Here is a 126,893-nt window from a genome sequence, read left to right on the forward strand (position 1 = left end):
CCAAAGTAATCGAAAAATAAGAAGAAAAAATATCCTATGGATTGTAAAAAAAAATCCAGCTCAAAGTTTGGAGCTGAATTTTTTTTTTTTTTTTGTCAATTTATGAATAAAACTTTTCAGTACTCTGTCTTCCCTTACATTATTTTATAATACTTTTGATAAATAAAAGATTCTCAAGAAAAAGAGAAGCAAATGAATTGATTAATTATATACCTATGTTGCATGTCCAATGACCACAGAAGATCTATTCTCATTATGTTCTACTTCTGAGGTAAATTCACATCCTCTCCGGTATTAATCTTTTACAATTATTGGATCTTCACCGTTCTTTTTAACTTGGCAGGAATCTCAAAGCCCAATAATACTATCCCTGCGCTAGTCCGAATTCCAAAACAGCTGGAAGTTAATCTTAAAACGTAAAATGAAGAGAATCTTTTACAATAATGGAGAGGATACTTGTCCGGAAAGACTCCACTACTTCGTGCTGAAGTCTTCAACTATTTTGGTTTCTTCTCGTCAAAATGTCAAACTTTTTTTTTTTTGAAAATCCGTAGACAGATTCATTAATATAAAGTAGCTGTTATATAGATTTAGATAACAAGTGTCTGTGAAAAACACACAGCTAAACAAAATAAAAAATGCATAGGGGTATGTGCATCCTATGGATGCTAATTGATTATCCTTGCTTGATGAGAGTGATAGGAGCCTAGCGATGGTGTCTGCTATACACATATCACAGCTGAGAAGCACTGAATTCAAATCAGACTGAGAACTAAATCAACCGAACTAGGACAGTCACTCATCAGATGAGAACTAAATCAAATCAGACTGAGAACTAAATCAACCAGTCCAGGATAGTCACCTCAAAACAGAAGAGAAGCAGAAGATGTGAAAAACAGCCAAAACAATACATACAATATTATCACAAAAACTTAACATTTATTCGATTATATATAAAATAACTAGGGACATGATATGAGTACCCGCACTCTCATCCCCCCATTATCCCCCCATTTTATTTGTTCAATCTCATCCGCATTTCTCATGATCTATAAGGAATTTTGCGAATCTAAAACCACGAATGTCTTCAACGCAATTTTATCTTTCAAATGAGATCCATGATGACATACTTTCGAACTCGTCATTACACAAGTATTTATACCTCGTCATTTAAGTAATTATACCTAGTATTTTTCACATATGACACTGCTGACATTTAAAAGTACTAATATCAAGTATTACAAATATTTATACCTATGCACGAAAGTATTTATACTTATGTGGTCAACTATTTTTGTTAGAGAAAGGTTGACGCAGAGACGATTAGGGAAATGTGATGCGGAGATGCGGAGTCCACGATTAGGGATAAAATACTTACAAGTATAGGTATAAATACTTGCACGATGAGGTATAAATACTTGCACAATGAGGTATAAATACTTGTGTGACGATGAATCCGAAAGTACGTCATTATGGATCTCATTTGAAAGATAAAATTGCGTAGAATACGTTCATGGTTTTAGATTCGCAAAATTCCTCATAGAACGTGAGAAATGTGGAAGATATTGAAAAAAAAAAACTCACCTCTAAAAACGTGTATGATTCTTCTCCCATGTAGTTTGAGTGGTCTCTCTATATAGCTGTATCAAGTTAGACATGCAAGTATTAATATCTTAATTTGCAAGTATCAATTTATTATCTTCCAAGTATTTATACCCATGAATTTAATTAAACTTGGAAGATCACAGTGTTGTGAATAAATTTAATTAAACTAGTTATTTAAGTTAGTTTATGGGAAGTTAAAATCTGTTTAAGAGATGGGGGTACAATGCGGGTACTAGAGTGTAGAGATTGAAATAATTATTCAAATAACTATAGGTAGTTCCACCCACTCTTTCATTGTTAAAGAAGAAAAAAAGAGCTCCAAGAAACTGTCAAACTGTACGTCTGTACTACGGATCCCATTTTATTATTATTATTAATTAAAAAATATACGAGTTACAGAAATAGTATTTTAGTTAATTAATTTTGTAGAATGTCAAAATCATGTATGTCAATGCAGCAAAAGTCATCATGACCAATTATTATAATAGAAGCCAATCAATAAAATTTATCAATTTTTTTTATAAACATAATTAATTAAATTAATTTTAGTAAAGCAGTATGATTACTAATTTTTTTACTTTTTTCTCAATTCGGTCTCCTCATTTTACTTTTTCCTGGGTTGAATTGGGGATTCGGTCTCCCTTTATTTTGAAACAGGGGCTGTTCCTGACAGAAACAGGTTGTTCCTGACAGAAACAGGTTGTTCCTGGCAGAAATATCTTGTTCCTAGAAGAAACAAGGGCTCTCCCTGGCAGAAACAGAGGAAATACATCACAGAAATACGGGGTGTTTGAAACAGCTTGTTCCTGGCAGAAACAGGGGCTGTCCCTGACAGAAATAGAGGAAAATGTGGAGACCAAATCTCCAATTCGGTCTCTCCAAAAAGTAAAATTTGGAGACCAAATTGGGAATTCGATCCTTGTGGTTTTTGTAAAAAAAAAAGAAGAAGTAATCATGCTTTGCTAAAATTAATTTAATTGATTATGGTTTATAAAAAAATTCAAATTTATCACTAAGTATTTACATGTTTTCTTTGTACCCCACATTTCTTTTTTCATCGAAGCACAATATAAATATCTTGAATTTTTTTCTTTTATAAAGTTTATAGTTTCATATTTTTAAATTTTGAATTTTTGTGAGGGTTGTTGAAAGTTAGATTTTGAAAATTCTATAATTTTATCATTGTTTATAACATTAACAAACTCGAGGATTAAACTAAAAATTTCATATTTTATTTTTTTGGTCCGAGCCTGGATCAAACTGGTTTGTTAACAGCTCGGTCCACTATCAAGCGAGCTAGAGGCGAGTCACGAGCGATCCACGAGCTACGAGCTTTTTTGCCACCCCTAGTCAGGTAACCTGAGGGACTGTGAATTAACGTGTGGCCTAAGTGTGGACCTACTTTTACTATTTTTGAAGTACGAAAATTGCTTTTATTATTACGATTAATAAATTAACTAGGGAATAGATTTGGAAAATGAAAGCAGAAGAAATTTTTAGACGCTCTCATAAAGTTTTTGGAATATGGTATCTCCATTTCTCCATTCTATTATTAAGCACGTTGGGTGTCCGATCCGTCAACGGCTACGATTGAAAAGTGAAACTTCGGATTTAGTCTCAGTCTTTCAATTACATAATTTGTCTTCTTTTGATTAAATGCATCTGTTTTATGTATAGAAGTCTAAATTTAGTTTAAAACGTACTCACCACATGTGCTGCCACACGATACGTTATAATTAAAATTAAACAAATTCTGAAATTTAGCGATATATTTATCTGTTTCCTTATTTATTTGTTTCCATATTTCTCCTCTTCAATTGAGAAGACTCCACCTTCCATTTTCTTATTTCTTTGTTTCCTTACTTTTTCTTCGTTTCTCTTTCTTTGTTTCTATACATATTGGTGTGGGCAATTTAGAATATATTTCCAATATATAATATATCAATGTGTGTGTATATATATTCTATAAATTGGAAACAAATAAGAATATAAATTGGAACGTGTGTGTGAATATATATTTCTGTTATAATATGAGTGTGTATGTATATATCCTATACATACACACGATAACACTTTTTATTTATGTTTTTTTGATATCATATTATATATTGATATTGAATTGTTGTATGATATGTAATATTAGATTCGAATCGAGCTATTATTTGATACTATTGGTACTTAAAAATAAAGAATCATCATATCATCAAATTGTTATCAGAGGTCACAATTAAAGTTAATTAAAAATACATAATCATATAAATTTTCTATTAACATGTGTTTTAATTTTTAAATAATTATTAGTTTTATTAATATATTTGTTTCTTATAATATGTCCCGTTGCAACGCACGGATATGATACTAGTAGTTTCCTATATGTGAAAAGTATAAGAAAGGGAGAATTTTTTATTTATGGAAATATTATAAAGTAATAAAGAGAAAGAGAAAAAAAAACTTAAAATCTCGATGTATAAATAAATCGGAAAAAAAATTCTGATCTAAAGAATTTTTTTTTTTGTTTAATTTCTTGTTGTCTTGGATTCTCTATGATCTTGAACAATTGTAAAACATATTGTACGGTAACATTACAAAAAAAGATAGAAAGTGGACCCACTTATCACAAGTCAAACGAGCAAGTATCACAATGTAAACCTAGGTCTCATCACTCACAGAGTGGAGGCCACATATAATCCAAAGTAATCGAAATATAAGAAGAAGAAAAAAGGAAGCGTCTAATTGTCCATAGCCTTTTGTCCACCATTTGTCCACAGCTTTGACTTGCAAGAATACTGTAAAATTACTTCTACATGTTGTATAATTATACAATATATCACATAAAATATATCAGTTAATCACAAAACATCTAGCAACTATTTGAAGTGGTCACATGATAGTTAGAAAAAAAATTGCAATGAGAAAAGAAATGTACTTTCAGACTGTACTTTCAGAAATTACCGTTATAGGAAGTTATTGGCAGTTAGAGTTAGTTATTAGCGGTTATTGGCAGTTAGAGTTAGTTATTAGCGTCTGCACTGGGTTGAATCTTGTATACTGTAAAATTGAATCTTTTATACTGTAAAATTGAATCTTGTATACAGTAAAATTTTCGATTGAATCTTGTATACTGTAAAATTGAATCTTGTATACTGTAAAATTTTCAATTGAATCTTGTATACTGTAAAATTGAATCTTTTATACTGTAAAATTTTCAAATAATACTGTAAATTTTCAATTGAATCTTGTATACTGTAAAATTTCTAAATCTAAAGCATAAAATAATACCATGTATACTGTAAGATAAAATGTAAAAAATGCTACATTTCAGCTTAAACTACAACCTGCAAAGAATCATGTGTATTGTAAAATTTCAAAATATAAACCATAAAATAATACCATGTATACTGTAAAATTTCTAAATCTACATACATCCATGCATCATCTGTTCAACAAAAATATGTTCACCACAAACAAAATCTGTTCACCACACACAAAATCTGTTCACCACAATGTTTGACTCTGCTGATTCTTCAATTCGTACATCTCCCACAATATCGGGTTCAGCATTTAAATCGATTTCTACAACCCTAATTTCTGCAACACTATTCATGCTTGAATTGTCACTTGCCAAATCTTCATTTAGATCAAAAGCCATTGGGGCAAAACTGTAAAAATCAATACTAAAGAATGTTAGACACAAAAAAAAAATATAATGATGTACATCAAAATGTACTCATAACACTGTATTTGTATATCTTATATACTGTAAATTACTTAATATGAAATGTAACATACACATATCATAACAAATAATACAAAGTGCATATCAAAACATTACTTGTATACTGTAAAATTTGTCACCTATACCGTAAACCAAACCCATTTGTAACATAAAATGATATGTATAACATTTAAAAAATAACAATATATATCATGTAAAACTGACTTGCGCCAATCTTATAAAATTCCTAATTCAAAACTGTAACTTATGCAAAAATTACTGAATATTGAGTCAAGTAAATCAGTTTACCAGTTTTAGGTGAGAGAGCTCCTTGCTGACGCAGAGAATAACAGTGAGTTTTTGCTAAAGGGCAACCATATTGCCCCTTGTATCACTCAATTCTTGCACCTGACAAGCATACCCCACCAGATCTTCTGTCAGAGCCCTGATCCTTCCACACGCCTCCACAATCTGATCAGATCTCAATGCAATCTCTCTAACTAAACCCGCTTCAACTACATCGAGGTATTGCGTTAGCCTCTCTTGAAGCGAGAAGTTCTCTTCTGGATCAGGCGAGAAAGGGCCGTCGCAGCCGTTGCGGCCGTCACTGCCGTGCTGCCGTCTCGACCTTCGCGGCCGTTGCTGTCGTCGCGACCGTCACTACTGTCTTGGCCGGGATTATCAATTCAAATCAATATAAATAATTAAACTTAAATAGATCAGTAAATAACTTGCTCAAATTGTTTTTCACTGTCGTGGATTCAAATTGTATTCAAATCAAAGTTCAATAGAAGAAACAGAAGTTAAATATATCAATAAATAACTTACTTCAATAACTTTTCTTTAGGAGATGATGAAAATTGCTTTTAAAAGTTCAATTGAACCCACGCCTAAGTCTTCCGTCAGTTATTGTACAGAAAAGGAGGTCGTCTCATAAAAGGAAAGAAATCACGAAGGAAAAAAGGAAAGAGCGAAGAGAAATAGAAAATCGACCGTCACCATAAAATTGCAGAGAGATTTAGATCTGATTTGAAAAGAGAAGAGAAAAAAGGAAATAGAAAACGGGGAAGGAAGCTTTTAAAGGTGGGGATCGAATGTGGTCGTTAATCAGTGGGGACTGTTGTTTGTTAATGACAGTTTAAAACTGATCTGATCAAAAGTGTGGACAAACCGTGGACAAAACCTTGTGGACTAAAACCTTTTCTCAAGAAAAAATCCTATGGAATGTAAAAAAATTCCAGCTCAAAGTTTGGAGCTGATTTTTTTTTTTTTTGGTCAGTCTATGAATAAAACTTTTCAGTACTCTGTCTTCCCTTGCATTATTTTATAATACTTTTGATAAATAAAAAATTCTCAAGAAAAAGAGAACAACCAAATGAATTGATTAATTATATGCCTATGTTGCATGTCCAATGACCACAGAAGATCTAGACTCTCATTATGTTCTACTCTGAGGTAAATTCACATCGTCCCCGGTACTGTACAATATCGGATCTGGACTGTTCTTTTTAGCTTGGCACGAATCTCAAAGCCCAATGATACTGCCCTGCGCTAGTCCGAATCCCAAAGTGATTGGAAGTTAATCTTAAACCGTAAAGTGAAGGGAATCTGTAAATTTTACAGTAATGGAGAGGATAATTGTCCGGAAAGCTTTTGCTACTTCGTGCTAAAGTCTCCAACTATGGTTTCTTCTCGTCAAAGTGTCATACTGTACGTCTGTACCGATCCCATTTTATGTTCAAAGTAAACTATTTTGGTTTCTTCTCGTCAAAGGTTGTACGTCTGTACAGATTCCATTTTATGTTCAAAGACAAAATGAAAAGAGAAAAAAAAAACAGAGAGGAGGTGTATCAGTGTATGTGTACCGTTCAAAAGTCAAATCTGAGAAATAACATAATCATCCCTCTATTCTTACCGAACTTTTCATATTTTATCTTTATATTCATCAGAATGGTTTGAATATATTTTGCACTATCAAAATTCTATAAAGCACCTAACAAATACATGTTATAATTAACGTTGTATTAATAGAGATTGTAAATTTTCAATGAGGTACCTTGGCGACAATTTGACTTTGAAATGATTTATTTAAATCTCTCTGTTTTCGAAGTTAATTAAAGCTAGACGAGCACATGAGAAATCGAGAAAATAAGTAATAAATTATTAATTAAAAAACATACGAGTTATAGAAATATTATTTTAGTTAATTAATTTTGTAGAATGTCAAAATCATGTATGCCAATGCAGCAAAAGTCATCATGACCAATTATTATAATAGAACTCAATCAATAAAATTTATTATTAATTATTTACATGTTTTCTTGTACCCCCACGTTTATTTTTTCATTGAAGCACAATATAATTTCTTGTATTTTTTTTCTTTAATAAAGTTTATTGTTTCATATTTTAAAATTCTGAATTTTTGTGAGGATTGTCGAAAGTTAGATTTTGAAAATTCTAAAATTTTATCATTGTTTATAATATTAACAAACTCGAGGATTAAACTAAAAAATCCATATTTAATTATTTTATATTCCGTTTTTTATGGTGATATGTGAAACAATTTTTTTTTTTACCAAGCTCATGTTTCGGATATCATTCCTTCATAATATTCACCAATTACAATTCAGAATCCCGATTTTTTTATAAATATCCAAATTAAAAAATAAATTAACGAATTTATCTCTTTTTTTGGAAAATCTCATAAAATATCCAAACCGATTGTTGGATAACCGTTATTATCTTTTTTTTCCGGGTTTCGGTTGACCGGAACAGTGAAATGGTACCGGTTAACCAACAACCGGAAATGTGTAATGGAACCGGTTATTGGTTAACTGGATTTGGGATTGATTAGCCGTTAACTGGAAAGAGGGGGCCAAGGTTTATTTAAGCTGTGAATTGGCGCTGTGGGTGAAGAGAAGCTAGAAACCGAGAAGCTGGAAGTAGACAAGAGAAAAGAAGAGGGGCTCGTATCAGGTTTTTTTTTTTGAAAGAAAATATTAAATTAGTTTATAATATTGATTAGAATAGTTTAAATTTTTTATTAGATTGTTTAGAATTTTTTGAAATATTGTTTAGATTATTTAGAATTATTTGAAATATTGTTTAGATTATTTAGAATTATTCGGAATATTATTTTGGAATATTGTTTAGAATTTATTTGTTTGGAATGTTTAGATTGTTTAGAATTTATTTGTTTGGAATGTTTAGAATTTATTTTTATAATTAATTTGTAATTATTTTTGTTGTTATTTGTACTAAAAAAGTTAGAATTCATAATTTATTAATTAATTTGGATATTTATAAAAATTTCGGTACATATATTGTTCAGACTAAAATAGTTTATTTTTTATTTTAATTATAATTTATAATATAATTAATTAGTTCATTTCAACTGGTTCATGATATTGTCCAAATAATTTAGAATTTTTTCGAACATTCCAAAATGATTTAGAATATTTTATAAAATTCGAAAATAGTTAAGGATATTGCAAAATGGTGTAGAATAAGTTAGGAATATTCAAAATGGGCTAGAATAATTTAGGAAATTGTAAAATAATATAGAATAATTTTCAGAGGTCCGGACAATTTTTAATTACTTATATGTTGTTATTTTTTGAATTGCCAGACTAATTGAAACTAAAAATGGATAGAACTATTTGTGTGAAGATTTATATTGGAGGAGAAATCCAATACAATGATGATGGGGTATTTTATAGTACTCGAGCTAAATACTCATTACCGCTAACCGTGAACCACCACTTTGATTATCTTCGGAATTAGATTTATAAATTGGTTGGGTATAATGTTAGTCAAGCAAATCTGGAAATCCAAGCCAGATTTAATATGTCTACCGATGGGGGATGTGACCATCAGTTAATACTTGTAATAAACCAACAATCTTTCGAAATGATTTTAGGAATTGTGTCATCATTTTCACAAATGTTACCGATTCTGGAGTTATATGTAGAATTGAAACCGAACTACACCAATCAGATTCCTGAACCTCGATCCCGACCCAATACCAGTTAGATCCCGACCTAGTACCGGTCAGCACTTTGTGGATATACCAGTGAGACCCCGACCCAGTATCGGTAGCAACTCTATGGATCTACCAGTTAGACCCCGACACAGTACCAGTCGAAACTCTGTGGATCTACCAAGCACATCTCGACCCAGTACCAGTCGGGTCCGTAGACAGGTACGTGATTATTCGCATGTCCCTGTGGATGCAATTGATTCTGACAGTTTGGAGAGTGGAGATGAGATGCTCTCAGGTGAGTCATCGGGTTCGGACGATGATATTGAACCGCCCAGCCAGTCACCTTCACAGTACCGTCAAACACATACCCGTCAAGCACAGTACCCGATAACTAGTCGGGAAAGTATGACACATCCGGTTGATAGTTTCAATGACATATCCGGTTTTCGGCCTGCAGATGTCAATTTTTTTGGCAGCTCAAAAAAAATATTCGATAATCCATTGGCTAAGGGTGTAGTTTATGAGTCGAAAACGGCTCTAAGGATAGCAATCAATGAGTTCCATCTCGATAAGAATTGTGAGTGCAAGGTTCTTAGAAGCGAACCTAGACATTACGAGGTGGTGTGCAGAGATAAATTTTGTAAATTTAAGGTATGCGCGAAGCAGAACGGTTTTTCAGAATCTTGGATTATTACGAAACAAGCATGTCCTCACACGTGCACAATATCGGCAACACGTACTGATCATTGTCAGCTTACAGCAGAGATGGTTGCCCTTGCGATTGATACGACCATTAGAAGGGATGTGTGCTCTCCTATAAATCATATCTGAGATATCGTCATGCAGAAATATAATAAGGTAACCCCCAAGTACAACAAATTATGGAGAGGTCGTGAGCTTGCTATTGCAAATCTCTTTGGGAGTTGGGAGAACTCGTACAACTTGCTTATTTCACTATTGGAAGCCATCAAAAGAACGAATCCACGAACTAAGTATTGTGTGATGTCGACCCCGATTGACAAAGAAACTGATAGGCACTTCCACAGAGTGGCATGGGCATTTGGAGCGTGTATTGCAGTGATACCGTTCCTCAGACCAGTGATTAGTATCGATGCATGTTTCATGTCGGGACGATACCAAGGTAGGCTGCTAATGGCATGTATGTACGATGCCGAAAACCAATTGCTTCCGTTGACTTTTGCAATTGTGGAGAAAGAAAGCGCTGACAACTGGGGTTTTTTATGATATGGTTAAGATTGGAAGTGATTGGAGATAATCGATTCTTTTGTGTCATATCAGATAGACATTTGGGGATCAAAGCCGTGTTCCAGGATCCACAAATTATCCATTTTACCCATTTTTCTATTTAAACTTATTTTTAATTTGAAAATTACCCATTTTACCCTTTATTAAGAAAATAAAAAATATTTACCATGTTTCAAAAAAAAATATTAGCCACCTAATTAGTCAGTTTTCGAGGTCAAATAAATTATTTCTTACTTCTAACACCTACACAAACATATAAAAAAATATGACTTTATATGTATTAGAAGTAAAGAACAAGCCAATTATTCGACTAAAAATGTGTTTAATAGAAACAATAAAATGAGTAAATATGTGAGTTTTGATATTTAGAAGGGTAAATATAATATTATGAATTTTAGAGAAGGGTAAAGTTTTTGAGGGGTATACATGAAACTTCCTCTTTTTATATATCTTTTACGAATACACCCTAATCGTAGTATCTACTTGTTAGTTGTGTGATTGGGCGAAATAAACAGTTCATTCGGAAGCCATTAAAACTTAAAGAACGTTACTTATAAAAATCTAACGTTGATTAGACTAAAACTTTGATTTTCGCTTTATTTTTTAGGTTTAAGGACTCAGATTTTTCTTTCCTATATATATATATAAACTTTCAGTTGATACTAAATTTCAAATTAGCGATTTCTCATATGGAAGATGTTTCATGTCAATTGTGCTAAACATAGCTAGAAAAAAGGTTCTAAGATTGTAGTTACTCAAAGATCGAAAGTTCGAACCCTTCTCACGATTTCACAGCATCTGCAAAGATTTCCCAAAAAAAAATTGTGCTAAACATGATTCTCATTAAAATATTATTTAACCAGAATTAAATAGTAAAAATTACATGTGTTGAAAAGAACCAGGATTTTGTTAAAATTTATATTAAGCCGAAAAATTGATGGTGGGTCCATATTTAAATTTAGGGATCGACTAACTATCCCCCAATCAATTTTCTCAATTCATCCCCCAGTCAATAACTACTTGTGGGGACCATTAACTAACTGAACTTCATTAATTACTTGAGGACCATCTAATATTTAATAGATTTTATAACTGACGCGTGCAAATATGAATATCTATGCACACAAGTGTTAATATATAATATATCAAGTATTCATACCTAAGATACCAAGTATTTCGAAAAAAAAACTGGACATCACACACACATCTTTTACACATTTTTAGAGTTGTTTTTTTTTCTCCGTTCAATTTCATCAATATTTATGACGATCTGTGAGAAAATTTGTAAATCTAAAACCATGGACGTCTTCTACGTAATTTTCTGTTTCAAATAAGATCCATGATGACATACTTTTGGGTTGTCCATCGTGCAAGTATTCATATCTTGTCATGCAAGTATTCATGCATTGTCGTGCAAGTATTCATATCTTGTTGAGCAAGTATTCATACCTTGTAATGCATTACCTGTGGGGACCGCTAATTAAGTGGGGGATTACTAACTACTTAGGTAACCACCTAATATTTGATAGATTTTACAACTGTCACGTGTAAATATGGATGCATATGCGCGTAGGTGTTAATATATAATATATCAAGTATGAATAATTGCGCAGTGGACAACTCAAAAGTACTTCATCATGGATCTCATTTGAAAGAGAAAATTACGTAGAAAACGTCTGTGACTTTAGATTCGCAAAAAAATTCACAGATTATCAGAAATATGGGCAACATTGAAGTAAGAAAAAAAAATCATAAAATGTGTAGAAAATGAGTATGTGATAAGAAAGATTGTTTAAAAAAATACTTGATATCTTACATATGAATACTTACTATATTAGATGTTAATACTTGCGTGTATAAGTATACATATTTATGCGCATCAGTTGTAAAGCTTTTCAAATATAAGTGGTCCCCCAGTTAATTAGCGGCCCCCCACATTATTAATGACTGATACACGTTTTCTTTTGCCTTTTTGTGCTGGAAGTTGTGATCCCCTCATATAATTAATGATTGGGGAATGGATGGGAAAATAAACTTGGGGAAAGAAATCTTTATTCTTAAATTTATTCAGAAACACTATTCAATGTGTTATTTTTCGCTATTGCTGTTTAACATTATCTTATCGTTGTACTTTCCTGACGTTGACTTGATTTAATACACAAGCTAACCTAACACGCCTGAGAACATTAATTGCGAAAGAAATATATAATATATATGACCCTCTTCCATTAATATGAGAAAGATATAACTACTGATATTGCCGAATTTTTTTTGTATACCCTTTCAAGCAAAAACAAAACACCTCAAATTATGGAGAATTCAACATTTATTCGGACTATTAAGTTAATTAGCGGCTTCATTTATAAAGGGAGCGCAAATTAGTTTGGATGCCTCTCAAAATTTAAATATATTTAATATTACAATACATTTATTTCTGATAAAAAATATGCATGAATCAATGATTAGATTGTTACAATCAAAATAAAAGGATGAATCGAATTATTACTGATTAGAATAAAGCATGCATAAAGTTTAACTAAGTCAACTCAAGAGGAATACATTGAATCCGTTCCTGAATACATTGCATCTCTCTATACCAAATCACCTACAAGTAGTTCAATACATATTTAAATAAGTGTACGAAGAAAATTAATGCAACAATCAATTATTCAAAACTAATCATTCCATGTTTTTTTTTTTTTTTAAATATTTGTGAACGATACCATTACTATTACAATTAAATACAACTCTATGTTATGAGCAGTGTTTAATGACAGCTGTATAGACCGTATATGTGTATGTAGTCAGCTGCTGCATAAAAATTGTCATGCAATCTTTTCTATGCATATTTGAATATGTAACTATGTGGACTAGTGATTGGTAAACGGGCCGGGCGTCACGGGCACACGGGTACGGGTAGCCACGGTCACGGGCGTCACGGGCACACATGTACAACGGGCCGGGCGTCACGGGTTTTTTTTTCAAAAATCTTGCCCTGCCCGTTTAATACCCGTGCCCGTCACGGGTTCGGGGGTAGGACGGTCCGGGTACCAGGGGCCGGGCGGTCCGGTCCGGTCCGGGTCCGGACCTGTTTTTTTTTTTTTTTTTTTTCTGTTTTTTGTTTCTGTTTTTCTGTTCTGTTTTTTTTCTTCTGGTTTTTTTTCGGTTTTTTTGTTCTGTTTTTTTGGTTCTATTTTTTTGGTTCTGTTTTTTTTTTCTGTTTTTTGTTTCTGGTTTTTTTCGGTTTTTCTGTTCGGTTTTTCGGTTTTTTTTTTCGTTTTTTTGTTCTGTTTTTTTTTGTTCTTTTTTTTTTTGCTGTTTTTTTTTGCTGTTTTTTTTTTCTGTTTTATTTTGCTGTTTTTTTTGCTGTTTTTTTTCTGTTTTTTTTTAAAACCAATAAATTATAAATTCAAATTCATACCAATTTAAACTCATTTGACATGGTTGTATATTTGAACTCAATAATTTTTGTTATAATAAAATATAAATAAAAAATTTCTTAAAACAATTATTTTAAAAATAATTAAGCTCTTATTTTAAAACAATAGATTAAAAAATAAAAGTTACCCTCCTCTTTTATTTCGGGCTTGGGACCGGCTATGTAAAATAACATAGGCAGAGTTCTAAATTAATGTTACCTTTTTAATTTCGCGAGAAAATCTTCGAGAATACCTTCGTAATTCCGTTTCCGTTTGCGTGTTTGTTAAATTAACAACTATTTTTTTTAACAATAAAATTAAAATTGGAGAATAATAAAAATATTGAGATTGAGATTGAGAGAATGAGAGATGAAAATATTGAGAGAGATGTGAAAATTTGTAAGGAATGGGTGTATATTTATATAATTTTGTTTGGAGGGATTAAAATTTGAATTAAAAAAAAAAAAAAAAACTGAAAAAAAAAATGGGTAGGGGTCCGAGTAGAAAGTGGGGATGTGGGGCATGGGGGGAATGGGGGGCAGAATTTGAGTTTAAATTTTGAATTTTAGACCAAAAAAAAAAAAAAAAAATCTGCCCCAGGCTCACGGTCACGGGCACGGGCGCACGGGCTCACGGGCACGGGCATCACGGGTACGGGTTACGGGTTACGGGTACGGGGGTCCGGGTTCTCACGGGCATTTTTCCAAAAAACCGGGTCCGGCCCGTTTAATACCCGTGCCCGTGTGCCCGTGTACCCGTGCATACCCGTGGCACGGGCACGGTCCGGTCCGGGCACGGGCACGGGCGGACCGGTCCGGGTTGGGTCCCCGGGGGCATTTACCAAACACTAATGTGGACACATATGCGGTTTATGTGATTTTTAATAGTACTTTTCTAGCCATTTATCTAACCCGTATCGTATTCGATAAGGCGAGTATGTGTAAGATTTTTTTTCGTTAGCTTATTGAGTATGGATATGAATACAAATTTTTTTTCGTTAACCAAATGGGTAAGGACACGGATGATGACTATTTCGTACTAGTTACCTTATGGGGTAATTATAAGATGTAAATATATATTCAATTCAATTTCCAACCCACCTAAATATATATTGGTGTTTTTGAATTTCTTCCTTTATAAAAATCAATTTAGTTGGAATTTATTACACATTTATTTTTATTTTTTTATTAGAAATGCAATTACATATGTGTGAAATGAATGAGTTTTTGATGTTTAATTTGTAAAATATAATAAAACTAATTATTATATTAGCATTATCCGCTATTTACACGTACGCTACCATTTTGTTACTCGATAATATCAACGGGTAAGAGTAGGGTAGGGTAAAGTTAATTTTTAATGGATATGGGTAGAGTATGGGTAAAGTCAATTTTAATGGGTATGGATATGAAAATGCCTCCACCCGACCCGTACCGTACCCATTGACACCCCTAGGTAGAACGGGAGAGTATCCTCTGCGGAGTATTTTGTGCGGAGCTTTTAATCTGGACCGTTCGTTTTGATCGGACGGACCAGATCAGAGGAGGGCCAAATTTTGAGATCTGATCTGATCCGTCCGATCAAAACGAACGGGCCAGATTAAAAGCTCCGCACAGCTCCGCAGAGAATACTTTGCAGAGGATAGCGTTCCAGGTAGAACACCCTTGTGTTATAACTTAGTTTTATTTTTTATATTTTTTTAACTAAAATTACATATATGTTTCCGCATTAAAATTCACATATGCACCTGCATACCGTATATTATGGACAAACTCGCAATTAATAACACTAGTTATGAGGGTTAGTATATGGAAACATGTTCCATTTAAAGAATCTTTGAAAACCTGATAGCCACTATCAGTATGTTCCATTTAAAGAGTTAAATATAAATATCAGTATTAGTACATGGAAACATGTTTCATTTAAAGAATTAATAAAAGGTAGAGGTTTAACCTCCCATCTTTCTTAACTCATATTTATATCACAGAGAATTTTTCAATTTTGTGGATTTCAAATTCATAATTTTTTATATGAGAATTATGAGAATTATGTGCATTTGTTACTAAGACAAAAAAAAAACTGGTTCTTATAGAATTAAATATATATTATCTCATTTTATGAACTTAAACATGTTCCGGATTAAAATGCTTGCAAAATAGCATATAATTGTATGTCGAGAACCATATCTAACTTAATAGTCAAATCTTTGTTTTTTTTTTTGTGAAAAAGAAAATATACAAGTTTAAAATTTTGGACCCGCACGTACCGCACCGGAATTAATTTGCCTATATATAAATTATATAATAAGTAGCTGCAATGATTTGAAAAGGCCTCGCGTGGTCGCACATAATTATGACCTCACATAGATTAAAATTTCATATATAGTTTTGTATTTTATAATTATTTTTTGTTCCCAAAAAGAATCGAAACAATAAAAAAAATTATTAAAGAAAGTATCAATATTCAAGTTTGGTTCCTATCTGTAGCAGTGTCGTAAATAACGGTATGTATTTGTTGGACGGATTGAGTATTGTCAAGCAATTAATCAGAAATAATTAGAAATAATCAGCTATAATCGGAAATAATTAGCCGATTAATCGAGAAAATTCGTGATCATTTGATCACTACCAACAACTAATCGGCTGATTAATCGATTTAAATAAACGTTTTTTACAACACTGAGCTGTTGTAGTATGAAAATCATTGAATGTTTTATATGAAATTTTGATAATTTATTTTAAATTGAATCTTTTAGAGGCTAAACCAAATTTTTATAATTTAATTCAGACAAAACATGAAAATTGAAACAAACATATATGACAAAACCTATCGGAAAAGTCCATAAAATAAAAAAGAGGTGCATTGCATTTTAAAACGTGAAATCTACGAAGGTTCTCATGTGGTTTGCTTGTTCAGCAAGGCTAGGGAAGAATTCAAGGCTTTAATCTTGCTTGCCAAGAAAGCATACATAAACGGAATCAGAAAGGCTACTTTCCAAGGAATGGTAATATTTTTCATAAAGTGCACGTGACATTTGACCACCTTGATTCGATTTTAAATTTCAAAAAAAAAAAAAAATTCGTTGTTCCCCTTACAATAACCATTGATCAATTCACGTAACCTTACCAACCAGCAGCCTCTGCTGGGATTACTCAAAAAAAAAAAAAAAAATCACGTAACCTTACAATGTTTTTTTTTTTTTTATGTTTATTCTATTTTCTTTAAGATCCTGTAGATCTTAAAAAGTTAAAAAAAAAAAAAAACTAAATACTAACACTTATTTATCATATTCTTTGTAACATGTCAACATTTGAATAGAAAAAGTTAGAAAATGTCAAAATAAACAATTTCCATTTTAATATAAATGGGTCAACATTTCAAAATTCATGGGATGACTAATATCTTGTCAATCAAGAATATTAAAAATTTACAAATTTTGTTCAAATATTATGTACTTGTACAGAGTTTGGATATATCGTGTTGCCGTGTTGGTATCAATTTATGAATACAAAGCTTAACAAATCCAAAATTGACATGATTGGTGCTCGAACCCATCTCATGCTAACATTATTCATTGATCTTAAATTAAGCATCAATTTGTCAATTTATAGTTTGTTGCTGAGAATATATTTATTATTTTTTAACTTATAAATTGTACTGTTTTAAGTGCTGTTTGTTGGATTTTATGGAAACATAGGAATGATTGTTGTTTTAATGATAATTCCTGTAAAACTGCTATAGTTCTTATCTTACTAATCAAAAATACTGTTTTGTATTGGCTAGGGGGGGTGAAACTGCAGAAGACTCAGAGGGCCGCTGAAGATTGGATGCCTATTATTGAAGATGCTATCCCACTGGCATGCATTCCCCCTGGGGGAGAGATGGTGTTGTATCAGGAGCCCCCTGGCATGCCTTCTTCCTGTGATCCTAACAATGATATATGACATTTTATGCTTCCAATTTACTTTCTGTTTTTTGTAGCAACATCAGCCCATTGTGTTGTGGATTAGTTCTTTCCACCTTAGAATATTTCTGGTTTTTGGCTAACTCTGTATGCTGGCTTCTCTGCTGCCAGTTAGGATTGCTATCCCTTTCTTTTTGTTTTTTTGATGTCAGCAACAGTCAGGAATTATTGCCTGATGAGCTACATAAAACTCTACCTGACCTGTAATTAACTTTTTCTTTAATGGAATGGGCTTCTAGCCTCTTTTAAAAAAAAAAAAAAAAACTTATAAATTGTACTCGAGATCTAGCTAAAAAGTTTGGATATATAAATTGCAAATTAACGATTGATATTAAATAAAAGTCAACTCTTGCCACTGTTATCTTATTTTTTTTCAACGAGCCACTAGTGGAAAAACATGAATCAGGATCGGCCTATCTGGATCGGTTATATGAAACAACCGATACTAATACCTATCTGGATCGGTTTTCTGAACAAAACCGATCCTAAAAACTAGTTAGATCGGGTTTTTTAGTCAATCGATCCTAATTTGTGAACTATCAAGATCGGTTTTTTATAAAACCGATCCTGATACTATCAGGATCAGTTGTTCTAAAAAACCGATCCTAATAGTTTAACTATTAGGATCGGTTGTTTAGAAAAACAGATCCTGATAGTATCAGGATCAGTTGTTCTAAACAACCGATGCTAATAGTTTAACTATTAGGATCGGTTGTTTATAACAACTGATCCTGATACAATTTTTTTTTTCAAAATCGGTTCTGCAAAAAAAAAAAAAAAAAAAAAAATAAATAAATCAGGGTCGGTTTTTTATAAAAAACCGATCCTGATACTATTAGGATCAGTTTTTTTTATAAAAAACCGACCCTGATTTTTTTTTTTTTTTTGCAGAACCAATTTTGAAAAAAAAAATTGTATCAGGATCGGTTTTTAGCAATAAAACCGATCCAGATAGTTTTTTTCTTTTATTTGGAAAATCTTTTCATATGGTTATGTTTAAATAAATATAAAAAATTACATATTAGAAATATAAGTTAATTATTTAATAGAAATTTTATTTAATTTTCAAATTCTACTTAAATAATATTAAGATCCAACGTAAACTATTTACGGCCGTGCGATGTTTCTATATTGTTTTGCTTTGATGAACTAGTAAATGAATCCCGAATTGTATCAAATTTTATAATGGTGAAATTAATATGACATTCTTTCATTTTAACGGTTCCGATCGACCAAATGCTAATGTTCGTATTCGTTCCTTCACAACCCCACACAACAAGGGTTCAAGTCCTGTGTATATTATTATATGACACAAGTCATTGATGCATCATGCATGATTGTATAAAAAAATTCAATAGTCAAAATGACTTCAAAATGAAATATCAATGTCAAATAATTAATTATATTATCACATAAATTTTAATAATATAAATTACATTAATTTTCATCAAAATTACATTAATGAAATATCAATGTCAAATAGTACCTATCTGCTGTTTAATATTATTTCTAAATTTTAGAATCACAAATGGGAATCCAATTGATTAAAAATATGTACACACACAGCATAATATATACACACAAAGCATAATATATACTGTCAGTTGCTCCCAAAGGTCTCATCAGAAACTGTGCTTTCGTAAAGATAAAATAGTTCAGTTAGTATTTCTGAGAATAATTATTTTGAAAAGAGAGTAAAAAACTTAGGAACATAAACCATATAATTATGTTGAAAACCTTGCTTGACCTTAAAAATAAATCTGTAAGTTACATGATCCGTATACAAAAAGATTACATAACTGAGTATACAATACATAGAATCTTGCCTAAGATTAATTGCTTTGACTTGAATTTATGAAATATGTCTGCTACTGTCTTGGTACCAGAATCGACTTGTGTATAAACCTGTTATACCAAAAAGATAGCACAATATCATAATTTCTTAAATGAAAAGTAGGAAATTCAGAAATATAAAAAATCCCAGTAATTTATTGCATGAACAGTAAAAATTTCAATGTCAAATAGTACCTATCTGCTGTTTAATATTATTTAAGTAGAATTTGAAAATTAAATAAAATTTCTATTAAATAATTAACTTATATTTCTAATATGTAATTTTTTATATTTATTTAAACATAACCATATGAAAAGATTTTCCAAATAAAAGAAAAAAACTATCTGGATCGGTTTTATTGCTAAAAACCGATCCAGATACTATAAGGATCGGTTTTTAGCAATAAAACCGATCCTGATACAATTTTTTTTTTCAAAATTGGTTCTGCAAAAAAAAAAAAAAAAAAAAAAAAAAAAAATCAGGGTCGGTTTTTTATAAAAAACCGATCCTGATACTATGAGGATCGGTTTTTTATAAAAAACCGACCCTGATTTTTTTTTTTTTTTTTTTGCAAAACCAATTTTGAAAAAAAAATTGTATCAGGATCGGTTTTTTATAATAAAAAACCGATCCTGATACTATTCTTTTTCAAAAAAATTAGTATCAGGATCGGTTTTTTTTATAAAAACCGATCCTGATACTATTAGGATCGGTTCTTTATAAACAACCGATCCTAATGATAACTTCCTATATAACCAGCTTAGCTAGGGTTCTTCTTATTTTCATTTCGCGCCTCTCATTTTCAATTTAGCGTCTCTGTCTCTGTCTCCGTATCTCCCTCTCAAATCCTCAGTACTCTGTCTCTCTCTCTCTGTCTCCGTCTCTCCCTCTCCTCCGTGTCTCTCTCTCTCTTTCTCTCCGTCTCTTCCTCTCAAATCCGAGCCTCTTGCACCTCCGGCTCAATTGTGCCAGTTTTTAATTTTTTTTATTGTTTCAAAAATTAATTAATGGTGTTTGTATATTATTTTACAGTTTTGAGGACATCTCTCTCAAGTTACTTAATCATCCGGCCGATCAACTATCATGGTATTAGCTTTATCTAATTTTCTCATTATTATACTTTTAAAACACATTTTTTTGTATTTTTTATTGGAAAATGTTTTTCCATCTAATTGTTACCTTTGTTTTTGTTTTTAGGGTTTTTTTTAATCTCAAGTGATGTGATTGCAAAAGAGGTAATTATTGATTTTTTTATTGTTGTGCTTTACATTAATTGCATAAATGTGTATATTGTATAAATGTGTGTTAATTGAAGAAATAGCCCAATTAGTCAATTGTATGTTTGTTAATTAATTTTTTTTTTGATTTAAATTTCTTGTTATAACATGTAATGCTTCACAAAACTTTTTATGAAGTACATGAATTTTTTGTAATAGTTTAAGATGTGTATGATAATTAATTTAGAATGTGTATATGATATTTAATTGATTATTGCTTCTTACTGTGCAACAAAAAAAAATTTAGGATGCTGGCCAGCAAAATATATATGGAAGCTGGTCAAATAAATAAAAATATTTTTTTTAGCTTCAATAAAACATCAGGATCGGTTATTTTAAACAACCGATCCAGATTACTACTATTAGGATCGGTTGTTTAAAATAACCGATCCTAATTCCAAAAAAAAAAAAAAAAAAAAAACTTTTAGGATCTGTTTTTAAATAAAAACCGATCCTAAAATTTTTTTTTTTTTTTTGGAATTATGATCTGAAATACAATCAAGATCGGTTTTAATATAAAACCGATCTTGATAGTACGTATCAGGATCGGTTGTTATGTAATTTAAAAAAAAAATTCGAAAATACTATCAAGATCGGTTCTTATATAAAAACCGATCTTGATAGTACGTATCGGGATCGGTTCTTAGTCAAAAACCGATCTAGATAACAACTATTAAAATCGGTTTTATTAAAAAACCGATCCTAATAGTTTATATTTGGATCGGTTCTTGAAAAATATAAAACCGATCCTGATAGTATCAGTATCGCCTTCATCAGGATCGGTTGGATTCCGATACTGATATGTGTATATAATCGATCCTGATTCCTGTTTTTCCACTAGTGAGCCTAAGCAGCCAAATTTGAACAATTTTCTTTTTTTTTTAGGTTCAATATGTTTTCGTGTTGCTACTTGATAAATAAATTTCCATGCGCCGTCCAATATAAAAATAAATTCTGTCCGTACTTGTAAATTGTCCAGGACATTTATTATTATACAACAATAAAGATAATTCTCTTTGTGTGGGAGATTACGGGTTAGAAATTCAGAATGAATAATCCTTTGTGGATATTTAATAATTGAATGACTTGATTTCCAACTTTTAATAAAAAAAAATTCGAAAAAAGAATTTACTACTATACCTGATATTTCCAGCATCCATCATCTATGTCCGTCGGATATCTCATCTTGATAAACTAGGCCAAGAGAACTTCAATTTTTATCAATCTAAAATTTGAATCAGTTAAAAAGTTTCTGATCTAAGAGGGTTTTTTTTTCAGTTGCCTTGCATCCTTTGTGGATAGGACGAATTTTGGACTGTAAAAAAAAACAAAAAGTTTCCTTCCAGTTATTTGTCTTGATTGCCACAGAAAATTTCAACCAGACTTAAAAAAAATATTTAGATCAGTAAAATTTCTACCGATTATTCTATATAAAAAAATTTCAAGATACTATTTTATTTTCTCTCTATTATTGTATACTACTTTCTATAGACTCTCAACTATTAGAAATTTGAATGCTGATAATTATTCCCGCACTCCCATCCCCACATTTATCCCCCCTACCCCCCCCCCCCCCCCCCCCCCCCCCATTAACTTCCATAACTACTATGGAGACCATAAAAACTCCAGCACATTTTATTTTCTTAAGTACTAATACTTACGTACATAGTATTTATTCCTAAGAATGAAAGTATTTATACCAATAAGGTAAACAGTTTTTACATAAATAATTGTCTTTCCAAATAAATCTCAAACTACATGGAGGGACCATGCACATTTTTAGAGGTGAGTTTTTTTTATCTCATTTCAATCTCGTTCACATTTCTAACGATCTATGAGAAATTTTACGAATCTAAAATCATGAACGTTTTCTATGTAATTTTCTCTTTCAAATGAGATCCATGATGATATACTTTCGGGCACGTTATTACGCATGTATTTATACATCATTGTGCAAGTATTTATACCTATACTTGGAAATATTTTTTACATATGACATATTAATATCAAGTATTACAAGTATTTATACTTATACACTAGAATATTTATACCTATGTAAAAAATACTTGAATAAGCACCTCGTATACGTTTATCATGATTTTTGTATTGATAAATAATTAATGCGGACCATAGTACAACCTCTAAATAATTATCACATTCCTTATTTAACTTGGACCCTTTAATTTTAGAAGTGTTTAAATAATTAGTGGGGACCATAATGTAACATTCCTAAATTGTAGTTGTGGGGATGAAGTGTTTACTAGAATCTTTGCTGATTTTAGTAAAGAATTAGGGTGTTCTTAAGTTCACCAAGCTCCTTGGTGAACTCAAGTCTGAAACCCATCAAATCGGCTTCAAATGACAAATCTGAACCATTGAAATCTGCTCATCTTATGAGTGATGCGTCTACATGTGAAAAATTTAAACATTCGAATTAATTTAGTATAAAGTCATTCCGTCAAAATTGGAAGACTAATAAATTAATTTTAATGCATTCATTTTTTGAATATTTTTTTACCGCTTGACTTTATACTAAATTAATTTGAATGTTTAAAATTTTTACATGTAGATGCATCACTCGTAAAGTAGACAGATTTCAACAGTTTAAATTTATCATTTAAAACCGATTTGACGGGTTCTAAACTTGAGTTCACCAAAGAACGTGGTGAACTTAAGAACACCCTAGTTCTACTCATATGATAACATCCATTCAGTTCCATTAAATGAAACAGAGTAATAATCTTTAACCCAATTTCAAATACCACTTTAACTTTCTGCTGCTGCTTCTTTTTTCTTTTTAATTTCTTCCTTTCTCTCTTTGTTGTGTAAATAAGCCGTAAGTTTTAAACACGTAAGCAGTGTTGTAAATAATGGTACGGGATTATCAGACGGACAAAGTACCGCTAAACGATTAATCGAGAATAATTTATCATAATCAGAAATAATCGACTGATTTAATCAAGAAAATCTGTGACAATTTGATTACCGCCAACAACTAATAGACCAATTAATCGGAGGTTTTTTACAACACTGCACAAAAATATGAAGGATACTATTTTTATAAATCATAACCAATAATCCTTTTATAGATGCAAAGACTAATAATTCTTTACTTATTATGATCAAATGAGTTGGAAATTAAATATTTAGAGAAATCAATCAAGGTCAAAGACTGTGACACAAAATTTTCTTATATGAAGGATACTTAATTTGACACTATTGACAAATTATTTTCAAATCTATAAAAAAAGGATATTATTTTGAAGATACGCTATGCTCAATGTATAAAAAAAACTTAAATACGTGATCCAATTTGAAAATAATAATAATAATAATAAAGCAAGTTATTTATTTATTTTATTTTGTACTGCTTCTAGAAACTTTGGGACCATGCGACCAATTAACAAATTTGACTAACTGATCAGTACCATAAACATTATTTTGAATATCTGACAAAATCTAATAAAAAAAATGTAGCGTTGTTTCCGCTAAAGATCTCACAGCTGGATAATCAACAACTAACGAATATTACACAAGGGCCGAATATATAATACCGTCGTGGATCCTATTACTATATATAGTAATTAATTTTATTTGTTGCTATACAAAGAAAGGGGTCCGGATCCCCTAAAGTAACTCAACTTTTGAGTTTTGAGAGACCGTTTGATTTGAATTTGTCGTTCGAGATCACCTCAGAATTTGGATTTGTTGCTTGAAATGTGTGCACTCCACTTCTAATGAATTATCACAGATTTGAATTAAACAGTCCTGATCTAAAACTCAACTTTTAAGTTACTTCACTGAATTTGAACTCAAAGCGATATGGTTTCATGTACAAAATGAATATAAATGATTCGTGACTATACAACAATGTCACCAGGTAGGTTTATGAAGTAATTTTTTAATTTTAGAAGGGCCTTAAGGTAAATGTCGGTTTTCACTTTCAGTTCATTGATCGGGTTCAAATGAAGGCCTCATCAGAGAATATGGATTTCACTGGTCATAGATTCTCTATGTTTTGCTATTGCTGGTAAATGGTTGGAAGAATTTTGAAGCTTATTGGGTGCTTAATGGGTTTTATTTTGATTTTAGAGAGGGGGTCATATGTAAAAGACACCCCTGACAAGGGAGTATTGTAACTGGCCTACGGGTGCTTTAAATCACAAAAAAAAAAAAAAAAAAAAATCTAAAATGCTAAGCTATTTTATGATTCTAAAATATTTAATTGAATTTTCTTTTTTTAGTTATATATATATTTCAGTTTCTTTTGTGAAACATTAAATGTTTTTTTTTAGCATAGTGGTTAAAATTGCTCATTGAGATGTGAGAGAATTTAAATTCAAATTCCATCCATATTATATATTTTTACATTTTATTTTTTAGTTTCTCTATCAAAATTTTCTTGTTCCACTTCTAGGAACAAGTAGTAACATGGACAAGTATTAGGGGTGTCAACGGATCGGATAATATCCTATTTCATCAGAATTCGAATCTGAAAAAGTACTTAAATTATCTGATTCGTATTCGAAAAATTATAACGGATACGGTAAGACTTTTAACTATTTGTATCCGACTGTTTATACTTTTGAACCACAATAAATATAATATATGTTCTTAAATTGATTTATTAAATTGCATATAGATATATATTTTGATAAACAATATAACACTATGACATAATTAGTGGTTAATATTTTAATAATATAATATATGTTTTGTAACTAACAAGCTAATTATGAAAAATATCTGTATCCGTCCGATATCCGATCCGTATCCGTATCCGTCTGATATCTGATCCGTATCCGTATCTGTATCCGAAAAATTATAACGGATACGGATATGGTAAGACCACTATCCGATTCATATCCGACTGTTTACACCCCTAACAAGTATCCTCTCAAGTATTGCAAAGTGGGACCTACAACTTTACGGTCATATTTACTTCCAGCAGGGTCGTTCGGCAATAAAGAATTAAGAGTGAAGGATTAAGAGCTTAAGGAGCGCTAAGGAACCGGTGTTCGGTTGTCTTAATCCGTGGATTAAAGCTAAGGAAGCTAAAGGAAGGGGTATGAGTGCCTTAAAGTCCGAACAGAGGATTAAGATCCGGGCAAAAGGAAACTAAAAGAGGTGTTCTTAATCCGCGCTAAGGAACCGGTGTTCGGTAGAATTAAGCGGCTAAGGAAACTAAAGAAAACGGATTAAGCCTTAAGGAGGCTTAATTCTTTGTTGCCGAACGGCCCAGCAGAACCTAACTCAATCTAGTGCCTATTGAAAATGTAGGAGTCCTTTAAAATTTGTGCCAAGTTAAAAGAATGGTCCTGATCTACTAATTTTAATATATTCTCTTTTACGGTACCGGAGGTGATGCGAATTTGTAGTAATATTACGGGCAAAATTGGGGTGGATAATATTTGATCTGTATTAAAAAATTAGAAACATATATTCGATATCTAAATATTCTTATATATACGAATTCAAATATGATTTTAAATTTTAATTGCATGAACTGGAATAATTAATAAGCATATACCATATAATTTAATATATATTATGAAAAAATTATTTATTCACTATTATAATTAGATAAATATTATAAAATTTAATATTTTGTAATAAATATCTAGTCAATATTAATATCGATCCATTTAGTATCTTATACGAAAAGATACAGATATAATTTTACCACCATCCAATCCGTATCCGATATATATGTTTTCACCCTAATAAGTAATATGGACCACTAAGCGCTTACGGTGAGCAACTTTTTTTTTTTTTTTTGGACAAGCAAAGACTTTAATTGTTGAACAATTAAGAAACTAAATTACAATGAGTATTTTTAGACAAATTGAAAGACATGCTTCCCTCGCACATTCCTCACTATCATTTTTGCTGTGGCATTAGACACCACTAAGTTTAAAAATAAAAATTGTAGAACTAAATGTTTATTATAAGCCGCTAAAGAGCTTGAATTTTAATTTACTTCATTAGAAACTAATTTGATGGGTTAGTGTCACTAGATCCAGTAACACAATATATGTATACTGCATTTTCATGCACTATCAAAAAGTGGGAAAAAAAGAATTGGATATGTTTCAACTAGCACTTATGATTGAATATTCGTTTCTTAATGAACACAAAAGAAAATTACATATTTTGACATTTTTATGTTACAAAGAGTTTGTACAATAATCACTAACTAGTAATCGTGCCGTGCATAGCAACGGGAGCAAATTATGTAATAGAAAACATTAAGCTCCTTAATAAGAAGAAGAGATAATTTAAATCAAATTTGTAGAGAAAAATAGTTAAATACTATATTTATCTACAAGATAACGCATGTGAACTCTAGTGTAGTGGTAAATTTTTTGGCACCAAAAGAACCCAACTGGGTTCAAATCCTGCCTTCAGCAGAAAAAAAGAAAAAGGGTGCGCGGTGCACAGGCTCGGTTTGCAGGTGCCGTGCGTGGTTCAGAGGCGCGGTCCACGGGTGCGACGTGCGGTCTACGGGCACTGGGATCATATGCGGCGCGACCAATGCATACTTAAGTGTTGAAGCTCATAATTTGGAAAATTCATCTATGTGCGATCTGAAAATTCAACGGCTGAGCATCATTCCAAAAAAAAAACAGTAAATCAGGACCCTTGCAGGATCTAGACATTAAGCTCCTTAATAAGGAAGAGAGATAGATAAAATGGAAACGTTAATTTTTAAACCCTTAATTTCTATCGGAATCATACTAATAATTTTATTTTATTATTTAAGGTTTAATTTTTTTTCATAATTAATAAAAATTAAAAGTAAAAGCATTATCGAAACATTTAAATCCTTTCCAAAAAAAAAATTTATAATTGAAAAATGGTAGGATATTTACATTTTATTTATGAGTAGGATTCATATGGCTTGTGTCTTTCATGTCTCAATCATATTTCACATCCTTATTTTTATTTTTAAAGTCCAGAAAGTCAATTCAAACCGCTCAATATAATCTTCATACTAAAATGTACTTGTAGACCAAATTTTATAAATTTTATAAATTGTTTACTATTTTTTAGATAGTTATAAAATTACTATTTTTAACTGCTTGTTAGAACCTGCCTTTAGTCTTGTGGCAAATGCAACCGACATTTTTATTTTTACCCAATTAAAAAATTATTTTAATAATAATAACCAAGGTTTAAGAATAATTTTAAAAATACCCAAACCGTGGAATTTTTCCACGGCTTGGAATTTTAATTCCGGCCCGTGAAAAAATTCCACGGTCCCAACTTTTTTTTTTTTTTTTTACAAAACAGAAATTTTTATTTTTTAAAATTTTTTGTATTAAAATATTAGAAATGTTGAATATATTTCTCTGAAAATAGATGGCATACAATATAATTTCATTTATTAGAAAGACTGCAACAAATAACCCGGATCAATATTTTTCAGATCGGATTTTTCGCGGCTGTAAGAAAAATTAATATATTTCTTTATGTGTTATTGGAAAAAAATAAAAATGCTTAGATTCCGAGTTACTGATCCCGGTTCAAAAGTCACTTCTAGGTAATCTAGAAAATATTATGATCTTTCTAGTACATTTAATTTATTAAAAGTTGTATCTATTTTGAGAATTATTTTTGAATAACAATCATTAAATAAATTAAAGTTTTTATTTTTTTTTCAAAATAGATTCAGCTTTTAATAAATTAAATCTATTAGAAAGATCATAATATTTTCTAGATTACTTAGAAGTGACTTTTGAACCGGGATCAATAACTCGGAATCTAAGCATTTTTATTTTTTTCCAATAACACATAAAGAAATATATTAATTTTTCTTACAGCCGCGAAAAATCCGATCTGAAAAATATTGATCCGGGTTATTTGTTGCAGTCTTTCTAATAAATCAAATTATATTGTATTCCATCTATTTTCAGAGAAATATATTCAATATTTCTAATATTTTAATACAAAAAATAAAAAAAATAAAAAATTCTGTTTTTAAAAAAAAGAAAAAAGAAAACCTATCAAATATTTTTTTCTTTGGACCGAATTGAGAACTCGGCACAACACTTTCTTTTTCTTTTTCTTTTTCTTTTTTTGAAAACATAATTTTTTTATTTTTTGTATTAAAATATTAGAAATATTGAATATATTTCTCTGAAAATAGATGGAATATAATATAATTTGATTTATTAGAAAGACTGCAACAAATAACCCGGATCAATATTTTTTAGATCGAATTTTTCGCGGCTGTAAGAAAAATTAATATATTTCTTTATGTATTATTGGAAAAAAATAAAAATGCTTAGATTCCGAGTTATTGATCCCGGTTCAAAAGTCACTTCTAAGTAATCTAGAAAATATTATGATCTTTCTAGTAGATTTAATTTATTAAAAGCTGTATCTATTTTGAAAAAAAATAAAAACTTTAATTTATTTAATGATTGTTATTCAAAAATAATTCTCAAAATAGATACAACTTTTAATAAATTAAATGTACTAGAAAGATCATAATATTTTCTAGATTACCTAGAAGTGACTTTTGAACCGGGATCAATAACTCGGAATCTAAGCATTTTTATTTTTTTTTCCAATAATACATAAATAAATATATTAATTTTTCTTACAGCCGCGAAAAATCCGATCTGAAAAATATTGATCCAGGTTATTTGTTGCAGTCTTTCTAATAAAACAAATTATATTGTATTCCATCTATTCTCAAAGAAATATATTCAACATTTCTAATATTTTAATACAAAAAATAAAAAAAATAAAAAATTTCTGTTTTGTAAAATAAAAAAATAAAAAGTTGGGACCGTGGAATTTTTCCACGGGCCGGAATTAAAATTCCAAGCCGTGGAAAAATTCCACGGTTTGGGTATTTTTAAAATTATTTCTAAATCTTGGTTATTATTATTAAAATAATTTTTTAATTGGGTAAAAATAAAAATGTCGGCAAATGCAATGTCTTTTGTATGAGAAGTCACAAATTTGAAACCGAGATAAGAGAATCACTTGTGAATATTAAATAGTTGAATGACTTGACCTCCAATCTTTACTAAAAGTAAACTTTCTTAAACACTAAAATTAAAGATGAAAATATAAAATATGGTTGAAATATGAAAGACACCAGACATTTGAATTTCCTTTATTTATTTGTAATAACAAAAGTATCATTAGAGTGGTGGTTTTTTTTTTTTTTTGATATAAGTGAGTACACCCGACCAATTTATTTACTGAAAAACCACATGTGTTCAGAAGACTGATCCCTGCTCCTTCAATGCATACAAACCTAATAAAGCTATTACAATCTTTCAAACAAATAAACAAGTCTACATAACCTATCTCACAAATTGAAAGTTAACCACATAGTCACATACCGTCTATCAAGGGACTTGGGCCACTTGGCCCACAGAAAACATCAAACCAACATAGATCTGTTTCAAAAATTACACAAAACACAAGTCAATCTCAAAAGCCCTTGAAAAACATACTCCCAAAAAGCTCCTTCAGCATTCAAGTTGGCCTATTCCACACAATGACACAAAGGATAAAGGCCTCTGTGCTCTGTCCATAACTAGTTCACCTCTGTCCTTTTGTACCAGCAATCTATCAAATTGAGTTGGAACATTTAAAACATCACTAGATAATATTAAAGATAGTTTCAACATAGATCATCATCCTTAAGAGTTAAGAGTTAACTCAAAAATTAGCTAAAGATATAATTTGAGATTCAACAGTTATAGGACACAACCATTACAGACTTAGAGTTGGTTAGTTGCTCAATTTATAAATTGACAATCGGCAAAGCATCTCCTGAAATTAATTAATTGAAATTTGCATTTTAATCTGGATCGGATTGAATGGGTAGTGCAGATTGGGTTGGCTACTGGGCTGCGTCACCTCTGAGGCTCTGAATTCATCCCTTTAATTTTCTTTATTCTCAAGTGGGCTTTTACGATCTCACACTGGGAATGCTAGTTTTTGGGCTAAAAGCCACCTTTAACAAATATGAATCTGTGGGTCTGCGTTGATAATCGTGCTGGCACGACTCTCGACGTAGATAAACGGTTAGATTTTTTGGAGAGTTGATACCGGAGAGGAAGGGATTCGTGAAATGCTGCAAAAATAAATATTCCGGTGAAATTCTCGTCGAAGAACAATTAAATATGAAAAATAAATTTAATAAATCAAGAAATGGTCATCGAAAAAAATTAAAATATGAAATAAATTTAATAAGTGAAAACAATGTCATCGAAGAACAATTAAATTATGAAAATATATTTGACAAATCGAGAAATTGTCATAAAAAATAATTAAATACTAAATACTAATGAAAAAAATCAAGAAATGGGGGTGCGTTTTTACTGTCTCGACAATTTCTTCATAGATCGAGTCCTCTGACGTTGAAAAATATATATGCCGAGTCTCACTTCGGGTTTTTCACTATCTTTTGACCCGCTATATAATTACAAACAATGAAAGAAATAAAAGATCACACAATCCTTGCACTTTCAATTCACCTTTTATAGCCATCGCAAACCACACTCTTTCCTCTCTAACCTTTCTTTTCACTTTTCAAAAAAAGATCGAAATCTTTATAAAAAATAAAGAAAAAAAGGAAAGGAAATTTCAATGGAGAACGGCGACTCGGCCAATGGCGAAGCCCTAGCCAGAACCCTAACCCGCGAGGATTCCCTCTACGGAGATGCCTTTGCGTCCCCCACAAAAGGCGACGACTCCGAGAAAATTATAGCCATAGAAGAAGAAGACTCCGCCTCCACCGCCACCGAGACTGAGGTGCTGCTCCAGCGTGTTCAGGAAGAGCTTCGCAGAACTCTATTGGAGGTGGAGGAGCTGCGCAGATCTCAAATGGCCTTGGCAACTGAAGCGAGCAGGCTCGAGGGGGAGGTGGCGAGACTCCAGTCCGATCTTGTTACATCGGAGACTGCAACTGAGGCAGCAGAGGAGGAGCTTAATATGCATAAATCGAAAGCTGATTCGTTGAACAAGGCACTTGAGGTGATTAAATTAAGATCCGCATTTATGATAGGGTTTAATCTCTAAAGTATCGTGTAGTTTTCTTATATCACCATTTGTTGATAGATATTATTTAATTTTCATATTTCGTTATTAACTTATGTTGTGTTTAGTCTGTAGCTGTTTCGGTTCCCTGGTCAGATTTTGAGGTCATGTGCCTGTTATCAGATCCTATGAAACTGTTAATTGTATTAGACTATTAGTATAAGTATGAAGTCTATAATTGGATTAGCATAAAATGAAATAGGCTTTTAGTAATTGGTCTGATATTTGAGAAGCTCTTATATGAAGCACAGAATCCAATTGAGATTGTAAACATAATCAAAGCTTCAATTACTGTTGCTAGGGTTTAAATAGTTGATCTAAGAGGTTTTGAAGAGGCGTGGTTGCTACTGTGTACCAAATGCTTTGTAATCTGGAGTATACCAAACTCTAGGATAAATAAGTTGTTGCTATTTAAGAGACATTTTGCTGAATTTAACTGCCCACAAGAACTCCAAAGAGGATATTATGTGAGTGTATCGGACTTGAGGATTGTAGCTGTGAATTTACATACCAAATGCTTCTTAAATCTTAAATTGATATGTCAAGGAACTCTGAAGAGGATATTTTGTTCAGTGTAGTCCTAATCATTTTGGTCTGTTATGTTCTATATACATGTTAAGTCTCAATAGTACAATCTTGTAACCAATATTGAGTTTAATACTGCGTACGTGTTGCTAAAAGGCTTTTCTTATACTAAATCATCACTGCTTTTCTTATATTATTACAGTAACTTATTTTTCCATTAGATTAACAGTCAAAGAGGCCTAGTTAAACAAGAGTTAAGACATATTGATTTTCATCTATGTTGGCCAACTAAATGTAGGAGGCAAAGGAAAAAGAGGACAAGTTAGTAGTAGAAAAGGAGAAGCTGATAGGTCAGATGGAGGCACTGAAGGAGAAGCTGATAGCTTATGAGGAGGAAATCATCGGGACCAAGCAGGAACTCATGGGGACCAAGCAGGAACTCATCGAGACCAAGCAGGAACTCATCAAGACCAAGCAGCACAATGCATCCCTCCAGGTTGAGATCAGTAACCACCACCAATCTGCTGCCCAGGCCCACCAAGGTGCCATATCTTTATGTAATTTTTGTGATTTGTAATTCAAGAAGTGACGGGGATGTGCTTATGTGCTTAACTGTGTTGTATGACAGATATGGCAGAGGTGTTGGAGAGGAATGTTCATCTCGAGGCTGAGATTTCCAAGAAAACGGGTAAAGAAGAGGAAGATGTTGTGGTGGTCAGGGAGATGACGAGCTCGCCCAACTGGGTTGGCAATGTGGTGGCCGCATCAACTGGTGTTGTGGCAACTGTGGTTGTCATGTCCCTCTATTTCCGTCTCAGGAAGCAGCAATAGATAGAACAGCAAATGAAAACTGAATATATTGTGGAATGCGAAATACGAGTTTCTTAATAACTGTCTGATGCTATGTCATATTGCTTGTTTGCATAGTATGTTTTGTTGGTAGTGGAACTACGTGAGGTTTTAGAAGAGGATGCTTCTTTTTTCCTGAAACAGTTTTGGCGCCGGTTATGGCGATTGTTTGTTTATTTTGCTTTTGTCTGATTTTAAGTGGTCATAAATTATATTGACAAAACTTTTTTTGTTCCAAAGGAGGATTGTACTGAAACTACACAGTTAGCTAACTAAGAGCATCTACATCCGTGAAACTCTTGGAGTTTCTAAATAACTGTTAACTAATTTTTAGAAATTTTGTTTCTGAAAGTTTCTAAACTCCCACATCCTTGAAACTAAGATTAGAGTTTCTTAATTGTCACATCAGCAAAAAAATTACAAGAGAAAAGAATTTCAACCAATTATTTGGCCACGTCAGAGTTTATAAACAGTTTCTTATTAAGAAACTTTGGAGCAAAGTTGCTAAATAAGAAACTCATCTGCATCCTTGAAACTGGTTTAGAAACTGTCACATCAGATTAGAAACTCCAAGAGTTTCAGGGATGTAGATGCTCTAAGTCCAACGTATGTGAGGTCAATATCAATTAGGGGCTACTGGCTTGTTTGCTGGAGGTGGAACCGTGGACCTCAGAGCCAATATTTTTGGTTTTTTTAAACCAAATTCGAGATCACTCTTCTAACTTTGGATGTTATTTTAAATTATATAACAGCAGAAATAACAGACAGACTCGGCACTTTGGGTCAAAACGGATCGGATATGGGTTGCACACAGATCGGACAGTGGTATTTTATCTTTGGATGGTATATTAAAAATTATATTTTTGATACAGATATGGATATGGATTAGATATTAAATGGATATAGACTTAATCATATATTTATTATAAAATATATAAATATTATTAAAAATTATCAAAGTTTGTAATATTTATCTAATTAGAGGAGGATTCCACTGCCTCAATTTTTCATGCCTCCATTGAACCTCCAAATATAAACCGTCTATTAGTAATTTGATCAACGGACTGGATTAAAACTCTCAACAGCTAACAAATTATTTCAATTCGCCTCCAGTACTGCCTCTCTCCCTATCTCTGTTATCCACCTCGGAAATCCCCCTCCCCCCACCATCGCAAATCCCTCCGTCTGGCCCTTGACCTCATCTCCGTACTCTACCCTCCCCCCTACGCGCGCCTCCGCCTCCACCCTCCCCCCTACGCGCGCCTCCGCCTCCACCCTCCTCCCTCCGCGCACACTGCCCCCGTCGATCTCCTCCTCTCCAAAGCCTATCTTTCGCTGTCTAACTCCTCTCATCCCTCCCCTTTGCGAATGAGAAATAAGGATGGGACGATGAGTTACAACTTCTCCTCTTGAATTTAGGTCCGTACAAGCTATTTGTTTGTTGATTTCTTTTTCCATTTTTTGCTATTTTTTTTCCTGTGAATGCATAAATAAGTTGCAAAGTTTTCAATTTTCTTTGCTATTAACGTATGGTAAGACCATAGTGTGCAAATAAGGCTCCTACTGGTATCATGGGACATTGAAAAAAATGGGACTGAATTGATTTTGTAATTTTGTCTAATTTGCTTTATTTTATCTTATAGTTGGTGAAAAAATGGATATATCTTAGAATGGTATTTTTATAAATTTGAAATTTATTCAAGATGATATAACTTTATACAATATCATGTTAAATGTGATTTTTTTTGTAAAATATAACGAACTGGAGCCATACTGGTAATGTAGATGAAATTGATACATGTTATGTATTCTCATCTCTTATCAGATAGAACAGGCACAACTTGTCAGAAAACCAGCAACAATAAAGGAGTTACAGGGATTTATATTTAAGATTGCTGATTAGTTGTTGTTTCATCATTATTCTACGAAAAGTTTAATGTTGTGTATAGGAAAAATCAAGAAATCCCTTGTCATTTTAATAACAGTTACTTGTTCACTAATTAGGTGTTTTCCTTTCAAGAATTTGCTATTGCGTGATGAAACTATTCTTATTTTGTGTCAGTCCATGAAATAGTCCTATAAGAACTAGCTATTTTGTAATATTTGTTTTCTCCAAGGATGTAGTCATCTAGTTATATCTTTTTGTTTGTTTGTTTATGAGTTTTGTTGTTGTTTTTTTTGTAGCTTAATTTGACAGAGATGGGGCAAAAGACAATGCAAAAGGAAGACACCTGATTTGAATACTCGTATTGAGCTCATCAAGTTGCTTCCATGGCGATTAGCAGATAGAATTGAACTGGATGCACAACTATCGGAAAAATATTGCTAATAAACCGAATTGTCAAACTTGAGTTTATGTGTGCTGGTCTGATAAAAATAGGGATAGTATGTATGAGATGTAATTTTTGTGTTGTGATGTAGGATTACTAAGCTAGCTGTGCGGTCTTGTTGCTTTGTATACAATTAAGTAATTAATGGAACAAGCTTTGCACCTTTTTTGTTTGTGTACTATGATTCCAACTGGTACGGAAGCATATGGTATGCATAATATGCCATTATTTTTGTCATGACAGTGTATGCTCAAACATGTATTGTATAATTTGTCTCAATTATTGCCCTTAGCAAGTGCCATACACTGGTACAATATTTATGTCTTCAGAAAAACAGAAAAGTTAGCATTCAAATACACAAGTTCAATCACAATTGTGAGTCAGAAATTTAATTTACAATTATAACTAGAATCACAAGTGACACAGATATACATTTCTATCATCTGAATCACAAAGTTACAGCAACCTTTTAATTTAAATCCATTTCTGTCATCTGAATCACGCTTAACAACTCAATCTTACAATTACAAATTAAAACACACAAGTAGCTTTATAGATTCCTATCTCAACAATCATTAAATAATAATAGAATCAAAATCATACAAATATACACATTTGTTTTCACTTTTTCAAAATAGAAACAAAAAAAGCAAGAAAAAAATGAACTTCTCACTTGCATCCCCAAATTTGTGACATACTACCAATACAACCCTTATATGCTCTTTAAAGGGTGGCAGAGGTGTACCACTCTACACCTTAAGTAAGATTGTGACACCTAACAAATATGTGCTAGTATCAGTAGAATAAACAAAAAACAAAGAAAAATTGAACAAAGACCACGATGAAGAACAAGCATCCACTATTGATTCTTCAATTTCTCCATTGAACAAGCTCTGTCTCGCTCATGTCACTGCCCATCTCTTCTTTTAGCTATTTAATTAGGAAAAATGGCAAGATATTAGCCTCTACATAATGAAACAAGGAGAAGAAAAGGGGGAATTAGAGTCAACAGCACACGACTTAACCAACTGGGCTCGAAGGATGAAACAAACCTTCAGTGGACACCCAAGTGAGAATTTCTGCAGAAGAATGGAAATAGAGTCAAGAGTTACTCAGGCAATGTTTTCATATGGGATGTAGCAATTGCGCTTCAATACCATGCAGCTTCCTACAGGAACAAGCAAAACACACCTAGGATAACTTATAGTCCTAGACTTTTATTTTTTTTGTTCTTTACATAATCAGCTTTTTATTTTTTAACTTGTTCTTCATCTTAGTAACAGTAGGAATAGAGTTTATATTCAGTTTTTATCTTGATGTAATGAAACTATGTATGAAATTAATGCACGCCTACGGGCTTTCTCTAAAGAAAAAAAAAAATGTAAATTTCAGCTAATTTTAAGCAAATTCCACAAAATTAAAGTAATTTTGAAGAACATTGAGTGTAACAGTCAAAATCTCATACTTGTACTGTATGGTTTTACCGTCAAATTAAACTATTTGAAGCAAAAACATCGAGTTGAACAGATCATACCAGTATAAGCCTTCTTTGTACTGTATAGTCTGGAGACCTAAATCCAAGGGAACAAGGGGTCTGTAGAGAGAGAAGCCTTCCTGATTTCTGTTCGCAAGGGGGAGGGATCGCTTCTTCTTCGACCGATCTGATGATGAGCCTTTCGGAATCTAGGGTTTCATCAGGTGGTGAGCAAGAAGGGACAAGGAGAGGCAGTGTGTGAGAGAGAGGGGGTGGCAAAGAGGGGGTTAGGTGGCGCGGAGGGGTGCAAATGGTGGTGGCGGAGGGGTGCGAAGTGTGGTGGCGAAGAGGTTCACGTTATAGAGAGGAACGAAGAAAGAGAAGGAAACTGGAGGCGATGGATATAAACTAGAAGCGAACTGGAGGGATTTTTTTCGCTAAGGAGTTTTTAATCTAGTCCGTTGATGAATATAGTTGATCTACGGTTTAAAATTGGAGGTTTGGTGGAGGCAAGAAAAATTGAGGCAGTGGAACCCTCCTCATCTAATTATAATATTGAATAACATATTCTTTCTATAATATATATTAAATATATATTTACTATCTAGATATAAATAATTAAAACTTAAAATTATATCCGTACTTGACACTCTTGAAATTTGAATTGTCTTTCTATCAAAAAATAAAAATTCGATCAGCAAAAGATTATCATTACGGTGCCCTCAAATCTCAAAGTTTGAGTGGTACGAAGTACTAACAAGGTGCCAAAGACCAAAGTTGATTATGTATGTGTTACATATTTGTTCTTTTTAATACCGATAAGGCAGTGGATATGGATCCGTTATGATTAGCCCCAATACACCCACTTCCTGCTTTCCAATGTAAGAAAAGAAACGTAGCAGCCATTCAAAAAGAGTTTGAAAATCGAGATCCTTCATTGGGCTTATTTGGACTGGGTCATTCGAGGCTACATTAATAAAAAAAGGAAAAAGAACCTTCAATTGGGCTTGAAATAAACGGAGAACAGCATCGCATGGGCTTCTCAACTGAGTTGCGATTTGCGAGCCTTCTTCTCTCTCTCTTTTTGTAAATGCAAGATCAAAACTTTATACTTGTAGGGGGGAAGTATAAATATAGGGAGCATCAGCCCAATTTCAGAATTTCAGAAGGGTTGTCTACAAAATAATACAAATACTTTTTCCTGGGGATGTAGTTACAAATATAGTTCATTTTCTTCCTTTCCGTCCAGATTAAACCGACGAGTTGCGTTGTATCCACGAACCCTCTCTCTCTCTCTCGCCCAGTCCAGTGAAATCCTCTCTCTGTAGCCAACGATGGTGAGTTGTACTACACACCATGCTTGATTTCTTTCATACGGTTTACATTTTTTTTTTTCGTTTTTCCTTCTGTCTAGGTTTTAGATTTTAAAATTCCGTAAACTAGATCGCTTGAATTGATCTACTTACTGACGAAGTATCTCTATGGCGCCTTGGACAGTTGATTGAACGAAATTTAACTAAAAAGTGTGGCTCACTATTTGGAACCTTATTTCTAGTAGAATCTAACTCCCCAGTTCGTATCTTCGACAATCGATACTTGAATCGTGTCTTTGTTTGCGTTCTGCTATTTTGGAATGATATTTTGATGTCGTATTTCTTGAGAGCGATTTTAAATGATTTGGGATTGAATAGAGGTTTTCATGACGCTCTGTTAAGTGTTTAATCAACTCTAATTAAGGCTAGTATATTGGGTTACATAACATTTGGTATTATGTGACAAAAATACCTCAACATGTAGTAGTGACACTTCAGTCAAATGCTGGTACAAACTGGTTCCATTGCTGATTGATACTGCAGTAATATTAAATTACCAAAAAATGGAGTAATTGTCTTTTACTAGGTTCTGTTTGTTTGTATACTTAAGAATATTTTTTTCTTACTAGGCTGATCCAGAGCTTGAAGCGATCAGGCAAAGGAGAATGCAGGAGCTGATGGCACAACGTGGTGGCATGGTATCGATCTGTTTTCTTCTTTTTTTCCTGAAGTTTGTATGGAATAGCTTGTACAAACCGATGGGTGTGTTTGCTCACGAAATTATACTTGAACTGCATAATAGGGAACTCAAACTCAGCAGCAAAATGCAGGCCAACAACAGGCACAAGAAGATGCCAAAAGGTACTTTACATTCTCCTGTTGTTATGTTACTAATTCTTCTTTTCTTGGACTTAGATGACATAAATGTATTGGTAGGGAGGCAGAGGAGCGTAGGCAGCTGATGCTTACCCAGATACTTTCAATTGAAGCCAGGGAAAGGCGTAAGTTTTGTCAATAACATTTTTTGTTTTGATTTTCTAAGTTAAATCTGTACATTAGTCAGGTATTTTATAACGGGCCTTTCAAGAGATTTTACTCTTTTTCGTATTGAATCTTATGGATTGGATGCTGGTATCAATGTTGAAGTTTGTGCTCTGTTGCTTTCTTTGAGAGTATCTCTTATGTTTAGGCAACCGTTGTTTTGATCAATTAATAATTTGTCAGTATGTTGTTGTTGCCGCTTAGTGCCAAAACTGAAATATCTGAAGCTTGTGTGCATTTGTGCAAAATGTCAGTTGCAAGGATAGCATTGGTGAAGCCTGATAAGGCAAGGGGTGTGGAAGATGTTCTTCTCAGGGCTGCCCAGATGGGACAGATATCTGAAAAGGTTTTCCAATTATTTGCATAGATTTTTTTTTTCTTATGGGAAACTAACCCAACTATTTGTTTATCTTATGTGATAGCCAAACATGTCTTATACTCACACTCACAAGTTTTGAGGTTGTTTGCAGAGAATATACTATGTCATTTTTTTGGGCAAAGAGACAGTAGGCAAATACACTACACTGTCATTTAGAAAAGTTAAATTGTGTTCATTTTTTACAAAGTCTAAGTGTGGCAGTAGGCAAATACACTACACTTTACAGAAGTTTTCTCATAGCTTTCATGGATATGTTAGGAAACAATATCATTGGTTGCTATGGGTTTTTTTAGTTGTTTTGTGCTTAGCTTTCCCATGGCTAGGCTTTTTGCACAGGTCATTTCCAATGGGCTTTGTTGGAAGTACTGAAATATTTTCCTACATTTGTATAAATGGTAGATCATATGTGCAATATGCAAAATTCCATATTTAATGTTTGTATGCTTATTGTTTTCCATTTGTTGTCAAAATTGGTCTTGCCATGTAAGTTAATTTATATTTTCTCTGTGGTAGGTATCCGAAGAGAAGCTTATCACACTGCTGGAGCAGATTAACACCCAGACAAGCAAGCAAACTAAAGTTACCGTAAGTTAACTACAATTTTTTTTAAGCTCCATGGTTTATGGTCTTTAATTATGTATAATACTCAGGTTGGTTGTCATCTGGTATTTATGTTCTCTTTTATTTATATAGCTTGTTTGGCTTTTCTGCTACTTTTTTTTTTTGCATATGTTCTGGTTTTTGTTAACTTGCTGGTTTTAATACCCTTTCCCTGTCTTTCCCAAAAAAAACTTTTTCTTTATGCTTCAGGAATCCTTGATAATGGATTAGACAATCTTGACAACCATCTTAACCAGAACATTTATGTTCTCTTTTATTTCTATAGCTCGTTTTTCTTTCCTGTGAGGTTTTTGTTTGCCGGGCTTAATACCCTTACCATGTCTTTACCATAAAAAAAATATATTTATGAATCAGGATCCGTTGATAATGGATTAGACAATCTTGACAACCATCAAAGATAACTTATAATTTTAAAATCCAGCAGTTGGAATGTACTCTATACTTTATTCGCATGATATAATTTTTAAATTGATAAGCAATTAATCTGTAATGCTACTAATACATCTGTAAAACTTGTTTTAATTTTTCGAAACTTTCTTGACTTAATCTGAGAAAGTGTTGTTAAGGTTTTTGAAATTAAGCTGCTATCAATGGTATGTATCTTTTCCCATCTATTTATTGTTTATTGTGGTTTTATATTTTTTGGTTGGTCAGATCCAAAGGCGTAGGAGTGTGCTTGAAGATGATGATTAAGAAGAAGCTAAGATTAATTGTATGTCATCTTTTCTTAAATGCAATTACCAGTGTTTGTACTTCTATTTTGTATGCTTCTTTAGTGTGTGGCAGTGGCTGATTCTATTGAAATTAATTAACTTCTTTTGGTGTCTTTGCTGAAATTGGACAACTTTGTTGATGTTTCTTGGATCTGAGGCAAATTTCTATTGTTTTCTTGTGGTCAAGTGTACTTGATTCAGATCTTTATTATTTATCCCTTTATAAACGTCAGGAATAACACATAATATGACACAATTAAGAGAAAATTGCTTAAAATCGGATATGCAACTCCATGGTGTTTTGCCTAATTTTACTGTTCACTTTTGCAAAAAAAATAATAATAATAATTCTAGAGTGATTTTATCGTAGGTTAATAACTGATTGTGCGATTTTCTAAAACTCTCAATTCTTTTATGTTAAATGAAAGTTAAGTTCGCGAGTAGTGGCTCACTTTGGTTGGATTTGAATATATTTCCAGTTTGCCTATATATTTTCATATTTCCTAAAGCTTGGCAAGTTTGAGATTGAAAAAAAATAGTTGAAAATTGCTAAAGAATGCTGTCATGCATCCACAAGTTCGTACTCACCGATGCTGCTTGTGAAAATGAAAGATGGAACTTTTCTTTTTTGGGTGGAAGGCCCGTCGCGATATTTCACAAGACAAAATCAGTTGGACATCGTTTCGTACTTAGTGTATATAACTGTATTAGTACTTGCACTATAACAATTGAAAACTCTTTACAAAAGTTCCAAGAAAAAAAAGCAAAACTAAGAGTAATGCATTCAAGTCAGATTTTTAAGTTAATATTTATTGTTTGAAACTAATATAATAAGTTTTTAAGCCCACAATCACTTTGGTGAGCTTAAGAACACCAAGTTCTCCGCTGAGTCAACTGATTTTCTTTTTACATATCAAATTAGAAGCAATGCAACTTAGAAACACATCAAGATGAAATACGAATTAAAAATCTCAAATCACTAGAGTGATAACCCCTAAATTTCAAACCTAACACTTCTCACATGAAAATAATAAATACCTCAACCAACTATATATGTTATGGATCAGATTGACTTTGATTCGCTTACATTCCCTATTGATTCACGTAATACGGGATGCAATATAAAATATGAACAAAGGGCAATGACAAGTACCCCAACAAAGGCACTACCATAATTCAAATTCACTACAAGGATGGCAACTTTGACACGTCTGTGATATTGTATCCGAATCACAAAAATATTTTACATGAAAAAAATCATTGATACTTCTACAACAGATTTAAAGGGTTTCCATAAGCATGGCTCTGATCTTGGCCCTCAATTCATCAGGTACATCTGCTGAATCTTCACGTTTTTCCCCTACATTAGACAAACTCCTCTCTCTCTCATCCTTCGATCTTTTACTAGATGATCTTCTTCGCTCATCCCTATGAGACTGTCTGTATCGCCTATCCTCTTCTTCGCTATCTGACGAACTGTAACTCTTCCTATGGCGGCTCCTCTCTCTTTTTCTGCCATGCCTTCGCTCATCATCCCTATGAGACTGTCTGTATTGCCTATCCTCTTCTTCGCTATCTGACGAACTGTAACTCTTCCCATGGCGGCTCCTCTCTCTTTTTCTGCCATGCCCTTTATTGTTGTAAGAATGTCTCTCTCTCTTCCTCTCAGTTCTCTCTCTCTCTTCATCTGATGAACTGTGATGCCTTTTACGTTGCTCACGATGATGTCTATGATTAAGACGCTTCTTGTCATGACCAGGGCTCTCTTCACAGGTTTCTTCATCAGAATACTTGCTGCTCCTCTTCTCACTTCTTTCGCTCTCCTCCAAAAGATCACCATGCTTCCTGTAGTTCTTCTCACGATGTCTTTTTTCCCTCTCACTTCGTCCCTTCTCTAGTTTCTCCCTCTTACTACTCTCTCCATCATCATCCTCATTACTTCTTGAACCCTTATCATCTTCAACTTTACTAGATTCTACCTTATTAAGCAACTGTGGAAATGGGGGCCCACCACCGCTGGCACCGCCAGTCTTAATCATAGAAGCAAACATTTTCGCTCTTTTCAACCTTTCAGCTTTGATCTTTTCTTCTTTAGAGACAGAAGCAGCTTCTGATGAGACCAAGGCTGCAGTTTTAGCAATTGTCTTGGCAATCCAGTCCTCATCAATGCCACCGGGTTTAGTTGGACCAGGACCTGACTTATCCTGGCCCAGATCTGATTTGGACATTTCGGGCCGAAAAGAAGGGCTCACGCCACGAGTCGCAGCACGAACTATTGCTGCTGCCTCTTGCGTGGTCAAACCAGCCCTCAAGTTCTGATTGGTGGCCTCAGTTTTTTCAGGTTTTTTGGTTTTGCCAAATTCCATTTTGAATTTTTCAGGTACCTGCGGTTCCTCAGAAGGTTCACGAGAGGCGGTTTGACTGGATGGTGTGGGTTCGCGTGCCCTTTTCTCTGGGCTCTTCTTACGCTGCATATAATTATGAGAAATAATTAAATCATGTATTCTCCTCCTTGCAATATGAAAATACTTAACAAAGTTGCAGCTGGTACCTTCCAACCAATTCTAACATAGTGATGTAGTATTACTATATAGATATATATGAGAAATAAAATTTTGATAAGGTGCCTCTATGAAAACCCCTGTAACAAAAACTATTAGCCAATTAACAAAGCAAAGTGCAGAACTACAGCTAATTTCAACAAAAGGTGAGGTAGGATTGATACAATCAAGAAATCAGATATCAGAAAGAATAGTCTGAAACTATATAGATATATATATGAGAAACAAAATTATGATAAGGTTTATGATCTGGGGATATTAATTCAATGTGCCTTTATGAAAACCCCCGTAACAAAAACTATTAGCCAATTAACAAGGTAAAGTGCAGAACTACAACTAATTTCAACAAAAGGTGAGGTAGGATTGATACAATCAAGAAATAAGATATCAGAAAGAATAGTCTGAAACTTATTTTTTTCAGGAATGTAGTTGTCTTGCTTTGAAACACCTCGAAAGGAAATTTTAAATAACTTGAGAATCAAACAAATCCTTGGAACAAAGAATCAGGTTGCAAAAGACAAAGATAACAAGAACCTTCAGATACAATTTCTCTAAAAGAGACAATTAGCTAAAGGAAGCAATGACACTTCTAAAAAATTCCAAAGATATTACACAATGAAAATATTGAAATGGATATTACAAATTTACATTTTGCTTGCATTTCGACAAAGTTCCAAAAAAACAAACGAAATATCTACTAAAGAAATGTGCATCAGCAACTAAATTGTCAACATTACTTACCTGTTGATTTCAGAGATCAAGTGTAAACCATCATTTGCACATAGTTCTTCTCAAGATGAGAACCCAAAACAGAAAAATAAAGTACTATAGGTGGCTGAACTTTTCATTCAGGAAACAAGAGCTGGAAATAAAAAAAAAGAACCAGAAAACCGGATGCACCTACGAGCATAAGATACCTCAGAAGAACCTTAAGGTGCTTAGTAATATTACTCAACACAATTAGAAACCGTCAATACCAAAAATACTAGTACATGAAAGGTTCATAATATCATACCTCTTTGGAATCTTCTAGAATCTTTAGATAATATGGATGGTAAGCATTTGTTGGCACCAAAAAGGGGAAATTATTAGTTGATCTATCCTGGTTTATCAGTACTGCTTCAAGTTCCCGTCCATTTCTGTGAATAAACTCTGCAATCTTCTCCATTGCAATCTTCATTACAGAGGAAGGCTCCATCATAACCACCTGTGACTTAGCAGGTCCCACATTCTCAGTACCTTCTTTCACTTTAACTTTAGCTATACTGGGGTTTATTTTAGCTATACTAGGGTTTTTCTTGGCCAGAGCAGGTTTCTCTCCAGTCAGTAAGGGTTCTTTTTCATCTTGCTTGGGGGCCTTTTTCTCGATTTCCATGCCCTTAGGGGTGGGATGAGCGTTAGACAGAGGGGTGATGGCCTCATCTTCGTCTTCAGCAGACCCGTAAACAGATCCAAGCAACGATAAAGCACCTTTGTCAGAATTAGCTTCTGTTTTTAGCAAGTTAGAATTTTCAACTAGGTATCGAAAGTACGGGTGGAGGTGGTGATCCGGCAATAAGAAACCAAAAGTTGGATTGTTTCCTTGTTTGACTCGAAGAACAATTTCTGATTGGCCACCGTGCTCACTGACAAACTTAGCACTGCGAGCAATAATTTGGTGCATCTTCTCTGAAGGAGGCTGAGAAAAATAATTGAGGTAAAAAAAGAAATAATGTTAATGTTGGTATTCAAGTTAGTACATACCCGAGACAATAAATGTGCCAAATTTTACATACACTAAAGATTTGACAATTTGTAATTAGGTTGAATGAAGGTCATTTTCTTAGTATTACTTAAGAAATTGTTCCAATTACAGGTACTAAGTTGATAAAAGCTGGTAATTGCAAGTACCAAATGACATGTATACAACTGGAACAGTTCTGGAGAATACAAACTAGTTTGATTAAATTGTATATGTTTGGTATACTAGACAAGGTGTTCTTATAACTCCTTCAGTTTTAGACATTTCATATCTCCTCTCTTATTAAACTATTCTACTGCACCAGACTAGTAGCACAGAACACACAATAACAGTCTGCTAGATACCTTTCCTTCAGTCTGGTTATTTTAGAGACCTTTATTTTAATCCCACCTGCGAATACTTAGCTTACATGAGAGAAACTTCAGACAATGTTGTAACACTTCATCTCAGCACCAAGCAATGAAATCTAGAGAGTAGGCTGAAAAAAGAATAAGTCACAAGGCAAAGGAAACTATGAAAATTCAGTTTTTCATCATGCTTTCTGCCACTTACTAGGTTGTTTAATAAACTATCAGGCAATGGAAATGGTGGACGATAGCACGAACTGGACCCCTCCGGCTTGAGTTCAGAACCAGGCTTAGTATCCTCCTCAGTACTTCCATATGAAAAGGAAACAGCTGCATAAGCACCTTGAGATTTACTTGTCTCCTCTGTTTCTGAAAATAAAAGAGGGCAAAAGTTGATTTGTCAGTTCTCAATAAACACAGATACTGCAAGTTTAAAAGAGAAATAACATCAAAATAATTTATGCAAGTGCAAAAATTGCAAAAAAGCATACAGAAAGTCTTACTTGAACCCGCGATAGATGCTCACCATTATACAGTGCCAGCCCTGCATACTTTTAAAATTGAGAATACAGGAACATTGGGTGCCAGGATTAAAGATGAAGATATTTTGATCAGCCAATCACAGTGGAAATTTAGTTAATTTCATTAGTCTCTCTGAAACTCTATAGCTCTTCAACCAACAGTGTAAAACGAAGCATTCAACTAAAGAAAATATCATTTAAAATGAAATTAAATATCTTTCCTTACTTTTTAATTTTCTTTTTTCCAATTTACAATTAGAAGGCCAACAAGAGGCCCCTTTTGCCTAATTACCCCTCAAGACCGCAACACCCAATGCACCAATTATCATGATGCGAAGCCCCATTAAATCTACAGGGTGGAAGAGGGAGGGAGGGAGGGAGAGAGACAGAGAGCATACCGTTAGGACCCAATTTATCCTCTGATGGCAGATCGAGGAACCGTTCCTGATCAACGACCAGCTCCTCGGCCACCTCTTCCTCGGACTTATATATATAACCAGGCTTAGGTCTTAGAGGCACTCGGTCGAGAAGGTGGCGCACGTCATGGCGGTCTATGAGGAGAGATGGATCAGCGCCCCAGGGAACGAGTGCCGTGGCGGAGTTCACGAAGTTCGCGCCGGCGTCGTCGTCGAAGAGCAGCGCGTGGCGCCCGATTATTGAGAAATTCGCCATCGATGGGCTCACAGCGGAGATCGTTGGTTAGGGTTAGGGTTAGTTTTTGGCGCATAGGATAGGAATATAGAACGCGGTTGTGTGTTGCGGAGTGGAATGTGGATCGATACTCAATACCCTTCGGGAAGAATATCGGATAGACCTGGTTTAGAAACCGGTTTATCATCTGGTGTAGCAGGGGCAGACTCAGAGTAGTCAGGGCCCTCAGGGGCAGCGTATTTCAAGTTAAAATTAAAATAAATTTTTTGAATTATGATTAGTAATTAAAAGTATGAGTTAAAACATCATAAATTATAAGTCAGAGCATTAAAAAAATATAAGTCAAAGCATTATTTTTTTATCGAGTACCTAAACGTTAGTTAATGAGTTTAAATCTAATAAACTATTTAAACTCAATTCGATAAATTTTTTCTCCTTTTTGATAGAAATCCTGAGTCCGCCCCTGTAGTGAAACATATAGATGTGAATCCACCTTCAGATCCGCTTTGACTACTAATGCAGTCTTTTTAATTACAGTTCCGGATAAATGGAATAATAACGAGAACTTACACTATGGATGATTATTATCTTGCAGGCTTGCACTATGGGTTGTATTTTGTATGGCCGAATTTTTTTAAAATACCTCTGTTAAAAAAATAAAAACACTTAATACTAGAAATTTTATAATTAATATGTTCGTAGTTTTAACTGACGAACACTATTTGGATGTCTGCAACCTCAAATAGTGGACACCAAAAGTGGTCTGTCATTTGAAATGGCGGATAGTTAAAATTTTGGAATTCTAATGTTTTCAGCTGATTAAATAGATTTTTTTGTTAATTTTTGAAAATAGATGGAGAAACTTATAATTTGAATATATTAGAAAAAACATCAAACAAAAATAGATAAAATATCTTATTATTTAAATGAACTAGAAGTACTATGGAATATTTTTCAAGTAAGATTTTTGACGGCTATAAAAAAAATTAAACTATTTCTTGATGTGTTACTAGAAAAAATTAAAAATGTTTTGGATCTCAGTTATTGATACCATTTCAAAAGTTACTTCTAGATAAATAAATAAATTAGAATTAATTTTCTATTTACCCTTCAAAACTTATTCAGTTTTCTATTTACCCTTTTACTCTTTGTTATATCTAATATATTCTTCAACTCCAATTTTCTTTTTCTATTTAACCGTAGAGTTAATTATTCACAATTATATAGTGTCCAATTTATTTATTTCCCATCATGTCCTTGCCCTTTCCATGTAATGTACCATGCAACAAAAACCACCTAAGAGGAAGCAAATAGCAACTTATGTATGTCTTCAAATTATGACCTTCATCTAAACATCGATATTTGCAGGTGAGACCTTCATCTAAGCATCTGACTGAAAGTGCTAACCAAGAGAGATGCTACAGCGCGGACCCTGCCCATCAGTACAGGACCGGAGACAATGCGCATGAACTGGAGAAAATGGACGGGTGGGATGTTGAAGAATCTGTTGCACAAATCAGGGAAGAAACACTGATTAGGCGCTGAGATGGCAGCACGTGTAGAGAGATCTAACCAATCAAATTAGGATTTCTTTTCTGTATTAATTAAATGACTTGATTTTTATTTTCAGTTTTGGTAAGTGTTGAAATTGGACATGATTTTGGTTGCTATGAATGTTCTGTGATCTGCTTAATTAGGCTTGGAGCCTCTACATTATAAAACTTTGGTTCGTTCAATGTTTTCCGTAATGTATATACTATATAGTTCATGGCTTCATGTCTTTATAAAATTTGAAATTTTTTCTTGAACTAATTAAGTCTTATTGGAGGCTCAATGTTGCGCAAATAATTAATTCAACAGCAAACCCTATTAAGCACAATTGGAGATCAATACATGTGATGGAAGATCTTTAATATCCACAATCCAAGTCTTTTCTCACGCACTGGTTCCATCTTCTTCCTTAATATTAGGGGTGTCAATGGGTACGATACGGGGAGGGTGGAACCATTTTCATACCCATACCCACTAAGAATTGACCTTACCCATACCCTACCCATACCCGTTAAGAATTTGTCTTACCCTACCCTACCCATACCCGTTATGATTAACGGGTAACGAAACGGTAGTGGGCGAATAACGAAAATACCAATATAATGGTTCGGACAGCATATGGTCAATTTTGTCATTTGTTACATTCTTTCTTCTAACATTTCATTCCATCTCATTCAATTATTAAATATATATATTCATAGTATAACCTTGAGAAAGCTGACATGTAATGCAAAATTCAGACGCTAACACCTGAGCTGACATTAATGGATTACTTATTTAGATCAAACAATACATTATTGCCAGAAAATAAGGTGAGGATATATTTTCTTTGAAACATGAAATATTTCCATTTGTAGAATTGAGAAAAAAACAATAACGATGAATAAAGAAGAAAACAAGGAAATGAATTCATTGATATATATGTCTCTAGCGTTGATACAGGCATACAACAATATGAAAAGAAGAAAAATAAATAAATTGGATATAATATTGATATATTTATATATAATATATTTCATATAATTACCCATTACCCAACGGATACGAAATAACCTTTACCCGTACCCATACCCGTTTATCTAACGAAAAAAAATCTTTACCCATACCCAATAAACTAACGAAAAAAAACCTTACCCATACCCGTCTTATCGAATACGATACGGGTAGGGTAAACAGGTAAACGGGTGTCATTGACACCCCTACTTAATATCCACAATCCAAGTCTTTTCTCATGCACTGGTTCTATCTTCTTCTCTGTTATCTCTATTGATTTTCCTTGCTTTAGTGAATTGTACTTTTTTTATCGTTCTTTTAGTGATCAACATACAACTCCAATTAAGAATTTTCTTTAAAGTAATTGGTCAACTAATGCAATAGTATGATCATAGTAGTGAATCTATTTAGTGTGCCATCAAGCATGTAATTTCTTACGAAAATATTCATATTGGGTCCAGAAACAGAGAGTTTAACAAAAATTGTGACCTTGATATTTTTTGTTACCATTAATCTAGGCCAATCCAATTAGAAAAGTAGATATCTGACAAATGGGTTCACCAATTGCATGCATATATAAGAGAACGGGAGTAACAAAACAGGTGCCTTGTTGCATTATTTCATACATTTTTGCAAAGTCTTAGAGAGCATGTTTCTTAACAATTGTCCCCAATCGCCTACTAATTATGAAAACGGTTCACCCGAACCAACTACTCGAAAAGATAAGCTATATCTCAACTTCTGTATACGTACAAAAGCTATCTACTCTGTAGAGTGAAAGAGACTGTGGCCGACAGATGCTTCCTCTCGTTCCTCGTTTTCCTTTCTGGTACGAAGAGATTAGAAAATGAAAGAAAAGGGCATTTTTGTCTTTTGTTATTATAATAAGAGATTTAACTATAGTTAATTCTATAGTTATTATGTAATGGATAAAAAAGAAGAGGAGGGTTCAAATGCATTCAAATTTTTGTGCACCCAAATGCAACTAGTGGAAAAACTGAAATCAGGATCGGCCTATCTGGATCGGTTATAGGAACCAACCAATACTAATACCTATCTGGATCGGTTTTATTAATAAAACCGATTCTAAAAACGGATTTTTTGGTCAACCGTTCCTAATTTATGCACTTTTAGGATCGGTTCTAAGCTAAGAACTGATCCTAATTATCATATATTAGGATCGGTTATTAGCTTAGAACCGATTCTGATACTATCAGAATCGGTTCTCTCTAAACAACCGATCCTAATTCTAAAAAAAAAAAAAACCGATCCTAAATATTTTTTTTTCAAATCATAATTCTAAAAAAAAAAAAACTTTTAGGATCGGTTGTTAAAAATAACCGATCCTAAAAGTTGTTTTTTTTTTAGAATTAGGATCGGTTGTTTAGAGAGAACCGATCGGTTTTAATTAAAAACAATACTAATTTTTTTTTGGGTATTAAAAAATGGGGTAAAAACTATTAGGATCGGTTCTCAGATATAACCGATCCAGATAAGTGCCTATTAAGATCGGTTGGTTAAAAAATAAAAAACCGATCCTGATAGTATCAGTATCTCCTTTATCAGGATCGATTATATTCCGATACTAATATGCGTATATAACCGATCCTGATTCTATATTTTCCACTAGTGACCCTATCTTTCAAATCTTTTTTCTCCGTTTTCAAAGTATGAATAGTCAATCCGAACCGTTAGATGCGATCTATATATTAAGATGTGCTTGGAGACCAAATTTTATATTTTTGGGAATTTTTTTATTATTTATTAAGCCACTTTGAAAATCGTTGATTTTACATTTTCTGGACCATTGGATCAGCGATTTTTCAAAGTGGCTTAATAAATAGTAAAAAAAATTCAAAAAATATAAAATTTGGTCTCCAAGCACATCTTAATATATAGATCGCATCTAACGGTTCGGATTGACTATTCGGACTTTGAAAAAGGAGAAAAAAGATAGGGTGCATTTGGGTGCATTTGAACCCTCCTCAAAAAAGAAAGAGTTTTGAGAGTTAAGGGATAAATTAGATAAATTGAAGTGTATAGGGATAAATAAGAAATTAGAAGAGTCTGTAAGGGTATACAAAAAAATTAACCCATAAATTATCATGGCCCTTCTAGTACATTCAAATTTTAAGATACTTCATCTATTTTTAAAAATTTCTTTTGTTAATTTTTAAAAATAGATGAAGTACCTTAGAATTTGAATGTACTAGAAGGACTACGATAATTTCTTTATTTTTTTCAAAAGTGACTTTTGAACCAGGATAAATAGATTTATTTTTTGTACAGCCGGAAAAAATTCTACCTAAAAAGTATTTTGTACTACTATTCCAACTAAATTATAAGATATTTTACATATTTTATTTGATGTTCCTTCTAATATATTCAAATTATAAGTTTCTCCATCTATTTTTGAAAAAAAAATCTACTTAAACAACCGGAACTTTAGAATTCCAAAATTTTAAATGTCCGCCATTTGAAGTTGCAGACAACCAAGAATGGTCCGCCATTTAAAATGACGGACGTGCTAAATTTGGAATTTTGAGAAATTGATGGTCTTTTGATTTATTATTTTTGACAAAGGTATTTTTAAAAATTTCGGCTTGTATGGTTATTACCTTCGTTTTACCTTACACTATGGGTTGTATGGTTATAACAGAACTAGTCATTATTTAGAAATACAACAATAATCCCTATTCAGTCCTTAGCAACAAAAATAATTTCATTAGTTACTTTTTAGTGCAAGAATAGAGGGGAAAATATGTTCTTTAAGCTAACACTAATTCTTCCTTTGATACAAAGGAATTGGTATCCCTTTTAGACACAGTGGATGGAGAGCAGGAGAGGGAGGCTATGGATCAAATATTTTGGAAACGACCTATAAGCTTAAGATGAAGAATAGACTAATCTATTGGGGTTAGGCTATTCAGTGTTTGGTTGATTTAGAATAGCTATAATAGTGAATTCAAATATTTTGTCTTATTAGAATAAATTATTCCTAAGAATTTTGATATTTGATTATTCTAATAAAATAAACAATAACTATTCTTGTCTTTCAACCAAATATACCCTTAATAGTATTTTACTTTGGTATAAAATCAGTTTTTGTGTCGATCTTTGTTATGTGGTTTGCAGCTGTTTTGATGTATTATGGTATGGATTTAGTGATACATTTTAGGTTTTCTAGCAAGTACTGGTTCATGTTTTAGGTTTTACTTAGTCATTTTTATAAAATTGATTTTACTTAGTCGTTTAATGCTTTATGCTTTATGAATGTAAAGGACATGAAGATAGATATCAAATGGTTGGCACCATATCTTTGTAATAGTGGTTTCTTTGAATAAAATTGGTAACTCTATGACCTCAATTCAATATTTAATTTATTTTCGAGTATGTTTGGATCACTTGAAGTTAGCATTCGGAGTTAGTGTATTTTTTGTTTCTCTATTCTATGCAGTGTTGCAGTTTTATGCAGCGCACATGCGGCCGCATATGTGTGGCAGTAGATTACATAAAATATGCCTATGCGAACCGCATATGCGATCTAGGCTAAAACCGGGTTCAAAAATATTCAAAATCCATTACCGGATCCATTATTTGAGTCCGCATATCCCAAAATATCGAGAACACATTATATGAGTCTCGGACCCGTGTCCGTATTTCCAGCACCTCCCTTGCTTCTTTTATAGCACTCCAGTGCTTTTCTAACATATAATTTGAAATTGTGGAACTAATTAAATAATTGAGTTACAAACCGGCTGGAGGAGCTAGACTACTGCTAGGTTTTGTTAAATGTCGTTGCACAATTAGACTTTAAATGGGTTGTTTGATTGTTCTCTACATAAATGCACATTAATACATGGGCTCCATATGGACTGCTTTAAACAATAAATGGGCCAACAACATACCAAATGTTTTTTTTTTTTTTTTGAAATCCCGTAGGCGATTGTATTGATCTAACGATTTACAAGGTAGCTATTACATAGGTTTGTTGTTTAAATTAAAAAGCATGAAAACTATACATTGAGCTACTTGTAAAATTATCTAATTTGTTATGTCAGAAAATAACAAATACGTGAAGCCAGAGAATGCGAATTGGTCTATTCGTGCCCAATTAGCAAATAAGTGGGCCTTCCGATTTTCTTCTCTGGGAATGTAGACACAGCAGTAATTTTTGAGTTGCATGTGATATGTAACCCTTCCTTAAGGACGAAACGTATTCTTCTTTCCAAAATCGACGCCGCCCAGAGGAATGCACAGCCGAGAGGCACTGAATCAAATTGGACCAGGACAGTCACCACTCAGAGAGGAAGAAGGAGAGGGCACTGAATCAAACCAGACCGAGACAGTCACCACTCAACTGAAAAAGGCGCTGAATCAAACCGGACCGGGACAGTCACCACTCAGAGAGGAGAAAGAAGAAGGAAAGAAGAAGAGGAAAGAGAGGAGGAAGAAGACAACTCTTTGAAATCTCATCATCGGCATCAACCATAAATCATGTACCTTATTAACATATATATAGTTATAATAGATAAAGAGAAGAGACAAGAAGGAGATCGATGCTACCAAGTACAGTCACGAAGCAGGGAAATGTGGTCTTCAGCACAATCCGAGGTCGGAGGAAGCGGAGACGAGAAATCCATATCGCCGCCGACGGATCGTGACGAGGGCAACGGAGTAAAACAAGGCGGAGTAAATGAGCCGTGACTAGATCCAAAGTGGAAGCGTCGGCTCAATGAAAACGAGGTGGCAGTAGTTGATGAGGCGTCGCCTCGAAAGGAGAATCTTGTCAGCTTGTCGGCTTGGCTCGAAAGAAGGACCTCGTTAGCTCGACGCGAAAAGAGAATCTCCTCAGTAAGTGGACGGGGTGAGGGATAGCGGGGTGGAGGCGGAGCGAGGGGCAGTGGGGCGGAGCGGAGAGTGGCGCCTCTGACTCTCAAAACGGCAGACTTAACCCTAGCTTTCTTCTTCTTCTTCTTTTTCTTTTTCGCTTCTGAAGCGGAACTTACGAGGCAGAAAGCTCTCTTAGAAGAGCATGTCAAAGCAAACACAACATACCAAATGTTGAATGTGCTTGGAGATAGTCGTTCTGAAGAGGAAAATCCGTGTACTTTGAACATGATACACATTCTAGCATGAATCTGCTTTCGACATACCAAATTTTGAATAACAAACTTTGAACAAGATACGCATTCTAGCATTTTTTTTCAATTTATAATTTATATATATAAGTCTGCATAAAAATCCGTATATGCGGCTGTATACTTTATATGCGGTATGTAGTGGCATTCCGCATACCGCATGGAAACCACTTTTTATTACACTAATTCTATGTTTGAATCGCTAAAAAATAGAGCTATTCTTCATGTTAGCGTTGTTCTTACTAAACCCCTCCAAAAGATAAAATAACACTAACCATGAATTAGCCCTCTTCTTGCTATTCCTAAAATTGCATCTCAATAAAGTTGAATTTGTATATTTATTTCAATCAATTAATTATAAGTCTTCCTTTTTTTTTCTGCCTAATTGGAGAATTAAACCATATTTAAGCAATTTATTTTTATTATTTTTCTCATTTAATATTCTTCATTTTATTTTTTAAGAATTAATGATAAATTTAATTGATCGGGACCAACTTGTCCACGGCATATATATAAATCGGTCCTACTTGATACAATTAAGCTAAGGTCAATTCTAAGTTAATTTGGCTCAAGAAATTAAGTATAACACATGCATGATGTGTTTTTTTTTTTAATTTGCATTAAGCATTATACAAGTTCCTTTCAAAATAGATTGCATTAATTTAACGTAAAATAGTTATGGCATTTAAAAATTAAAATAGTTCTTATTCAAAACCCGAACAAGGACTCTATCATATATATGTGATATATAGTTTGAGGATTTAATTGGCATCTCATATTATCTTTGACGATAATTAAAATGAATTTATCTAATTATTTTCACTAGGCAGAGCATCCGATTTGAGCCATCTATTTCAATTGTTTTCTTCTGTTTGGCAACATTGAAATTTTGTAGGAATGAGAATTTTTAATATGGGAATGAAAATATTAATTTGTGAATTCTCAAAGACTTTTACTTATGAAAAATTTAAAATATAGTTGTTCGACTAATAATGAGAAATTTATTGGAAAATTGTTTGTTTTTTTAATAAATGTAATGCTAAAATCAAACTATATATATTAAGTGTGTTGATAATGATCACTAATTCAGATTAATATATTTGTGCATATCATTAAGGAACTTAAATCAAAATTAACTTAATCCATCTCAAATTAAATGTTACTAGATAGTACATGTATGCTTTGTTAGCTTGGTTTTTGCTTGTTCTTGTAATTGGAAAAAAAAAAAAAGGATGCGCCAAGTGTAGGTCAAGCTGTGAACCCCCTAAAATCCAGTAGACTTGAAACAAGTATCTCTATTTTTTGCTAAAAGTATTGTATATTAGATTATTATTGTTGGCATCTTTGACTTTCATTTGTGCTTGAGAAACCTGGAGGGATTATCTCTCTTCTTGATGAGTGTTGGTACGTAATTCTTAAAATTAAATCCTCAATAATCCTTTTTTTTTCCTTTACTAAAAGCATTAGACTTTGGGTTTAATTGGGTTTTATATCTTTAGAAAATAAGTAAATTTTTAATAATTAGAAATAGAATGACAACAACATATGCTGATGTAAGTGAATATGATAATGTTACCCGTAGCAATCTTGTAATGTATAAATAGCATAATTAGGTTTGGTTTACACTTAATTTTTGAGGCAATTTATTTATGTAGCAGTTATTTAATTTATTACAGTTTGTAATTTATGGAGTTTGTAACTTTGTAAAAGAATATCAATGTATATACACACACATGATGACACTTTTTATTTATGTTATTTGATATCATGTTGTATGTCGATATTTAATTGTTGTAAGATATTTGATATTAGATTCAAATCAAACTATTATTTGATATCATTGGTACTTAAAAATACAGAATCATCACATTATCAAATTATTATCAGCGATCAAGATTCAAAGTAATTAAAAATACAAAATTAAATAAATTTTCTATTGGGATCTCTCAATTTTTGAATAATTATTATTTTTATTGGTACTATTTTTATAAAAAAATATGTTTTTTCTCATATAATATGTCATGTTGCAACGCACGGGCATAATACTAGTATTTTCTAACAAGTACTGGTTCATGCTTTAGGTTTTACTTAGTCATTTTTATAAAATATAGTTTGCAGCTATTTTGACCTTTTAGATTTTCTAGCAAGTACTGATTCATGCTTTAGGTTTTACTTAGACATTTTTTATAAAAATGATTTTACTTAGTCGTTTAATGCTTTATGTTTTATGAATGTAAAGGACATGAAGATAGATATCAACTATACCATATCTTTGTAATAATGGTTTCTTTGAATGAAATCGGTAAGTCTATGACCTCATTTCAGTATTTAATTTACTTTCGAGTGCGTTTGGATCACTTGAAGTTAGCATTCGGAGTTACTGTATTTTTTGTTTCTCTATTATATGCAGTGTAATAAAATGTAGTTTTGTGCAGTGCATATGGGACTGCATATGTACATGTGGTCGTAGATCACATAAAATATGCCTATGCGGACCGCATATACAGTCTAGGCTAAAAACGGATTCAAAAAATATTCAAAACCCATTACCGGATCCATTATTTGAGTCCGCAGATCCCAAAATATCGAGAACACATTATATGAGTCTCGGACCCGGATCCGTTAAAGTTTCCAGCGCCTCTCTTGCTTCTTTTATAGCACTCCAGTGCTTTTCTAACATATAATTTGACATTGTAGAACTAAATGATTGAGTTACAAACCGGCTGGAAGAGGTAGACTGCTGCTGGGCTTTGTTAAATGCCGTTGCACAGTTAGGCTTTAAATTGGCTGCTTGCATTGTTCTCTACATAAATGCACATTAATACAAGGGCTCCATCTAGACTGCTTTAAACAATAAATGGGCCAACAACATACCAAATATTGAATGTGCTTGGAGATAGTCGATATGAACAGGAAAATCCGCGTACTTTGAACATGATACACATTCCAGCATGAATCTACTTTTGACATACCAAATTTTGAACAACAAATTACTTTGAACAGGATATGCATTCTAGCATTTTTCAATTTAAAATTCGTATATATAAGTCCGTATAAAAATTCGCATATGCGGCTGCATACTGTATATGCGGTATGCAGTGACATTCCGCATACCGCATGAAGACCACATTTTATTACACTGATTCTATGTTTGAATCGCTAAAAACTAGAGCTATTCTTCAAGTTAACATTGTTCTTACTAAACCTCTCCAAAAGATAAAATAATACTAACCAGGATTAGCCCTCTTCTTGCTATTCCTAAAATTGCATCTCAAAAAAGTTGAATTTGTATATTTGTTTCAATCAATTTATTATAAGTCTTCCTATTTTTTTTCTGCCTAATTGGAGAATTAAACCATATTTAAGCAATTTATTTTTATTATTTTCTCATTTATTATTCTTCGTTTTATTTTTTAAGAATGTTAATTTTAATTGATCGGGACCAACTTGTCCACGGCATATATATAAATCAGTCCTACTTGATACAATTAAGCTGAGGTCACTTCTAAGTTAATTTGGCTCAAGAAATTAAGTATAACACATGATTTTTTTTTTTAAATTAGCATTAAGCTTTATACAAGTTCCTTTCAAAATAGATTGCATTAATTTAACGTAAAATAGTTATGACATTTAAAAATTAAAATAGTTCTTATTCAAAACCTGAACAAGGACTCTATCATATATGGAAGCAGCTAACAGTCTCCGGTCCTCAATTCCCCAAAAATCCCCGGACTTTTACATTAATTCTATAAACAAGTTCATTAGATCATGTAATACTATGAAAACAATCATATAAACAAGTTCAATTGATGTTCTACAGATGAAACCGCGTGGTCCTAAATGAAAATGCGTGAAAGCTGTTAAAAACGTGTGACAACTGTTGAAAACGCGTGACAGCTGTTAGGGACCACCTTCTGCGAACATACACATAGTATCCTGTGAACATACACATATTATCCTGTGAAGATACATATTGTGCTTGAAATTACGGCAGTTGAAATTATGGCAGTTGAAAGTGTGTCGGAACTAAGCTAAAAAGGGAAGGCTTTTATACACGAAGATTTTTGGGTAACTGTAGCCCGGGACGTTACCTTTTCTCATCATATATATATGTGATATATTGTTTTGAGGATTTAATTGACATCTCATATTATCTTTGACGATAATTAAAATGCATTCGTCTAATTATTTTCACTAGGCACATCATCCGACTTTAGCCATCTATTTCAATTGTTTCTTCTATTCGGCAACATTAAAATTTTGTAGGAATGAGAATTTTTAATATGGGAATGGAAATATTAATTTGTGAATTCCCAAATACTTTTATTCATGGAATATTTAAAATATAGGTGTTCGGCAAATAATGAGAAATTTGTTGGAAAGTTGTTTGTTTTTTTAATAAACGTAATGCTAAAATCAAACTATATATATTAAGTGTGTTGATATTGATCACTAATTCAGATTAATATATTTGTGTATATCATTAAGGAACTTAACTCAAAATTAACTTAATCCATATCAAATTAAATGTTACTAGTTTAATTATGCTTGTTTATCAATTTCTTGTATTATTAAATTAAGTTGCATTATGTTAGTTTAATTATTTTTGTTTAATTAATATGCTTTCTTTAATTAAAATTTTGTCTTTGTTTAATTATGTTTGATGTTACGTGTATGATAAAAAAAATTCCCATGAAGTATGTATAAAATTTTGTCTTCATTGATTTATCATAAAAGTTAACGTGCATGTTAACTTTGTTCAATTAAAATTTTGGCAGCTTTACCATTTGAAAAAAAAAAAACGGAAGCCTAAGTTAATGATTTTTTTCTACGAAATACAAGACAAAAAGTAGGAAGAAAATTCATATAAGATTGCAATTAAAAATTTAAACTTGACCTCCGAACAAGTTTTATGGAAAATATTCTTGAGATTCTAATTTTTCCAAAAAATTTCATGGGTATTGCACTATTGCTCCTACCGAACAGGCCTTAATTTAGAATGAGATCTTGTTTTACACCAAACAACCAAAGGTCACGCAGTATTACTTTAGAAAGATAGCTTGCAATATGAATTAACTATATATGTATGTATACCTGTTTTCTTTTTATGAAAATTTCTAAAATAAAAGAGGTAGAATTAGGAAACAACAATGCATAATAAAAGTTAATATTTTTTTAGTATTGACTTTAAATTATTTTAACCGAAATATGCAGATCTAATTTTTTACTGTAATATATTTGTCATGCAATTTGATATATTAGTAAACTTGACAAAAGGATAATGTCATTATGGACATCATGTAAACTTGACATGTAAATATTAAATCATTATTTACTATGATGCGAAAATAATAATTTCTCATCCATATTATTAATAATTAATATATTTTTAGATGGAAAATAGTTTCTTTTTGAGTAAAAAAAAAAGTAACAACAACATATATATTAGCGCATAAAAATAAAAATAAAAATAAAAAAGTTAAAACAGAACAAAGCCTTCTAATCTTCTATATAGCAAATAAGGAAAGCAGATGTTGCCAAATTTAAAATAGTTGTTTCGGCAAACTATTTGTTGGGTTTAAATTTAGATATGGTAAATTTGGGTAGAAATATTTGAGGGAGCCGCCTTGTCTCGCTCTATATATATAAATACTCTCTATGAGTATACCAAATCACTCGTATCTTTCTCTCTCCCAAGCAATCTAATTTCTGCTCAATTCTCCCAAGCAAAGAGGCCAGCTTAGCTTTTGATTTCAAATCGAGTACTTCTCTTATATATATTTATATATTTTACTTTGTTGTCTCGGAGTGGTTTTTTTTTTTTTTTTTTTATTAAAGCTTGCAGGTCATGTTTGGTTGTGGACTAAAGTTAATAAGGTCTAACTTGGTTATTCCAATTTAGGTCGATCTAAATTATTTATGTTTGGTTGATATCCAGGTATCTACGTATATGTCAGGGGTGCTAACAAATGTTATTGATGATTAAAAACATCTGTTATTGATGATTTAAAAATTAGAGGTGCAAAGAAATATATGCATTTGAAATATCATCTAACAATAAATATAAAACACAATATTTTTTTTTTCCTTTATCAATTTAACACCAATACCATAAATTTTATCAGGGCAAAACTGAAGCTAACATGAAACGAGAACTTCCAAGTACATCTTCAGTAGACGAGTCTCAGAGAAATGTTAGGAGGGTTGTACCCAGACAAAGGGTTGTTTCCTTGGAGCAGCCTCATGTGAACTTTCCACCAGGGGTTCAGTCTAAGGCCCCAAATCTGCATGCTGATTATCAGAACACTACATCAGTTTCTGGTGAGATCATTTCTAGCTCCTCAGATATACCACAAGGCCTTCAGGCATTGGCTGAATCCACATCCCCCCATGCGTGTGCACACTGTAGGGGCCTTGTGTCAGCTCCAGATGGAAGAGGTAATTCTTTATCCTCAGAGGTACCACCACCTTCCTCCAATCCATTGGATCCATCTACATCCCCAAATCTCAGGAGCAACATACCTGCTTCTGAAGAGAGGAGTACTGTTTTGCTTCGAAGTATGTCTCCAGTAAACGAGCCTCAGAGACATCTTAGGGTTCGCAATCCCTTTGCTCGATCTACGGCCCGACATTTTCGTGTATTCACTATGCGGACTATGCGGGAGAGACAGATGGTTGTTTCCTTGGAGCAGCCTCATGACTTTCAGCCAGGGGTTCAGTCTGTGGCGCCACCACCTGCCTCCAATCCATTGGTCCCGTCTATGGCCTCACAACTCAGGAGCCGCTATAACCTTATCCCTGCGGGTCCATCTTTGATCGCCAGAACAAACTACAGAAGGGCTATTCTTACACGTGCAGCATCTCTAGTTGGCACCCGTTCATTGGTTCGAATTGCAGTATCACATCACAGTGAACAACCTCAGAACCGCACATCTCACGGTCAAACTAGCAACCATTTGCAATATCAGGTACTTCTATTTCTCCCATCAATAACATTATTTTTCACCAGTAGAAAATGGGATGGAGATGATTGATGCAAGTACACAATAACTAAAACAGGATTTAAGTTTCAAATTACAGTTTTGTATCGTTAGATTATAACACAAGTAGTCCTGACTTTCGTTTTGAAGTTTTAGTGCTAATATTGTGGATTTTAATATATGGGAAAATACTTAGCACTGGCAATTGATGCTTACACATGTTGGAGATTTTGAAATTATTCGTGCACCCGGTACTGAAGAAAAGTTTATTTAACACTCTTATACTCAAATTAGCATAAAACTTAAATGTACACAATACTACCTAAACAAGTACTCCAGCATTCCCCTTGATTTGTTACCTTTTGGAGATAATTTAACCCCTCGCAAGCAATAAAAATATGTACAAAAAATAGAGAAGCACTAGCATTAAACAATGTTCCTTGGATAACTGTTTTCAGCATGGTTTTCTTCTGTAAATTTCAGAACCCTCAGATTACACAAGCTTTTCTCAGGCACCGCGATATGCATATGGACATCAACAGCTTGAGCTATGAGGTCTTTCTTTCCCCCACCCAAGCCCCCATCCACTAACAAAAATCAGCAAAAAGAAATATAAACCACTTAAAAGAATAATTATTGAATATTGTTTTTTTATAGGAACTGCTTGAATTGGAAGAAAGGATTGGGAAAGTCAACACAGGGATCAAAACATCCGAGCTCTCCAAATTTGTGAAAGAAGTAATCTGTTGTGGGGAGCAGGACGAGGAAGAGCGATGCGTCATCTGCCTGGTATTATGATTCTCTCTCTCTCTCTCTCTCTCTCTATATATATATATATATATCAGTCTGTTAGATACCATTGTTAGCAAATTGGTACAACCAGAACCGTAATTGATGGGTAAGCTTTTGACTGTGTTTGTTTCATGGAAAAGAATCCAACTTAAGTGGTTGAACCATGTATTTCCATAAAAAATAAAAGTCAATTCAAATTACCTGGAATGGTCAAAAATGTGGAGAGTCTAGACGGCAACTATACCTCATAAATCTAATTAAATATTTAAAATTTTGGCAGGAACAATATGCTGACGCTGATGTAAAGGGACAACTGATGTGTGGCCATGAGTACCACTTCTCTTGCATTGGCAAGTGGATGGAGGAGCAAGCTGTATGTCCCATCTGTAAACAGAGAGCTGCTCAGTTTGAACAATATAACTGTTGATGCATACTTTTCTTTCATTTTATTTTTATCCTAAAGAAAACATCATGTTCTTTTCGCTGTAAGAATTTTTTTTAAAGAAATTTGAAGTAGACATGTTTAAACATATTTTTCTTATTTAAAGAATATTGGGGATTTGTTTTGAAGTGCACATAGTTAAGGCAAGCCTTGAGTACCCACTTGTATCATTGTATTGCTTCAATATTTCAGTGAAGAAAACCACTCCAAATAATTTCAATTTAATTAAAAAAAAATTGAAAGCCAAGATAGTACCTTCTGTTGTATAATACTTCAATATCTTGATATAAGATATTGACATCGGTACACATGCCCGACATGGCAGCACTGACATCCCATACGACCCCAACCATTTTCCAGAAATTGCTGATTCAGATTGCATTCAATGATAAAAAAAAAAAAAAAAAAAAACAGCAGTTGTTCAGCTTAGATAATTAATACATAACTATATTTTGATTGAATCTAGAGATTCAGCCAAACATTAAGCATTTCATTGAAGGGCGCCTTTACCTTGTTACACTACAGAAGTTATTTGTTGGTTATGAATATGATATTGTGGACATTTGTTAAGGGATTTAGTATGATTTGATTTCAAGTAAATTGGTTTATCCAAGGATGTACTTACAAAAGGATCAAGTCCATGTCAATAACTATTTCAAAAGAGGGAGACAAATCCAGCTCCTCAGCATTCCATGTAAGGAAAGTTGTTCACTGTCATGAGATCTCAGACCTTCTTAGTTCCGTGATCTGATATTTGTTTCAGTTCAGGCAATCTTTGATCTGATTTCATTTTATACCAAGCGGTTGTATTTGTATGATCTTGCTCAATCTTCAATTAACTGCACTTTGATCGAGCGAGTTTATCAGAATGTGTATTTCTAACTGTTCCTTTTAACATAAAACATTGTTGGAGTTGGTGGATCAGATAAGAAACAACATCGTTACAGTACTTTACAAGAAGAATAATGAACTTTCCATGTTGCAATCTGGACCACAAAGACAAATACAGTGGGGAATTAAGTTACTGGTACGAGACATGGCAAACACAGTGGGCAATTTACCTACTGGTGTGAGACCCGGTACCAGCGACCGGATACAGTGGGGAATTTAGCTCCTTGTACGAGAAATGGCAAACACAATGATGAATTTACTTACTGGTACATCCGGTACCAGCGACCGGTACCAGCAGCATTGACAGGACAGAGGGGACCTTAGCAGTTCATTTTCTTTTTACTTTTTATTTAACAATATGTATTTTCTTTTCTTTTATTTTCTTTTCTAGTTTTCTTTTCTTTTGACAACTCAATATCCATGAATTGAACTTGTGTTTATGTTTTGGTTATAAGTCTCTTGTAACAGTTTAATGAAATCAAATGGGAGCTTTGACCCCTATTTTTACTCAAAAAAAATTGTTCCTTTTAACATTAATATCCCCTGAGACATCATTGAATCATATTGTTTAGGGAAAAAAATCGAAGTACGAACAACAGAAGTCGGAACAAACAGAAAATAAGTAAAGAAAATATAAGATCGCCTTATTTTTTGTATAATATGTTCACCACTAAAATTTCTTATCCTTCTTTATTTACTTTACGGCCATGATTATGTATAGGAAAACCAAATATTAAATTTATCAACATAAAAAAATAAATTAGCAGTAAAACATATATATTTTTTTTATAAATAATAGATAAATTTGTGATGAAGTTGTGAACTTATTTTAGAATGTTTATATAAAAACATGTATAAATTTAATTCATTTATTAATCAGGTTTAAAAATTAGCAGAAAATAAATTCCATAAACTAATTTTTAGATAGGGAACGACTAATAGTATCCCCATTCAGTCCCTTATCTGTCCCCCGCGCTAAAAGATAAAAAAAAAAGTACAACGAGGGGACCACTAACTGACCCGCACGTGGTAACTACTGCCAATGAGTAGGGTTAACGCGATTTTATTCATCGTCAAAATGTATAGTATTCATACCTACAAATTTATAGTATTCATACTTATTATCTATAATATTTGTCATATGTAAACACAAATTGGAGGGGACCAATAACGACCAAGGAGACCGCTGACGACCTCTGACAGCCTGGATTGGAGATCGCAACCGTCTGAAAGCGACATTTGCCAAAATTGGGGACCACTACAGCGAATCTATACAATGAAGTATTCATATATAACTAATGAAGTATTCATATCTAAATAATGAAGTATTCATATCTAAATAATGAAATATTCATATGTTAACAACATGAAGTATTCATATCTAACTAATGAAGTATTCATATCTAAATAATGAAATATTCATATGTTAACAACATGAAGTATTCATATCTAACTAATGAAGTATTCATATATATAAGTATTCATATCTAATTAATGAAGTATTTATATATATAAGCATTCATATCTAACTAATGAAATATTCACACTTGACACTAACAAATATTCGCATCTAACACTAACAATATTCACACCTGCCCAGATTGGGGACTAGGAAGTATTCCCAATAGCCTAGTAATATATAAAGTATTCACATCTGACACTAACAATATTCATACTGAAAGATTACGAAGTATTCATACGTGTACGAAATAATTTATACAATTCAAAATCAGACACCTCTTCCAAGACACATATTCAATTCACTTAAAAAGTTTTTTTTTATAGTAAATATATTGTGTTCATATCTAACTAATGAAGTATTTACAACTAATTAATGTAAATATGAAGTATTCAAATCTAACAACATGAAGTATGCATATCTAACTAATGAAGTATTTATATCTAACTAATGAAGTATTCATATGTTGCACTCTGACAACCTTCGATGGGCTAGCATGGACCCCCTCCAACGGTGCACCACGCTCTCCCCGTCGAATCTCGACGGTGCACCACTCTCTCCTCGTCGGATCTCGACAGTGCACCACGCTCTCCAGGTAGATCGGATCTGGGAAGTCTGAGGTTGATCCAGGCATAGAGAGAGAGGAAGGGGGGTCGAGCGGGCTAACGATGGGAGAGGTCTTGGCGCGAGAGAGAGGAGAGGTGGTGGTACAGTGGCGTGCTGATGCGAGAGAAGAGAGGCAATGACTCCGAAACGCTGAGAGAGAGAGAGAAGGGAGAGAATTAGGTGGGTGGCCTGGAACGTTGATTGAGAGAGTGACGGGAGGAAAAATCACAAGAGATAAGGGAGGCTGGATCGGGGAAGAGAATCACAAAGGCGGAGAATAGAGTGTAATGGACGCTTTTAGTTATTGTTGCTACAGGAGTCGTTGACTGGATAGGGGGACACTTAGGAGACGAGAGCTGGGGGGACAATATAATTACTCTTTTAGATATTATATAGTAAAATGAAAAGATGTACAAATTTATTCCATAAACTTGTTTTTAGATTAGCAGCAAGTGAATAGAGTAATATACCGAGTTAGAGTATTAATTATACCCGTTAAGGGTATACCCTACCCTACCCGCCCGTGCCTGCCGCCCGGGGTACCCGTGTCCGAGCCCGGGTACGCGGGTACGGGCAAAAAACGAACCGGACTGGTTTTTTTGGACAAATACCCGACCATACCCTATCCGACCATACCTGTACCCGACCTTACCCGTACCCGACTTTACCCTACCCGGGTACCCGTCTACCCTTACCCGTACCCGTACCCTTATACCCAACCCAATAATTCAAACCCCAAATTCAAATTCCCCCCCCCCCAAATTAAATTAAATTTCTGTTTTTAAAATTATGTTTTTTAATTTCTGTTTTTAAAATTCTGTTTTTATTTCTGTTTTTTAATTTCTATTTTTTAATTTCTGTGTTTTAATTTCTGTTTTTTAATTTCTGTTTTTAAAATTCTGTTTTTAAAATTTTGTTTTTATTTCTGTTTTTAAAATTATGTTTTTAATTTCTGTTTTGTAATTTCTGTTTTGTAATTTCTGTTTTGTAATTTCTATTTTTAAAATTCTGTTTTAATTTCTGTTTTTTAATTTCTATTTTTTTATTTCTGTTTTTTTATTTATATTTATATTTATATTTTATTATTTTAAAGTAAAAAAAAAACATAACAAAAACAGAAAAAAAAAAATAACACGAAAAAAAACGGAAAAAAAAAAACGAAAACAAAAAAACCAGAAAAAAAACAGCAAAAAAAATAAAAAATACCCGTACCCGGACCGCCCTACCCGTCAAGGGTACACGGGTACGGGTATAGGACGGGTAGGGTATGGTTTTTGAAAAAAATACCCGACATACCCGTACCCGTCATACCCGTACCCGAGACGTACCCGTACCCGTGCCCGGGTATACCCGGGGTACCCTTACCCGCCCGACCATTAATACACTATACCGAGTATTATATACTGTAGATGAACAGTACCCACGGATCAAAGATTAGATATATAGATAGATTTGATGCATAAAGATAACAGCTTGGTTGTTTACTTTATTGTGAACTATTTGCTAATTCTACTCAAATATAGCTTATCTATATTTGCATCCAACAAATAAGGAAATCAGATGCTGCGCTATATTTGAATCCAACAAATTAATAAGGAAATCAGATGTTGCCCAAATTTAAAATAGTTGCTTCGGCAAATATAGATATGCTAAATTTGGAGGAGCCGACTTCTCTCCTCTATAAATACTCTCTATGAGTAATAGCACTAAACTACTCCGTATCTTTCTCTCTTCTCTCATAAGGAATTCGTCCAAAAAATTCAATTTCTGCTCGAGTTCTGTTCCCAACTTGAGCGATTTCATCCGACGTTCAATTCTTCCAAGCAAAGAGGCCGGTTTAGCTTTTGATTTCAAATCGAGGTACTTCTCTCATATATATTATTTATTTATGTTTTGTTCAGTACGTAGCTAAGCTTTTTCGGTAGTTGTGATATGATCTTTAACAAGAAAATTAAGAATTTGACGAATTAATTATTCTAATAGTTTTATTTTGTTATTTAAATTTTAAAACTTCTGTTATTGACGATTTAAAAAATTAGAGGTGCAAAGAAATGCATGCATTTGAAATATCATCTAACAATAAATATAAAACACAATAATTTTTTTTTTCCATTATCAATTTAACATCAATACCATAAATTTTATCATGGCAAAACTGAAGCTCTAACATGAAACGACAACTTCCAAGTACATCTTCAGTAGAAGAGCCTCAGAGAAATGTTAGGAGGGCTGTTTCCTTGGAGCAGCCTAATGTGAACTTTCCACCAGGGGTTCAGTCTGTGGCCCCAAATCTGCATGCCGACCATCAGAGCACTACATCAGTTTATGGTGCGAGCATTTCTAGTTCCTCAGATACACCACAAGGCCTTCAGGCGTTGGCTGGATCCACATCCCCTCATGCATGTGTACAATGTGAGGGGCTTATATCCTCAGAGGTACCACCACCTGCCTCTGATCCATTGGTTCCATCTACATCCACAAATCTCAGAAGCAACATACCTGCTTCAGAAGAGAGGAATAATGTTTCGCTTCCAAGTACGTCTCCAGTAGACGAGCCTCAGAGACATGTTAGGAGTCGCAATCCCTTTGCTCGGTCTACAGCCCGACATTTTCGTGTATTAACTCAGCAGGAGAGACAGAGGGATGTTTCCTTGGAGCAGCCTCATGGCATTCAGCCAGGGATTCAGTCTGTGGCCCCAAATCTGCATGCCGGCCATCAGAGCCCTACATCAGTTCCCGGTGAGAGCATTTCTGGCTCCTCAGATGCCGCACACAACCTTCACCCATTTGATGGATCTGTAGCCCCTCGTGTGTTTGCACAACATGAGAGTCTTATATCTGCTCCAGATGAAATGGGTATTTCTTTGTCCTCAGAGGTACCACCACCTACCTTTGATCCATTGGTTCCATCTACGGCCCCACAACCCTGGAGCCGCTTTGGCCTTATCCCTCCTAGTCAAGTGTGGATCAGCGGAATACACTACTCAAGGGTTATACTTAGACCTGTAGCACATCCAGTTGGCTCCCTTTCATTGGATGGAATTGCAGTATCACATCTCAGTGAACAACCTCAGAACCGCACATCTCAGGGTCAAACTAGCAACCAGTCGCAATATCAGGTACTTCTATTTCTCCCATCAATAACATTATTTTTCTATAGTAGAAAATGGGATGGAGATGGTTGATGCAAGTACACAATAACTAAAACATGATTTAAGTTTGAAATTACAGTTTTGCATCGTTAGGTTATAACACAAAGGAGTCCTGACTTTCGTTTTGAAGTTTTAGTGCTAATATTGTGGCTTCCAATATTTTGGAAAATACTTAACACCGGCAATTGATGCTTGCACATGTCAGAGATTTTGAAATTATTTGTTCACCCGCTACAGAAGAAAACTTTATTTAACATTCTCTTATACTCAAATTAGCATAAAACTTAAATCTACACAATAGTACCTAAACAAGTACTCCAGCATCCCCCTTGTTCTCCTTGATTTGTTACCTTTTGGAGATAATTTAACCCTTCCTTTGCAATCAATACAAATATGTACAAAAAATAGAGAAGTACTAGCATTAAACAATGTTCCTTGGATAACTGTTTTCAGCATAATTTCCTTCTGTGAATTTCAGAACCCTCAGATTATACCAGCTGTACAGCACCGCAATATGCGTATGGACATCAACCGCATGAGCTACGAGGTATCTCCCCCCCCCCCCCCCCAACAAAAAAAAAGAACAAAAAGGAAAACAAGCCACCAAAAAAAATAATTATTGATATTGGTATTTATTATAGGAACTGCTTGCCTTGGAAGAAAGGATTGGGAAAGTCAACACAGGTGTCAAAACATCTGAGCTCTCCAAATTTGTGAAAAAAAAAATCTGTTGTGGGGAGCAGGACGAGGCAGACCAATGCGTCATCTGCCAGGTTTCATGATTCTCTGTCTCTTTATATTAATATGTTAGACACCATTGTTAGCAAAATTGGTACAACTAGAATTGTAATTTATGCATAAGCTTTTGACTGTGTTTTGTTTATAGAATGAATCCAATTTAAGTGGTTCAACCGTGTATTTCCATAGAAAAAGAAGTCAATTCCAAATGGGTCTGGAATGGGCAAAAATATGGAGACAAGACGGAAAGTATACCTCATAAATCTAATAAAAGATTAAAATTTTTGGCAGGAACAATATGCTGACACTGATGTAAAGGGACAACTGAAGTGTGGCCATGAGTACCACTTTTCTTGCATTGGCAAGTGGATGGAGGAGCAAGCTGTATGTGCCATTTGTAGACAGAGAGCTGCTCACTTTGAACAATAAAACTGTTGATGCATATTTTTCTTTCATTTTATTATTATCCTGAAGAAAACATTTTGTTCTTTTTCGCTGTAAGATTTTTTTGTAAAAAAATTTGAAGTAGACATATTTAAACATATTTTTCTTATTTAAACAATATTGGGGATTTGTTTTGAAGTGCACATAGTTAAGGCAAGCCTTGAGTACCCACTTGTATCATTGTATTGATTCAGCCAAACATTAAGCATTTCATTGAAGGGCGCCTTTACCTTGTTACACTACAGAAGTTATTTGTTGGTTATGAATATGATATTGTGGACATTTGTTAAGGGATTTAGTATGATTTTATTTCAAGTAAATTGGTTTATCCAATGATGTACTTACAAAAGGATCAAGTCCATGTCAATAACTATTTCAAAAGAGGGAGACAAATCCAGCTCCTCAGCATTCCATGTAGAGAAATATGTTCACTGTCATGAGATCTCAGACAATCTTAGTTCTGTGATCTGATATTTGTTTCAGTTCAGGAAATCTTCAATCTGATTTCATTTTATACCTAGAATCATAATTGATGGATAAGCTTTTGACTGTGTCTGGTTTATAGAATGAATCCAAGTTAAGTGGTTCAACCGTGTATTTCCATAAAAAAAAAGGTCAATTTCAAATGGTCTGGAATGGGCAAAAAAGTGGAGTGAAGACGGACACTATATCTCATAAATCTAATTAAAGATCTAAACTTTTGACAAGAACATATGATGAGCTGATGATAAAAGGACAACTGAAGTGCGGCCATGTGTACCACTTCTCTTGCATTAGCTAGTGGATGGAGGAGCAAGCTAGCTGTATATGTGTCCCATTTGTAGACACAGAGCAGCTCAGTTTGAACAAGCAAAAAAAAATTTAGTAAGCATCTCAGAAAAATTAGAATTAACTAATTACCACTGTTCAAGCTATATTTCAAACCTACCATTCACGCGGATCCAGTCGGCGCACAAAATTAAATTGGTGCGCAGACTAGGAACGCGCACCAATTCGGTGCACCTACTGGATATGCGGACGATTTTTTTTCCATGTTTTGTAATAAATTCAGTACAAATGAATTGTGAACCTCAATAATGGTGCACATCATATCTGTCAAATAGATGATATACAATTCGGTGTGAACACATGCACCTCGGTAATCGGAACAAAAGAAAAAAAACCCTATCGTGCATACTTCCAAAAAATGAATGAATTGTATATGAAATATTTATTGCAAAACAGGAAAAAAAAAAAAAAAAAACTTTGGTGCGCATCCCCAGTCTACGCACCATTTCAATTTGGTACACCGACTGAATATATAGGTGGCATAATTTTAAATATGACTGATTGGATGATAATCATTTAATTCTAATTTTCTGAGGTGGTAACTAAAAGAATTTCAGTTTGAACAATAAAGCTATTGATTCATATTTTTTTCTTTCCTTTTTTTTATTTATTTTGAAGTAGACATATTTAAACATTGTAACTTCTCAATTCTCACCCATATTATTATTATTATTAACTGATCTATTTTTACATAGAAAATATTTTGGCGCATAAAAATAAGTGACAACAACTTTGCACAAAGTTAAAACAGAACAAATTAATTAATTAAGTCTTCCATATAGCAAATAAGGAAATCATGATGTTGTACAAATTTAAATTAGTTGCTTCAGCAAACTATTTGTTGGATGCAAATATAAATAGGTTATATTTGCCGATTTTTTTATATATATCCAAAACTTCAATCAAATTACAAAAAATAACTGAAGAACCGTTCAAATTCGATTTTTACCCAATCCGGTTATCCAATAACCGGATTTTATAGAAATGTCCGGTTAACCACTCCCCGGATTCAAAATGCACAAATCCGGTTAATGGTTAACCGGATTTGTGCATTTTGCCTTTTCTTTTTTTTTTCTTTTTTTTGAAAACAGAAATTTTTTTTTTTTATTTTTTGTATTAAAATATTAGAAATATTGAATATATTTCTTTGAAAACAGATATAATACAATATAATTTGATTTATTAGAAAGACTGCAACAAATAACCCGGATCAATATTTTTCAGATCCGATTTTTCGCGGCTGTAAGAAAAATTAATATATTTCTTTATGTGTTATTGGAAAAAAATAAAAATAATTAGATTCTGAGTTATTGATCCCGGTTCAAAAGTCACTTCTAAGTAATTCAGAAAATATTGTGACCTTTCTAGTACATTTAATTAATAAAAAGTTGTATCTATTTTTGAAAAAAATCAAAAACTTTAATTTATTTAATTATTGTTTTTCAAAAAGAATTCTCAAAATAGATACAACTTTTTATTAATTAAATGTACTAGAAAGGTCACAATATTTTCTGGATTACCTAGAAGTGACTTTTGAACCGGGATCAATAACTCGGAATCTAATTATTTTTATTTTTTTCCAATAACACATAAAGAAATATATTAATTTTTCTTACAGTCGCGAAAAATTAGATCTGAAAAATATTGATCCGGGTTATTTGTTGCAGTCTTTCTAATAAATCAAATTATATTGTATTATATCTGTTTTCAAAGAAATATATTCAATATTTCTAATATTTTAATACAAAAAATAAAAAAAATAAAAAATTTCTGTTTTCAAAAAAAAAAAAAAGGCAAAATGCACAAATCCGGTTAACCATTAACCGGATTTGTGCATTTTGAGTCCGGGGAGTGGTTAACCGGACATTTCTATAAATTCCGGTTATTGGATAACCGGATTGGGTAAAAATCGAATTTCAACGGTACTTCGGTTATTTTTTGTAATTTGATTGAAGTTTTGGATATATATAAAAAAATCGGTTATATTTGAGTAGAATTAGCAAATAGCGCACACAACAATAAACATCATTTTTTTAGCACTGGTCGCCTAGTAATAAAAAGAATAAAAACTAGATTATTTCACTTTAATTAAGGAAAGAGGAAAGATGCAGAAAAAATGAAAACGAAAAAAATAGACTATGATAAACTATTTTTTTTCATTTTAATTTTAGATTAACGGATTAGATTAAGATGGCTTCTATTTTCATAGCAGTTTTGTCTTTCTTGAAAACCTTCCTATTTTTTTACTTCTAATTAAAATATGTTAGAATAAGAAAAGTTAATAACTATTTAAAAGTTGAGATAAATAGTGCCATGTTGAGAACATATTTTTTTCATTACTTGAAGCATGTAATGCTTGAAAACAAAAAATTGATTATTTGCCAATTTCAACATCTTATTACCTTTTTTGTCCGAATTTTTCTTTTCTAATATAGTAATATAGAGTATAATGTTTCTTTTTATTAAAAAGAAACAAAATAAATAAAAATATAGATATATGTGATTTTTCAAGTACTTTTAAATTCTTCTCACAAAAATACTTAAGAGCTCAAACTTTATATTCATAAAAAGACTGCTCCAAAAGTCTAAACTATTAAATTAATGAATTAAATTTGTACATATTTTTTTATTTTACTATATAATATATATAAATGAGTTTATGGAATTTATTAGCTGCTAATTTATATAAGCATTACTCTGTCTACTTGCTGCTAATCTAAATATGAGTTTATGGAATAAATTTGTACATCTTTCCATTTTACTATATAATATATAAAAATTAGTTTATGGGATTTGATTGCTGCTAATATATAAATCTAATTAATTAATGAATTAAATTTGTACATGTAAACTTGACATATAAATAGTAAATCATTATTTACTATAATGCGAAAATAATAATTTCTCATCCATATTATTAGTAACTAATATATTTTTAGATGGAAAATAGTTTCTGTTTATGTAAAAATAAAAGTAACAACAGCATATATATTAGCGAATAAAAATAAAAAATGAAAAAAAAGTTAAAACAGAACAAAGCCTTCTATAGAGCAAATAAGGAAATCAGATGTTGCCCAAATTTAAAATAGTTACTTCGACAAATTTAGATATTCTAAATTTGGATATGCTAAATTTGGAAAGAATTAGAGGAACCGACTTCTCGTCTCTATAAATGCGCCGAGTAATAGCACTGATTAAACCACTCCGTATCTTTCTCTCACAAGAAAAGGAAAAGTGGGGTTTCACGGGAGAAATTGAGCGATTTCATCTGACGTTCAATTCTCCCAAGCGCGGGTTTAGCTTTGATTTCAAATCGAGGTACCTCTCTCTCTCTCTCTCAAATCGAGCACTAATTAAACCACTCCGTATATATTTTGTTCTCGGAGTCATTTCTACAAGGGCTTATTGAATGCTCAATACCCAAAAGAAAAGGAAAGGGCAAAAAAAATGTAAAAAAGAAGAGGTCACCAGTTGAAACCGAAGAATCAACCAGAAACCCAAAAGAAAGATTATAAAGTAGACTGCAAACTATACATCGAAGTATCATCATCCTATTCCAATTGAGAACCAGATGCTATGTTCTGTCAGTACTTCTCTTGAGATGTCAATTTCATTTTTCTGCTCTTCCACAAATATGTGTTTGCACCTTTCTCTCCGTAGCACAAATCAAAGTGTGATTTGCACCTCTTAAACTGTTTCCTTGAGTGAAATAAGTGCACTGTGCCAATTGAGCTATTTTTCTTTGTGGTTGCCTTCTTACCAGTAGAGTGAATTCACAATTTTCGAATAAGTGTTGACTTTCAGGGTTTTTCAAAAAGAATTTGACGAATTAATTATTTTCATAGTTTTATTTTGTTATTTTAATTTTAAAACATCTGTTATTGACGATTTAAAAATTAGAGGTGCAAAGAAATGAATGCATTTGAAATATCATCTAACACTAAATATAAAGCACAATATTTTTTTCCATTATCAATTTAACATCAATACTATAAATTTTATAAACTTTAACAGGGTAAAACTGAAGATCTAACATGAAACGAGAACTTCCAAGTACATCTTCAGTAGACGAGGATCAGAGAAATGTTAGGAGCCGCAGTCCCTTTACTCCGTCTATGCCCAGAGAGAGGGTTGTTTCCTTGGACCAACCTCATGTGAACTTACAGCCACGGCTTCAGTTCATGGCCCCAAATCTGCTTACCGACCATCAGAGCCCTACATCAACTTCTGGTGAGAGCATATCTCAGGTCATGGCCCCAAATCTGCTTGTCGACTATCAGAGCCCTACATTAGTTTCTGGTGAGAGCATATCTCAGGTCATGGCCCCAAATCTGCTTGCCGATAAACAGAGCCCTACATCAGTTTCTGGTGAGAGCATATCTCAGGTCATGGCCCCAAATCTGCTTGCCGACAATCAGAGCCCTACATCAGTTTCTGATGAGAGCATATCTCAGTTCATGGCCCCAAATCTGCTTACCGACCATCCGAGCCCTACATCAGTTTCTGGTGAGAGCATATCTCGGGTCATGGCTCCAAATCTGCTTGTTGACCATCAGAGCTCTACATCAATTTCTGATGAGAGCATATCTCAGTTCATGGCCCCAAATCTGCTTACCGACCATCCGAGCCCTACATCAGCTTCCGGTGAGAGCATATCTCAGGTCATGGCCCCAAATCTACTTGCTGACCATCAGAGCCCTACATCAATTTTTGATGAGAACATATCTCAGGTCATGGCCAGCATATCTCAGTTCTTGGTCCCAAATCTGCTTGTCGACCATCAGAGCCCTACAGCAGTTTCTGGTGAACGCATATCTCAGTTCATGGCCCCAAATCTGCTTGCCGACTATCAGAGCCCTACATCAGTTTCTGGTGAGGGCATATCTCAGTTCATGGCCCTAAATCTGCTTGCCGACCATCAGAGCCCTACATCAATTTCTGGTGAGAACATATCTCAGGTCATGGCCAGCTTATCTCAGTTCTTCGCCGCAGATCTTCTTGCCGACCACCAGAGCCCTACATCAGTTTCTGATGAGAGCATATCTAGCTCCTCAGATACCTCACAAGGCCTTCAGGCATTGGCTGGATCTACATCCCCTCGTATCTGTGAACATTGTGGGGGGCTTATGTCAGCTTCAGAAGATAGGAGTGTTTCTCTACCAAGTACATCTCCAGTAGACGGGCCTCAGGTACTTCTATTACTCCTTTCAATAACATTGTTTTTCTCTAGTAGAAATGGGATTGTGATGGCTGATGTACGTAGTGCAAAATGATTGGAACATGATTCATGTTTGGAATTATGATCATATATTCATTACCCTTTTTGTACCGTGCGGGTTTTATACAAATAGTCCAAACTTTCGTTTTGAAGTTTCAATGCTGATATTGTGGCTTCCAATATATCGGAAAATACTTAGCACTGGCAATTGATGCTTGCACATGTCAGAGATCTTTGAAATTATTCTTGCACTAAAGACCGAATAAAAGTTTATCTAACATTCTCTTATACTCAAATTAGCATAAAAGTTAACCGTACACAACACTACCTAAACAAGTACTCCAGCTTCCCCTTTTTCCTTGATTTGCTTCCTTTTTGAGATAATTAATTCAACCCTTCATTTGAAAGGAAAAAAAATTATATACAAAAAATAGAAAAGTACTAGCATTAAACAGTGTTCCTTGGATAAAGGTTTTCAGCATGGTTTTCTTCTGTATATTTCAGAACCCTCAGATTATACAGGCTGTCAGGCACCGCGATATGGATATGGACATCAACAACTGGAGCTATGAGGTCTTTCCATGCATCCCGCTTTCAAAAAAAATAGCAAAAAAAAATATAAACAACTTAAAATAATAATTATTGAATATTGTTTTTTTTATATATATATATAGGAACTGCTTGAATTGGAAGAAAGGATTGGGAAAGTCAACACAGGAATCAAAACATCCGAGCTTTCCAAATTTTTGAAAACAGTTATCTTTTCTGGGGAGCAGGACGAGGCAGAGCGATGCGTTATCTGCCAGGTATCATGATTCTCTTTGTCTCTTTATATTAATATGTCAGACACCATTGTTAGCAAAATTGGTACAACTAGAATTGTAATTGATGCATAAGCTTTTGACTGTGTTTTGTTTATAGAATGAATCCAATTTAAGTGGTTCAACCGTGTATTTCCATAGAAAAAGAAGTCAATTCCAAATGGGTCTGAAATGGGCAAAAATATGGAGACAAGACGGAAAGTATACCTCATAAATCTAATAAAAGATTAAAATTTTTGGCAGGAACAATATGCTGACGCTGATGTAAAGGGACAACTGAAGTGTGGCCATGAGTACCACTTCTCTTGCATTGGCAAGTGGATGGAGGAGCAAGCTGTATGTGCCATTTGTAGACAGAGAGCTACTCACTTTGAACAATAAAACTGTTGATGCATATTTTTCTTTCATTTTATTGTTATCCTGAAGAAAACATATTGTTCTTTTTCGCTGTAAGATTTTTTTGTAAAAAAATTTGAAGTAGACATATTTTTCTTATTTAAACAATATTGGGGATTTGTTTTGAAGTGCACATAGTTAAGGCAAGCCTTGAGTACCCACTTGTATCATTGTATTGATTCAGCCAAACATTAAGCATTTCATTGAAGGGCGCCTTTACCTTGTTACACTACAGATGTTATTTGTTGGTTATGAATATGATATTGTGGACATTTGTTAAGGGATTTAGTATGATTTTATTTCAAGTAAATTGGTTGATCCAATGATGTACTTACAAATGGATCAAGTCCATGTCAATAACTATTTCAAAAGAGGGAGACAAATCCAGCTCCTCAGCATTCCATGTAGAGAAATTTGTTCATTGTCATGAGATCTCAGACAATCTTAGTTCTGTGATCTGATATTTGTTTCAGTTCAGGAAATCTTCGATCTGATTTCATTTTATACCAAGCAGTTGTATTTGTATGATCTTGCTCAATCTTTAATTAACCGCACTTTGATCGAGCGAGTTTATCAGAATGTGTATTTCTAATTGTTCCTTTTAACATAAAACATTGTTGGAGTTGGTCGATCAGATAAGAACACAACATCGTTGCAGTACTTTACAAGAAGAATAATGAAATTTCCATGTTGCAAATGTGGACCACAAAGACAAATACAGTGGGGAATTAAGTTACTGGTACGAGACATGGCAAACACAGTGGGAAATTTACCTACTGTTACAAGACGCGGTACCAGCGACTGGATACAGTGGGGAATTTAGCTCCTGGTTTGAGACATGGCAAACACTGATGAATTTACTTACTGGTACGAGATCCGGTACCAGCAGCATTGACAGGACAGAGGAGGCCTTAGCAGTTCATTTTCTTTTTATTTAACACAAAATTGATTAAATAGTTCAGACAAAATGTAAGAATAGTACTGTAAGTATTTAATATAAAAAAATCTCGTAAAAACAGCGTAAGGTGTTTTGGCAGTGAGCATTGCCAAATGGGTTGTTCTTAAGAACATGTGAAAAAGTTCAATTGTAAGATTTCAAAAAAAAATTTATCCTTTATATAGTTTCAACCCGTTTTGCACTACATATCGACTCTTCTAGCAAAAGGGATATAGCAGCGGAGAAAGAATTGGGACATTGGACTGCTAGCTTATCATGAAATTACCTAGTATTACATTGGACCAAATTGTTCTGATTCTTGAAAGGAAAAGGATTTATCTGATTCTTTGGGTGTTTTTGCTTTCTTGTAGAATTTTTTTAGAATAGGCTGTTTCTTCAGACTTATCACATGAGCACGCTAAAGAGCCCATAACTATTGGACTTGTTTGAATGAATTTGTTTCATTATTTTATCTTGTTTGTTAGTCATGTAATTTCGGTGGCATTCATGATATTTTTCACTTCGATCAAATCTATGTATGTATGTATGTATGTATAATTTTAATAATCATCTGGACATTAACTCGTATAGTTTACTGCATATTGAAATTGCTATATATAATTCTATGAAATAAAAAAAATAATAAAAAATCTATGAGATATTGGAGACAAACTAAATTGTTGTGCTCCATATTAAGACATTTTTTTATTATTGTGCTCTGATCAAATTGAATAAATCATTATTGCAGATTTTTAAATCACCATATGCAAAGATATGAAACGTGGTATGTATATAGACAATTTGGATAAGTCTTATGATGCGACCGCTGAGATGGATCTAACAGTAGCTAGCAGATCAGAAGCTCAACGATCTATTTTGGCACACCTTGGCTAGACAGTTCTGAAGGACAATGGGTTTCAACTTGACGGTACCAGGTACCGACTCTGCATCAGAGTTCTGTTTATTGGTAAATGATCAGAGGCGACCAGTCATTGTGCTGGTAAATTAAGTATCAACGGAATTCAACTGCTGTAATCCTTTCGTTCAAAATATCAATAAAAATCTTAAGATGGCATTGCCACCTTACCTTCAAAAAAAATTTCAGTTTCACCAGGATAATTTTTTTATGTTCAAATTAGCACAAACTTAAATGTACACAACACTACTAAAACAAGTGCTTCAGCTTTCCCCTTTTACCTTGATTTGTTTTCATTTTGCATGCAAAGCAAAAAAAACTTATGTACACAAAACAGAGAAGTGTTACCATTAAGGATTGCAAAAGTCAACACAGGGGTCAAAACATCCGCGCTCTTCAAATTTGTGAAAAAATTGATCTGTTCAAGATGAGGCAGAGCGATGCGTCATCTGCATGGTGTCATAATTCTAATTCTCTCTGTATCAGTTTGTTAGACACAATAGTTATCAAAATTGGTATGACTAGAATCATAATTGATGGATAAGCTTTTGACTGTGTCTGGTTTATAGAATGAATCCAAGTTAAGTGGTTCAACCCTGTATTTCCATATAAAAAAAGGTCAATTTCAAATGGTCTGGAATGGGCAAAAATGTGGAGTGAAGACGGACACTGTATCTCATAAATCTAATTAAAGATTGAGGAGGGTTTCAAATGCCTCCATTTTTTGTGCCTCCATCATGTCTTCATTTTTAAAAACTTTAATAACTCAAAATTTAAATCTTAAAATTCAAAATAAAACCGTTGGATATGAACTATATCATTTTATCTATGCACATGTAGAAAATTATGGCATTTCAACTTTGTTTTGATTGTTATCTTGAGCTTGTAAAAATGTATACAAATGTAGATAATTTCTAGACGTTGATTTTTCAACTTATTGATTTATATAAAAGCAAAAACAAAATGTGATAATTTTTTATTGGCACATAGAGAAAATAATATAAATTACATCTAATGATTTTATTTTGCCGTTTAAGTTTTAAACTTTGAGTTATTTAAGTTTTTAAAAATAGAGACATGATAGAGGCACAAAAAATGAAGACATTTGAACCCTCCTCTTAAAGATTTAAATTTTTGACAGGAACATATGATGTGCTGATGATAAAAGGACAACTGAAGTGCGGCCATGTGTACCACTTCTCTTGCATTAGCAAGTGGATGGAGGAGCAAGCTAGCTGTATATGTGTCCCATTTGTAGACACAGAGCAGCTCAGTTTGAACAAGCAAAAAAAATTTAGTTAGCATCTCAGAAAATTAGAATTAACTAATTACCACCGTTCAAGCTATATTTCAAACCTACCACTCACGCGGATTCAGTCGGCACACAAAATTAGGTTAGTGCACAGACTGATAAGCCGAAATTGTATCTATTGAAACCTAGGGTTTGTTATGTAAATTAAGCCAAGTTTTGTTGAAATTAGGTTTTATTAGGTTAGAAATGTCCAAAAGTTCAAGTTACTATCCTAGTTATGTTTATTTTGCAGGTAATCAAGTGTTTGGAGCTTAAAGGAGCAAAACGGGTGATTTGTAGCAAGCCAGCACGAAGTTTGGAGCAACTTTCACTTTCATTGCGGCCCGAAATGATTTCATTGGGGCCCGCAACAAAACAGACAGAGCCCTCTTCATTTCCTGCACTTTCATTGCGGCCCGCAACCAAATCAATTGTGGCCCGAAATGACTTTTATAGTTTCCTGCACTTTCATTGCGGCCCGAAATGAGTTTACAGATTTCTGCGCAACAAATTCTTAACTGCCTCCACTCATTGCGGCCTGTAATAGATGTTATTGCGGCTCGCAATAAGGCGGTTCAGAGCCCGAATTTGCTATTTTTAGGGATTTATTTCTAGGTTTCGCTAGGGGGTATAAAAGGAGACCTGTAGAATAGATTAAGGACGTTTTTTGGGTGAGAATTTCTGGTTTTGAACAAGGAAAAACAAGGAAAAGAGAAGAAGGGAGAAGAGAACATCATTGATCAACCGGTTTTATTATTTTCTTTCCTTTGGAACTCTTTTAGTCTTTTGATTTCATTTGTGTTTTAGCCATGACTGGCTAAAGGCTTTTCTAGGGTTGATTAGGGCTGTACTTGAAACCTTTGTTATGATTTAGTTGGTTTTGTTTCATATATTCTTGTTCTTTGTTATGATCTATTCTTTATTTTAATTGATTGTGAAGACATAATTGAAACCGCATGAAATCTTAGGATTTGGTATTTTCAATTGAGAAATTGAATATTAGGTCCAGATCATAAGGAATAGGGTATTTGATAGGCTAAGTACCGAGAGGTGATGCTTGTCTTATACGGGCTTTACCTAATAGTTTAGAAAATTGTGCCAAGTACCGAGAGGTGAAAGGCGGTTTTCTAGATTAATTGGGACAGTAAGAACTTAATGACTTTAGATTAGCGTAGCCAAGTACCAAGAGGTGACGTTTATTCTAATTTAAAAATGGTATTAATATAGAGATATCACTTTGTACCTACAACATCCAACTGTGCCTTCATAAATATAAGAACAAAATTTACAAACCAATTAGTCATAACTCCAGTGGATAGGAACCCTAAGAAACCCTAATTTCTCATACTTGTTAAAAATCAGATTTTGCTTTAAAAACTTTAGTTGTGCTCCATATTAAGACATTTTTTATTATTGTGCTCTGATCAAATTGAATAAATCATTATTGCAGATTTTTAAATTTGAATCAATTTTTATATCACCATATGCAAAGATATGAAACGTGGTATGTATATAGACAATTTGGATAAGGCTTATGATGCGACCGCTGAGATGGATCTAACAGTAGCTAGCAGATCAGAAGCTCAACGATCTATTTTGGCACACCTTGGCTAGACAGTTCTGAAGGACAATGGGCTTCAACTTGACGGTACCAGGTACCGACTCTGCATCAGAGTTCTGTTTATTGGTAAATGATCAGAATCCTCATATTATGCCAGCTGTCAGGCACCCCGATTCAAAAAATTTAAGAAATTGTTTAGCAGGCACATCTTCAAGCAACTAAAGTCATATCTTTTCTTCCCAAACCGAAAATACATCAATTTTGCATAATTGCGCCTTTAAAAATGAGATTGGACTTAAAATTATACGGGACTAAACCCTAAATTCACTGTAGCTTAACGAGCCGAGCTGGCCCGGTCCGAGCTGACCCCTGGCTCAGCTCGTTTATTTTGACCCGAGCCTGAGCCGAGCTGGCTCGTTAACAGCTCAGTCCACTACCGAGCGAGCTGTTAGCGAGCGAGCTAGAGGCGAGCCGCGAGCTTTTTTGACAGCCCTACCGATATGTATATGGACACCAACTGTACGGGATACGAGGTTTTTCTTTCCCCCATTCAAGCTCGAGTGCATATTCTCCGAGAATCTCAACTTTTGCGTGACCGACATGAGAGTCTGCATCGCCTGCATTAACTCAAAAGAGCATTTTTGAACGGAGCCAATCCGGTCACAATTTATAATTCAGGAGCCCTTTAACATTAGTGTAGATCTAGTAGGATCTTAAAATGGATCATTTTTTTTAGTTGATGAAAAGATACAAATTCCCGGCGTGCCTATCGAGGGATAGCGTACGGGTAGTATAATTTGTGCTAAGCATATTTGAACAGTTGAGATTTTCCATTAAAAACACCCAAAGTTTGAGATATCTTAGAGAATGTGAATTCCTCAAGCTCCCCAAAAAAAAAAAAAAAAAATCATCCTAAAAAATAATTATTAAAATATTGGTTATTTATTATAGGAACTGCTTGTATTGGGAGAAAGGATTGCAAAAGTCAACACAGGGGTCAAAACATCCGCGCTCTTCAAATTTGTGAAAAAATTAATCTGTTCAAGATGAGGCAGAGCGATGCGTCATCTGCATGGTGTGACTAGAATCATAATTGATGGATAAGCTTTTGACTGTGTCTGGTTTATAGAATGAATCCAAGTTAAGTGGTTCAACCGTGTATTTCCAAATAAAAAAAGGTCAATTTCAAATGGTCCGGAATGGGCCAAAATGTGGAGTGAAGACGGACACTATATCTCATAAATCTAATTAAAGATCTAAACTTTTGACAAGAACATATGATGTGCTGATGATAAAAGGACAACTGAAGTGCGGCCATGTGTACCACTTCTCTTGCATTAGCAAGTGGATGGAGGAGCAAGCTAGCTGTATATGTGTCCCATTTGTAGACACAGAGCAGCTCAGTTTGAACAAGCAAATACTTTTTAGTTAGCATCTCAAAAAATTAGAATTAAATTATTACTATCGTTCAAGCTATATTTCAAACCTACCACTTACGCGGATCCAATCGGCGCACAAAATTAGGTTGGTGCGCGGACTAGGAACGCGCACCAATTCGGTGCACCTATTGGATATGCGGACGATTTTTTTTTCCTGTTTTGTTATAAATTCAGTACAAATGAATTGTGAACCTCAATAATGGTGCACATCATATCTGTCAAATAGATGATATACAATTCAGTGTGAACACATGCACCTCGGTAATCGGAACAAAAGAAAAAAAAACTACCGTGCATACTTCCAAAAAATGAATGAATTGTATATGGAATATTTATTGCAAAACAGAAAGAAAAAGAAAGAAAAAACTTCGGTGCGCATCCCTAGTCTGCGCACCATTTCAATTTGGTGCACTGACTGAATATATAGGTGCATGATTTTAAATATGACTAATTGTTCATATTTAAAATCATGCACCTATATATTCAGTCGGTGCACCAAATTGAATCTCATGGAGAATTGTGTGCAAAAGTAAAGATCATGGAGGTTTGGGGATTTTAGATATGACTAATTGGATCTCATGGAGAATTGTGTGCAAAAGTAAAGATCAGGGAGGCTTGGGGGTTTTAAATATGACTAATTGGATCTCATGGAGAATTGTGTGCAAAAGTAAAGATTAGGAAGGCTTGGGGGTTTTAGACCTTAAGCTTATGAATAAGACCCTTCTGGCTAAATGATGGTATCGGTTTCTAGATAATTCTGTTTCTGATAGATGGAAAAATATTTTGCTTAGTAAATATGGAACTAGAACTACTCATTCTCTTTGTTCACCTTTTTGGCGATCAATCCTAAAAGATCATGTGATTATCAATTTATGACTAAATAAATAAATAGGTAACGATAAAAACAACTTATTTTTTGTTAGATAGATGGTGTAGTGAACATACCTTAAAAAATCAATTTCCAAATCTTTTTTTATTGTTACTGTAACACCCGGTAATATATATAAATTAATTTAAAATTATTATTGACTTCTTTATAATTTTTAGAATTAAAAGGTTATTTGCATAAAAATGTTAAATTAATAATAGAAATGGCCAACGTGTCATTAGAGCCACGTGGCTCCCATGCATAGATCCCCCAATATGACATTTTCCTTTGATCTCTGTTACCGATTCATGTAACAAAACGAAAATAGAAAAGATACCAAATATAGAGAAGAGAATAAGAGAAAGTAAAAAGTGAGAGATGAAGAGAAATATATTGATGAAAAATTTGAGATATTGATTAATATTTCATGTTCGATTGGAATTATAACTACGTCGCATTGATTCTGAAAAGTTATTACAACTTGAATTGGATTTCTAGATCAATCGCTATCAGGTAATCAGACTTCTCTATAATATGTGATTTCGATTTGTATGGTTTATTTGCTATTGAATTGGGTAATCGGATTATGATAGCATATTTAACTGGAATATTGGGTCTAGATACTGAAATTGTTTTTAATGGACTGGAAATACTGGGAATCGCCTATTTCAGGGATTCCAACTGGAATGGAACTGATTTTACTGAAAACCTAGACCCAACTGATATTACTGGTTAAATTTGCATACATAATTTGATTTTTAATTGTGTGGATTAATCCAATCATGTTGAAATGGTTGTTTACTGTTATTAAGCCAATTATAGAGAAGTTGCGTCGTTAAATAACTGGTTACTCGGCTTTGTAGCTGATCCCATATTGTTTTTGTTTCTTTCTGTTGCGACGTAGGTTGACAGGACGGCGGATGGATGCGAGGGTGCAGTTTTGTCGCGTCGCGTGCCCGGCCCGGCCGCCGGGGCGTGACAGAATGGTATTCTGGAGACGAGATGTCGGATGAGAATCTATTGGATTACTAGTCTCCTAGAATATTATTGCTTTTTGAGACTTTTATTTTGCTTAGTATTCATTTTGTTTTCATTTTAGCTTTTGATGTGGTACTATCTCTCCTTGTATGCTTTTATGTTTGTTGATGGTGACTTGATGTAAGACTTTTCATATTTGATTTTGGTACCTATTTTAGGTACCATATCATGTATGCTTGATTTCTATGAAATCGGTGGTAATACCACTATTTTTCAAAAAACAATATGACTAATTGGATGATAATCATTTAATTCTAATTTTCTGAGGTGCTAACTAAAAGAATTTCCGTTTGAACAATAAAGCTATTGATTTATATTTTTCTTTCTTTTTTTATTTATTTTCAAATAGACATATTTAAACATAGTAACTTCTCAATTCTCACCCGTATTATTATTATTAACTGATCTATTTTTACATAGAAAATATTTTGGCGCATAAAAATAAGTAACAACAACTTGATGCACAAAGTTAAAACAGAACAAATTAAGTCTTCCATATAGCAAATAAGGAAATCATGATGTTGTACAAATTTAAATTAGTTGCTTCAGCAAAGTATTTGTTGGATGCAAATATAGATAGGCTATATTTGAGTAGAATTGACAAATAGCGCACACAACAATAAAAAAAACTTTATTTTAGCACTGGTCGCCGAGTAATAAAAAGAATAAAAACTTAAGGAATGAGGAAAGATGCAGAAAAAACGAAAACGAAAAAAATAGACTATGATAAACTTTTTTTTTCATTTTAATTTTAGATTAACGGATTAGATTAAGATGGCTGCTATTTTTCATTATAATTAGAAAAGTTAATAACTATTTAAAAGTTGAGATAAATAGTGCCACGTTCAGAACATATTTTTTTTCTTTACTTGAAGCATGTAATGCTTGAAAACAAAAAATTGATTCTTTGCCTATTTCAACATCTTATTACATTTTTTGTACGAATTTTTATTTTCTAATATAGTAATATTAGAGTATAATGTTTCTTTTTATTAAAAAAACAAAATAAATAAAAATATAGATATATATGATTTTCAAGTACTTTTAAATTCTTCTCACAAAAATGCTTAAGAGCTCAAACTTTATATTCATAAAAAGACTACTCCAAAAGTCTAAATTATTAAATTATTAATCTTGTTAAATTAATGAATTAAATTTGTACATATTTTTTTATTCTACTATATAATATATATAAATGAGTTTATGGAATAAATTTGCACATCTTTCTATTTTACTATATAATATATAAAAATTAGTTTATGGGATTTGATTGCTGCTAATATTTAAATCTAATTAATTAATGAATTAAATTTATACATGTAAACTTGACATATAAATAGTAAATCATTAGTTACTAGAGGAGGGTTCAAATGCACCCAAATTTTTGTGCACCCAAATGCACCCTATTTTTCAAATCCTTTTTCTCTGTTTTTAAAGTCCGAATAGTGAATCCGAATAGTTAGATGCGATCTATATATTAAGATGTGCATCGAGACCAAATTTTACATTTTTTGAAATTTTTTTACTATTTATTAAGCCACTTTGAAAATTGCTGATTTTATATTTTCTAGACCATTGGATCAGCGATTTTCAAAGGGACTTAATAAATAGTAAAAAAATTCCAAAAAATGTAAAATTTGGTCTCCCAACACATCTTAATATATAGATCTCATCTAACGGTTCAGATTGACTATTCGGACTTTGAAAACGGAAAAAAAGGATAGGGTGCATTTGAACCCTCCTCTATTTACTATAATGCGAAAATAATAATTTCTCATCCATATTATTAGTAACTAATATATTTTTAGATGGAAAATAGTTTCTGTTTCCGTAAAAATAAAAGTAACAACATCATATATATTAGCGCATAAAAATAAAAAATGAAAAAAAGTTAAAACAGAACAAAGCCTTCTATAGAGCAAATAAGGAAATCAGATGTTGCCCAAATTTAAAATAGTTACTTCGACAAATTTAGATATTCTAAATTTGGATATGCTAAATTTGGAAAGAATTAGAGGAACCGACTTCTCGTCTCTATAAATGCGCTGAGTAATAGCACTAATTAAACCACTCCGTATCTTTCTCTCACAAGAAAAGGAAAAGTGGGGTTTCACGGGAGAAATTGAGCGATTTCATCTGACGTTCAATTCTCCCAAGCGCGGGTTTACCTTTGATTTCAAATCGAGGTACCTCTCTCTCTCTCTCTCAAATCGAGCACTAATTAAACCACTCCGTATATATTTTGTTCTCGGAGTCATTTCTACAAGGGCTTATTGAATGCTCAATACCCAAAAGAAAAGGAAAGGGAAAAAAAACTGTAAAAAAGAAGAGGTCACCAGTTGAAACCGAAGAATCAACCAGAAACCCAAAAGAAAGATTATAAAGTAGACTGCAAACTATACATCGAAGTATCATCATCCTATTCCAATTGAGAACCAGATGCTATGTTCTGTCAGTACTTCTCTTGAGATGTCAATTTCATTTTTCTTCTCTTCCACAAATGTGTGTTTGCACCTTTCTCTCCGTAGCACAAATCAAAGTGTGATTTGCACCTCTTAAACTGTTTCCTTGAGTGAAATAAGTGCACTGTGCCAATTGAGCTATTTTTCTTTGTGGTTGCCTTCTTACCAGTAGAGTGAATTCACAATTTTCGAATAAGTGTTGACTTTCAGGGTTTTTCAAAAAGAATTTGACGAATTAATTATTTTCATAGTTTTATTTTGTTATTTGAATTTTAAAACATCTGTTATTGACTATTTAAAAATTAGAGGTGCAAAGAAATGAATGCATTTGAAATATCATCCAACACTAAATATAAAGCACAATATTTTTTTTCCATTATCAATTTAACATCAATACTATAAATTTTATAAACTTTAACAGGGTAAAACTGAAGATCTAACATGAAACGAGAACTTCCAAGTACATCTTCAGTAGACGAGGCTCAGAGAAATGTTAGGAGCCGCAGTCCCTTTACTCCGTCTATGCCCAGAGAGAGGGTTGTTTCCTTGGACCAACCTCATGTGAACTTACAGCCACGGCTTCAGTTCATGGCCCCAAATCTGCTTACCGACCATCAGAGCCCTACATCAACTTCTGGTGAGAGCATATCTCAGGTCATGGCCCCAAATCTGCTTGTCGACTATCAGAGCCCTACATCAGTTTCTGGTGAGAGCATATCTCAGGTCATGGCCCCAAACCTGCTTTCCGATAATCAGAACCCTACATCAGTTTCTGGTGAGAGCATATCTCAGGTCATGGCCCCAAATCTGCTTGCCGACAATCAGAGCCCTACATCAGTTTCTGATGAGAGCATATCTCAGTTCATGGCCCCAAATCTGCTTACCGACCATCCGAGCCCTACATCAGTTTCTGGTGAGAGCATATCTCAGGTCATGGCCCCAAATCTGCTTGTTGACCATCAGAGCCCTACATCATTTTTTGATGAGAACATATCTCAGGTCATGGCCAGCATATCTCAGTTCTTGGTCCCAAATCTGCTTGTCGACCATCAGAGCCCTACAGCAGTTTCTGGTGAACGCATATCTCAGTTCATGGCCCCAAATCTGCTTGCCGACTATCAGAGCCCTACATCAGTTTCTGGTGAGGGCATATCTCAGTTCATGGCCCCAAATCTGCTTGCCGACCATCAGAGCCCTACATCAATTTCTGGTGAGAACATATCTCAGGTCATGGCCAGCTTATCTCAGTTCTTCGCCGCAGATCTTCTTGCCGACCACCAGAGCCCTACATCGGTTTCTGATGAGAGCATATCTAGCTCCTCAGATACCTCACAAGGCCTTCAGGCATTGGCTGGATCTACATCCCCTCGTATCTGTGAACATTGTGGGGGGCTTATGTCAGCTTCAGAAGATAGGAGTGTTTCTCTACCAAGTACATCTCCAGTAGACGGGCCTCAGGTACTTCTATTACTCCTTTCAATAACATTGTTTTTCTCTAGTAGAAATGGGATTGTGATGGCTGATGTACGTAGTGCAAAATGATTGGAACATGATTCATGTTTGGAATTATGATCATATATTCATTACCCTTTTTGTACCGTGCGGGTTTTATACAAATAGTCCAAACTTTCGTTTTGAAGTTTCATTGCTCATATTGTGGCTTCCAATATATCGGAAAATACTTAGCACTGGCAATTGATGCTTGCACGTGTCAGAGATCTTTGAAATTATTCTTGCACTAAAGACCGAATAAAAGTTTATCTAACATTCTCTTATACTCAAATTAGCATAAAAGTTAACCGTACACAACACTACCTAAACAAGTACTCCAGCTTCCCCTTTTTCCTTGATTTGCTTCCTTTTTGAGATGATTAATTCAACCCTTCATTTGAAAGGAAAAAAAATTATATACAAAAAATAGAAAAGTACTAGCATTAAACTGTGTTCCTTGGATAACGGTTTTCAGCATGGTTTTCTTCTGTATATTTCAGAACCCTCAGATTATACAGGCTGTCAGGCACCGCGATATGGATATGGACATCAACAACTGGAGCTATGAGGTCTTTCCATGCATCCCGCTTTCAAAAAAAATAGCAAAAAAAAATATAAACAACTTAAAATAATAATTATTGAATATTGTTTTTTTATATATATATATATATAGGCACTGCTTGAATTGGAAGAAAGGATTGGGAAAGTCAACACAGGAATCAAAACATCTGAGCTTTCCAAATTTTTGAAAAAAGTTATCTTTTCTGGGGAGCAGGACGAGGCAGAGCGATGCGTTATTTGCCAGGTATCATGATTCTCTTTGTCTCTTTATATTAATATGTCAGACACCATTGTTAGCAAAATTGGTACAACTAGAATTGTAATTGATGCATAAGCTTTTGACTGTGTTTTGTTTATAGAATGAATCCAATTTAAGTGGTTCAACCGTGTATTTCCATAGAAAAAGAAGTCAATTCCAAATGGGTCTGGAATGGGCAAAAATATGGAGACAAGACGGAAAGTATACCTCATAAATCTAATAAAAGATTAAAATTTTTGGCAGGAACAATATGCTGACGCTGATGTAAAGGGACAACTGAAGTGTGGCCATGAGTACCACTTCTCTTGCATTGGCAAGTGGATGGAGGAGCAAGCTGTATGTGCCATTTGTAGACAGAGAGCTGCTCGCTTTGAACAATAAAACTGTTGATGCATATTTTTCTTTCATTTTATTGTTATCCTGAAGAAAACATATTGTTCTTTTTCGCTGTAAGAATTTTTTGTAAAAAAAATTTGAAGTAGACATATTTTTCTTATTTAAACAATATTGGGGATTTGTTTTGAAGTGCAGATAGTTAAGGCAAGCCTTGAGTACCCACTTGTATCATTGTATTGATTCAGCCAAACATTAAGCATTTCGTTGAAGGACGCCTTTACCTTGTTACACTACAGAAGTTATTTGTTGGTTATGAATATGATATTGTGGACATTTGTTAAGGGATTTAGTATGATTTTATTTCAAGTAAATTGGTTGATCCAATGATGTACTTACAAAAGGATCAAGTCCATATCTATAACTATTTCAAAAGAGGGAGACAAATCCAGCTCCTCAGCATTCCATGTAGAGAAATTTGTTCACTGTCATGGGATCTCAGACAATCTTAGTTCTGTGATCTGATATTTGTTTCAGTTCAGGAAATCTTCGATCTGATTTCATTTTATACCAAGTGGTTGTAATTGTATGATCTTGCTCAATCTTTAATTAACCGCACTTTGATCGAGCGAGTTTATCGGAATGTGTATTTCTAATTAATTGTTCCTTTTAACATAAAACATTGTTGGAGTTGGTCGATCAGATAAGAACACAACATCGTTGCAGTACTTTACAAGAAGAATAATGAAATTTGCATGTTGCAAATGTGGACCACAAAGACAAATACAGTGGGGAATTAAGTTACTGGTACGAGACATGGCAAACACAGTGGGAAATTTACCTACTGGTACAAGACGCGGTACCAGCGACTGGATACAGTGGGGAATTTAGCTCCTGGTAGGAGACATGGCAAACACTGATGAATTTACTTACTGGTACGAGATCCGGTACCAGCAGCATTGACAGGACAGAGGAGGCCTTAGCAGTTCATTTTCTTTTTATTTAACACAAAATTGATTAAATAGTTCAGACAAAATGTAAGAATAGTACTGTAAGTATTTAATATAAAAAAATCTCGTAAAAACAGCGTAAGGTGTTTTGGCAGTGAGCATTGCCAAATGGGTTGTTCTTAAGAACATGTGAAAAAGTTCAATTGTAAGATTTCAAAAAAAAATTTATCCTTTATATAGTTTCAACCCGTTTTGCACTACATATCGACTCTTCTAGCAAAAGGGATATAGCAGCCGAGAAAGAATTGGGACATTGGACTGCTAGCTTATCATGAAATTACCTAGTATTACATTGGACCAAATTGTTCTGATTCTCGAAAGGAAAAGGATTTATCTGAATCTTTGGGTGTTTTTGCTTTCTTGTAGAATTTTTTTAGAATAGGCTGTTTCTTCAGACTTATCACATGAGCACGCTATAGAGCCCATAACTATTGGACTTGTTTGAATGAATTTGTTTCATTATTTTATCTTGTTTGTTAGTCATGTTATTTCGGTGGCATTCATGATATTTTTCACTTCGATCAAATCTTATGTATGTATGTATGTATGTATGTATGTATGTATAATTTTAATAATCATTTGGACATTAACTCATATAGTTTACTGCATATTGAAATTGTTATATATAATTCTATGAAATAAAAAAAAAAAAAAAATCTATGAGATATTGGAGACAAACTAAATTGTTGTGCTCCATATTAAGACATTTTTTTATTATTGTGCTCTGATCAAATTGAATAAATCATTATTGCAGATTTTTAAATCACCATATGCAAAGATATGAAACGTGGTATGTATATAGACAATTTGGATAAGGCTTATGATGCGACCGCTGAGATGGATCTAACAGTAGCTAGAAGATCAGAAGCTCAACGATCTATTTTGGCACACCTTGGCTAGACAGTTCTGAAGGACAATGTGCTTCAACTTGACGGTACCAGGTACCGACTCTGCATCAGAGTTCTGTTTATTGGTAAATGATCAGAATCCTCATATTATGCCAGCTGTCAGGCACCCCGATATGTATATGGACACCAACTGTACGGGATACGAGGTTTTTCTTTCCCCCACTCAAGCTCGAGTGCATATTCTCTGAGAATCTCAACTTTTGTGTGACCGACGTGCGAGTCCGCATCGCCTGCATAAACTCAAAAGAGTATTCTTGAACGGAGCCAATTTGGTCACAATTTATAATTGAGGAGCCCTTTAACATTAGTATAGATCTAATTTACACGAATTTTAAAATGATCGAACAGGCTAGATATATTAATTCAAAAGATTTTTTTTTTAGTTGATACAAAAGATACAATTTCCCAGCGTGCCTATCGAGGGATAGCGTACGGGTAGTATAATTTGTGCTTTGAGATTCGTGCTAAGCATATTTGAACAGTTGAGATTTTCCATTAAAAACACCCAAAGTTTGAGATATCTTAGAGAATGTGAATTCCTCAAGCTCCCCTCACCCCCCAAAAAAAAAAAAAAAATCATCCAAAAAAATAATTAATAAAATATTGGTTATTTATTATAGGAACTGCTTGTATTGGGAGAAATGATTGCAAAAGTCAACACAGGGGTCAAAACATCCGCGCTCTTCAAATTTGTGAAAAAAATTAATCTGTTCAAGATGAGGCAGAGCGATGCGTCATCTGCATGGTGTCATAATTCTAATTCTCTCTGTATCAGTTTGTTAGACACAATAGTTATCAAAATTGGTATGACTAGAATCATAATTGATGGATAAGCTTTTGACTGTGTCTGGCTTATAGAATGAATCCAAGTTAAGTGGTTCAACCATGTATTTCCATATAAAAAAAGGTCAATTTCAAATGGTCTGGAATGGGCAAAAATGTGGAGTGAAGACGGACACTATATCTCATAAATCTAATTAAAGATCTAAACTTTTGACAAGAACATATGATGTGCTGATGATAAAAGGACAACTGAAGTGCGGCCATGTGTACCACTTCTCTTGCATTAGCAAGTGGATGGAGGAGCAAGCTAGCTGTATATGTGTCCCATTTGTAGACACAGAGCAGCTCAGTTTGAACAAGCAAAAAAAAAATTTAGTTAGCATCTCAGAAAAATTAGAATTAACTAATTACCACTGTTCAAGCTATATTTCAAACCTACCATTCACGCGGATCCAGTCGGCGCACAAAATTAAATTGGTGCGCAGACTAGGAACGCGCACCAATTCGGTGCACCTACTGGATATGCGGACGATTTTTTTTCCATGTTTTGTAATAAATTCAGTACAAATGAATTGTGAACCTCAATAATGGTGCACATCATATCTGTCAAATAGATGATATATAATTCGGTGTGAACACATGCACCTCGGTAATCGGAACAAAAGAAAAAAAAAACCTATCGTGCATACTTCCAAAAAATGAATGAATTGTATATGAAATATTTATTGCAAAACAGGAAAAAAAAAAAAAAAAACTTTGGTGCACATCCCCAGTCTACGCACCATTTCAATTTGGTACACCGACTGAATATATAGGTGGCATAATTTTAGATATGACTGATTGGATGATAATCATTTAATTCTAATTTTCTGAGGTGGTAACTAAAAGAATTTCAGTTTGAACAATAAAGCTATTGATTCATATTTTTTCTTTCCTTTTTTTTATTTATTTTGAAGTAGACATATTTAAACATTGTAACTTCTCAATTCTCACCCATATTATTATTATTATTAACTGATCTATTTTTACATAGAAAATATTTTGGCGCATAAAAATAAGTGACAACAACTTTGCACAAAGTTAAAACATAACAAATTAATTAATTAAGTCTTCCATATAGCAAATAAGGAAATCATGATGTTGTACAAATTTAAATTAGTTGCTTCAGCAAACTATTTCTTGGATGCAAATATAAATAGGCTATATTTGAGTAGAATTAGCAAATAGAGCACACAACAATAAACATCATTTTTTTAGCACTGGTCGCCTAGTAATAAAAAGAATAAAAACTAGATTATTTCACTTTAATTAAGGAAAGAGGAAAGATGCAGAAAAAACGAAAACGAAAAAAATAGACTATGATAAACTATTTTTTTTCATTTTAATTTTAGATTAACGGATTAGATTAAGATGGCTTCTATTTTCATAGCAGTTTTGTCTTTCTTGAAAACCTTCCTATTTTTTTACTTCTAATTAAAATATGTTAGAATAAGAAAAGTTAATAACTATTTAAAAGTTGAGATAAATAGTGCCACGTTGAGAACATATTTTTTTCATTACTTGAAGCATGTAATGCTTGAAAACAAAAAATTGATTATTTGCCAATTTCAACATCTTATTACCTTTTTTGTCCGAATTTTTCTTTTCTAATATAGTAATATAGAGTATAATGTTTCTTTTTATTAAAAAGAAACAAAATAAATAAAAATATAGATATATGTGATTTTTCAAGTACTTTTAAATTCTTCTCACAAAAATGCTTAAGAGCTCAAACTTTATATTCATAAAAAGACTGCTCCAAAAGTCTAAACTATTAAATTAATGAATTAAATTTGTACATATTTTTTTATTTTACTATATAATATATATAAATGAGTTTATGGAATTTATTAGCTGCTAATTTATATAAGCATTACTCTGTCTACTTGCTGCTAATCTAAATATGAGTTTATGGAATAAATTTGTACATCTTTCCATTTTACTATATAATATATAAAAATTAGTTTATGGGATTTGATTGCTGCTAATATATAAATCTAATTAATTAATGAATTAAATTTGTACATGTAAACTTGACATATAAATAGTAAATCATTATTTACTATAATGCGAAAATAATAATTTCTCATCCATATTATTAGTAACTAATATATTTTTAGATGGAAAATAGTTTCTGTTTATGTAAAAATAAAAGTAACAACAGCATATATATTAGCGCATAAAAATAAAAAATGAAAAAAAGTTAAAACAGAACAAAGCCTTCTATAGAGCAAATAAGGAAATCAGATGTTGCCCAAATTTAAAATAGTTACTTCGACAAATTTAGATATTCTAAATTTGGATATGCTAAATTTGGAAAGAATTAGAGGAACCGACTTCTCGTCTCTATAAATGCGCTGAGTAATATCACTAATTAAACCACTCCGTATCTTTCTCTCACAAGAAAAGGAAAAGTGGGGTTTCACGGGAGAAATTGAGCGATTTCATCTGACGTTCAATTCTCCCAAGCGCGGGTTTAGCTTTGATTTCAAATCGAGGTACCTCTCTCTCTCTCTCCTCAAATCGAGCACTAATTAAACCACTCCGTATATATTTTGTTCTCGGAGTCATTTCTACAAGGGCTTATTGAATGCTCAATACCCAAAAGAAAAGGAAAGGGCAAAAAAAATGTAAAAAAGAAGAGGTCACCAGTTGAAACCGAAGAATCAACCAGAAACCCAAAAGAAAGATTATAAAGTAACTGCAAACTATACATCGAAGTATCATCATCCTATTCAAATTGAGAACCAGATGCTATGTTCTGTCAATACTTCTCTTGAGATGTCAATTTCATTTTTCTGCTGTTCGACAAATATGTGTTTGCACCTTTCTCTCCATAGCACAAATCAAAGTGTGATTTGCACCTCTTAAACTGTTTCCTTGAGTGAAATAAGTGCACTGTGCCAATTGAGCTATTTTTCTTTGTAGTTGCCTTCTTACCAGTAGAGTGAATTCACAATTTTCGAATAAGTATTGACTTTCAGGGTTTTTCAAAGAGAATTTGACGAATTCATTATTTTCATAGTTTTATTTTGTTATTTGAATTTTAAAACATCTGTTATTGACGATTTAAAAATTAGAGGTGCAAAGAAATGAATGCATTTGAAATATCATCTAACACTAAATATAAAGCACAATATTTTTTTTCCATTATCAATTTAACATCAATACTATAAATTTTATAAACTTTAACAGGGTAAAACTGAAGCTCTAACATGAAACGAGAACTTCCAAGTACATCTTCAGTAGACGAGGCTCAGAGAAATGTTAGGAGCCGCAGTCCCTTTACTCCGTCTATGCCCAGAGAGAGGGTTGTTTCCTTGGACCAACCTCATGTGAACTTACAGCCACGGCTTCAGTTCATGGCCCCAAATCTGCTTACCGACCATCAGAGCCCTACATCAACTTCTGGTGAGAGCATATCTCAGGTCATGGCCCCAAATCTGCTTGTCGACTATCAGAGCCTGACATCAGTTTCTGGTGAGAGCATATCTCAGGTCATGGCCCCAAATCTGCTTGCCGATAATCAGAGCCCTACATCAGTTTCTGGTGAGAGCATATCTCAGGTCATGGCCCCAAATCTGCTTGCCGATAATCAGAGCCCTACATCAGTTTCTGGTGAGAGCATATCTCAGGTCATGGCCCCAAATCTGCTTGCCGACAATCAGAGCCCTACATCAGTTTCTGGTGAGAGCATATCTCAGGTCATGGCCCCAAATCTGCTTGTTGACCATCAGAGCCCTACATCAATTTCTGATGAGAGCATATCTCAGTTCATGGCCCCAAATCTGCTTACCGACCATCAGAGCCCTACATCAATTTCTGGTGAGAGCATATCTCAGGTCATGGCCCCAAATCTGCTTGTTGACCATCAGAGTCCTACATCAATTTTTGATGAGAACATATCTCAGGTCATGGCCAGCATATCTCAGTTCTTGGTCCCAAATCTGCTTGTCGACCATCAGAGCCCTACAGCAGTTTCTGGTGAAAGCATATCTCAGTTCATGGCCCCAAATCTGCTTGCCGACCATCAGAGCCCTACATCAGTTTCTGGTGAGGGCATATCTCAGTTCATGGCCCCAAATCTGCTTGCCGACCATCAGAGCCCTACATCAATTTCTGGTGAGATCATATCTCAGGTCATGGCCAGCTTATCTCAGTTCTTGGCCGCAGATCTTCTTGCCGACCACCAGAGCCCTACATCAGTTTCTGATGAGAGCATATCTAGCTCCTCAGATACCTCACAAGGCCTCCAGGCATTGGCTGGATCTACATCCCCTCATATCTGTGAACATTGTGGGGGGCTTATGTCAGCTTCAGAAGATAGGAGTGTTTCTCTACCAAGTACATCTCCAATAGACGGGCATCAGGTACTTCTATTACTCCTTTCGATAACATTGTTTTTCTCTAGTAGAAATGGGATTGTGATGGCTGATGTACGTAGTCCAAAATAATTGGAACATGATTCATGTTTGGAATTATGATCATATATTCATTACCCTTTTTGTACCGTTCGGGTTTTATACAAATAGTCCAAACTTTCGTTTTGAAGTTTCATTGCTCATATTGTGGCTTCCAATATATCGGAAAATACTTAGCACTGGCAATTGATGCTTGCACGTGTCAGAGATCTTTGAAATTATTCTTGCACTAAAGACCGAAGAAAAGTTTATCTAACATTCTCTTATACTCAAATTAGCATAAAAGTTAAACGTACACAACACTACCTAAACAAGTACTCCAGCTTCCCCTTTTTCCTTGATTTGTTTCCTTTTTGAGATAATTAATTCAACCCTTCATTTGAAAGAAAAAAAATTATATACAAAAAATAGAAAAGTACTAGCATTAAACAGTGTTCCTTGGATAACGGTTTTCAGCATGGTTTTCTTCTGTATATTTCAGAACCCTCAGATTATACAGGCTGTCAGGCACCGCGATATGGATATGGACATCAACAACTGGAGCTATGAGGTCTTTCCATGCATCCTGCTTTCAAAAAAAATAGCAAAAAAAATTATAAACAACTTAAAATATTAATTATTGAATATTGTTTTTTTTTATATATATATAGGAACTGCTTGAATTGGAAGAAAGGATTGGGAAAGTCAACACAGGAATCAAAACATCCGAGCTTTCCAAATTTTTGAAAAAAGTTATCTTTTCTGGGGAGCAGGACGAGGCAGAGCGATGCGTTATCTGCCAGGTATCATGATTCTCTTTGTCTCTTTATATTAATATGTCAGACACCATTGTTAGCAAAATTGGTACAACTAGAATTGTAATTGATGCATAAGCTTTTGATGTGTTTTGTTTATAGAATGAATCCAATTTAAGTGGTTCAATCGTGTATTTCCATAGAAAAAGAAGTCAATTCCAAATGGGTCTGGAATGGGCAAAAATATGGAGACAAGACGGAAAGTATACCTCATAAATCTAATTAAAGATAATTTTTTTTTTTGCAGGAACAATATGCTGACGCTGATGTAAAGGGACAACTGAAGTGCGGCCATGAGTACCACTTCTCTTGCATTGGCAAGTGGATGGAGGAGCAAGCTGTATGTCCCATTTGTAGACAGAGAGCTGCTCACTTTGAACAATAAAGCTGTTGATGCATATTTTGCTTTCATTTTATTTTTATCCTGAAGAAAACATATTGTTCTTTTTGGCTGTAAGAATTTTTTGTTAAAAGATTTGAAGTAGACATATTTAAACATATTTTTTCTTATTTAGACAATATTGGGGATTTGTTTTGAAGTGTACATAGTTAAGGCAAGCCTTGAGTACCACTCCAAATAATTTCAATTTAAAATAAAAAATTGAAAGTCATGATAGTACCTTCTGTTGTATACTGCTTGAAAATGTTGATATAAGATATTGACATCGGTACACATGCCCGGGCCCGCAATGGCAGCACTGACATCCCATATGACCCCAGCCATTTTCCAGAAATTGCTGATTCAGGTTGCATTGAATGATAAAATTAAAAAAATAAAAATAAAAAAGGCAGCAGCAGCTGTTCAGCTTAGATATTACATAACTATATTATGATAGAATCTAGAGATTCAGCCAAACATTACACATTTCTTTGAAGGACGACTTTACCTTTTTATGCTACAGAAGTTATTTGTTCGTTATGAATATGATATTGTGGTCATACTGTACTTGATAAAGTGCCCTCATTCGGGCTTAAGCCAATACGATTGATCTTATGTAAACACCCTAATGCAGCATGATTAAATCCATTTTTAGAATAACCGCCAAATAAAGCATTGTATAAAGCAATATCTACATATGGTACACCATCAAACATGTTCCATGCTATCAACTTCTTCAGACCGGCCATAGAAATCAAGAAGAGAAGTGCCCCAAAAGGACAGTGTGGTGCCCATTTTTTACAACTAGCTGTTAGTTTGTAATAATCTAGAAGTCAATAATACGATAAGTTAATCATAAAGCTTTGTTCATGAATTGAATGTTTATTTATATATCATTTTGTTGCCTTGAGTGTTATTGAAATTATGGATCATTTCGAGTTCATGACTGAAATTGTGAAACTCCGTAATATAGATAATATATACTCTTAAAAGTCACTGACCAAGGTAATTAGCAGGAACACTAATTACCGCGATAAGGTTAGCATGTGGATTAAAAGATGGTTAAGTTTTACAAACCACCTGACACGAGATGTCATTTTAATCACATGGATACATGTTCTAGGAACATGGTATTTGACAGACCCCGAATGAAACATTAAATAGAATTGTGTTCGTGTCATTTATGTTTTCATTCAGTGTCAAAGTTCTACAGTATGAGGTATTTATCGTTCCCACTAAGAAATATATATGAGTAAGTGTTATCTAACGCTGTCCGTAAAAAGCAGCCATAACGGTAGCATTTCCATATATATAACTTAGCTGAGGAAGTGATAGTCTGCCAAGAATACTACTTGTCCCTCGTATCTCTATACGAGCTATAGCATCACTGGGCCCCTTGGTAGAGTTAGATTATCTGCATGCAGTATAATTACAAGAGTAATTATATTTGATAATCTACTCAAGATCAAGAAAAGATACAGTTAACAAGGATGACACATATCTACCTTAAAACTGATCTGATAGCTATGAGACAGAAGAACTGACACAAGTAAATTGTTTACTGGATCGTGATATTGTACAGTACAGCATCATCTGTGTAATTGGATGGTGATGATGTGTTGCCAGATGTCACCCATGACTAACAGAAGTTAAAACAGTTTTAACTCTGTTTACCAACATAACACAGATCCTATTGGGTCACACCATATAGGAGCTACTCGGAGAATCTTACTGATTAATTATAAATTGATTATAATTAATATTAAGATGGTTATAATTAATTATACGTGATATAATTAAATTATAAATGTCATTTAGAATGACAAGCAGAAACAACGGTTAATTTATAAACGTACACGTTACGTTGTATAAAAGTTACCGAACAATAACCGAAAAGAAATATAATTGTACATGACAATTATATATATATGATTTGGAATTTTAATTGTTAATTATGGGTTTGAATTATGGATTTAAAAGCCCAAAATAATCAAAGCCTTAATTAAAATTAAAGGCCCAAAGTCAAAGCCCAACACTATTCATGCCTTAATGGGCCAAGGGTAAAATGGTCTTTTTCCCTTGGTGCCGACTTCCCATGTGTTGACATGTGTCATGTGAGGTGGCAAGGGTATTTTGGTCATTTCACATGATAAAAGGATGAGGTGTCAAGGGCTTTTGGTAAATAGATTTGTTTTTAGGGGTATTTTGGTCTTTTGCAAACCTCCTTAAAAGTCTATAAATAGAGGGGTAGGGGTAGAGAGAAAGACTCACTAATTCACGTGTTAATCTGATTACTTCGTTAATCGGTTTTTCTCTCTTCCTTGATTTCGGTTATTTCGAGATTAGGAAATAATATATTTTGTGTAATCCTGCGGTTTAGCTTTTAAGCAAAACCGAGTTACTTCGGGACACAAATATATTTATTTCATCATTTTCTCGGTGAATAGTGTTTCTGCAGAATTCTGTGGTTTACGGTATTTCTGGCAGAAGAAGTAAATCGCTCTCCGGTTAGTCCTGGTGGATAACCAATAGAGGTATCACACGTGTGATACTGCGAGTCGATTCCATCCCTGGTGAGGCTCTACTCGCTCGGTCTGCATTCCAACTGAGATTTGGAATCAAGGTATAAATTGTTATATTAATCTATTTAATTTGTAAATAGATTTAATGCTTTAGGAAATCAATTATGGAGTAGATCTGTAAATAGGATTAAACGAATCTTCTTGATTCATTTAATCCGTAGCTTAAGTTAGATGTAAAAATTTTTATTTTACTCTTTCCGCAGCTTAAGCTAATTAAATGGGTTTGAACCGTTCCACAAAACCCAACACTAGCATCGTAACCGTGCGTTGCAACGGTAACAGATTATTTCATTATAAAATATTATAAAATGAAGAAGATCAAGCGTTTCATTATTTCATTATTTGCGTGACCATTTTGAAAATCAACCGTTCAAATACGTGCGGCACAAATCTCAAAGCAATAATAATACTGATACGATACGGATACGGCGATATGGCAATTTTCAAAAATGAAGGATACGATACGGCTATTAATATATATATATTTATTATTTTATATATGATATTTATATAATTATAATTTAAATCAAATTTGTAGAGAAAGATAGTTAAATATTATATTTGTCTATAAGATAACACATGTGAACTCTAGTGTAGTGGTAAGAATTTTGGCACCAACACCCAACTGGGTTCAAATCCCGCCTTTAGCAGAAAAAAAAGGTGCGTGGTGCACAGGCTCGGTCCGCAGGCGCCGTGCATGGTTCAGAGGCACGGTCCACGAGTGCGGCGTGCGGTCTACGAGCGTTGGGATCATATGCGGTGCGACCAGTGCATGCTTAAGTGTTGAAGCGCATAACTTGGAAAATTCGTCTATGTGCGATCTGAAAATTCAACGGCTGAGCATCCTTCCGAAAAAAAAAAACAGTAAATCAGAACTCTTGCAAAATCTAGACATTAAGTTCTTTAATAAGAGGAGAGATAAAAGTGCATGAATTTTTTCCTTTAGTTTCTCTCTCCATTTCCAAGCAAGCCTTAACCAAAATACTAACTGTAAATATTGCTGGTCTAAAATTAAGACCCTACATTACTGGGTATGCATACTGACACAATACACATTTATATTAACACAACATCTATAAAAAACATTAATATATAGACAATTTTAACCCTCTTTAAATATCTTTCTAACTACCATATTTTTCCAAAATGTAATTAATACAGTGACTATCTATTAATTATTTGATTTCCTTAACTGCTAGATATGATTTTCCTTTTTTATTTTATTTTACATTGAGGTATTCATTTTCGACATCTTTTTTTTTCTCATAGAAATATACATAGCTATAAAATTTACAAAAAACTCACCAATTCAATTGAAATTTCAAGCACCGAACCATCAAGTTTCACTCAAACCATATTAAGTCAAGGTATGCATTTAACTTTTTTTTAAACTTGTTTTTATATGTAATTGATCAAACTCAAATATATTGCTTAGTTTTATAATTTTTTCTCTTAATTTTGATACTTATAATCTATACGTCTATTTTAATTTAAATTGTCTAGAATATTTTATCAATTTAAGTCCAATGCAAACAATTTATTAATTTTAGCATGATTGTTGTAATTTCTTATTGTAGTGTTTTGTTGTACTTTTGATTTATTATTTTAGTCACAATTTAAATGTCAAAATTAATCATTATAATTTACGTTCAATATGTTTTTTATAAAAGTTAGCATGTCATTTTTTTAGTGATTTGTGCACAAAAAAATATATAAAATGTTAATTGGAAAAAAAATATATAAAATGTTAATTGGAAAAAAAAATATAGTAGATTGTTAAAAAAAAAATTATGAAGTTGGATAAACTAAATCGATATATACAATGATGATAGATTATAAAATTTACTATCAGTACTAATTACTATATAAATCATGCATTATGTATGTACCACTGATATTTTTAAGTTCATATTTTGATACAGTGAGGAAGATGAAGTTTTTAATGAACCACATGGAGAGGATGATTCAGACTATTGCCCCCACTGAAGAAAGCTATCATAGTTGTTCGCTTACAAAGGTATGCTACAAAGTCTCAGGTACAACAAGTTGTACCAGTTTAAACCTTGAATCTACTCTCGTCTAAGGTTGCAAGTGCACAACCCTATCCGTATAGCATAATAAGGTATCGATCCTCAGGGACGGTTTAATTCGATTCTAAATTTCTACAAATCCGAGTTAAGTACTAGAAGTGTGAAAGGTTTGGTCTTGAATTCGTTTCAATTTCTCAATTCAATAACAAAAGATTGCAAAAGAAAGTAAATGTTTGTTTCAGTCAAGTTTAAAAGGATGTTTCCAGGGTTTCAGATTTCATCCTCAGCTTTGCCTCTCTGGACCATCACTCGACTCGCATCATCTCTGATGCGACCCTAGTGATGCGACCCGCATGGTCTCCCATGCGACTCGCATGGCCATCGAGTGAATGCAGCATTTCACCTGTTTCTGAGTTATTCGATTGTGCAAGGTTCTACTGACCCTACCCACGATTCCTGAGCCTCAACTCTCGTTTATTAGCACCAGTAACCTAGTAGGGAATTGCAATTTCACCTTCTTAGATCTACAACTTTCAACTCTCGTTTATTTGTATTCAATCTAAGTCAATTGATCGGTTTGCTAAAGGTATCCACTATCTCTCAATAAATGGAAATCTCACCTTTCGGTTCAATTGATCTATCTTTTCAGATTTCTAATCTACCTCAAGTGCTTGATTAAATTGCAAGAAAGATCTAGATCAAGATATTAGAAGAGATGAAAGATTCATTCAACAATAGTCAACAAAATGCAATCACACAATCTCAATCAAGCTTTAAAAGAAAGATACACAATCAATTGATCACAAGAACAACTCAAATTCAAGTGAAATACACACAATCAAAGCTTTAGACTACATCAACCCTAGAAACAAAGAAGGATCTACTCAAACAACATCATAAAAGAAAAGAGAAGAGATAGGATCATGATAGAACCAATTGAAGCAATCTTGCAAGGATCTTCCCTCCTTTCTCTCTTTCTTGATCAACACTCCAATTCTTGAGGCTTTGAATCTTCAAATTTCGGAACTCCCTCTCTGGTAGCAGAGGTGACCTATTTATAGGCTTTTTAAAACGAGTCTTTCAATTCTGGGCCCTTATTGGGCCTTTGTTGTCTGCTCTGGAAACTCGCGATGCGACCAGCGTCAGGTCCGATGCTACCCGCATCGACCCTGATGCTACCCGCATCGACCCTGATGCTACCCGCATCGACCCTGATGCTACCCGCATGGACTCTGATGAGGGTCGCGTCAGATGTGATGAGGGTCGCGTCAGATGTGATGAGGGTCGCATCAGATGTCTCAGAATTCAGTAACTTCCCTGATTTCGCCCGTTTTCTGCAACATAAGAATGAAATCGCAGCAGTACCACATTCTATGGATATTCAATGTAAAATACGTGATTTGGTGGTTTAAAAAGCAGATTTTGGTACAAGAATTGGTCGGAACAATAGATCAAATATGGAGATATCAATAGTCGTAACAGTACTGATAGTGAAATTGAGCTGCCTATTATATTTCAGACTATAAAAATATAATAAACTGATGCACTGTTGTAATTTCCTTAAAAAATCTTAAAGATTCAATAAAAAATATAATAAAAAATAACATACTCCATAAAAAAATAACTTTTAAGAAAAAAAGTTATGTGGTAATATATGAGAGAATCAATTTTTAAAAGAAATTCTTAATGAAGAATAAAATTGTCTATATAATAAAATATTTTGATAGCGTTGTGTTAATAAAATAGTTAGTAGTTTTAATATCATCGACCAAGATTACTTCAACAACGAGAATCAAAGGTTCTCTGTGTGCTCCACTAGTTACGTAATTAGAAATCAAGGAAGCTATCATGACATCATCCTTTATAGGACAAGATTTGGAGATACTGGTAGCAAATTCAATGGAACCAAATTTGAAATACATGTCAACTACAGTAGTACTGACATATGGATCCCTGCAATTTCCTGAAATTATTGCTTATGCATGCAATTGGAATCCCAAATTAAGCGTGTTCAGCTTACAACACACCAAAATTGAGCTCCACAAAACATACTTATTTCGCCAAATTTTAGCTTGGTATAATTGTTTCAAAAACTCCAAAGAGATATTGGGTTTCCTGAAAAAATAAGCAGAAGAAATCATTCCCAAATAAGATACCATGTTTTTTCAGGCATTTCTTCAAACAGCTTAAGGGGCATCCTTTAAACTTGTTGCACTTCGAATACAACTGTAGCCGAAATTTTTTTTAGTTAGCAATCTAATATATAATTTGAAATTAAACCAACGCCAACCAAAATTTCAAATTTCAGTTTTTATTACCATGCGCCTTCAGTCCGTGCACCAAGGGAGCATACCAACTTCTTTTTTTGTGCGAAACCATTTTTTTATTTTTTTTTTAGTTCTGTTCTGAATTGTTTGAATTTTTTAGACTATTTTTTTTTCTGCTCTGCATATAATTTGTAATATAAAATGTTCATCGAATTGGGCGTATAATTTGTAACAATTTGCGCACCAACTTACTTAGTACAAAACGTTGCTCAGATTGTGCGTATAATTTGTTGTAGTAATTTTTTAGTTCAAATTTATTTCAAAATTTTATTTATTAAACAAGTTCGTTTTATTTTCTACAATTTCACCGTCAAATTTTATGTGTATATATAATTCTAAATACCACAAAACAAAATAGAATATAACAAAAAAAAATTAGTCCAAATATTTAAAACAATTCAAAACAAAACAAAATTTGGTGCACTTCCTAATGGTGCGTACCAAAAAAAAAAAATTGGTGTGCAAATTGAGGGCGCGTGCGTGATAAAAACTGAATTTTGGAGGGATGAGTGATGTTTGTTTAATTTTGATTAATTGAGGTGCCAACTAAAAAAAATTCGGCAACTGTAGCAATTGGTTGCAAACATGTGTTTCATTGAAATAATCCATCCTTGGTGAGCAGGGGCGGACCCACATAGTCCTAGAGGGGGGTAGCTGTCTCTCTGGATTTTGAGTTTCAGTAGCGATCTATCGATCCCGATCGATTTTGTCTCTCCTGAAAAAAATTTTGCCCCCCTCTAGATGTTTCATTTGTAATTTGGGTTAAAATTAAAATATTTTTTTTGAATTATGATTGATGATTAGAATTATAAGTTAGAGAATCAGAAATTACAAGTCACGTCATTAGAAAGTATAAGTCAAAGTATTGTATTTTAACGAGTATCCAATTAGTTAATGGGTTTAAACCTGATTTGATTTTTTTTGTCTTTCGTTGAACGAAAAAGGCCCTCCTAAGTTGGAAGTTCTATCAACTATAGTGATGAACAAATAGTTCGAGTTCGGTGAGATGAGGTCAAAAATTTGTGATTCGGGTATAGTTTGAAAATGATTTGACACAACAAAAAACAAAACAAAAAAAAAACAAAAACAAACCCAAAAAAAATAAAAAAAAATTTTAACAAATTGCGTTTTTATCGCGAATAATTCGTGACTCGTGTTTATTATTGCGAATAAAACGTATTATATTTTTTTACGTTTTATTCGAAATTCGGTTCAGAGACAATAAAAAAACATTTAATACGCAAATTATTCGTGAATTAAACACGTATATTGTGCTATGTTATTGACATATACGAACTAAAAGTTTTTTTATTCAGGTCTAACTAAAAGTGATTTGAATGCAAATTGGGATTAGAATAAATGGGCCCCGATGTACAGTAGAGACGGGTATATCAACACAGGAAAAAAAAAAAACCGAGGGGGCGTTTCATGGACATTGGATCAAAATCGGTCCAATTTTCGATTGGAGCTGTTTAATTTGCATTGTACAAACTTTAAGCGATTTACACGAATGTTGCAATAAATTAGACGGCTCAAAATAGAAATCGGATCCATTTTGATCCGGTGCACATGGGATGGGACACCCTCTTCTTCCTTATTAACCTTATTAAAGGAAAAAAAAAAAAAAACACCGTAAACCGGACGTATAACGTCGGTTGGGTCCCGGGGATGCTTCACCTGATTACCTACTTTATTATAACACTGTAAACCGGGCGTACAAATTCTTGCTGTCCAAACGGGCGACGATTCATAGGTCCAGTAACAGTGCTTATCCAACAGATAGCCCGTCTAATTTTCTCCGTTAGGCTCTTTACAGATTTTCTGTGCCCTTAGTAAATGTCGCAAATTGAATTTAATTCCACATCTACGGATCTTAAACTAATATCAGCGCTGTACAAACGACCGCAGAGAATGCTACTTTTATTCTTGCAACTAAGATCTATACGTAGTCGGATTAGGTAAAGCAACGAAAGAGGGAATCTGGCTCGGATCCTATAATAACAGCGGATCGGGTTGCGGGTTTCTTCTCCCGTTTCTCTCCCCATACCTGCAGCCCGGCCCGGCGGCGACCACCGGGAACTAACTCCGCCTTATCGGAGCTCCGTTAAGAAGATCAATCTCCGCCCGGTAAGGCCTTCCTTCCTCGTCTTTTGTTACCAAAACCCTTTCTGAAAACCCTCTTCGTTTTTTATGCCCCCAATAATGGATGTGCTTTGATCCCTTTTTCTGGACCTCTTACTTGTGTTCTGAGATTTGTTCTGAGGATTGTTTCTTCAATTTGACCAATTTTATTTGGAATTATGCTCAATCTATAAGTAAAAATATATTTCTGGTTTAACAAATAATTCTTCTCTCTTCTTCAAAATTAAACTTGTTATTCATCCGATACATCACAACAGCCACGGAATCATAATCAATTAAAATAAGTAAATTCTCATTCGGGACAGTGGAATACTTACAGGTCCAGCAGGTGAATTAAAAATGGTGCTTCCAGTCTCTTTCATGCCCTGTTATATCTCTACGATCTCTTTGATATATATCCTGAGTGGCGTTCTCCAGTGATGGCATGGGAGATTCTTACCAACATGAGTTTTAATTCTTATTTGTTCACCTCTAGTAGTATAACACTTTGCATCTATCCATTGTTCAGCATCTCAACTACACGACCAGTCAGACCAGCACCATGACATGCCTCTTGTAACTGCGACAACAAGAGAGTACCTTCATCGACATAGAAATTACTGAAAGCTTTTATAATAACCCCTCCTATATTCTCCAATAAGCATGCCATTGGAACCAGGGACAATTGAGGTCCCAGTAACCTCGACATCTCTAATCGCACTCTCATCTCCTGTCACAGTGACAGCAGCTGCAGCCGCTGCCGCTGCAGCAGCAGCAGCTGTCTCTGCACCGCCACACAATCCGCGGGAGCGTAAATTGCGGTCTGCTGTGTGGAATGACTTCTCAAAGCAGCGCCGGCCTGATGGCAGCTGCGTGGCGATATGCAACCACTGCCAGAAGCAACTGACTGCGAGTAGCAGGAGTGGAACCACACACCTGAGGAACCATCTTGCAATTTGCTTATCTACAAAGCCGCGCCCAGGACCTGGCCGCAGGAAGAAGCTAGTTGTGCGCCGCCATCTGCTCCCCACTCATGCAAGGTTGGTATTCTAGAGAGGTTCTTGTATTAATCCATTGCTCATACTACTTAAGGAACAAATTGATTTGCTTCTGTTATTATTTGTACTGCAATTATTTTTGTTCTGATCTGCTATCCCTTTATAAATATGTGTTATATGCATATTACGTGTCTCTTCAGAAAACATGGATCCAATATGGTTGTCACAACTGATGGAGATGACCCTATTGCATGTGTGGCTGATGGTGTGTCTGTGGCACCGTTCGACCAGGAGGCAAGCCGGCGGGACCTGGCGCGTATGATTGTTCGGCATGGGTACCGCTTCTCTATGGTGGATGATGTAGGGTTCCGTACTTTTGTGCATAACCTACAACCACAGTTCAAGATGGTACCATACGATGCAGTTAAGGCTGATTGCATGAAGATATATGATAACACCAAGGCAAAACTACATGATTCCCTAGGCAATCTTCCTTCCAGGTATTCTTTTGTTTAATGAGGTGCTTAAAACACCTTTATACACCATCAAGTCATAAACACATAGGCCCCTTTTTTTCAACCACCTCTTTAAAATCCTAGATATTCCTAACATGCAGGGTGAGCCTCTCAGTTGACACATGGCGGTCAAGCACTGGTATGGAGTACATTTGCCTGACCTGTCATTTCATCGAACAAGCCGCAGGATGCACTGAATGGAAGCTCAGAAAAAAGATTCTCAACTTCATACATGTCGAAGCCGGGTTGAATCCAGATATAACCGCCAAAAAGATTTTAGAAAAGATCCATGAGTGGGACCTCGACAAGAAACTGACCAGCATAGTTCTTGACAACTGCACGGCTGGCGACCTGGTTGGTCGAGAAATAGTCAGGATTTTGATTTCAAAAGGATTTCTTCTGTTGAACGGTGAGTTGTTTCTCGTGCGATCATGCGCACATGTGCTCAATCTGACAGTCCAGGAGAGCCTAGAGCAGGCTGTGGACATGACGAACCGGGTCCGTGCGTGCATCCAGTATGTGAAATTTTCACCAGAACGGTTCTCAAGATTTCAGAAGTATGCAAAGCAATTGGGGTTGCCACAAAAGACCTTGATTTTAGACTCCCTGAACAACTGGGCTACTACCTATTCTATGTTTGACTCTGCGTGTCACTACCAAGATGTGTTTGGAAGGCTCGCTGAGTGGGACCCGGCATTCCCTGGCCCACTAAACCCTAAAGACTGGGCCGATGTGAAGGCCCTTACAGACATACTGGATGTGCTGTACCACACTATGGAGAAATTCCCTGCCACTGAAAATCCTACAGCCAATCTCTGCTTCAACGAGTTGTGCGGTATCCATCATCTTCTAAAGACCTGGTGCACTAGCCCATCACCTGTAGTTGCGTCGGTGGCATCTCAAATGCTTCTTAAATTAGAGGCCTATTGGGACCTTACTAAAACTCTAATGGCAATCACCTCAATCCTGGACCCACGGTACAAGATGAAATCAATCGAGTATTTCTTCAAGCAAATGTATACTACTGACACATTCGAGGCCAAGTCGAGAACGGATGAGATTCGAAAAACCTTTATAAACTTATACAACGAGTATGTTGCACAGTCTGCCAACTCTTCAAATAATCCAGCTATTCTCTGCTATGCTGGAAACAGTGGGTTGGGTGCAGGTGCTGGTACTGGTACTGGGTCAGGTACTAATTACAATAACGGGTTGGATGAATCCAAAACATTTTCTAGGATTACTTTATCTGATGCTAGGAGGGGTTTAGATCAGTATATCCAGGAGAGCTCAACAGGTCAGAGCCTCAAAACGGATCTGGATATGTATTTGGAGGAACCCGTATACCGGACAAAGGAGGAAGGAGCTGAATTTGACATCTTGGGGTGGTGGAGGTCCTTTTCTGCGAAATATCCTGTGCTATCCTGCATGGCACGGGATATGCTGGCTGTACCAGTCTCTATTGTACCACTTGATGGGGAGGCAAGGATGTTGAATGAGTATTTAAGTACCATGGATTCTGGTACCGTTCAAGGCTTGATTTGTGCACAAGATTGGTTGCGTGATGAACCAGATGGTAAAAGGCTTTCTCTTCCCAAGTGGACGGTGCCATTTTCATAACTGAATTCAACTTTCTTTATATTGTTCATAATAGTCCATCTGAATTATTTTTAATTTTATTTTACATGTAGTTCTAGATGGTGTGCATGGAAATTCATCTTCTGTTCCTAATACAAACGCTGAGGATTCTATAGTAAATGCACAGCCTTTGGATTATTCTTCTTCTCCTAAATAGGTGATTGTTTTTCCTGAATAAGAGTGATAAGAAATGGAAAATATCTCCTATGTACCTTTCTGAAACACCAATCCTAAGACTAGCTATTGATTTTCTTTGGTGCAGGGATGAGGATTTTCTGAGAGGTTTACTTGATGACACGAGTAAACGACAGACAGGTTCAAGTATCAGGGCCAAAATAAGGCTTAGTTTGTAGTTTTTATATTTATTCCTGGTGTATATTGTCGTTGCGTATTACTAACTGAATTTGTTGTAGGATTAACTAAAGTATGTTTTACATGATTGATAATTTATTGTTAGTTTGAATCTCCTATAGCACTAGCATTCCGAAAAGAAGAGAGCGAAAGAGAGATCTTTTAGAGGAAGGAAAACAAAAAATTAAGAACTTGTAACACTACTCTGACATGGGAATTTCCTCTCCTTTTAGTCAATTACAGTGCATATATATTATATTATGTGATGTTAGACGAAACTGATTAGTATTATTATTTTATGTTTATTCGAGAGTTTGTAGGGATTTTTTTTATTTTTTGGGAAACCAAGATTAATTTAGCGGAATTGTTAATGTTTTATGATTTTATAACCACCATCTTTGTAATGCAAAACGGCGATATTTTTATAATTTTATTCCAATCGTAAATATTCTCCTATCGCCACCGAGGTACATTTGAGAGTGCAAATTTTATAAAAGAATTTTGCACATCAAAATTGTAAAATTCAAACAAAATAAGTTGCCTGATGTAATATAATAAAGTAAAAATAAGTGTGAAACAATCTTAAATTGTTTCTACTTGCCGTGATATCAAGCAACTTTCGTAAAAATAGAACGACACCCTTACATGGAAAAGATAAATTTTTCATTAAAAGAAGTTAATTCCCCACATCTGTGTCATCTTCTGAATTTTTTTTGAAGGGATACTTTTTTGTGTGCCTATGAAAACATTCTAAATTATTTATTTCTCTAACAAAACATTCAAAATTTTATTTCTTCATTCTAAATTGAGATTTTTTTTTCTTATTTTCTCGTGTTTATTAAATCTGAAAATTTAAGCTTAACTATATCTTTGATTTAATTTTAAAGTTGAAATATCTATTTTACACTTTTTCTTAAACTAGCCACCCAGATTAGCTGTACATAGTCATGTCCTTGCGCCTCCTTTGGTTTATGGGATATATCATTGATCGTATTTTTTTTATTGAAAGTCCATAAATTGTGCTAATTTAGAAAAAAAAAATTACAAGTTAGCTATTACATAATATTAGATAACAAGAGTCTTTGAAAGCATTCACCAATAATGTGTATTCTGTGAACACAAATTTAATCATTATTGCTTAATTGTAATAATAGAAACCTAGTGATTATTTTCATTATGTGCATATTTGTTTTGTTCCTTCTGATAAACTACATCATATTAAACCTTTTCTTTTGCACGGCCAAAAAGGCTATGAATCAAACTGGATCGGAATCTGATCTAATGTGCAAATCTTAATGAAGAATTTTTTTTATGGGTGGGGGTTTTGTCCAAACAACTTTGGACAAAGTCTCATCTAAAACCGGACCTAAACTTCATACAAACATTTAGATTGAAGAAGTCATTCAAATTTACTAAGTTTTAAATATGTTTGCACAAACCTCAATGAAAATCAGACGTTTAAACTTGACTTTGGATGAGACTTTGTCCAAAGTCTTTTAGACAAAATCCAATCCCTTTTTTTATATGCGAACCTGAAAAAAGATCAACTGTTGAGATTGAAATAACATGTTATTCCAATAAAGATTTATTTCCGTGTTTAGATTCCTAAAATTTCTCGAAAATGATATCGTTTTACCTTTTCTTTTCAGTTCTGACTTGTGAGCGTCTCAAAACTCAAAAGGACAGAGATTTTAAACAAATGTTACGTTCAAAGTTCAAACAAAACACACAATTAGAGAAGATAAGAGATTTCATCCACTAACACACAATTTCATTCAAGCTTGCTTTTAACTTGTTCCATTCAAAACCAAAACATTCCAGATTATGACTTACTTGAAAGTGTACTCACAAGAGAAAAACAAAATTCAAAAAAGTAAAATTGTGAATCACAAAGCTGGAACATCAGATCAAAATTCAGAAGACAAAATTAGAACGCAAGAAATCAACAAGTCCAGAAGGAATAAGGTTATACCATCAAATTAGCAATTTAGGAATAAATTATCAATTTATATATATTTAATTGCCTAACATGATACTAGTTCATTCAATTTAGATATACCAATATTCTGAAACTTGGAAGAAAAAATAAGTAAAAAGAATAAAAGAGTATGCACTCGCGGACCGATAAGGCTTCATTCCCTAGATGCCTCCGATCATGTTCTCATTACAGCATGCAAGGAAGCAACATCCAATCAGGGGCTCAATCAAGCATCATCATTCTGAAACCTAAAAGAGTTTCCAAATTAGCGATAGCAAAGGAAAATTACATGGCACTAATATAAAAAGAAATGCACAGGTTGAGAATACAGGCTCAGGAAAAAAAATCGAGTTCTAAGTTCTAACAAAGCCAATTGTGCGAGCGCGAGCTTCGCAATTGGGGAAGGGAGCTCTTCACCCCACTAGCTTCACTGATTCATAAACTGTGAGGCAGAGGGATAAGATGAAAAATAGAAAATCTACAGTTGGGAAAAAATATTTTGAGATCAAAATCACAATTTTATTCTAATTGTAGAAAAGCACGTCTACATTTAAAATTAATAACTAATAACTTAGTCTAGAGCAGAAATACAGACATTTTTTTTTTTTTGCCAAACTGCCCGTAAACTCATAACACTTATGTTGCAAAGACTGCAACAGAGAGCAAGGAAAATTAGCTTCTTTCAAATAGTATTGAAAATATATAATGATTCTTAATTAGTTAGGCATTTAAGAAACAATTTAGCACTATTAAAATGCAAAATTAGAGTGGATAAAAAATAAATGGTAGATAATTTCTTGATAATGTTGACTTCAACCAAGGGTCATAAAGCCAAATTGTAAAATTAGCCTGGGTTTACTAAAATGGTAAAGACCTTATTTCTCAAATTTAAAGAAGGAACAGATTTTCCAACCCGCAATTGATAGAAAGAGACAATCAAGCCTACACATTATCTTTCAGAAAAGATATAAGAAGAATTAAGAAACCTTATCCCACTCCATTATATACAGAGATTCCACGGGATGTGAACAAATAACTAAAGGGAAAGATATGTAATAGCATCAGGAGTAAATGGAATAAAAGTGTCTCTTCATAAATAACCTCAGTTCTAACCACCACTTAGTAAGACCTAGAGAGCTATGCATGTTAATTGATCCATTTTCTCTCCTAGGTTCAAAAGCCTAGAGTTAAAAATAAAAATAAAAACAGGGGAAATGATAAAAGCAACCAAAACCAGCTTATACCGTGGTAATTTAACAGCACTATACTGTTGCATTTCTTATTTTGCGCATCCAGAAGTTCTACGAACACATTTAATTTATTTTGAAAGCTCATAATTAATTCTTGTAACATCAAAATAAGCATACTAACTACGGACCTGGAAGAAAAAGAGAAGACAATATAGTAGTTCTGGGAAATTAAAAAACACTCTACACCTTTCTAAGGACAAAAGCCATGACATGGAAATTTTGACACTAACAATATCCATGTCAAATATGCCCCTTTCACACTTGGTATAAATGAAATTCTAAATGTTATGACCTAAAATGACATCCAAATATACTCCAAAGGAGAAATGCACTAACATAAAAAGTTGTTGCACATGCACTAACATAAACCTTTTTTGTACTGATATATGTATTTATATAATATAATCTTCTTTTTTATCCCCATCCTACAGACTACAGTCATACCTATTTTGCATTTTTGTGTGATTTTTTTTGGGGACAGAGCAACCTGCTTTCCAAAAACAAATTTAAAAGCGTTTAAGAATCTCTTCAGAAAATTTTGAGCTGCTGGTCATACCTCTCCGTTAATTAGCATAAATTAATTTTTATTTTGTTTATGCTTTAAAAGTTGGGACCTTTAATCCTATGACTCAGAAAAGAGAGAAAAGAACTAGTGTTTTCAAAGCTCTCTTTCCCTTTTCTTATTTCTTTTTCTTGATTTTAGACATTCAGCAACAAAATGAGACCTTTTCTCCTACTTTGACCAGATTCAAAATAATCAGACCCAAAAATTCGACACCATCCCATTCAACTTTCAATCAACAAAAACAATTAATACTCAGTAGAAATGTCTACACTGACAAGCAAGAGATCTTCTATGCCATCTTTAAAAAATAAAAATAAAAAACTTCTCAATATTTTTTCTTCTCCATTTTGACACTTGAAATTTAAAAACGAAGAGGGCCCAAAACCCAACACTAAGCAAACAAAGTAGCAATGAAGAATACACATAAATTTTTAAAAAAATAAATAAATAAGAAGTGTGGTTAAAGAAGACAAACGACAAAGGGTACCTTTTCCTTCTCCTTTCTCCTTCTCTCTTGATGTTGGAGGAGGTTGAAAGCCCGTGTAAACATCGGAGTATGGCGAGGCAGAGGCGCCGTATTTTGTTCTTCTCAGAGAATAAACAAGGAATTCAAAGAGGTTCATGAGCAACCAAAAAAGGAGGAAACTAAAATTGAAGATGAAACCTAATCTGTTTGATTTTAGAGAGAGAGAGAGAGAGAGAGAGAGAGGTGAGAGGCAAAAAGAAAGGAAGGCCTGGGTTATGTCAGCGGTTTTCGCTGCTTTTGAGCTTGGCAGGCTGCCAGAGCTCTCTCACACCTCTCTGCACAGTACGGATCTTCTATAGCTACTAAGTACAGAAATTGTGTGAAGACTCAACACTAATCCCTGTCACCTCAGGTACCTGAGATACATGTCGTAAATCTGGACCGTTCTTTTTAACATGGAACAACTCTTCACCGTTCTTTTTAAAACATTTACCTCAGGTACCTGAGGGACACGGACTCAAGACTAATGCGACTGTCTTTTTCTGTTGTATGTTATTTATTCGTCGTGTATCTGTTCTCTTGTCTTTCTTAACTTCTCGGGTGTTATCAGACGTAGGGGATAATATTTAAAATGCTAATTATAATTTGTTGATCACATCACAGTTGGATAGATTCAAGACAGCAGTTATAAAATGAGAAGATTCAGAATATTTTATTTTTTTTATGTTTATGTCAAAGTTTAAAGTTATATTTTGTTGGAGGTTATTAATTTTTTTTTCTTTTATCACGAATTAGTAGTTTAAATTTAATGTTTCTTTCGTAACAAATAGAAAAAATATTTGTTCCAATTAAGTTATTCTTCGTAACAAATAGAAATTATCATATTCTATTAGAATTTTAGATAGCGGAGGATAACTTGATTTGAATAAATAAATAAAATTTAACGGTTACGAAGAGATAAATTAAACTCGAATAACTAATTCGTGACAAGAAGAAAGTTTAATGACCTTCGGAGAAATTTTTCTCATCTATTTAATATTATCTCTCATTTAGCTTTGAACATGCAATTCTCTATACAGGGAACATTGTTTTTTACCACTAAATCAGAGACCGGTTCTTACGTAATATTGTCTTTATTATTGTGTTGAAAATCATTAATTTAAAAACTATACGTCTAAAAAAATTCAAATTAGTAATTTTTATATAAAAATCTTGATATCAAACAGAATAAAATTATGTCATAATCTTGATATCGAATATTTCTATTGATTTTATTTTAATATTTAAACTTTGAAATTTTAAATTATTCAAAGTTTAAAAATGAAGGCTCAAGAAAGGCGTCAAATATTAAGACATTTGGATTCTCTTATTAAATATGAATCCAAATATAATACTAGGTGAGGACAAAAATTGTAAATAGTGTAAGTCGAAAAAACAAATGAAGTGCAATTTTATTTCATGAGAAGACCTAATAATATTATTTCGTGTCAAAATAAATTTCAAAGGATAAATTTTTTTTTTTAAAAAAATTATTGGAGAACATGGCCCCTCTTCCCTACTTTCCTCCACCTCCGTTCGTGATGGGTTTGGCAAAAATTATTATTAGAGCTTCTATACGGATAGCGTCTTATACTATTATATTTGAACTCGTACTCTATAATGGTCGGTGATCGAGTTTGAATTTCGATCAAAATACTTTATATTTTTTAATTGAATCGGGTTTGGATACCGATACATCTTTTAAGTAGACATTTTGTTTCGGTTCTAGATAGACAATTGGGTCATATCCGGATCAGAGTGGGTATATGTCACAAGTATTAAAAAAAACTCTTTGTTCTTAAATATAATTATAATTTTGTAAGCATATCAAAAAGGTATTAGAATTAGAGATTAAAGTTTTTAGTTTTCTTAATTTATTTTGTAGATATAAATTTTTAGTTTTTAGTTTTTTATATATAAATTTTGAAAAGTAAAACATTAAAGATGTCTACTAATTTATTTTTTAACATATAATGTGATATTATTATAAATAGTTGTTTCTCTAATATCATTATAAATAGTTGTTTCCCTAAAATTCTATAAGTGTTGTCTTTCCATACTTATTAAGTTATATTTTTATATTAATTAATTATATATAACTCTATTAGTGTTGTATCAGGTATTTATAAGTGTATCGAGTCATATTCGGTTTTAGGTCGGATAAATACACTGGATTCGTACCATATCCATTATAATATCGGTTCCGATTTAAATCTGAATTAGATATTTAATCTGTTATTTTTTAAAATCATATTTTATTCAAATTAACTAGATTCGAATCTGATTTGGTAACGGATCAGAACCTGATAATCAGATAAAGTAACACCACTAATTACCATCAATACAAATTTGTAAATTCTATATCATAGAGTTAACTTTCCACCTTGAACCAAAGTTAAGCACAAAAAACGATGGTTTTACCTTTCATATCGAGAAAAAATTAGTAATTCTTGAAAAAAGACATGTCAGAGTCACGGGCCTTTATTTACCAAAAAAAAAAGAAGATCCAAGTCCAATCTATTATTTTTAGAAATATAGAGGTCAAGCGAGCAACTTTTAATAAAAATGCGGTTAGTTAATTTTGATAATTTTTTTTTATGAGAGACGATTCAATATTTAATTTTGATTATTCGAATAAAAAAGTGAATAGGAAATGTTAACTTAAAAATAATTCAAAAGAGGAAAGAGGAGGGGTGATCAGACCATATTTACTTGCTCGAAAATCTTAAATTTGAAGGAGAAGAGGAGACGAGAGGAAGGAAGAGAAAGTGAACTCTATTTACAAACTATTCAAACTTCGTAACCTTTAAATTAGAGTGTAGAAAAAATTATTTATCTGTCATCTCCTTTCTCTTCTTCCTTTGTAGAACACAATCTAAAGTATATAATTTGGATTCTCTATTGTCAAATTTAAACATGTTTTGTTCAAAATTTTAATCTCAATTTAATGATTCTAAACAATGTAAAATAGTAAAACAAAACAAAAAAATTATTATACAAGCAATGCCTTCTTCTAGTTCACGGAGGAATTGATGATTTTTAGCATTACATTTCCTACAATTTTTTTTTTTCTGAAATTTTCTAACCACTGGACATAACTCCTTTTTTTTTCATACAATCTCTTTATTTTGATGTTGTAATTCGAACCGGTTTGTACAAATCACACAAGGGCAATAGAGTTTGTACCTATCAAAACTAGTTCGAATTACACCGAATTAAACTCAAATTCTTCTTTTCAGTTCGAAACACAACTTCAATTTCGAACCAGTTCAGTTCAAAATTAGTTTGAACTCGAACTGGATTAAGTTCGGTTCATTTGCAGCCCTACATCAGATGCAAACTGTTTTTACCACAGTTTATGGGACACATTAGATCGGCACGAAGGAATCCAGAATCCCTGCCAAAAAATAGCTTTTTCTTAAATTTCTTGTTTGAATAACTTAGTGCCTTTTCTTTTTCCTTTTCTTTTTATTTTCTTTATGTTTCTAGGTACAGAAGCTAACCCGGCTTTTGAGATCCTACGTGTACAACATTATTACCGTTAAGTTTTGTTACTGTGACGAAAAGTTAGGCACCATAATAAATTAATAATTAGTGCATACATATTTGATTAAATTTGAATATTTTAGGTTATGTTATATTTTTTTTCTAAAGTTTTTTTAATTCTGATTTGAACAGTTTAGTTTTTGTTATATAAAATTTATGAATTATAACGTCTAAAATCAATTTTAATACAATAAAACTGATTATTTATGAAATTTTCATGTATATCTGAAACTGAAAAAAAAAATGTCACGTTGAATTTGCAATTAGAATGAAAGTAAATGCTCTGATTTACACATTTATTGCTGATGGGTCAGATTCCCAGGAATAAAAATAACAATCGCTACGCCTTTTGTAGATTTCTTGGAACAACTTTTGGTGCATCCCTTCTTGTAGCGGGTCTAATTAATGATTTAGAGCATTTTATTTTTTGGAAAGCAAACTTGCAAAAGCTGTCACGCAGCGTACTTTAAGCTGATTTTTGTTGTTGTATGAACAGTGTCGTTTTTGGGAATAGGCTCGGTAGATAAGTGGACCGTTCGATCGTTTTGACAGATGGTGTAACAATCGTTAAAATTTTCCTCTGAATTTCTTTTTAGAACATAAAAAAAAAATCAGAAATCAACTTGATTACAATTTTTTTTTAAATTATCTTTACCGAAATTGAAACTCGATAAATCAGAGTTTATATTAGGCCGAATCAAATTTGAATTTGGGAATTGAGTTCTGTCCGTATTTTTTTTTGGCAGCTTATGAGAGGATTCTTTTAAACCGGTGTATAGTCTATACCGAGATTCATTTTCGGATTTCAAAATTTCACACCAAACTTTATTCTTGTTAAAGACGGTTCTCTATAAACTTTGTAACCAAGTTGTTTTGGGATTATTTATTTTTTGGGTGATGGTTTTAAAAAAAAAAAAATCCTGAAATTTCACTTGCTTGTGCAGGAGTGAGATATATAATTTTTTAAGGGATGTTCATTTGTCACAATATTACACGTAATAGGACTTAAACAGGGATGCGAACTCATTTTTGAAAAAAATGGGAATTCATGGGTATGGATACTCATGAGATTGATGATCGGAATGTGCTAAAATGGATTTTTGTTTTTGTTTTTATAAACCATAATTAATTAAATAGAATTTAGCAAAGCAATATGATTAGATTTTTTTTTTCAAAAACCATAAAGACCAAAATGGCAATTCGGTCTCCAGGTTTTTTTCACTTTTCTTGTGGCCAACTATGTGAAAAACTATTTTTCTTGAGACCGAATTGGGGATTCGGTTTTACTATTTTGTTAAGCCACCGTTGGATTACCAATTTTTCAAGTGGCTTAATAAATAGTAAAAAAATTCAGAAAAATATAAAATTTGATCTCCAAGTACATATTAATATGGAGAACAAGCTGAACGGTTCAGATCGACTTTTTAAATTTTGAAATTTCAAATTTGAACCGTGTGTATTTCGACCCATATGCTACCGGAAGCACATTAGCCTATCTAAAGGTTGGCTAAGATCAAAGTGGAAGTTCCTGAGCTTTGGTGCTACCAATTCGTTTTTCAATTTTCAAAGTTCAAAACATCGATCCGAACCGTTCAAGTTGTTATTCATATTAAATTGTGCTTGGAGACCAAATTTTACATTTTTCTGAATTTTTTTACTATTTATTAAACCACTTTGAAAATCGCTGATCCAACAGTGGCTTAACAAAACAGTAAAATCAGAAGCCACTGTTGGATCAGCTGTTTTCAAAGTGGCTTAATAAATAGTAAAAAAATTCATAAAAATGTAAAATTTGGTCTCCAAGCACAATTTAATATGGAGAACAACTTGAACGGTTCGGATCGACGTTTTGAACTTTAAAAATTAAAAAACGAATTGATAGCACCAAAACTCAGGAACTACCACTTTGATCTTAGCCAACCTCTATATATCTATACACATATATAATACCGTTGCCACCCCTAGGTCACAGAGTGCGTATCATATGAGATGGAATGAAATCTGCTCCTTTTCTTGAGAAAAGGAGGACTCTCCTATTCTCCAATCCGAACCGTTTAAAATCAATCAAACGGCTTCAATTACATCTGATTTATTTGTGCTTTGAGATTCGTGCCATGTTAAAAAGAAATTGAAGCCGTTTGATCGATGTTGAACGGTTCGGATTGGAGAATAGGAGGGTCCTCGATCCTTTTCCCAAGAAAATGAGCAGATTGGCTTCCATCTGAGATATCTCATATTTTGCATGACCGATGTGTCTGATGCCTGTTTGGGAGTGACGTAGGGGGCCAATATTATATGAGCTTTGAGATTCGCGCAGAACGTATTGCAACTGTTAAGATTTTCCAAAAAGTCACGCAAAATATGAGATATCTCAGCCGATTTTTTTAAAAATACCCAACAAAAAATTGATTTTATTTAAAATGACCAGTTTTCAACTGAAATTTTAAAAATACCCTCCCCTCAAAAAAAATCTGCGCTCCCTAATATTTATTCCCACCCGCAAAAAAAATCTGCGCTCCCTAATATTTATTCTCACCCGCAAAAAAAATCTGCGCTCCCTAATATTTATTCCCACCCGCATATAAAATCTGCGCTCGGCCCTTTAATTTACAGATCCGCTGGCCCAGAATTATTGTTTGGAAGCGCAGAAATTATTTGCGCTCCGGGTCATTTTTTTTTTTTTTTTTTTGGTGCATTTTTTTGTTATAAATAGACTCTTAGACAGAAAGAGGCAGAAGGAGAAAGAGGAAAGAGAGGAGAAGGAGAAAGGAAGGAAGAAGAGAGGAAAGGAGAAGAAGAGGGAGGAGGAAGGAGGAAGAGAAAAACTGTTCAGCTGCTTAATCAGGTTTTTTTACGTATTGTTGTTTACTGTTTATTTACTGTGGATGTACGCATTCACTGTTCACATACGTATTAACTGTTCATTTACTGTGCACATACGTATTTACTGCTCGTTTACTATTCATTTACTGTTCATTTACTGTGCATATACGTATTTACTGTTTATTTACTGTGCACATACGTATTTACTGTTCGTTACTATTCATTTACTGTTCATTTACTATTTATTTACTGTGCATATACGTATTTACTGTCCATATACTGTGCACATATGTATTTACTGTTCATGTACTTTTCATATACGTATTTACTGTTCATTTCCTGTGCACATACGTATTTACTGTTCATATACGTATTTACTGTTCATTTACTATTCATTACTGTGCATATACGTATTTACTGTTCATTTGAAATCAGTAAACTTACAAAATATTTCCTTCTCCGAATGTAGTTTATTGGCCATGCCTATTGCAATTTCAATACATTTTGGAGGGAAATTCATTTTTGACCAGAATGGGGCACGTTACTCCAAACCTCCAGTAAATACGTATTGGGTTGATGAAAATTTCTCATTTGAGCAGTTGCAATCGCTTATTTATGAAGTGAGCGGCTACAATAGGAATCGTTGGGAATTACAGATTCAAGCCCGAATGGTCCATGCAGGAAGGTATGTCAGAATCGCATTGGGTGATGACGGGGCATTGAGAGGCCTGATCGCGCAGGTTGTGCGGTCCGGTGGATTATTGAAAGTTTTTGCATGCAGAATTCGCGGAGAGTCAGTGGATATAGAGCATGTGCAAAGGAATTAAAAGAACCAACTATGAAGTAGAAAAATTCATATATAGAGTGAAGGAAACCAATTAGCAGGAAAAAAAAAGGATACCCAAAGCCTCAGATTAGTAAATTTAAATTTAATGCATAAATAAGTAAGAGCAGAACTCAAAAATGAAGCTCAAAGCATCAGTTGTTTTAGAGCATCTAGAGAAACACAAAACTAACAAGAAGAAGATATTAAAATGTAGTACCTAAAAAAAAATACAAGCAGATACTAGTGGAAATACCATATAGCACCAATTGATTGTAAAACAAATTCGAAACATAGACTAGTATGACTATCTTGGCAGCTAATTTCCGTGTTTTCCATTTGAGAAAAATTTACAAGATAACATTTGATTTATTACTTAATAACAGAATTTTGAGTAGCATACGACCACAACAATAGATTCTTTTTAAAAAAAATAAAATTAATCCTTTTACTTTGCTCATTGAACTATTGGTCAAATTTCAAATATCCAAGAGAAGCAGGAATTATTCACCTACAGATGTAAAATAGTAGAAACCAAACGGATGAAAGAGCATTGACACATCTACCAAGTCACCAATCAACAAACACTGTATACTTTTCATACAACTAAGTGCAAATAGTTTTCCCAAACCAATAGTCCTAGTGAAAAATAACTTTTTTCATATAAAAGAAGTAAAAGCTAGCGGTTCATAAAAAATCAAGAAACCAGTAGCAGGATACCCTCAGTAAATTGCATTTCATCATACTTCCGTACAAACTGACAGCTAATGGAGAAGCAAGATTTTCTCTAAAGTACCAAGAGAGCTCTAGACGGAACAGATATAACACCTTGCAATTAGCAGGTTAATATTTAATGGGTCAGATTAGATTTTGCTAGTTCTATGACCAAACCAAAATGTTGAATGTAGGGGTGCAAACAGGTCAGATAGCGGTAAAAGATACCAATAATATATTTCTCTTTCTCTTTCTCTTATTAATTGAAAAAAATATGCTCTACTTGCATCTCAATAGAAAACCCGCTTTACTCCCATGCGAGAGGAAATAAAAACTTACCCAAGGCATCAAGCTGTCTAGTTTTACTGTGTTAAGCATCATTGGGCAACTTGTGGCATTAGTAATGCAATATTAAATGTTAGCAAAAAGAAAATAATACAATGTTGAGTAAAAATAACTACATGCAAGCACCAAATAATAATCAGGGTTTTCAAATATTTGTTGTCCTTATATTGCTCTCTTCCAAAGAAAAGGTTTTCAAAAGATACATAACAGAATCTGGAATCCAACAAGAAAAATATGCTATAAGTAGAGCAAAGTAAACATTTCAACAACTAAGGTCAAAGAAGTACTGCCAGAAAAAATCATTGTTCCAGTTTAAAAAAAAACAACAAAATAATGAATTTCCTCTACAAAATATGTCAGTCCATTTGATGCCAGCATCAATTGAACACATAATTTCAATCACAACCACCAAAAAATAGAATCTTGTAGGCCTATTTAATAAATCTTTCAAAAAAAAAAAGAAACAAAACAAAAATTCAAATGACATATCGTCAAACCAGTAGAAAACTCTTGCATTAATGCCCTCAGAAAGTTAACTTATTGCTCATAGACAAGCACCAAAATGGGTTTTTAATTTGAACAAAGAGGAAGCAAGTTTATCCTGTCAGTACCAAGTTTTTTTGAAGAGCTCCATTCCCTCCATACAGTGATGGTGATGATGATGGCAACGACAGTAATAATAATAATAAGAGTAAGGCTATGGTGCTATTGCATAATGCACATTGGTCCATACTATGATCTATATTCGAAGTCCAAACATTTGAATAATAATGATAATAACAATTATAAAGATGGATGTGATCATGCCAGCAATAAAGATGGATGTGATCAATTAATTACGGGAATGCCTAACCTGATTTCACGGCAGAGCGGGGCGGAGAGATTTCACGGCAGAGCGGGGCGGAGAGATTTCACGGCAGAGCGGCAGAGCGGAGCAAGAACGGAGCACAGCAGAGCGGCAGGGGTTTGGCGGAGAGATTTCACGGGCAGTCTTGCTTTCACGGGGGTGGGGTTTGGAGAAGAAAGGGGGGTTTTCACGGGGGTGCCGTTTGGAGAAGAAAGGAGGCTTCAAGATCTGTGCATATAATTTAAAGGTTGGAGCGCAGATAATTTCTGCGGGGCAGAATATTTAATCCCAAGCGCAGATAATTTCTGCGCTTCCAATCAATAATTCCGGGCCGCTCATTTGCTTTAAGATCCGTGCAGCGGATCTGTAATTACAAGGTCGGAGCGCAGATATTATCTGCGGGCGGGAATAAAAATTCCAGAGCGCAAATATTTTCTGCGGGGGGGGTATTTTTAAAATTTCGGTTGAAACCTGGACATTTTTATTTAATTTATTTATTAGTTGGGTATTTTTAAAAAAATCGGTATCTCAGAGGATGCGAATTCTAGGTCACATCAACCGTATAAGAAACTACATTTTCAAATTGCCAAACAAAAATTAGGACACATTACGTAATACTAATTTAAAAAAAAAAGAAGTAATTTTTCCGCGTGCTCTTCCCAAAAAGCAGGAATAGACGAATTAAATCGGTGCATGAGAGCGTCTCACAAGTCAGAACTCAGAACCTGTGTAATTCGTACAAGCTTACATGGCTACGCAGGAGCTACGCTACACTTTGTTTCCTCCCTGTGTTTCCATTTGTCTGGAAATATCCTTCTATTCTCCAATGCAATAATGCCATGTGTCCCCTGCTCCTCAAACCCCCAACAATAACATTAAATAAAGACGAGGGTTGAAATACCTATCTTATCTTTCACGTCCCATCGTGTCTTATAATATTTATTTTTATTTTAAAATTTTAAATAGTAAATTCTAACTTACTTAATGTGATATTTATATTAAAATATATTTATAAAACAAATTATATATTTTTAAATTGGTACATAATATTGTATCTATCTAAAAAGAAACTAGTAATTTTCTTTTTTTTTAAAATATAAAATTTAGTCTCTGAACATATTATAATATAAAGATTATGTTCAACCATTTAAATTGATTGTTGGAACATTGAAAATAAAAATAAAAAAATGTTAGACATAAAAGATATAAGACATTTCGGTCATTTTTATTAATACCCCACAAAAAAAGAAAATTTTAAAAATGTCCCTGCCATCTATTTTTTTTCAAAACTGTCCCGACCGTCAGGCCCACGGACGGCCCAATAAACCCATCAAACCGCCCCACGCAAAGGTGGGTTAGTCCTCTATTTTTTTTTAGAGATATTAATATTTTGATTTAAATAATTTTGTGAAGAAAAAGTTTTCTTGTTTAGAGTGTACACCAAAAAATAAGATATTTGATATATTTATGAAGTGATGTCATAACTTTTTACTATGATTTATACATGATACGCGCAAGGGATATAGTTATTTAGTTTTCTTGGCCTAGATTCTTAATAATTTATTTTATTCCAATATACACAAGGAAATATAGTTAGATTGCCTCAATGATGTCATTTTTTTTTTTTAGAGAATAATTGGATTATTTGATTATTGTCGGCATATACCATTTGCTCGGAGATAGGCAAACAAACACAATAAATAGTAAATGGATTTTAAAATAAGTATATGAATAATCTCTTAGGCTTCTGACTAAACAAAATACCGATCGTTGCACGTCTACCGTTGAACAAAAACTT

General features: G+C 33.6%; 7 protein-coding genes, 4 long non-coding RNA genes and 1 other non-coding gene across 18 annotated transcripts; 7 read left to right on the forward strand and 5 right to left on the reverse strand.

The window, feature by feature from the left end:
• Window positions 1-31,581: 31,581 nt before the first annotated feature.
• On the forward strand, window positions 31,582-33,762 carry PMD2 (Tropomyosin-like protein). The gene is made up of 3 exons (XM_078308658.1): window positions 31,582-32,066; window positions 32,953-33,196; window positions 33,283-33,762. The coding sequence occupies exons 1-3, from the start codon at window positions 31,680-31,682 to the stop codon at window positions 33,483-33,485; spliced, it is 834 nt and encodes a 277-aa protein (XP_078164784.1). The 5' UTR covers window positions 31,582-31,679; the 3' UTR covers window positions 33,486-33,762.
• Window positions 33,763-34,629: 867 nt separating this feature from the next.
• LOC144559867 (uncharacterized) lies at window positions 34,630-36,070 on the forward strand. Its single transcript, XR_013513277.1, has 2 exons — window positions 34,630-34,922; window positions 35,688-36,070. It is a non-coding gene; the product is annotated as an uncharacterized LOC144559867 (long non-coding RNA).
• Window positions 36,071-36,398: 328 nt separating this feature from the next.
• Window positions 36,399-37,716, reverse strand: LOC144559777 (uncharacterized). 2 transcript variants are annotated; one of them, XR_013513243.1, is made up of 3 exons: window positions 37,368-37,716; window positions 36,886-37,001; window positions 36,399-36,763 (listed from the first exon to the last, which is right to left on the reverse strand). It is a non-coding gene; the product is annotated as an uncharacterized LOC144559777 (long non-coding RNA). The 2 variants fall into 2 exon arrangements; XR_013513242.1 differs by having other exon boundaries at window positions 36,859-37,001.
• Window positions 37,717-38,495: 779 nt separating this feature from the next.
• Window positions 38,496-41,560, forward strand: LOC144559989 (double-stranded DNA-binding family protein). Its single transcript, XM_078309156.1, has 7 exons — window positions 38,496-38,644; window positions 39,250-39,318; window positions 39,423-39,481; window positions 39,557-39,621; window positions 39,916-40,007; window positions 40,554-40,625; window positions 41,316-41,560. The coding sequence occupies exons 1-7, from the start codon at window positions 38,642-38,644 to the stop codon at window positions 41,352-41,354; spliced, it is 399 nt and encodes a 132-aa protein (XP_078165282.1). The 5' UTR covers window positions 38,496-38,641; the 3' UTR covers window positions 41,355-41,560.
• On the reverse strand, window positions 40,641-41,316 carry LOC144559991 (uncharacterized). The gene is made up of 2 exons (XR_013513293.1): window positions 40,978-41,316; window positions 40,641-40,812 (listed from the first exon to the last, which is right to left on the reverse strand). It is a non-coding gene; the product is annotated as an uncharacterized LOC144559991 (long non-coding RNA).
• A 981-nt stretch (window positions 41,561-42,541) lies between the features above and the next one.
• Window positions 42,542-47,295, reverse strand: LOC144559988 (SWAP (Suppressor-of-White-APricot)/surp domain-containing protein). The gene is made up of 5 exons (XM_078309155.1): window positions 46,943-47,295; window positions 46,229-46,392; window positions 44,951-45,613; window positions 43,004-43,842; window positions 42,542-42,895 (listed from the first exon to the last, which is right to left on the reverse strand). The coding sequence occupies exons 1-5, from the start codon at window positions 47,214-47,216 to the stop codon at window positions 42,655-42,657; spliced, it is 2,181 nt and encodes a 726-aa protein (XP_078165281.1). The 5' UTR covers window positions 47,217-47,295; the 3' UTR covers window positions 42,542-42,654.
• LOC144560042 (small nucleolar RNA snoR101) lies at window positions 44,644-44,705 on the reverse strand. The gene has a single exon (XR_013513307.1). It is a non-coding gene; the product is annotated as a small nucleolar RNA snoR101 (small nucleolar RNA).
• A 14,321-nt stretch (window positions 47,296-61,616) lies between the features above and the next one.
• Window positions 61,617-63,481, forward strand: LOC144559849 (putative E3 ubiquitin-protein ligase HIP1). Of its 2 annotated transcripts, XM_078309000.1 has the most exons (4): window positions 61,617-61,848; window positions 62,344-62,415; window positions 62,518-62,649; window positions 62,933-63,481. In XM_078309000.1, exons 1-4 carry the CDS (start codon window positions 61,642-61,644, stop codon window positions 63,077-63,079), a joined length of 558 nt encoding a protein of 185 aa, XP_078165126.1. In that variant the 5' UTR covers window positions 61,617-61,641; the 3' UTR covers window positions 63,080-63,481. The 2 variants fall into 2 exon arrangements, with proteins under 2 accessions (XP_078165126.1, XP_078165127.1); XM_078309001.1 differs by lacking the exon at window positions 62,344-62,415 and having other exon boundaries at window positions 62,933-63,480.
• A 4,711-nt stretch (window positions 63,482-68,192) lies between these two features.
• On the forward strand, window positions 68,193-77,800 carry LOC144559847 (uncharacterized). Of its 4 annotated transcripts, none has more exons than XM_078308998.1 (4): window positions 68,193-69,169; window positions 69,681-69,749; window positions 77,105-77,236; window positions 77,495-77,800. In XM_078308998.1, the coding sequence occupies exons 1-4, from the start codon at window positions 68,219-68,221 to the stop codon at window positions 77,630-77,632; spliced, it is 1,290 nt and encodes a 429-aa protein (XP_078165124.1). In that variant the 5' UTR covers window positions 68,193-68,218; the 3' UTR covers window positions 77,633-77,800. The 4 variants fall into 4 exon arrangements, with proteins under 4 accessions (XP_078165124.1, XP_078165122.1, XP_078165123.1 ...); XM_078308996.1 differs by lacking the exon at window positions 77,105-77,236 and adding an exon at window positions 69,844-69,975 and having other exon boundaries at window positions 68,194-69,169; XM_078308997.1 differs by lacking the exon at window positions 69,681-69,749 and adding an exon at window positions 76,935-77,003 and having other exon boundaries at window positions 68,194-69,169.
• Window positions 77,801-97,644: 19,844 nt separating this feature from the next.
• LOC144559848 (putative E3 ubiquitin-protein ligase HIP1) lies at window positions 97,645-99,256 on the forward strand. Its single transcript, XM_078308999.1, has 4 exons — window positions 97,645-97,913; window positions 98,446-98,514; window positions 98,615-98,746; window positions 99,006-99,256. The coding sequence occupies exons 1-4, from the start codon at window positions 97,686-97,688 to the stop codon at window positions 99,141-99,143; spliced, it is 567 nt and encodes a 188-aa protein (XP_078165125.1). The 5' UTR covers window positions 97,645-97,685; the 3' UTR covers window positions 99,144-99,256.
• An 8,807-nt stretch (window positions 99,257-108,063) lies between these two features.
• Window positions 108,064-111,816, forward strand: LOC144559103 (zinc finger BED domain-containing protein RICESLEEPER 1-like). 2 transcript variants are annotated; one of them, XM_078308047.1, is made up of 6 exons: window positions 108,064-108,203; window positions 108,727-109,237; window positions 109,396-109,695; window positions 109,812-111,286; window positions 111,402-111,505; window positions 111,611-111,816. In XM_078308047.1, the coding sequence occupies exons 2-5, from the start codon at window positions 108,861-108,863 to the stop codon at window positions 111,503-111,505; spliced, it is 2,256 nt and encodes a 751-aa protein (XP_078164173.1). In that variant the 5' UTR covers window positions 108,064-108,203; window positions 108,727-108,860; the 3' UTR covers window positions 111,611-111,816. The 2 variants fall into 2 exon arrangements, with proteins under 2 accessions (XP_078164173.1, XP_078164174.1); XM_078308048.1 differs by having other exon boundaries at window positions 108,074-108,203; window positions 108,538-109,237.
• Window positions 111,817-113,657: 1,841 nt separating this feature from the next.
• LOC144559098 (uncharacterized) lies at window positions 113,658-116,347 on the reverse strand. Its single transcript, XR_013513090.1, has 2 exons — window positions 115,980-116,347; window positions 113,658-113,925 (listed from the first exon to the last, which is right to left on the reverse strand). It is a non-coding gene; the product is annotated as an uncharacterized LOC144559098 (long non-coding RNA).
• Between the last annotated feature and the right edge of the window lie 10,546 nt (window positions 116,348-126,893).

The sequence above is a fragment of the Carex rostrata genome, chromosome 9, assembly GCF_964058835.1.
Source record: "Carex rostrata chromosome 9, lpCarRost1.2, whole genome shotgun sequence".
NCBI lineage: Eukaryota > Viridiplantae > Streptophyta > Magnoliopsida > Poales > Cyperaceae > Carex > Carex rostrata.

Coding starts and splice junctions, on each gene's coding strand:
- LOC144559103 (XM_078308047.1), top strand. CDS start 108,861: ATGCCATTGGAACCAGGGACAATTGAGGTCCCAGTAACCTCGACATCT. Junction 109,696..109,811: donor CTAGGCAATCTTCCTTCCAG/GTATTCTTTTGT, acceptor CCTAACATGCAG/GGTGAGCCTCTCAGTTGACA. Junction 111,287..111,401: donor GTTGCGTGATGAACCAGATG/GTAAAAGGCTTT, acceptor TTTTACATGTAG/TTCTAGATGGTGTGCATGGA.
- LOC144559849 (XM_078309000.1), top strand. CDS start 61,642: ATGGCCTCACAACTCAGGAGCCGCTATAACCTTATCCCTGCGGGTCCA. Junction 61,849..62,343: donor GCAACCATTTGCAATATCAG/GTACTTCTATTT, acceptor TGTAAATTTCAG/AACCCTCAGATTACACAAGC. Junction 62,650..62,932: donor AGCGATGCGTCATCTGCCTG/GTATTATGATTC, acceptor AAATTTTGGCAG/GAACAATATGCTGACGCTGA.
- LOC144559989 (XM_078309156.1), top strand. Junction 39,482..39,556: donor GCACAAGAAGATGCCAAAAG/GTACTTTACATT, acceptor ATGTATTGGTAG/GGAGGCAGAGGAGCGTAGGC. Junction 40,008..40,553: donor TGGGACAGATATCTGAAAAG/GTTTTCCAATTA, acceptor TCTCTGTGGTAG/GTATCCGAAGAGAAGCTTAT.
- PMD2 (XM_078308658.1), top strand. CDS start 31,680: ATGGAGAACGGCGACTCGGCCAATGGCGAAGCCCTAGCCAGAACCCTA. Junction 32,067..32,952: donor CGTTGAACAAGGCACTTGAG/GTGATTAAATTA, acceptor AACTAAATGTAG/GAGGCAAAGGAAAAAGAGGA. Junction 33,197..33,282: donor TGCTGCCCAGGCCCACCAAG/GTGCCATATCTT, acceptor GTTGTATGACAG/ATATGGCAGAGGTGTTGGAG.
- LOC144559848 (XM_078308999.1), top strand. CDS start 97,686: ATGGCCAGCTTATCTCAGTTCTTGGCCGCAGATCTTCTTGCCGACCAC. Junction 97,914..98,445: donor CTCCAATAGACGGGCATCAG/GTACTTCTATTA, acceptor TGTATATTTCAG/AACCCTCAGATTATACAGGC. Junction 98,515..98,614: donor TCAACAACTGGAGCTATGAG/GTCTTTCCATGC, acceptor ATATATATATAG/GAACTGCTTGAATTGGAAGA.
- LOC144559988 (XM_078309155.1), bottom strand. CDS start 47,216: ATGGCGAATTTCTCAATAATCGGGCGCCACGCGCTGCTCTTCGACGAC. Junction 46,393..46,942: donor GGATAAATTGGGTCCTAACG/GTATGCTCTCTG, acceptor TTTTATTTTCAG/AAACAGAGGAGACAAGTAAA. Junction 45,614..46,228: donor ATAGTTTATTAAACAACCTA/GTAAGTGGCAGA, acceptor TATTTTTCTCAG/CCTCCTTCAGAGAAGATGCA.
- LOC144559847 (XM_078308998.1), top strand. CDS start 68,219: ATGAAACGACAACTTCCAAGTACATCTTCAGTAGAAGAGCCTCAGAGA. Junction 69,170..69,680: donor GCAACCAGTCGCAATATCAG/GTACTTCTATTT, acceptor TGTGAATTTCAG/AACCCTCAGATTATACCAGC. Junction 77,237..77,494: donor AGCGATGCGTTATCTGCCAG/GTATCATGATTC, acceptor AATTTTTGGCAG/GAACAATATGCTGACGCTGA.